The 115,588-nt window shown below is 38.2% G+C and overlaps 1 protein-coding gene and 1 long non-coding RNA gene across 3 annotated transcripts; one reads left to right on the forward strand and one right to left on the reverse strand.

Annotated features, from left to right (window-relative positions):
- Positions 1-21,510: 21,510 nt before the first annotated feature.
- On the reverse strand, positions 21,511-85,983 carry LOC121384479 (protein lev-9-like). Of its 2 annotated transcripts, none has more exons than XM_041514887.1 (13): positions 85,549-85,983; positions 53,231-53,362; positions 44,453-44,650; positions 42,691-42,885; positions 35,561-35,737; positions 34,931-35,116; positions 34,018-34,194; positions 32,405-32,602; positions 29,132-29,216; positions 28,720-28,811; positions 27,483-27,659; positions 25,025-25,201; positions 21,511-23,905 (listed from the first exon to the last, which is right to left on the reverse strand). In XM_041514887.1, exons 1-13 carry the CDS (start codon positions 85,616-85,618, stop codon positions 23,619-23,621), a joined length of 2,151 nt encoding a protein of 716 aa, XP_041370821.1. In that variant the 5' UTR covers positions 85,619-85,983; the 3' UTR covers positions 21,511-23,618. The 2 variants fall into 2 exon arrangements, with proteins under 2 accessions (XP_041370821.1, XP_041370822.1); XM_041514888.1 differs by having other exon boundaries at positions 32,429-32,602; positions 85,549-85,982.
- Positions 49,649-50,965, forward strand: LOC121384480. The gene is made up of 3 exons (XR_005959392.1): positions 49,649-49,915; positions 50,276-50,337; positions 50,922-50,965. It is a non-coding gene; the product is annotated as an uncharacterized LOC121384480 (long non-coding RNA).
- Positions 85,984-115,588: the final 29,605 nt, after the last annotated feature.

The following is a 115,588-nucleotide window of genomic DNA, read 5'->3' on the forward strand; positions in this document are numbered from 1 at the left end:
TCTACTTACGCATCACACCTGAGATTTGTTCAAGGAGAATAATATATGGTTTCCTTTGGCATGTGAATTTATATACATGTAGTATCAATATGGTAATATTTTAAATTGCCCCCCATAAACTACATTAGGGAGCAAATAATCAGTTCCCTCAGTTATTTTTATGTTGAGGTCTACAACCTAATAAAACATAAGTGTTACCTCGTTGAACAAACATGCAAATGTTTTAATAATAGGGTTTAACCTGGTATATTTAGTAATACAACACAAAAACTTACCTGAGTAAATAATGGTTAATTATATATATATATATATATATATATATATATATATAATATTGGTGTTGTTTTATATCTAGTCACAATGGATATTGCAGATATTTTCTTGTTCAGTCTTGTGCTGTATTGGAATTGTTATTGCAGTTCAATTTAAGTAATGTCTACAAAACTAATTTTTAATAGTATACAATGTACAGCTGGAGAAAGGAGGCAAATATGGTTGTTAATAAACTGATGTATATCAGTATGCCTTCTACTAGACTACACATATTTAACCTAAGTTGCTTTTAACCTGGGTTAAATTACCTCATGTAGATGCACTTATGTAGCATATTCAAGGAAAATATATGAATGAGATGGTTAAATGCTATATGCTTCATGTCAAACAGTGTGTTCAAAATGGAAAACAAATATCAGATATGGCAGTTGACCATTCATTTTATTGCAGGTAATTGCTAAAGCAGATTACACACACACACACACACACACACACACTAAACTAGAATACCATGAAACTACATATACATGTAAAAAGGTAAGTCCTCAACTTGAACAAGCAAAATGTACCACAACCACCAAATTACATTGATCCACAATAGAATACATTTTTATGTATTTTTAGATTTATGTATATGTATGTGTGTGTATATATATATATATATATATATATATATATATATATATATATATATATATATTGTATGTATGTATATGTATACATATATATAGATATATATACACACACACACACCTTATATATATATATATATATACTGAAACGAAGGCACACACATTATTTACCCTCTGTACCAAAGTAAATACTAAACGGGGGGGGGGGGGGGGGGGGGACGGGGGGGACGACCTATATTTTCTTACTGCAGGCCTGCTACAGACACCTTTGCAAAAAAAAAATTAAAGTTTAAACAAGAATTTAGGCCTATATAATAATTATTATATGTGTGTAATTTAGCAGTATAAACTTTTATTTTAAAATTAAAAAATAAATAAATAAGATGTAGTAGCTGTAGTATGGCAAAATAAATACAAGTATAGATAATATCCAAGCAGCTATGATTAAATGAAAAATAAAGACCACACAAATTTAATGATGAAGGAATATACTCTTTATTCAAGAACTGAATGCATCGTTTTGTTGGGGGTTTTTTCATGGAAGACTATGGAATTGTGTATTTTATTTACAGTATAATGTGGGATTTTTATCACTGCACATGCTTTAACCATTTTGTTTGCTAAATTAATCTCTGTTGGTGTCAACAAGCAACAACATTAAAGTCAACGTAGTCACATTCTGTGAGGGAAGCCATGAAATTCCATCAGGTTTGTCGTTTTAATGACCCAACCCACAAGCGGCGCCTAGTCTCTTTTGGAAATTTGTAAAACGATATTTTTTTTAATATGTTATGGTTTATGCATCCAACTGCACAACATATTTTAGGCATTGTGACCGTTAACTGTTTGTAAATGATCGACCAAAGTTGCCTCATTTCACTATCAAACCATGCGTAACTAAGGAGAAGCTTCACCGCGTCACGTGATAAACAATGGCGGCCAGGGGTCGAAGTACCCGTATGTTCGGTTCCGAGAATATTATTACATAGGCTCGAAAATACAATATATTATATATATTATATGTGACGACTGAAATCTTATACTGTTTTTGTTAGTAATTCCACTTTGACTTGATGTAAAAAAAGAAAGAAGAAAACCTCTCTAAACCGGACATTGACGGGACCAAAAATGTATCAGAGGTGTCCGGTTAAAGAGGGTTTTGCATTGATTATGTAATTCATGTAATGTCCATTGACAAACTTATCATTGATGAATTACTGATGAATATCTTAATAGCCATTCATAGAGAGCTATGGTGATGATGATGATGATGATGATGATTAAACTGTAAACTCTGAAATGTAAATACAAGTTGTCATTCAGTTTACACTTTGTTTCGTCCTTAACAACTGCAATTAACAGAATTATATTAGTCTTTGATAAATTTGAACCATTTGGCTAATAGTATTTAGCTTAAGACTTTGTTTCGTTCTTAACAACTGCAATTAACAGAATTTTGTGTGTGTGTATATATATATATATATATATATATATATATATATAGAAGATGTATTCAACAGATAATATCGAATAAAGAACTGAGATATTTTAACGTTTGCTATATACTTTTAAGACGGCGAAGTGACAATAAACTAAACAATTGGTGGCGCCAGAATTATTGATAACAGTCTGATTGTATGGTTTTTAGAGGTACAATTTGTGTGTGTGTGTGTGTGTTTGAGAGAGAGAGAGAGAGAGAGAGAGAGAGAGAGAGAGAGAGAGAGAGAGAGAGAGAGAGAGACGTGTGGCAACAATAGTGCTGAAATGGTTGACCACGATTATCATGGGAAATGCTTCCTAATTTGGAAATTGTTAGGGGATTCAATCGAGTTCCCCTCGTACACACACACACACACACATAATATACATGTACATACATAATACATTGTATACACTCGCATACACACACTCGCATGATACACACACATACACATACAAATACATATACAAATGCATATACAGTGGACTATTATTATATATATATATATATATATATATATATATATATATATATATATATATATATATACACACACACACACACACATAGATGCACATACACATACATAGTCTACACATATATGTAGCGCACACATACATACACATCCACATACAAATAAAAATAAACAAACACGTATACAGTCATAGTTAAAAATCGACTGGATAATCAAGCTGACGATAGTGGTTCAAATCCCGTCAAAGCTGGCTCACACTTGCATTCACCTTTCTCATCTATCACTTTCTGCCTACCATTCTCATTATCTTAATATAAAAAAAACCTTTCCAATTTCTCCCACGATTTCAATCTGTTTTTGACTTTTTCTGTCAGTTTCCTCCAACTCTTGTCTTCTGAGCTGTCCATACCATAGTCTACTTGTGTTAAAACTTACTCCATGGGTGCAGTTTTTGTGTACTTCCCTGCACCCACCTGGCATCCTCGTCCTCTACCGGTAATAAAGTTGGTCTGACCCACGGCACTAACCAATGACCGCCGGTAGTGGGGGGCATAGTAGGTGGTTACAAGTGCCTCTTAACAATGCCAGAAGTAACTACCGAACACTCTTCGGGGTGGTCAGACTAAGCCCACAGCTAAAAGCTGATGGGAAATGACAGGTGTATGGCATGGATAGCCACAAGAGACAAACAACTATCGTGTTGGAGAGACAAGGACCAGTGCTGTCAAGTCTCGGGCATTTGAACGTCGTGTCACGCTCTCACGCCGGTACATGATTTTCTCACGCATTTTAAACATTATAGCAAATTTAAAAAAAAAACATTATACATATATATTCTTTGTTGTTCACTGGACCTCGACTACCGGACAAACAAGCCTGCGACTGCCGGCCGGCCCGATTAAGCATCGTAAGGCATTAAAATTATATAATAGGTGTCCACGTTGTTTATTGGTCAGAATCTCGAACCTTGACCAATTGTCAGCGCGCTTATTTCCCGCGCCGGTTCATTCGGATTCACGACGTCGGACTCCGACCAGACAAAGTCTCCCTCCTTGCGAAAGTTCCAACTTGAGAGCTCTGAAGGACTGGGATGTGGAGGGGGACAGCGAAAGAAGTTGAAAGATAGGAGGAGTTGCCAGATCGGGAAGAAATGAGATGGATTTCAAAGGAGAGAAAGGAAAGGGGGCAGTGGAATATTCAATAATAATAATAATAATGATGATAATAATAATAATAATAATAATAATAATAATAATAAAATAAAAATGACTAGTACAGTAGTTTTGAACTTTTAACACTAGAAAATAAAAACAAAACCCAAATATGGCTAAAATACTTTATGATCACTAAAACATAATTAAAAAGCAATTTTAATGTAGGTTTTTGGGGGATGAAACCTACTCAAGCAAATCTTCCTCACAATTTTTTTTCAGTATATTTTCCGGGGCAGCATCACTCGCCCCTTGATTCTGTTATACGCGCCTTTAACGTTACTAATACATGTACTGTGCGAATACCATTAACCACTAGTATTCCCAATAAATTACCATTTATATATTTTAGTTGTACGTGCAAACTGTTACTTAATTGTTTCTACAAAACTGGGTGTTGCTAATAAACATAGTCTTTACCTCTTAAATGCCATGTGATATTTTTTCATTAATTTTTTGTATCTAGATTAAATGTAAATTACCAGCCTGGTTTTATTTGTAAATATTATTTATTTATTTATTTGCTTACTTTTTTTTTTTTTATGTGTGTACTGCCAACATTGTTTTGATAGTTTTTATTTACTTGCCCGACGTTTAAAACCCTCCAAAAACCCACTAGCCATGGGCGTCGGGCCTGAGGTGCTTTTCTCGCAGGGGGCGGGACATAACCCAGTGGTACAGCGCTCGCTCGATGCGCGGTCGGTGTGGGATCGATCCCCGTCGGTGGGCCCATTGGGCTATTTCTCGTTCCAGCCAGTGCACCGTGACTGGTATATCAAAGGCCGTGGTATGTGTTACCCTGTTTGTGGGATGGTGCATATAAAAGATCCCTTGCTGCTTATCGAAAAGAGTAGCCCATGAAGTGGCGACAGCGGGTTTCCTCTCTCAATATCTGTGTGGTCCTTAACCATATGTCTGACGCCATAAAACCGTAAATAAAATGTGTTGAGTGTGTCGTTCAATAAACCATTTCCTTCCTTCCTTTGGTCGCAGACGCGAACCTCTTCAGTAGGCCCATTCTCTGACTGAGTTTTTTCCGTCCCAATCTGTGCCCCACAACTGGTATATCAAACACCGTTCTGTTCTCTCCGTGAGAAAGTATATATAAAAGATCCCTTTCTGCTAATGGAGAAATTTACCGGGCTTTCTCTGAAAACTTTTTGAATCAAAATTACCAAATGTTTGACATCCGATAGCCGATGACAAATAAATCAAAGTACTCTAGTGGTGTTGTTAAACAAAACAAATTTTAACTGTAGATAGGACCTACACTTCATCAAATGGTAGGTGCAGGGATTTAGCCTAGTCGGTTGAGTGCTCGTTTTAGGAGCTTGCGTCGCAGGATCGAACCACCTGGGTGGATCAATTCAACTGATTAGATTTTTATCGTTACAACCAGTGCACCACAACTGGTCAAAGGCCGTGGTATGTTTTTTTCCTATCTGTGGGAAAGTGCATATAAAAAGATCCCTTGCTGCTAATAAAGAAATGTACCGGGTCTCCTCTGAAGACTGAATGAAAATTACCAAATGTTGACATCCAATTATAGTCGATGATTGTGCTCTAGTGGTGTCGTTAAACAAAACAAACGTTATCTACACTGTAGATAGGACCTACACTTCATCAAATGGTAGGTGCAGGGATTTAGCCTAGTCGGTTGAGTGCTCGTTTTAGGAGCTTGCGTCGCAGGATCGAACCACCTGGGTGGATCAATTCAACTGATTAGATTTTTATCGTTACAACCAGTGCACCACAACTGGTCAAAGGCCGTGGTATGTTTTTTTCCTATCTGTGGGAAAGTGCATATAAAAAGATCCCTTGCTGCTAATAAAGAAATGTACCGGGTCTCCTCTGAAGACTGAATGAAAATTACCAAATGTTGACATCCAATTATAGTCGATGATTGTGCTCTAGTGGTGTCGTTAAACAAAACAAACGTTATCTACACTGTAGATAGGACATACACTTCATCAAACAGTTTGTCGTCTGCGCGCGGAAAAGGTTCATTTGTGAGACGGCGCGTACATACCCCCCCCCCCCCCATCTCCCCCGCCTCCTTGTCGAAAGGAAACTTGCGTCCGACCGTGTAACATTAAACCATACCGAGTGTCGGATAACGACGAATAAATCTACAATAAATATAATATATGTATACATATAGAGTTACTTGGGGGGCGTTGTTTCCATTGAAACACAATCGAGACACATTGGGTGTGTATTTACACGTGTATTATGTTCCTGACAGCGTTGGTCTTCAACAAAGTATTCCATCTCAAACCGATGAACTATAAGGTGAGTTGATTTATAGTCTGATATTTCAATATTGCTGAGTAGAATTTCTAATTCCTGGTGACAGACTTTTTAAAAAAGAAGATCGTTTCGAGGCAGCTGTCAATACACGCTGATAGAAACAAAACGAAGACAGGGATATATTTAACGACACCTTACCATTTACAATTCTTTTCTTTTTTTTTGTAAAGAAAGGAAACGCGCTGCTGCAACACAGACGATTCATCAAAAAGCAGCAAGAGATATCTTCTGTTTTTAATCTCACAGTAGGACAGAACTTAGTTAATAACGCAAATGCACAAGTTTGTTTAAAGCTACAATCTCAGGTATCATACGGTTATTTCGACTAGAAAAAAAAGAGACTTATTTCAAAATTGATCACATGGGGAAATGAGTGAGTGAGTGAGTGAGTGAGTGAGTGAATGAATGAATGAATGAATGAATGAATGAATGAATGTTTAACGACACCCCAGCACGAAAAATACATCGGCTATTGGGTGTCAAACTACGGTAATGCAAACAAACAAAGTGATGATCAACATCAATATAAAAATTCAGGATTTAAATAAATACAGTGTAAAGAACTGTGCAAAAATACAAATATTACAGATAGATACTGACTTTCACTCAAAATTTCAATTGTATCTCGAAGAAAACAAGGGATTTGTGCTGTATTGGCCATTCTCAAAGAGAATGTTACACCCCTGCACCACGGTGAGGGGTACATGGGGGAAGGTCATGTTTCTTTAAACTCACCATTAACATGATGGAATTTTATTTAAACTAAGAATCCGCATGAAACAACAATTAAAACAAAGATACGAAGCATAAAACAACAAGTATACGGTTCCTCCTATCTCTTCTATGTAACCAATTCTGGAACAACTCTAGATCTTAACAAGAACGGATTTAACCTATGCAGAACTTTTATATCCTTAAACATTCATTATTTGTATTCATTTTAAAATATAAATATATATTTACTAATTACAATACATATTTGTTTTGTATTCAGATCCCCTGGTGAATCTATAGAGTGTCAGTATGAATTACAACATCAGCAGCAACAGCAGCAACATCAGCAGTGTTATGGACGGTTACGCAGGCCTACCCGACTTGTTGACCAGTCTAGGTATCATGTGCATCGTGTTTGCAGTGTGGATCACCCTGGCTAATGGCCTGCTCATTACAACTATTATGTCGTCTGCTACACTGCGAACTCAACTCCGCAACCAGCTGATAGTTAATATCTGCATCGTCGACCTGCTTCAAGGACTGATAGTCTGTCCCATCTATGCCCACAGACTGATCGGACAAGCCTTGTTTCATTCCTGTGAGTTGGCAACTTTCCTTTACTTCGGTTTCGTACATGCTGACACGTTCTTAATAATGTGGTTATTTGTTACCCAGGATCTGCTGTACCTCTCGAAACAGCTTCGTCTAGATCTTCCACTGCTGTCTAAGCGTGGTCTAATACTCGCGAGAATCTTCTGGAATGGACTCCCGTGGTTTTTGCTTTTTGTCGTCCTCATTCCCATAGTGATATCTGGATTTGAGGAGTCTAGCACGGACCTGTGTCAAGTGTACAAGTACAACAACACTGTGATCCACGCCAGCACTCTAGACTTCTTCCTGCCCGCTGTAGTGGTGCTCGCGCTGGTCGTCTGCTTAGTCGTGTTCCACACGTGCGCTAAACCTCAAGTTCGAGTCGCCGAGGAGAGTCTTCTTGATGAACCCGACGTGTTGGAGCACCCAGTCTGCTACATCGTTCCGTCCCTCGTGGTCGTGTCGTTCAACTTTATGGACCAGTTTTTCCTACTTTTTGTCACCGTTACAACCGCTACTGACCTTAACCTGGACCTTATTCTACCATTAGCAGTGAGCGGTAGCGTTCTGGAGTTGGCAAGATGTGGAGTTCTTCCCTTGACGTGGTTGCTTCTGCCTGATGTACGATCGGCCGTCAAAGACTTCTGGAACAGTCTCGTCCGAAGAGCCAGGAACGACAAGACTGAAATTCAAACGATGTCTTACAAGAAAGAGGAAGAATCGCCGTAACTACAGACACAAAACAACGTCCGTTACCCGAAACAGACCAGACAGGGCAGTGGTTAGGCCAACTGGTTTAAAACTGGTAGGTACTGAGTTCGTGTCGCAGTACCACCTCCAACCGATGCCAGTGAAATGTTCGGCTTAGTGAAAAACAGTAAGACCACGGCACCGACGTCTGTATGTCTCTGTATGTCTGCCCCCCCCCCCCCCCCTCCCCATCATCCTCTCTCTTTTCCCCTTCTCTTTTTCTCTCTCCCTCTCACATAAGCGTGCGAGCAAATTCTCAAATTTGGGCAAAAGAGATAACGATATTCGAGCAAAATGAGCTAGCCTGAAACCTTTACAACATGTATTTCCATCATTCTACTCACTATATTAGTTGTAATCCATATACAAAATACGTCGTGATTCGTAATGCTTAATATGAATACATGTTGTTATCCAGATTTGAACATTTTCGTTTAATTCGGGCAAAATCAGCTTGCCCCCCCCCCCCCCCCCCCCTACAAAAATGGGAGCCCGTACGCCTATGCCCTCTCTCCCTCTCTCTCTCTCTGTCTATCTCTCTCTCTCTCTCTCTCTCTCTCTCTCTCTCTCTCTCTCTCTCTCTCTCTCTCTCTCTCTCTCTCTCTCTCTCTCTCTCTCTCAATGTGTGTGTGTGTGTATGTGTGTTTTTTTATGTATTAGTAAACTTTTAACCCCTGTCGTAGACAGATAGTCCAGATAGTTCACGTGTGTACCCAAGACGGCGTGTTTGAACTTGAAATGGATATAATCTTGAAAATACTCATAACTTAAAAAAACAACCTCACGATGTCCATAATGTTTAAGTACCGTATTGTGGCGACGATTTGTTTAACACTTGGAATAGTCAGCAGAATGGACATTATATGTGTACTACATGTAGATGTGTCGTTTAAAAGAAAATAAAGTTTACAGAAACTGTTCTTGTGGTTTTAATACACTATTATTTTAAAAGAAGGAAGGAAATGTTTTTATTTAACGACGCCCTCAAAACATTTTATTTACGGTTATATGGCGTCGGTCATATGGTTAAGGACCACACAGATATTGAAAGAGGAAACCTGCTGTCGCCACTTCATGGGCTACTCTTTTCGATTAGCAGCAAGGGATCTTTTATATGCACCATCCCATAGACAGAATAGCACATACCACGGCCTTTGACGTACCAGTCGTGGTGCACTGGCTGGAACGAGAAATAGCCAAATGGGCTCACCGACAGGGATCGATCCCACAACTACCGCGCATCGAGCGAGCGCTGTACCACTGGGCTACGTCCTGCCCAACTCAGGATTGGTACTGAGAAGAAAAAAAATCCATCACTGTATTACAGTTAGTAACATTGTTAAACATGGGATTTGAACAAACCGTTATACGTATAATATATATATATATATATATACTTTTCATAGTGTTACATACTTACATACATACATGTAATATGTTCTAAATATGTTTGGGTTATGTGTTCAACAATCTATATAAAGTGTTAACACTTATAATTTGGTCATTATTGGTTTTTAAATACAATTTTAACACATATTTTCAGTGGTTATATCAATATTAAAAGTCAAAATGGTTGCAAAGGCTATTTCTTAACACTTCAGTAAACCGAACCCCCTCTAAACCAAACATTTTATTCAGTCACAAGGGTGTTCGGTTTAGAGGAGTTTCACTATATACGTATATTATAAATGTACGCTTATGCAGAAGTACTGTATTACAATTACAATACCAACTCACGCTATCCCGACTCTTGTCAAAAACAAATCGTGTTTTCTTTTAAAATAGGGGGCGGAACGTAGCCCAGTGGTAAAGCGTTCGCTTGATGTGCGTTCGGTCTAGGATCGATCTCCTTCGGTGGACCCATTGGGCTATTTCTCTTTCCAGACAGTGTTCCACAACTGGTGTAACAAAGGCCGTTGTATATACTACCCTGTCTGTGGAATAGTGCATATAAAAATCCCTTGCTGCTAATCGAAAAGAGTAGCCCATTAAGTGGCGACAGCGGGTTTCCTCCCTCAGTATCTGTGTGGTCCTTAACCATATGTCCGACGCCATATAACCGTAAATAAAATGTGTTCCTTCCTTCAATCCTGAGTTAGGCTGAATCCACCGTTATACACTGTTAATCAACATCGACCATTTCTTGCCGTTACAACATCACAGTGCGAAACGACGCGAATCCGCTATCGTATTTTTGACGTATTCACGTAAATACTGTACAAATAAGCCGCGAATACGCTTACGTATTTCGTCCCAATACGCTATGAATACGCAGCTGCATTTTTGCGTAAACATACAACATAGAATACGCTGCGAAGTATTCGGTTTAAATTCATGACAGAAATACGCACACAAGCATTGCGTATTCATAGCAGAAACATAGTGTATTACTGATTGTATTTTGTGTTATTTCAGTTCTTTTGTTCAAATTGCATAATACACAATTGTTTTACATGTGTATGCTATTTTAATATATAGTTTATTGTATATTAGTAAAATAAATCAACACTCTTTGAAATCTGTTTTGTGAATCGGGATGGTTGGACACATTGGATGACGGTCTGGATTAGTCGTTAGACCTGCGTCATTGGTTTATTTGATGTTGCTTGGAAACTTACGAAACTTAAAAATACGTCCACAGTATCCTTACTTTGCTAATGTTTTTGTTTTTTAAATGTACCGAACTTTGTTCTTCGAAAATACTGGACTAGTTTTGTAGATATAACCATTTGAACACTAAGTGATTTGAATGAATGAATGAATGTTTAACGACACCCCAGCACGAAAAATACATCGGCTATTGGGTTTCAAACTATGGTAAAATGCAACAACAGTGTGCTAAGCGATTTGATGCTTTTAAACTGAACATTTGAATGACTGACTTCGATAGTTTTTGTTGTTCCAACCAGTGCACCACGACTGGTATATCAAAGGCTGTGGTATGTGCTATCCCGTCTGTGGGATGGTACATATAAAAGATCCTTTGCTACTAATGAAAAACTGTAGCGGGTTTCCTCTCTAAGACTATATGTCACAATGACCAAATGTTCGACATCGATGATTAATAAATCAATGTGTTCTAGTGGTGGCGTTAAACAAAACAAACTTCGATAGTATTTGCCACTCTTATGTATCCTCCACCACGCCATGGTGTAAAGACATAGCCTCTGATTGGAAGGTAGTAGCGTCAGTCAAGTTGTTTGACGTGTGTCGGAAAGTGACTGATTACAAACACATGATGATCAAGTTTTTGACGGTTGTTACAAAATGTTAGGCCGATTTCGGAGAATGTCTCTTGCTTATGTATAGCCATTATCTGGTGACTAATCAGAATAACGAACCTTCAGTTGAATTTTAATCACATTAATAACATAGTTTATATTTAGGGACGCACTTTTCGTTTTGATCTAGTCGTGGAGTTCGACTGCATTTAGTATAATCATATACTCACATTCTTTATTGATGCTGTGGTTTTGGAGAAATCCCATTTTTATTTCATGTGTTTTGGCGCGGAATCGAAAGTATAATGTGTGGCTTGCAGCATGGAGAGAATTCCCCAAAATGTATTATTTAAATGAGTGGCCATTACATCACCCAGAACCATCACCTATGAACCGTGTGAACTAGCTTGCATCTTAAGTTTGGTACACCAGGCGTTTCACTGTTCAACTAATAGTACACGCAGAATTTCACTAGACACTGGTGAAAACATTTGATCAACGTATATATAACTAGTACAACAGTTACTCTTGTTCATGCAAAAAGTAGCACTGCTATAACACTCGCACTGATAATTAAAGGCAATGAGTAGATCAAGTAAATGTAATCTTTCATTGTTCAAATGTGGAAATAGTCATATTATCATATTCATATAGTATTACAATCAAATAGAAAACTATTTAGTTATATTAATCATACATTTTCATTTCACATTTATTGCATTTAAAGTGGACTAACTACAGGAGTTGACATTAAGAATTATGGGTCTTGTTTATCATATTAAGTTTGTTTTGTTTAACGACACCACTAGAACACATCAATAAATTAATCATCGGCTATTGGATGTCAAATATTTGGTAATTCTGATACGTAGTTATCAGAGAAAACCCGCTACATTTTTCCTAATGCAGCAAGGGATCTTTTATAAGCACTTTCCCACAGACAAAAACGCACATACCACTGCCTTTAACCAGTTGTGGTGCACTGGTTGGAACGAGAATTCTGGCATATAGTCTTAGAGAGGATACCACAACACTGTTATCATTAGGAGCAAGGGGTGTTTTGTATCCATCATTCTACAGACAGGATAACAGAACAGAACACATCTTTATTTACACTCAGATCACATAACAAGTGATACATGAGCACATAGTTACAGTATGCGCAATATAATAATACAGCAGTTCTACATATATAATATAATAATACAAGATTAACGTGGGGGCATAAATGTTCTCATAATGTTATCTAAAGATTTACAAATATTATTTAATAAAGTAATATTCGTGTTACAGAATAAATCATGATATTTAATAGCATTTGGTCTGATATAGTAATATTTTGGTATGTACTTACATCTTTCATTTCGGAAAAAATAGCATTCAAATAGAAAGTGATATTCATCACCAACAACATCATCGTACCTTTCCGTTCACACCTGGGAATATTTCCCCATCTACCAACTTCTACTGGGAGCCTGTGATTAGCAGTGCGATAATTAGTGAAAGTAGACATATGTTTTGTATTTAAAAGTAATAAATACGGTTACAAATTTATGATTTCTTTAAAATTCCTATAGTCAGTACCTTTGCTTCAATGGTAAATGTTGTCTCTCCATAACTGCAAGCACTGATCTTTAAGTCTGTCAAGAATAATATCGCTAACGCCTCCATAATTAACAAAATTTCGAGATAACCATACGTAAGTAAATCCAGTTTCATCAAAAATATTTTCTACAAAATTAAACCATTTATATACATGTGTTCCATAAACAAAATCAAATAAAACGGCATTGTATATGCTAAAGGATAGCTTATTTTTGTTATCACTATTTAACATCCTACACCAATAGTTAATCATTCTACTTTTCACATAAACAACAAGTGGGAACGTTCCAAGCTCACCATAAATCATATAAAGTGGTGTGCTACGTTTTACACCAAGAATACTGCGCAAAAATCGTATATGTACACTTTCAACAATAGAACAATTTTCCAAACCCCATATTTCACAGCCATAAAGTAAAATAGGTAAAATAGTCTGGTCGAAAAGTTTAAGCTGACAGTCAATTGGTAAGTTGAGGTTACTTATTCGAGATTTAAGTAAACACATAGCTTTAGTGGCTTGTTCTTTAATACATTTCTTTGTTAGTGAGTATGTACAGTTCTTTGAAAAATACAATCCTAGGTACTTATAACAATCAGTTACTTCTAGTATGTTATCGAATAGATTAAAAACTGGGTGTCCACGACCTTTAGATCCAAAAACAACAACTTTGGTCTTTGCCATATTTACAGTTAGTTTCCATCTAATACAATACTCACGAAATACATTTAAAGACGTTTGCATATCATTAATATTTTTAGCAAATATCACAGTATCATCAGCATAAAGGAGAATAAGTATTTTGAGAAAATCTGTTTACAGTTAGAGCGTTGTCATCAATGTTAATACCATTGCACTGTTCAGTATTCAGGCAACTTTCTAAATCATTAATGAATATAGCAAATAAAAGAGGAGACAAATTTTCTCCCTGTCGTACTCCAGATTGGCAGTAAAACGACTCTGATATATGTCCATCAAACTTTACACATATTTAATATTTTGATACATATTAACTATAACATTAAAACATTTACCAGATATGCCTAGGTTTATAACTTTAAACCACAGTCCAGATCTCCAGACTTGATCAAAGGCTTTACTGAAGTCAATAAATGTACAGTATAGTTTTTTTTTACGATATCTTAAATAATCAATAACACAGTGTAAGGTAAATAAATGATTAGTCACAGAGTAGCCTTTCCTGAAACCGGCCTGGTTTTCAGAAAGCAAATTATTACTTTCAACAAACTTAGTTAAGCGGTTATTTAAAACTGACGTAAACAACTTACCCAGACAACTGAGTATAGTAATGGGTCGATAATTCTCGGGTAATGAGGGATCGACTTTGTTTTTATATGTAGGTAGTACAACACCATTCAACCATGTATCAGGAATTATTCCTGTATCAAACACATACCGCCGACTTTGATATAGGCCTACTAGTCGCCGTGCACTAGATAGGCCCACCGACGGAGAAATATATTTTTGGCGACACGTTCCTTGAAACTATCTTTTGTACTCTCAAATAATGACTTACTAGTATATGCTAAACTACTGGTTACGTAAAGTACGAGGACAAACAAACTTTGAAAATATCAAAGTATAATATTACTAAACGAATATAACAGTCGATAAACTAACTTTAGAAGTTGTTGCAACAATCAATTCAGTCTTCTGCGTCGGTATATGGCAGATACATGGTCACAAAAGCTTAATGGGTGAAAATGAAACAAAATGACACAAATGTTGAACATTCAAAATGGATCCAACAGCACACTAGACATATGTAAGTTACTAACACCATATATAGTGAAAACCCACAGCAGTTATGGATGTTATATACGAATACTGTTAGTTGTGTTTTTTTGATAGGGAGTACGGGATTGTACAATCCCATATGCCCTGTCAAAACACCGTGTGACGAATTTATTACCTTTTAGATCTGTTTTATAATTAAAGAAAATTTACAGTAACCGTCGAACTTTTAAACAAAGTACACACACATTTTGAATTGTAATATATTTTAATAACATAACATGTCATCAAATTCTGTAATATATTTTAATAACATAACATTTCATCAAATTCCTAAACAATTATTGGATTTTTTTCTAACAAATAACTATGCAAGATATTTTCAGCTTATTGTTAGCTGCTTGTGTATTAAGAGTGTCAACATTCTAAAGTCAAAAGCAAACGATCTGTAAGCAAAGGGTCGACAACTCTTATCGCCTTATTATCGTTTTTTTTTTTTTTTTTTTTAAACCGTTCATTGTTATGATTATTCTGTAATCGTGTCGGGGTGTGTGGGAGGTGGGGTGGGGGTGGGATTGAACACCTACAGTGGAAAAAAAAGTCAGGTTATACTAACTTTAAGAACCTGTAAAAAGGCATGACAAGTTATTACTTAAAATATTTTCGTGATAATTACAAGCACGGCGGAGCAGACCCTCCCCACCATAATTCTGAATCAAAAATATTATTGGTAGTAAATTTTAAGGCAGAGATGAATTTTACTTGAAGAATGCAGGAAATTGCATTTCAAGACATATAGTTATCAAAAGTCCGAACCAAATTGTTAACAACTACAATAAATTACTCTCCTACTTTTAATTACCGTTAGATTTCCCCAATTTATTTTATCCAGACATAAATCGTGAAAAAACCCATTACAGGTGACAGATATTCCACATACGAACCTGTAAAGATGTCACCAATATCGACTTCGCTGATATCGCATAGGGCAAAATACATGCAGTTTTCTGCCGTCTGACATTTTGCTTGTTTATTGAATGCTCGTCCTTGGTGATTTAAATGTTTTTAAAAAACAGTCAATAAATTTACAAATATTATTTAGTAACTTAATATTCGTAGTGCAAAACAGCTCACGGTATTTAACAATATTTGATCTAGTAAAGAAATACTTTGGTATATAGCTGCATCTTGCTTCATTGAGAGAAAAAATGCATTGAAACAAATAGTGATATTCATCACCAACGACATCTTCGTCACATAAACAACATTTCGTTCATCTCTAGGAATATTTTCCCGCCTTCCAACTTCGATTGGTAGCTTGTGGTTGGTAATACGATCCTTAACAAAAGTAGATCTATTGTTTTTATTTGGTAATAATAAATAAGGTTCCAAGTTAATGCTGTTTTTAAAAATTCTGTAATTAGTACATTTGCTTGAATGATAAATAGTATCTTTCTACGTTTGCAAATACTGGTCCTTCAGTCTCTCTAAAATAACGTTACTCAAATTACCGTAAACATAATTTTGAGATAACCATACAAACTAAATCCAGTTTCATTAAAAATAGTTTCAGTAAATTTAAACCATTCATAGTTTTCACATAGATGATAAGTGGAAATCTTCCAAGCTCACCATATATCATATACATAAGTGTTCTACGTTTTACGCCAAGAATACTTCTTAGGAACCTAGTATGCACACTTTCGATAATAGAACAATTTTTCTAAACCCCATATCTCACAACCGTAGAATAAAATAGGTAAAATGGTTTGATCAAAAGGTTTAACTTGGCAATCAATAGGCAAATTATTGAGGTTACATATTCGAGATTTAAGCAAAATCATGGCTTTTGTGCTTGTTTAACGATACGTTTACTTGCTAATGAATATGTGTGGTTCTTTAAAAAAAACAAAAAACAAAAACAATCCAAGGTATTTATAACAACCAGTTAACTCTAACATGCTATTATCTATAGTAAACACAGGAGGTCTACGACTTTTTGACCCCAAAACAGAAACGTCTGGTTTTGCTGTATTAACGGTCAGTTTTCATCTAATGCAATAATTATGGAATACATTTAACACAAGACAGTTATTAAATAAACACAGGGCAATTAGACCACCCATAGGTTAATCTATTTCTACGGATGTCTGAATGGGTCCCCTGTGCTTATTTTATATGCACCGCATACAGTTATATTGGGTCAGGATTAAACGACGTTCAAGAACAGAACAGAACAGAACTTTATTCACTCGGAACACCAAGCGGTGTTACCTTGAGGTGTTTACAAACATATACATACAATACAATATATACAATACAATTCAAGTGCATATTACATGTTAAAATAAAATCTATTTAACATGAAATGTGCAGTGGATTTTTTTTTTAATAATAGCAATAATAAACAACAAAGGAAAACACTGGAAGAGTTGTCATAAGCGTACGAGACGAGGGCAAAACTTCAAATTGGGGCAAAATGTGTTGACCTGAGACATTTGTACCGTGTATTTTCATCATTCTACTCTCAAAATTAGTTGTAATCCATGTAAAAATGCGTAGTGATTCGTTTGCAACCATATATAACTGTTTGGTAGTAATACTAATATGAATAAATGTTGTTTTAATTCGGGAAAAAAACCGTCCAGCCTGCTCCACTGGAAATATGGGAGCCCGTACGCCTATGAGAGCTGTTAAATTTACCCAACCTTATCTTATCAATGTACAAATAGTGACTATATTGGCATTGGGCTATATGGTTTACATGTGACAATAGGGTTATTTATTTCAATCATGTTATTTTAGACGTATATTATTAATATGGAATTTATGGACCACCATACACTGTTTCCAGTTGTTTGGAGTTAGATCCATGAGATCTATTTATTTTGAATATTGGACATTCAGAAGTTATCTCGATGTGCCGCTTCAAAACCCATACCGCATCAAAAAGGTTAGAATTTTACAGTGAATACAAATAAACTAAAACTAAAACTAAAACTCGTACTATATATTGAATTTAATGTTAATATTTTAATGATATATATACATTACGTTATGTCTCTGTCAATAATATGAGGGGAGGGCTGGAGGTGACTCGAGCTAATTGCTACACAGAAAGTAACTAAATGTAATTAATAAAAGTTTGTTAAGGTTGCTGCTCTTTAGTTAACAACTAAGCATGTTGGCACACATCTAATTCATGACCAACACCTGTCAATTTCGTTGTGAGTGTGTTTTTATACTGTGTGTGAGTCACATACTGATAGTTGTTGGACGTTTAATTATTAAGAATCTTGCGCTAAAAATATTTAATACTAAAGAACGACGGAAAGCCTCGTCTGTGTAACCCCGTATAGCCGGTCCCAAAGAGCGTTATCAAAACATATATTATTAGATGTTGTTGGTGATGGACGTTGGGAGTTGCACCCCCATCCGAACTTAAAATGCCCAGACAATCCAGTATTTAACAGAAGACAACGCACTTACTAATTTCAGTATTGGGGTAGGGCAGTATTTTCATCGATAGGATGATTGTGAAGATGATCGTCATATATATATATATATACTTTATATACATGTATGTATGTACTGTGACTTATTTTCAATGATTCAAGACAATATACTTTCTGTTGTTACTAGGTCACTAAGACCTATCATCCAGTGTTCTATGACAATTTCCACTACATTCTGAAGCCAAAATGGTTTATTTCTAAGAAGTTAACTTTATATTTATTACATACTGTTTCGCTGTCAATATATGTGTCATCACTGTACCCATGCTACAAAACGTCCCTTTCTAACTTAAAAACAATAGCTTCATTAATCAGACAGAACTTTCTCCAATGGGTGAAGTATCATCAGTAGTTGGTGTGCTAACCTAAGACCGTTTTACCATGTATGTTTTTCATTGTACCCTCAAAATAAGTTGTAACCCATGTGCAAATGCGTAGTGAATCGTTTGCAACCCTGTATAGCTGTTTGTCAGTAAAATTAATTTGAATAAATGTTTTTATACAGATTCAGGCATTTTCGTTTAATTCGGACAAAATCCATCCTCCCCCTCCCCATTACAAAAATAGGAGCCCGTACGCCTATGGACGGGCGTACCATGTACCTCACCATAGGCGTACGGGCTCCCATTTTTGTAGTGGGGGGGGGGGGGAGGGCAGGCTGGTTTAAACGAATTAAACGAAAATGCCCGAATATGAAGAACAACATTTATTTTCATCATATTAGCATTACTGCCAAATAGCTATATAGGGTTGCAAACGAACTACTACGCATTTTTACATGGATTACAACTAATTTTGAGGGTAGAATGACGGAAATACATGGTAAGAATTATCAGGTTAGCACATTTTCCCCCAATACATGTATATTTCTTGCACGAATTTGAGCTTTTGTTCCCTGTCTAATACGCTTAATAAGTACCTCACCGATACTATTGCGAACTCACATCTGTTTGATCTCTCGTTTCGTTGTTATAAATCTAACCTTAATATACAAAGCAAACACAAATGGTATTGTGAATCATTATTTTATTTCCTTTCTCTTAATAACATCTAACACCTAACAATATTTACGTGAAATTACATGAGATATAAATATATTAAACAACAAATTAAAAGAACAACAACAACACAAATAATAATAATAATAACACGCACACACATACACACAGTGTTAATAAGGTATACCTCAATTAATATTCAAATTACAGACTGAGACAGTTTGAGTTTGTCTCAAATTCTGCTAAACAAAAATAACGTCCTAGTTAAAGCAAATCAATCTAGCTGAAATAGGATTCTGAAATACACCTCGCTTATATTATATTTATATATGACGTGCGTTCAGGAATTCGATTTCCATCACTTCAAAACACGTTTATATTATGCTACGATGCTATCTATAGTATAACAAAGGTACCAATAGCGACTTTCCAAACCAGCACGTACAACTGTATTTGTTAGCAATACAATATATACATGTATATATTTTGCGTACGTTTTGTTGTTTGAATTTTGCAGTAGTCATTCAGTTTTGATATATTTACACCTGCACCCATCACCTTTACGTTCATTGATATACTTTTTTTTACAGCAGATTCTAAAGCCAGTGTGGCAATTTATTTTGGATATCAGTAAACTATATTTTAAGATGGGGTGTGGGGGTGGGGGAGACCCAAATGAAATGGAGGTGTTACTGACAAGCGTTATTTTAGGTCTGGTTTTCATAAAATATGTAGCAAATCATCGGACAGGGGCGGATCCATGCGATTGTTCAGGGGACCCATCCCTCTAAATATATTCAACTGTCTCCTTTTCCTGGCATTAAAGAAAATAATCGTATTGACCTTTTCATGAGTTAGACCATGTGCGGCACCCTTTCCCCTTTAGCCCCCATCCCCATATCTGTCAGGCTGTCCACGACTGTGATCCCATGAAATAATTGTTTTGTCTGTGTGAGCCTGCGTTGATCAGTGACCTACTGCATAGTTTTAACAAACCAGCCCTAAGTTCAGCCAGGGAACGTTTCGCTAACGTTCGCGAACTATGTGACTGGTTCCCGACGTGTCCATTTGGTTTAACGTGAAGCGCGTAAACCAGTCTGACGAACGTTTTTCTGCTCGGTCTGGCTGAACGTAGCACAGGTTTCAGTGTCTAAGTAACGAATCTATAAGTTATAATCTGGTGTGACAGATAATTGCTGTTTAAAACGTTTATCGTTATTTCCATTAAACAATTCTGTAAAATTAGTTACGGTACGAAATAGGCTATAATGTATTGGTAACAAAACACGTATTATGTCAAGTGCTGATATGAAAACCCCCAAACTAGTTCACTACGTTTAGTATAAGCTAGTGAAGAACACCAATCTACGTTGTGGTCTGACATAAACTCTACTAACTAATAAACATGTAGGAACAAAACATTCAGTTATGTAACATGAAACATGAATGAGACATGAAATAAATCGCGACTCGCGAATGCATTCAGATGAAATGCTATGAGCTAAATGGTTCCAATTTATCAAAGACACAAACAAAATTCTGTTAATTGCAGTTGTTAAGGACGAAACAAAGTGTTAACTGAATGACAACTTGTATTTACATTTCACAGTTTACATGACCCTCTTCGGGGGATTCATCAGTCTATCATCATCATCATCATCATCATCATCATCACCATCATCATCACCATAGCTCTCTATGAATGGCTATTAAGATATTCATCAGTAATTCATCAATAATAAGTTTGTCAATGGACATTACATGAATTACAGAAACACACGTCATCAGTGTATTAAAATAAAGGTTATATAGTATACTTAAAGTTTAAATATCTTCAGAGTGTAATAGCTGTTTTAAAATGTATTGCTAAACATAATATCTGAAGAAGTATTTTTAATCTACAACATGTGACAATAACTAGTAATATCCTAATATATATATATATATATATATATATATATATATATATATATATATATATATTAGGATTCTCAAACCTGTACATAGATTCCACTAACAAATCTGTGTGCAGTGTATAAAAAAGGTTCTATAAACACACATTAGTCTGCTAGAAATCAAAACAGATTTCGATGTTTAACCATTACGGCGCGAACAGACAGAGTGTGGATGTCATGAGCAAACGTACGAAATTTAAGAACTACAAAACACCCGTCTGTCCACACCTTTAGACTGTCCCAGAACTGATCAAATCAAGAGTTGGAAGGCAAGTCAATTCATGTTTGAAAACATTTCTGAAATTTATTTGTAATGCTTAGTTGATTTCTATAGAATTGGATGTGCACCTCGTTACTGGTCCGTATGCATGAAGAATGCAGTCGGTGTGAGTGGGGTCCTAGCAACTGTATATTGTTCCATGCCTTGCGGTGGTGTGTTTTCAAATATATTAAGTGGTTGCTAGCACGTTTCTTCTTCTTAGTGGATAACTCCTATAATAACTTTAATACTACCTTCCAACTCAATATATGATCAATTGTGGAGGCCAAAGCATCGATTTAATTTGCTGTTTTAAGCAACGAAGGATGATTTTAGAGTTACAGTAACATTATAATTAAAGATATATTGTACATCACAACCATGATTTTCACAAAGTAAACCTCCAACCTTTCCTTTCTTTCTTTGTTGGCCCCCTACTGGACCATGTGCCCTTTCCCCTTAATCCCCACCCCCATGTTTTCCTGGATCCGCCACCGGGCATATCCATATCTGCGAAGTTGTCTACAGCCAATAAGAGCGGCCGTATGGTATTTGGGGCTCTCGATAGACATTACTGGACCCACTGATCTATATGTGGTGACATGGTTTATAATATTCGCTAGGTGGTATAATAAGAACTCATGTTAACGTGTCCCACAATAAAACAATTTCGAACGTGTTGGACCCAGTATAGTGCGAGTCCCCGGACAGTTTCCCACTTTGCGAGAGTGATACTTTCATTGAATTAGAATGACCTACATCACACATAAAATGCATGTATATATTATTTTTATTTCGATACTTATAATTTAATCAAATTAAATAGATCAAATATGATTAATTTTTAATCTTACAAAGTTCGTTGCTTTAGTAAATTGGCAGCAGAGAGTATTAAATTGGGCATGATATGGAATGTGTAAACAAATATCATATTATTTTTATGACAGCTGTGTAACAAAATAATAATTCTGATTTTAGAATGTGCTGGACAGTTTCTAAACGGTTTTTCATTCTTTCCAATCTGCATAAATATGTATTAATCTTCAATGTAACCTTATATCATAAACATTCCATTTGACTATTTATATGTTTGAACCGGAAGTCCGGCATCTCCTAGAATCAGCATCGCAGAAAATGATCAGGAGCCTAATTGACAAAGGTCTCTTAGGCTCTGCTAGACAACAAAGCATCCTCTTTGCAAGTCGTTTTGCACCGCACTGTGTTATCGCAAAGATGAGAGAGTTTAGTGAATTAGGTTCCTGGCCTCTGTTTTACGAATCGATCTTAGCCGCTAAGATCACCTTATGTGCGCTGACATCATTTTGTAGAATAAGATCCTGTTTCACACTATACAGATTGTTGGACAATTTGGAGATAACTAAGTCCTGTATATAATGTCGACAACTCCGATTACATTAAAGAGACTGTCCCGACGTTGCTGCTATTGTAACATGTTTTCGATGGACAGAGCATTTTAATTAAAATTACATATAAAATGCATTTTCTTCTTTAAGATATCAGTTTTTTGTATAAACAAAGAGTTTCTGGTCGCCTGAATATTCCTAGAATCTGAGACTATAGACTGTACCTCCCAATAACTTCGAACTTTCATAAAAAATGTTTTTAGAAAATAAAATAAAATTTTAGCTACTACAAACATTATTAAAATGACCAGAAACACATTGAAAATACAGACATTAGTATTATAAACAAGAAAATGTATTTCATGCGTACTTTGCAGTTGTTAAAAAAGTTCTTTTAGAAACATTTTACAATGGCAGAAAACTCCAGAAAGTTCCTTTAAGTATTCAGCATTCTAGGATGTTTGAGAAGCTGTACAGTAACACTAAGCTGGACGACTCTCTGCTGCGTGTCTCTAGTACCCATACTGTCTGCTCGCCTCTTCCTCTTCCGCTGGACGCCATAACTTGTGGAAAATGGGATGCCGGGACTTGACACACTTGGGACTTTCATCCGGGCTCCACTTGCCGTTAACGCACGCGGCTCCCTTAGGTCCCTTAAGTTTGTAGCCACGGTGACACTCGTATTCCAAGCGGTCGCCATGTTTAATTGTCACAATGAAGTTTCGAAAAAGAAATTTTCCAACGTGGCCCTTTTTGTAGACTTTTCCATTTGTTATTTCACCAGGATTGGGACAAAAATCTACAAACGGAAAATAACGATATAATATTATTTAAAACAAATTTAATGGCTCATTTGTGACACCCAATAGCCGGTGTGTGTTTTTTTTGTTGGGGTGTCGTCAAACATGCATTAATTCATTAAAAATACTGTATAGCAATAATTATGACTTTTTGTTTTCAAATGAAGAAAACTATCAACGATGAGTTTGTTGCTAAAATAGAAATTAATGTCAATATCTACATTACTGTTATCGACATAACACTGTTAAATCGTGGATGTACTTCATCGTTCTGAACATCTCGTGTTACAAAACAAATAGGAAACACGGCAACTTGAGGCATTAATTCCGCCACAATCAACCCTCCGATAATTTTCAAAATATAGCCTACTATTTATAGTTAGTCATACTGGAGTACAAGACTGGTTGTTGATTGCCAGAAGATCACCACATTTACTCTGCTGACTTCCGTGTACTCCGATTCGTTATTTATTCAACCATGATGTATTTTCATTAGTAACACATATCGAGCCGAATTTATGAAGCCTGTTTTTCTTAAACACAGCACTGGTGTATAAGCATTGTAAATGTATGTAGTTACACGCGTTTAAATCAGAAACAGACATTGTAAATGTATGTAGTTACACGCGTTTAAATCAGAAACAGACATTGTCAATTTGGCCCAGTCTGTTTTTACCACGCTTCTACACGTAATTCTTGACACTTTATTGTCCCTAAGTAAAACTAGTTGTTTTTACCCCAACAAAAAGATCTAATCGTGATTTTTAAAAATGCCTTGTTATTATAGGATATGAAACGAGCTTTCATTTCGTATCATGTTTATGTACCGAGTGAAATAATTTTCAACTGTCGCGAACTTTGGCGAGTGACAGTGAACATTATTTCACGAGGGACATAAACATGATACGAAATGGTAGCGAGTTTAATATCCTATAATTTATTCATAATAGATATTTGGTTTGATTGACGTTCCTGTAAGGTTGAAGGGGCCATTCGATGAGTCATCATGTGATGTCGAAGTGCTACGTCCCACTTGGCGTTCTACTGGGACGTATCACTTTGATACGTACCAAGATAGTTTGAACCATATGGGTAATGAATAATGCTATTATACATACTTTCTTCGCAGTAGGGGCGAGGCCCCGACCAGGCGCCGTACTGACAGGACAGGTATTTACTGTTGTGGTGCAGTCTGTAGCCCTCCATGCAGAAATAGCGGGATTTGTCTCCGTGCCGCAGGCCGAAAAACACACGGTGTCCGTTCTGGATGTTGGGAGGGGGACCTTTGCATGGAGCTGTAAAAACAAAACATTGTGCTTGTGATAAGGGCTGTTCCATAAATTCCATAGAGTAGATGTCCAGCAGCGAACTATAAGAAGAAAACCATCTTTTAGTTTTGAACGCTCTAGCTTTTTGTCTAGCTGGAGTAGATTATATACAACAACTGTAATGTATGAGCATTACCGGGCACAACAAACTAACAACAGATGTAGGCCTAATGTATGAACATTACCGGGCACAACAAACTAACAACAGCTATAATGTATGAACATTACCGGGCACAACAAACTAACAACAGCTATAATGTATGAACATTACCGGGCACAACAAACTAACAAGAACTATAATGTATGAACATTACCGGGCACAACAAACTAACAACAGATGTAATGTATTAACATTACCAGGCACAACAAACTAATAACAGATGTAATGTATTAACATTACCAGGCACAGCAAACTAACAACAGCTATAGTGTATGAACATTACCGGGCACAACAAACTAACAACAGCTGTAATGTATGAACATTACCGGGCACAACAAACTAACAACAGCTATAATGTATGAACATTACCGGGCACAACAAACTAACAACAGATGTAATGTATGAACATTACTGGGCACAACAAACTAACAACAGATGTAATGTATGAACATTACTGGGCACGACAAACTAACAACAGATGTAATGTATGAACATTACTGGGCACAACAAACTAACAACAGATGTAATGTATGAACATTACTGGGCATGACAAACTAACAACAGCTATAAACATTACCGGGTACGACAAACTAACAACAGATGTAATGTATGAACATTACCGGGCACAACAAACTAACAACAGATGTAATGTATGAACATTACCGGGCACAACAAACTAACAACAGCTGTAATGTATGAACATTACCGGGCACAACAAACTAACAACAGATGTAATGTATGAACATTACCGGGCACAACAAACTAACAACAGCTGTAATGTATGAACATTACCGGGCACAACAAACTAACAACAGATGTAATGTATGAACATTACCGGGCACAACAAACTAACAACAGATGTAATGTATGAACATTACTGGGCACAACAAACTAACAACAGATGTAATGTATGAACATTACCGGGCACAACAAACTAACAACAGCTGTAATGTATGAACATTACCGGGCACAACAAACTAACAACAGATGTAATGTATGAACATTACTGGGCACAACAAACTAACAACAGCTATAAACATTACCGGGTACGACAAACTAACAACAGATGTAATGTATGAACATTACCGGGCACAACAAACTAACAACAGATGTAATGTATGAACATTACCGGGCACAACAAACTAACAACAGATGTAATGTATGAACATTACCGGGCACAACAAACTAACAACAGATGTAATGTATGAACATTACTGGGCACAACAAACTAACAACAGCTATAATGTATGAACATTACCGGGAACGACAAACTAACAATAGCTATAATGCAAGAACATTAGCGGGAACTATAAAATAACAACAGCTATAACGTATTAACCGTCCCGGGCACACATCTCGGGATGACGGACACACTAAAACAACAACAGCTAAAACGTATGAACATTACCAGTTACACTAAAATAACAGCTGTAAAGTACGAACATTATCGAGCACACATCTGGGATGACGGTCCACTAAAATAACAACAGCTGTACATGTATTAACATTACAGGGCACACTAACGTAACAACAGCTATAATGTATGAATATTACCAGGTACAATAAAATAACAACAGCTGTAAAGTACATGTATTAACATTACAGGACACACTAAAATAACAACAGCTATAATGTATTAACAACAACAGCTATAATGTATGAATATTACCAGGTACAATAAAATAACAACAACAGCTGTACAGTATAAAACATTACCGGGCACACTAAAATAACAACAGCTATAATGTATGAACATTACCGGGCACACGGAAATAACAACAGATATAATGTATGAACATTACCGGGCACACTGAAATAACAACAGATATAATGTATTAACATTACCGGGCACACTAAAACAACAGCTGTAATTTATTAACATTACCGGGCACACTAAAACAACAATAGCTGTAATTTATTAACATTACCGGGCACACTAAAATAATAACAGCTGTAATTTATTAACATTACCGGGCACACTAAAATAACAACAGCTATAATGTTCTGCGCACACTAAAACAGCAACAGATATAAAGTATTAACATTACCGGGCATACTAAAACAACAGCTATAAAGTATTAACATTACCGGGCACACATCTGGGGATGACAGTCCACGTGCCGTTGTTACAGCTGACGGGCGCCGTGTCGTTGAGCACAAGGCCGTTCTTACACTCGTAGTTGACGACCGTGCTGTCGTCGACCCACACCCCTTCTCGACCAATCAGCAGCGTCCCGTTCAGAATGGCGGGAACCTGGCACTGACCTGCAATTAAACTGGCTGGTGGAGGGAAACAGTTGATGTGATTTTCTAATTGTAACAATGTCTCTACCATGCCAAAACTGTGATTGATTGATTGAATTGATTGACAACATATTTTATTGTACAAAGAACAAAAGAATCGGGCACAAAACTGTGAAACAACAATGTGCAAATTTTATTTCATGTGTAGTTAGTTTCATGCTTATATCGAATTCAGGTTTAAATCACGCTGTCCGGGGCACACACCTCAGCTATCTGGACTGTCTGTCCAGGATATAAAGGATATTTCATGTTTTTTTTGTCAAATATGATTTATATCTCATCGAATGAAGTATGCTATCATATCTCACGAGTCGCGCTTGCGCGACGAGTGTGATATGATTACAAACTTCACGAGATGAGATATAAATTATATTTGACAAAAAAACATGAAATTTTCTATTTATTATATAACTTTTGGCAATTTACCTTTATGTTTAAAATGCAAGCAGCAAAATAGTTCCGGCTTTCTTACAGTGAAGATAACACTTTCTACAGTGACGATAACACATTTTAGAGTGAAATAGTGAAATGTTCACTCTAAAATATGTTATCGTCACTGAGTGACTGATAACACTTTTATTTCACTGATATTTTAAGATATTTCACTAAATGTTATATAATAAAGCGAGTTAGTTGTTAGTGGTTAGAGAGAAGTCGGTGTAGTTGCCACTTCATACAGCCAACCATATGCGAAACTTAATTTTTTTGTTTCGGTAAACTGAAAAGCGTTGAACTTACGCGCACCAAAATTTAATATGAACAGTTAAAAACTTACTGAACTGACTGAAAAATGAGGATAAGGTTTGAACAGAAGCTGGACTGGGTGAGTCAACTGTTCGCCAACAAGGGTCGGCTGGGAAGTATGAATCTAGCTTTACACCTACCCAGTAAGTCGTTAAACCCGTTCTGGAGGGGAGCAGGTACCGGTAGGCGAACCTAGTACCTCCCAGAATCAACAAGATTTTGACAAACGAACTGTTGCGAAATAAAGTTTATAAATTCTGCAAGACAGATCACTTACCCATACACAGAGGCGGCGGATAAGACCACTGTCCGTTTTCCAAACACTGGGTGGAGAATGACGCACCCTTGAATTTAGTCCGTGTATGACACCTGAAAGAGAATTTATTTTTTAAAAATAAACTTTATATCTTATTAGGTTTATTAGTCCACCATCCAAGACCGTCAAAATGATGATAACATTTTTGTTAATAGTTCATATAACCATGCTATAAAGGTATTGCATAAGAACCAAACTGAGTACCCCATGGAGTGACGGCTGCGGTTTTCCTCTCTGGTTATATATGTGTGCTCCTTGATCGTGTGTCATCCGCCATATAACCGTAATTAAATGTGCTGATGGCGTCGTTAAATAGAAAATTTCTTTCTTTGTTTCTTTATAAACCAAACACGAAATAAGATCATTTCTGTACCTGTAAAAGTATACAGCGCCGACCGTTGTTCTGTGACCATCCAGGTAACCATTCCAAATCGGGCCTGGCACGCCGCAGTTGATTTCTAGATATAGGTATAGAAATTAAAATGTTATCATTTCTTATAGGTCTAGGAATCCCTAATAATAATAATAATAATAATTATAATATTCATAATATTCATGATGATGATGATAATAATCATCATAAAACTCAAAACTTCTCATCATAGTTTAAACATGGTGACACATATACAATGTATTATAGTCTATTGGGTATTTACATTTGTTTTAGTAATTTGAAATGAAATGCATGCAAAGTTAATGAATGACAGATGTGATTTAACTAGGCATAAAACAAGGTCAGATATAATCTTAATAATATTTAAGTATTTAAAATATAGAACGAGATGATTTAAAACTGAGTAACTGGCATCTCCAACCGTTTTGAAGTTTTATATATAAAACATAATATCATTATAAAACAATTTAAAATACCCGTCTGTTGTGTCGCAAAGACTCTGTGCATTTTAAGACTTTAAGTAATTGTAACCAAGGCCGTAGCTAGGATGTTTTGTCTGGGGAGGGGCAATGAGTAGTTAATAGTGTATTTGAAGACTTTAAGTAATTGTAACAGTCCTATAAATAAAACTACATGTACGTAGCGACACTATCAAATAAAATGTTGTTGCTAAGCCAATAAATACACAAGGATGAAGATCAAAACACTACATGTACTTTATTTAAAAAACTAACAAAGAATTTAATTCTATGTTAAGATAAACATGCAAAAGACATAAAATGTATGAAGTGAATTTTATCAGCATTCGTCACTAATATAATAAATAATCTGTTTTTATCTGCAGACTGAAAATGAAAGTGTTTTTTGTTTAAAGACACTACTAGAGCACATTGATTTATTAGTCATCGGCTATTGGATGTCAAACCTTTCGTAATTCTGACTCGTAGTCATCAGAGAAAACTCGCTATATTTTTTCTAATGCAGCAAGGAATATTTTATATGCACTTTCCCACAGACAGGAAAGCACTTACCACGGCCTTTGACCAGTTGGAACGAAAACCCCCCAACCAAAAACCAATAAGTTGAATGGATCCACCGAGGTGGTTCGATCCTGCGATGCAAGCACCTCAAAGGAGCACTCAGTCGACTGAGCTAAATCCCGACCCCACAATATAGCAGATGACAAAAACTCTATCTAGACGTGTTAAAGACGGCGGACACTCCAACCAAAAACATCCGCTCCAGTGGCACAGCGTATAGTTACGTTAATGTGAACGTCATTTCAATGTCTTTAAAGCAGATCAACATCACCATGATCACCATTATCAACAATCTGATTGAAATCAACCCAACAGCCCCAAGTTCAGCAAGCTAACATTTCGCTAACGTTCGCGAACTATTTGACTGGTTCCTCACGTGGCCATTTGCTTTACCATGAAGCGCAAACACCAGTCTAGCGGGAATTGTTTCTGCTCGGTCTGGCTGAACTCAGCCCAGGTCTATAACTAGTATAACTATTGGTCAGTTGAGCGGAGTTAAATCAGAAAGCATTATCAAGATCGTCAGCATTCATGAAGAAATTAGTATGAATAAATGACCAATCGATGAACTTGCTCTTCATGTCAGTATACGAGGTGGGTAACCAAAGAGAACTGACACGAGGCTATGTCAAACAGTAATTTATTATTGAAAACAAAAACTTCTAGAGAATTCAAAGATTGTCTCCATCAAATAATTTCCGTGGGTTTCAACACACCTCTCCGTTGTCTTCTCTCGTGCTTCAAAACATTACTGGAAATGACTTTCTAGAATACTTTCTAGATGGCCTGTTGTATGTAATTTTATGTCATCTCCGTCGTCAAAATGGAATCCTTTTGTGAACCTTTTTACTTTGGTAAAGAGAAAACTGTCACATACCACGAGAACTGACAATGGAATGGGTATTCTGGATGTCTGCTTCTTTCTAATTAGTTCATGAAGGCCATTGCGAATTTCAACTCTTTTTCTCGTTTTGACCGTCCGTCAGAAGTTTGGGAATTATCTCCACACACACATTCCTCATGACCATATCTGCATTCAAAGTCTTACTGATTCCTTAATCATGTGTATCTTCTCAGCCATCATCCTAATCAAAACACGGTGATCAATGCGCACTAGATTTGGAATTTGTTCGATGTTATCATTGGTTTTTGTAGTTTTGGATCCACCAGATTTCGAATCATCGTATGCTTCTTTTCGACCATTCAAAAATATTTTGCGACACGAAAATATACGACCACAAAGTATTACTTCATCGCCATGAAACGTGTTCAACTTACCATAAGTTTCAGTTACAGTTTTGTTAAATCGGGCTAAAACAGTTTGTGTTAATGCGCTGCTCTAAATTTCTGTCAGACATTTTTTTTTCGTCTAAGATAAGACATGTTTTACAGAAAGGTGTATAAAAGAAAAACTGTTTGCTTGATTCGAAAATGCTAGCATTACTTAGGACGAAGAAATAACATTAAACAGCTGCATGTTTTCTTTTGAGGCTGGATTATTGGCATTGCGCAAGCTAATAATTCAGTCTCGTGTTTTTGCCACATCTCGTAAAGTATTGTTCAAACGTTGTTCCAGGGTTGCAAAATACACTGTTCTCTTCTGCCCGTTGGATTGATATTGAAATAGGGGGTCCTGTGATTGGGGCAAGCGAAGCGATAGAAACAGAAAACTGGTACTGACACATCTCTGTAGGGTTACCAACGACACCTCTCTCTCTCTCTCTCTCTCTCTCTCTCTCTCTCTCTCTCTCTCTCTCTCTCTCTCTCTCTCTCTCTGTGTGTGTGTGTGTGTGTGTGTGTGTGTGTGTGTGTAGAATAGGCGTTGTCATGGATTTGGGTACAGACTGAAATGCACGGGTTCGCACCTTTGACTTTAAAAGGGAATAAATACATGAGTTTGATGATTTTAAGGTTGATATCTACGCTACGGGTATCTAACCCAACGCCAAAAAATAAATGAATAAGAAAATAATAATAAATCAGGTATGAAACGAAACGAAATCCACACAAAATTTATATGTTAAAAAACCCAGCACTAGCATCTACTCTACTTACAGTTCTTCATGTTTGAAGTCTAGTCCAATAACACGGCAACCACTATGACTAAACCCTTGAGAGCAAGCTATTGTTATTGCTATGGCTTGCTAAGCCTGACTGCGACTGTACTTACTGCATTCACTAGCGACACTGAAAGAAGGAAATGAATATTCACTTAGAGTTAGTTTTGCCGACAGACCTTCGCACACGGCGTCCTGTCCGCTCCACGTCCTGTCCGACTGACAACGTCGTTCCGAGGAGCCGACCACCTTGAAGCCGTCGTTGCAGACGAAGCGGATCACCGACCCGTACATGGTGCCAGAACCGATCATAGTGCCGTGCAGCGGAGGACCCAATTCTGGACAGTCGATCGCTGGAAATAATAAAAAAAAAGGTTGTTTTGTTTAATGACACCACTAGGGCACATTGATTTGTCAATCATCGGCTCGAGAAAATAAAAATAAAATAAAAATTATAATAGTGTTGGGAATCGGTTGGAATTTCATCATCGATCATCGGTTATAATCGTTTGGCACCAAACAATCAACTTTCGGTTAAGAATTAAATAAATGTAAGAAGAATTTTAATTATATAAGGACCATGCACCCATGGTCGTGTTCAACCCACAAATGGCTAATGTTTACCTTTATTTACGCATGAAAACAAATCTAAACGTCAGCATATTTACATCAATTCTGTCATCTAAGCTGGAGGAATTGTTACATTTAACGTTTTCCCACTCAATCGATTACGGATTTTTGTAAAATGGTGGTGTTGTTTTTAAATTGATAAAAGTCTTCAATCTCGACTCTTAAATTTTATATGAAGTGGTCCTCGTTCTTCTATGTTAAGATTAGTACATGTATTCGACAATAAACAAAAAGCAATTCATCTATTTCAATCCCTTCAGTGCCATTAAAATGTTCATTGACAGATTTCGGACAGTATTATGTTTGCATCGTTTTGCTAATGGGTGTGTTCTAACTGAAAAGTTAGTCTTTAGTCTTCATTTGCTAGCCAACACTAATTAGTGAAAATCTAGAAACTAATTTATATTTAACTTATATGACATTCTAAAACATCAATTTATCAGAAGCCCAGAGAGGCCTACTGGTGACATGGGCCTTCTTTGCTGTTTTTTGACAGTTCATTTGTAACGGAGCCCTCTCCTTTGTACAGTCAGAGGGAGGGGGGAGATAACTGTTCAGTCTTCGGGTAACAATTTGAATTCACAATATTATTTACATGTAGTAGGGTTGATAAAAAAAAAAATTGGACTCTTTGTGTAGATTATTATTTATTCGAATCCCTTCAGTGGAACTTGAACATGGCGTTTTCTTTGTATAAGAATATAATCAGTGGCAGATCAGGAAAATCCATTGGGGGGGGGGGGGGGGGGGGGGGGCAATGACATGAGGCGGAAAGCCAAGGGAACTTTGGGGGAAGGATCGTAAAAAAAAATAAAAATAAATATATAATCTGCCTCCGAGAATGTGGTCAGAACCTGTAACAGGTCAACTGCCAGCTCCGGGATGTAGCGTCACTCAAGGGAAGCGTATGTGGCAGTCTTGATACAAAGCACTTGTACCAGCTAGTGGAAATTTCCGTATTATATAAGTTTGTAGAAACCTTGGCTCTTTGAAAAGTGAGTCTCTCTTGGAATCCCCTCAGTGAAGGTTGTTATGTCTGCTATTTACCAGTCATAGCGAGACATTCTTGATGACTAATTCAGAGAGAAATTTTTATATCTTTTATAAAGTGTCAGTATGACCAGAAGCGAATACTTACGGATACAAGTGGGCAGAGTCTCCGACCAGTCGCCACTGGCCAGGCAGTCTCGGTATGATTTGCCTATAAGCTCGTAGCCCTCATGGCAGTGGTATGTCACGCGACTTGGGTACGTAAATCTGTAGCCGGGATCCCGCCAGCCATTTTGAATCTCCCCAGGTGAACCACAGTCTCTGGCTGTACAAGTAAAAAGGAAAAAACAAACGTGTTGTGTTTGACAAACAAAAGATATGAAAAATCTGTATAATGGTCATGCAGTGAATGCTAACAACGGCTACATCATTATCAGGATAAATCATACAGTTATCAAGATGAACATCGAGATAGGTTAGCCGAACAGCTGGATTCTGTTTTTGTTTTTGTTTTTTTGTTGTTTTTTTGTTGGTTTTGGGGGTGTTTTGTTTACATAAAGGCAATAATTAGAAATAAATAAAATACATAATATTAAAATTAATGTCAAATGGATTATATAGGGGAAAATTTGAACAAGTGAATTACCGAAATTCAACGTGAGCAACTATGTTTGCCGGGAAGTAATTAGTAGAGAAAGGCATAACAAGTGCGCAAATTCTGGGATTAAAACAAAATTTGTCCTTACCACATAAGCCTAATTTAGCAAACCATGTAACAGCAGACTAAATACGACTAATTAGAATGGTTATCTTTATGATACCAATGCACAAGACCCGCTGCAATGGCAGGTATCATTATTGGATGCTGTGATGATGTAATACGATATGTAATATGCCCTCCTCATACTACTGCCACCACGGCCACCACCACCATCATCAGCAGCAGCAGCACCACTGCTGCCACCAACTACCATCACCACAGCCAACACCGGAAGACAAAGTTTAGCTATGGCCATGAACTACCAGTTCCTTGCCTTTTGACTGTTCCATGCTATAGTCACCTTTACAACTCATCCTCGGTCCAATCCACGTGCCCTCGGCGCCACTGCACATGGATCGGGGGATTCCCTCACGGTAGTAGCCGAATGCGCATGTATAGATAAGCTGAGTTCCTGCCGGAAACTGAGCCTGATCCGGGTCGTTGTCATGCGTAGCGTGCTCTACTGCTGGGGGCCATCCGCACACAACTAGAATACAGTCAAAACGTTAGTGTCTGAGAGTATGCGCGCGCGTGTGCGTGTGTGTGTGTGTTTTGTAACAAAAGAAGCATTGCAAGATCAACAGCCAATTACGTAATATGGTGGTAAAACTGGCAAACCTATAAAAAATTACCAGAAAACAAAATATAAAAGCCATCTTTATAGATGGCTGTTAAAATATATTTATTGTCTGCAAAAAGTATCATGTCTGAAACACCATGAAGGTACAGACATCTGGTTATTATAAATCTCAAAATGTAGTTGTTTGTTCAAACCTGTGTCTTTCCACAAGGTAGTTTAATGGGTACATACAATTATTAATTGCTCCATAATCCATATCACTATCAAAACAATGATCAATGAAAGTACATGCATCTGCAAAAGAGGACCTTGTCCTTTCTGGCCGGTGAATGTGAAATTAGTATACGTTACCTTCCTCGCATGTGGGTGTCATCCCACCCCATGTTCCGTTTTCTAAACACTTTCTAATGGACCGGCCGGCTAAGTGGTAGCCCTGGTCACAGTAATAGCGAGCAGTTCCGTTGATGTGGTTCGATATGATCTGCGCAGAACCATGCGCAATTTCCGGTAGTATTGGGCATCCAGGATCTGAAAATGGAATCACTAATAATTTATTTATTGAAATCACTGGCCCTAATTTCAGAGGTACGTACCTTTAATTATTCGTGTATAAAATGGATTTATAGCTTGTTAATATTTGGACGACCAAAAACACACTGAAGTTGCCAAAATTCAAAGCTTACTCAATTTAACACAGAGGTTGTATGTAATCTCTAATTTTGTTATTTAATGGTGTTAAAATCTATAATTATAGTTTTCACATTTTATATTTCGCACTTAAAATGCATTTATTGCTTCTAGTAAAACCAGGACAACCAGAAAGACTGAATTTGCCAAAATTTATTTTATTTAACACAGAGGTTATAAGTAATCTATAATTTTGTCATTTAAACGATGTGAAAATCTAGTAGTTCTTGTTTTAACGCCTTTAACATAGACGGAAGTGTTTGTGCACGTGTGCGTATGCGTGTTTTGTGAGTGTTTGTTACACTAATTGTTGGCTATTGATAATATTATACCATTCATAAAATTCTAGTTTCACAATTTCAGTGAAAGGAATTCATGCAATATTGATCATTTCTTTTCAGAAACACAGAAAGGAAATCTTGGACAAACTAGAAGGTTTTATCATATTTCTTCTATTATAAAGTACACCAAGAATGACACAATAAAACACGATGCTTTCGAATAAAAACAACATTCCAAAGTCACGATTAAGACTGTCATGAAAACCATTTGCACATTATATAAATGTATTTGGTTTTTATTGTGTTTTTTACGGTCACAAAAAACTAATGAAAAATAGTATCTAAAATTAATTTATTGCTGTACACATACAAACAGAAAAGTAAAGCAATTATTCACCAATTAAGATTGCAGTTAACCATTTTCTCAACCCAACTTTGTTTACCCCTATATCCAATTTAATGTTCAGGAATGTGCGATACGGACACGATTTTCAAGTTTCTCGTAGAATAAGCTCAAGAGCAGATCAACAAATTATCTCTTATTTACATCTATCTCTGCGTTTACTGCTAGCATACAGTGAAGATTCTGTTCTCTGAGTGTTCCGGAATGTATAAGATAGTATTCATGCCAATATTTGGAAAGCATGCGAATACATCACTAAATCTAATCTCAAATATGTACTAATATTAACCACAGTCAAGGAGTGTATGTCTAACAGTGCACGAACACATTCGAGAGGAGAGATGGATAAAAGGTGGAATGTCTGACATTCTTTGATATATAAATATTTAATTTGTTTTCGTCAACACCTAGATATATTATGCATATTATTACACTTCTGTTTTTTTGCAAAATTTTACGTGTAAAGCTTAACATTTTATATGCTATTCGTAATATTCCATATCATCTGTTCTAATATTATTACTACTATAATAATGTAAGTCTAGATACATTTTTAGACTGAAAAAGTCTAGTAAAAGATAAACGACTTTATTAAAGTCAAGCCACTGCAATTTCCATGGATTTACGCACGTAAAGACAAAATTAAATTAAAACAAAACTACTGTCAAAAAAAAAATGTAGTAGTCGTACGGGTATTAGATAGCAGTTTACTTTACTAGAAATTCCATTATTGGTCCTCAATTTAAAGGTAGGGTCAACTCAAACAAGAGCCTTATGTGTTGGAAAGATGCATACCCGGACCACCAACACATACTGACACTTTAGCAAATAAAAAACGCGTAATTTTAGAGTTAATAAAAAAACATGATTATTCCTGCTAACTGGGGGCAGCCATTTTGTTTCGTTTTTGTGACGTCCGGTGAGATAGCTTGGGGCGAAGTGACGTCAGCTCCTGACCATCTCCTGTATGTATAGTGTAAACAAAAGCAGTAATTTTCGACAAGGAGCTTCTCTTTGATCAACTTGACTTGTAAAACAGCATAAATGACGTAATAATATAATAAACTATTTAACTAAATATATTTCAAGTTGCATTAACGGAACTAAATGGGGTTATAGTATTTTTCTCTGTTTAATAATCCAAAGGAAAAATGTACACTATTAGGCCTATTGATATGCTACGTTGGAGCAAAAACAACCCACGATACCCAAGTGATAATTTTCTTTTCTTTTGGACTATGTAATTGGTCAGTTCTGTGGTTTTTGATGGAAAAGTCTACTTAATCAATAGTTTTACAGAACTATTTACAGTAATAAACCATGTCCATTACAATTTTAGGGGCGACAGGTAATATTCCACAATACCGGTATGTATTTTTGTGACTAGACAGCGTCAATTAATTGGCTCGTCTGGTTACCAATCAAATACACACCTGCCAATCAGGAATCACAGGTAGAAGCAACTAACAGCGTAGACCAATTAACTAAGAAAACACTCCGTGTATCATTTCAGTACATAGGTTTATGCATGGGCAAAACATTGTTAATTGTTTCGACTTGTTGTGTAGCCACTTTGACAATGGTATTTTATTTTGTATTGAAAAATAATATATATAGTGCTGGATATACTTATTGCTGGCTTACTGGGATGTGTATTATTACAGAACATTGCAATGTATGACTATTTATCATCCCGCAAAAACCAGGTAGATTGTGTTTCTCTAGTTCTAAGGCTCATTCCTGACATTACGCGTTAAGTATTACGTAACCACCAGCTCGCCAGAGGGCGTACTCACTGAGATGGTACAAAATGGCTGCGCCCGTTATATATAATAGCCGTCACATTTAACCGTGTTATTAATTAACTATACGATTATACGTGTTGATATTAAGCAATAATGTGCATTATATATCGTTGAATATGCATACCAGGCCAAATGCCTTAATTGTCCTCTCCTTTAACGCTAAGTGCTCACTGCATCACGAACTAACCAGACAATCACTAAGCTAAATATTAACAAATCAATACACACGATGAAAAAGGTGAACAGAAAACAAAACCATTGCCAGACTATAACATACAATACTTTATTGGTCAACAAATACAGAATCACACAATAAAAGAAAATATTATTTTACACAATAAAAGAAAATATTATTTTTGCACAGTAAAAAAACCGAAATATTACTTAACTCAATAAACCAAATATTACTTCACTCAATAAACCAAGTATTCATTCTTCATTCAAAAAACATTAGAAATAGTAACAAAATTGTTTAATCGTGATCTGTCAGTTGTGTAATAATATGAACACGCTACACTAAAACGTGTCTTATTCGTGCCTACAAACCATACACTAATTGTTCTACGTCTTTTTTTCTGACTGGATAGCCTAACAGTATTTACTCACGTGATTTTTTACCATTTTTCTTGCAAGCTCCACACACTAAGATAAAGATAATCTATTTGTACCCTTTTTATAAATTACAAAATTAATTTGTTAACTTAATAACAGTACATACCTGGTCCTGATGTGAAAATATTCGTATGTCCTTCAATAGCGTTGCATATATTAACGAAATTATATTGAATATCAAAGTACATATATCAACAACAAATTGACAAGAAATAACAAAGATTATGCTAAAACATTATGCATTAAAAAACATATACATGTATACTGAAATCCAATATTTACGCAACACTGAAGAATTCGTTACCTGAAAGTTAAAAGTTTGTTTTGTTTAACGTCACTAATAGAGCACACTGATTAATTAATCATCGGCTGTTGGATATCAAACGTTTGATAATTCTGACCTATATTCTGAAAGGAAACCTGCTACATTTCCCCCATCAGTACAGCAAGGGAGCCTGTTTATACTTTCTCATAAACAGGACAGCACGTACTAAGTCCGCTATATTTTTGCATCAGTGGTAAGGCATCTTTTAGATGCCCATTTCCATAGACAGGATAGCATATATTACAGCTGTATCGTGGATAACTGGTTAATTCGTTACCTGAATGCTAAAAGCAGGATTATAGGTGTGCAATGTATTGAAAACAAAACTTGAAATATCCTTCATATTGTTACCTAATAACATTACCTATTATAATTAATAAATCCAAGTACAAGATGTGGAATCAGTAGACCTCAAAGCAGAATTTTAAAAAGGAAAAAATGTTTTATTAAACAACGCATTCAATATGTTTTGAGTACGGTTATACGGCGTCGGGGATATGGTTAAAGGGACATTCCTGAGTTTGCTGCATTGTAAGATGTTTCCGACTAATAAAATATTTCTACGATTAAACTTACATATTAAATATATTTTCTTGTTTAGAATATCAGATCAGTGTCTGTATATTCAATGTGTTTCTGGACCGTCTTAATATTTGTAAGAAGCCCAAACTGGATTCTGTCTTCAAATAATTTCGTACGAACGAAAAAACAATATTTTAGGAAATAAGATGAAATTTAACCTAGTACAAATATTAGAACGACCAGGAATACGTTTAATATACAGCCACTAATATTTTATGCAGAACAATATATTCGAAATTACAATCGTTAAAAAGTCTCTGTTAGTCGATAACATCTTTAAAAGTGCAGCAAACTCAGGAATGCCTCTTTAAGGACCACACAGATAATGAGAACGGAAACCTGCTGTGCCACACAATGGACTACCCTGTCTGATTAGCAGCAAGGGATCTTTTATATGCAGCATCCCACAGACAGTTGAGCACTGGCTCGAACGAGAAATAGTCTAATGGATCCACCGATAGGGGTCGATCCTAGACAGACGGCGTATCAAGCGCTTTACCACTGAGCTATCTCACGCCCTCAAGTCAAAACAATATCCGGAACGGGTATGTCCCCTGTTTGCAGAGAGACACAAGGTGTAATTCTGTAAAAATATAACGGAAAGCTGTGAGTCATGCAATGCTGTCATAAAGTTTACATCCCTAGGGATGTAGGCCTTGACAAAAATCACTATGAGTATTCGTCCCCTCGCACCACCACCAGATGGTACCGACCGACCCCTGTGGCTCACAGACTAACCTTCGATTAACAAGGTTCTGGAGATGGTGATTCAATTCAAGAACCAGAGCTGTTTACGTTCAGCCAACCGTTTTCAAACGTTTGCAAATTATATTTTGACTGGTTCTCGGCGATGTCATTCAGTTTAACATGTAGCGTGAAAAAAACACAACTAGTTTTGGAAGCGTTCGCGACAAACGGCTGACTGAACTTACCACTGGTTGCTAGACACGTACAGTGTGCAAATGTCGTTTGGAGTACAAGCATAGTCCATGGTCATCTCAGATATAGTCAATAGGCGCCGGATCAGGAGATACAACTGATCATGGCATCACGTAATTGTGTTTTAAGTGTAGCATGAAGGAGGGGCTTGTCATATTAAAGGACCCGAGACATGTTCATGAGGGCGTTCGCTCGTAAACTGTTTGTTTTGTTTTGTTTTGTTCTCTTTTTTGCGCCTGACGTTTGATGAATATGATGTGATAGAAGATGATGGCACCAGTCAAATTGTTCGGGAGCACTCGACATCCAGAAGGTCAAGGCATGTAAGCATTGTATGTAACTACTTGAGACGGAATTAATGAGACATTTTGGGGGTTTATACGGTTCATTAGTGCGCTGGCATACTGGCAATAGCAAGGGCAATTACTTCGTTTAATGATGTAATTTTGGGGGAATTACGTCAAAAAGCATGTGTATCTCGATAAGTGCCTTTTGGCGAATGTCTTTACAAAACTATGGCAACCTGTCTAGGGCCAGTAATTGCTATATAAATATGCTACATTACATATTTATTACATCACTGAGTGTGGTGCGCAATACTTATTGTTGGCTTGACTTTCTGTATATACATATTTCACCGGATTCAACTCCTCAAAATTTCATCAGGTCCACATGTACCTAATGTTATTCTATCTAGAACAACCCTTGAAAACGTAATGTCTAGTCTAATTGCCTGTCTCGGAAACACGTTCTATTTTCGCCCATAGTGTCCGCTTGTGCCACTGATCTGCCAACAGGGAGTTTTATTCATTAAGACGTCGCTGCATTGTCTGTATCGCAAATGTTTGAAAAACTCACTTAAGACGCTTTCTCAGGTAGAATTGAAAGACAACGAAACAGATCGATACTCCACAAAGCGGTGGCGCCATTTTAAACAAATTGAAAGACCGTATTCAAGTAAGAGTTGACAAGAGCAAAGAAGTCAGCGGGCGATCGGTAAATTAGGAAAGCCACTAATTCAATGCTGAACTCTTGTTTCGTCACTTGGTTAACCGTTATTCGAAACACTGTCTGATATCGATACCAGTGTGTTACTCCAGACACAAACTAAATTTAGACTCGTCGGATAGAATTGTAAAATTGCGTACAGAATATATACTTCACAACAACAACAACAACAAACATAAAAAAAAAAAAAAAAAAAAAAAATATTAATAATAATAATATATAAATAAACGCGAATTTTACTTTAGCTTTCTTTAATTTATTTAAAATGATTCAGTTTGGATCCCTTTAGAAATTATTAATATTTTGTGAAGATTTAAGGCCCGTTTTGACAGTCTATTTGACAGTAACTGTCTGTTCTGTTTAACGACACCACTATAGCACATTGATTTATTAATCATCGGCTATTGATGTCAACCAGTTAGTAATTTTGACATATAGTCTTAGATAGGAAACCCGTTACACATTTCCCTATAGTAGCAAGGGATATTTTATACGCACCATCCCACAGACAGGAAAACACATACCACGGCCTTTGATATACCAGTCGTGGTTCACTGGCTGGAATAAGAAATAGTCTAATGGGCCCACCCACGGGGATCGATCCTAGACTGACCACGCATCAGGCGGACACTTTACCATTGGGCTACTTCCAAGTTCATCTGGTGCTCTCTCAAACTTTGAACCACGAATCACGGTTGAACCACTGACGAGAAATCGTGCCCACGTTTCCACCAGAACCACCGTACAGTGTTGAAAGAGGAACATGGAATTTTAAAACGCTTATTTCAGTTATAAGCATAATGGTTATTCCTATAAACAACGTGTACGTGTTTACTTACTGTCGCAGGTCATGTTGGGTCCCACCCAGACGCCGCCCCCGACACACCAGGCTCGGTCGACCCGGTCCTTGCGCGCGGTATAGCCCTCGTTACACTGGTACTGCAGCATGCTGCCCAGGGGGTAGGTCCCGTGCACGCCCTGGCCGTTGTGGAAGGCGTTGTTCACGAACGGGGGAGCGCCGCATTCGTGCTTCTCTGCAAATCAAGAAATTATTGAGAATATCTCGATATGAAAGTTAAAGTTCATTTTTGTTTAACGACACTACTAGAATATATTGATTTATTAGTCAATGGCCCCCAAAGATCATCGTATGTTTTATGATCGTTTGTTTTGTTTAACAACACCACTAGAGCACACTGATTTATTAATTATTGCTATTGGATGTCACGTTTTAGAGAAGAAACTCACTACATTTTTTCCATTAGTAGCAAGGATATTTTATATGCTCCATCCCACAGATAGGATAGCACATACCATGGATTTTGATATACCGGTCGTTGTGGACTGGCTGGTACGAGACATAGCCCAATGAGCCCACCGACGGGGATCGATCTTAGACCGACCGCGCATCAAGCGAGTGCTTTACCAATGGGCTGCCCCATCTTGATATGAACTCTCTAAATCATCAATATATCAACTAATTCAATATACCGGTATGCGAACTCTATTTTTGTAATAGAAATACAGCAGGCACAGAACACGAGAGAAGAGGTTGGGAGGTAAATTTTGGTTGCAGAAGTTTTTGTATTACAATCAACTTAACTACAATTCGTGCGCAACCCTGCCGATGTGTCCCGAATAATCCTGTATCCAGATGAATACATTGCATTTATTGGCTGTTAGTGGAAGGAAATGTTTTATTTAACGAAGCACTCAACACACTGTATTTACAGTTATATGGCGTCGGACATATGGTTAAGGACCACACAAATACTGAGAGAGGAAACCCGCTGTCGCCACTTCATGGGCTACTCTTTTAGATTAGCAGCAAAGGATCTTTTATATGCACTATCCTAAAGACATGATAGCACATACCACGACCTTTGGTGTACCAGTCGTGGTGCACAGGCTGGAGCGAAAAATAGCCTAATGGGCCCACTGACGGGGATCGATCCCAAACCGACTGCGCCTCAAGCGAGCGCTTTACCACTGGGCTACGTCTCGCTCCTGGCTGTTAGTGAGGAATATATGATCTAAGTTAGAGAAGCAATTCATCACTCCTCTCACTCCATACATTAATATATTTTAAAACCCATTCATAAAGGTTATCTTCTGGTCGTTCTAGACAGGTTTGTCTGTTTGACCATCCACACCTCGCCGTTTAAGCGGAGCTATCACTCTCGCTCTCCGTCAATCCCCTCAGACTTCTTCAAGGAGTGTAATTTTTTTTTTTTTTTAGCTCCCCTTAGCTTGTGAATTTATATGGTATTAATATGGTAATATTTTAAATGTCTCCCCATAATCCAGTTAATTACACTCACGGCGAGGCTTGACCACCATAATACGAATTTTGGTATTGGTCTATGTTATGGGGCAATTACTCCCCCTCCTCCACCTCCGCACTTTTGTCTGACTAGTTATGGTACTTCGCAAGAAACATGTAGAATAAAGGCAAAACCACACGATACGAGTGCAGCGTACGAGCATAGCCGATAGATACAAGACAACATTAAGATTTTATCGGTTACTATGCAAATCGTCTATTCTCGAACGAGTCACTCGTTTCGTGTAGCATGGCCTTAAGAAGACGACTGGTCCTACCAATGGCGTCGTGGTTGAGGCGGCACACGGGCGGGTCCCCGCTCCACGTCTCGTCCCCCTGGCACACCCTGGCGGGCAGTCCGAATAGAGTGTAGCCATCGTTGCAGTAGTACTTGGCCACGGCGCCGAACTGGTTGAACGGAATGATCTCGATGCGGCCATTTGGAATGGTCTTGCCCAACTCTTGACAGCGTAGATCTGAAATACATACAAAAGTTTGTTTGTTTTGTTTAACGACAACAGGTTTTGCACTATCCCATAGACAGGATAGCATGTATATACTCTTAAAAAAGGTAGGGAAACCTGAAATATTAATGTTAATATGAATTTCCAGGAAGGTCGATTAGCCTAATCACTGTGGAACATTATTTCTGTCAATCTTTTTCATTCTGTTGATCATACAGTTGTTATTGTTTTGTTTTTAGTCATTTTTATTGTTTGAATTTGCGATCTACTTATAAAAAACCCGTCAACTTTTAAATTTCACTTCTCACCCCAATCGTCCTTCAAGATCGTTGGTGGTCATAAAATCTACTGTAATACTGAACTACCGGTTGTAATGTTTGCCCAATTAATTCACTATTATCATATAACCATTCCCCACAGCTAATATACCTTACAATTTTGGCAATTGTAAATTCTTATTAGAGTTCCCCTACTTTTTTTGAAGAGTGTGTGTGTGTGTGTGTGTGTGTGTGTGTGTGTGTGTGTGTGTGTGTATATATATATATATATATATATATATATAATAATAATATATATATATATATATATATATATATGTATGTATGTATGTATGTATGTATGTATGTATGTATGTATACCATCGACGTCCCAAACTGCGTTCAACTAACGACAAAAACACGAATACGATATTTACGGAAATATTATTCTACATTTTTCAGCAACGATACGTGAAACAAAATAGATTGCAATCAATTAACGTAAAAAAATCAACAATGTGGATGTAAAACAAAAGTGAAACACCCTCTGGTAAACAGGAAAGAGTGCGACGTTTTTAACTGCGTTCAGGCGCATGCGTTTGCAAACAATGTCGTAACATACATGTGCGGTTCGTCATTTTCCATTTTTAAGGCCACTACATGAAAAAAATATATGTTTCTTAACTATGCACAGTTGACGAACACTTAGTTTAATATTTTTTAAAAGGGTTAATTCAATTTGTCAAGCGTTCTGGTCCGGTCCGCGTTTTATCAACACACATCGCTAAAACTTTATGTCAATACTGATGGGCATTACGTTTATACCAGTGAATAGTTTGTAAAATATCATTTTTTTAAAAATTAATTGATTCATAATTAACACAATTTATACACTTAAAATTATTTACAATTATGAATGGATTGTGAATACTATTCACTACAATAGAGGCACAAAAATGTAGCATACCTTTTGCAGATCGAATATAATAATTGAAAACAGATTCTAACAGGGGTCTTAAAAATCGTAAAAATTAAATGCTTTGGCCTTGTTGATCTGGCACGTGTGAGGTCATGTGACACGCACAGAATGTTAATTCATCTTTCTCTATTTTAAGTCAATTTGTACGAGTCATGTGGACCCAATATCGGTAATTTTAAGGAATAAACAAAAACGACTTAATAAAATTGATGGTTTTAGGAGTTTGTAAAGTTTTGTATTTAGATACTTACTTTCCTGACCTTTATTGTTTATGAAAATGTTCCTGAACTGTGAAGAAAAACCTCATAAATAAACGACATGCGATGACAACAAATCGAATGTTGATTGCGCGAACCGTGCACGAGAAAACAAAGTGAACAGAATTTGAAGCATAACGCAGTTAGGGACGTTGACATATATATATATATATACACATATACACATGTATATACACACATGTATAAGCAGCTATATACGAGGGTTGACAACGAATCACCACACATTTGTGCATGAAGTACAACTAATTTTGCGGGTAGAATGACGGAAATACATGGTAAAAGGGCACATTTTGTCCGAATATCTATCGTTTTGCCCGAATTTGATTATTTCCTCCGGCACTAGTGGGGACAGTTTACCCCCTTCCCCCTGCCTAATACGCTTATGCACATTGGTTAAATGAAACCAAGACAATGATAATTTTAACAGACACAAAACCTAACGTGACTCAAACTGAATCATTTAGACCGAGAATTCGTGTGCTCTGTATTGTTTGCCAGAACACCCCCCCCCCCCAAAAAAAAAAAATGGCGTAGCCGGAGGGGAGTGTAATGGGAGGCTATGCCCTCCGCCAATAACACCTCCCCCCACCTTTCATATGTGCCTGTTGTTCCAACAAAAGCATGTGCAGGAATATAACAAGAGGCACGGGGGTCTAGAATATTGCGAACGAACTTTATTGGGGGGGGGGGGGGAATCGTGCTTCTCACGAAAATATATTGAAAAAAGAGGAAGAATGTCTTGAATGTATGGTGGGGGGATTCGACCCCTTAACACACACACACACACACACACACACACCCCCCCGCATACGCGCCTGTCGAGGACCGTTAAATATTATTTTCCTGTCCGTTTGTGACAGATCTCCCACCAGTAACACGCGAACCCCATAAAACCCGTCTCGCCCTCCCAGCTTGAAGTATCACATCAGACGAGGTGGCACAGCGATCAATTGGTTGACACCTGGTATGAATATAGCGGCTAATTAAACAAAGCGCTAGGATGTCGTTAAACAGACATTTCGTTCCGTGTCTTCCACTTCGATGCATACGTGAACACGCGCCTGTGAAGATATTCAATAAACTTGTGACAGTACATTACGAAAAAACTACCTCCAGAGAGACATAAGCCAGCACAACATTGTTTTAATTACCGTTATTGAGAAAATTAACTAACAGTAATAGCAGTCTCATTATTCTCGCGTGACACTACAGACAGGCATTGGATGGATCCCAGTCAACACACTGTCAAATTACTTTGTCACATCAGATCTTTTTTCTTCTTTTGTATATATATTTTTATATTTTTATTTTTATTTGACTTAAATTTATATTGAATTATTGCGATATTTAGTTACTGAATGTTCAGACAGGATATGCCCGATTTTCGACATCTGGTATGATCACTGTTTTAGACTTTATCATCAACCGAGGCGGATCCAGGGGGGAGGGCCGCCCCCCTAAATTTTGCGATAGTTATAATTTTATTATATATTTATTTTCATTCTTTTACGATCCCCCTCCAAACCTCCTCCAAAGTTCTCTTGGCGTTCCATCTCATGTCACTGCCCCCCCCCCCCCCCTCCCCCACACACACACCAAATGGATTTTCTGGATCCGCCACTGCATCACATGCGAGTTGGTTATTACGAACGTTCGGTAATAGCACTTGAATATGTTCTTATTCTCTTATTTATTCTCTCTTTATGTATGTAGTGCTGGAACAAATCCTCAAATTTGTAAAAGAAAGATGAAAAAGATATACGGGCAAAATGAGCCGACCTGAAACCTTTTCACCGTGTATTTCTATCATTCTACTCACAATATTAATTTAATCCATGTAACAATTAGTAGTGATTCGTCTGAAAACCTATATAGCCGTTTGACAGTAATGCTAAAATGAACAAGCATTTTGAGAGTACTGTTAATGCAATACATGTCCCCTACCGGTCCCAACAATTTTTGGTATCTCCTAAATTCAAGGGCCGTGACACTGAAAAGTGGGTAAAACACCATGAAACTTCAACTTGATCTGTAAAGCTATATACAAATGATAAAGCTATATACAAAGTTTCATCTTGATATCTCCAGGCATTGCAAAAATCCGGAAAACAAATTTTCACATCTCATAAGTTCAAGGGCCATAACTCCGTTAAAAATGGGTAAATCGACATGAAAGTCAAACTGATACATGTTTGTACTGATACATGTGTGCACTGATAGTTATACTGATACATGTTTGTACTGATACATGTGTGTACTGATACATGTGTGTACTGATAGTGATACTGATACATGTGTGTACTGATAGTGATACTGATACATGTGTGTACTGATAGTTATACTGATACATGTTTGTACTGATACATGTGTGTACTGATACATATGTGTACTTATAGTGATACTGATACATGTTTGTACTGACACATGTGTGTACTGATACATGTGTGTACTGATAGTGATACTGATACATGTGTGTACTGATAGTGATACTGATACATGTGTGTACTGATAGTTATACTGATACATGTTTGTACTGATACATGTGTGTACTGATACATATGTGTACTTATAGTGATACTGATACATGTTTGTACTGACACATGTGTGTACTGACACATATGTGTACTGATAGTTATACTGATACATGTTTGTACTGATACATGTGTGTACTGATACATATGTGTACTGATAGTGATACTGATACATACGTGTACTGATACATGTGTGTACTGATAGTTATACTGATACATGTTTGTACTGATACATGTGCGTACTGATACATGTGTGCACTGATAGTGATACTGATACGTGTGTACTGATAGTGATACTGATACATGTGTGTACTGATAGTTATACTGATACATGTTTGTACTGATACATGTGTGTACTGATAAATATGTGTACTTATAGTGATACTGATACATGTTTGTACTGATACATGTGTGTACTGACACATATGTGTACTGATAGTTATACTGATACATGTTTGTACTGATACATGTGTGTACTGATACATATGTGTACTGATAGTGATACTGATACATGTTTGTACTGATACATGTGTGTACTGATACATATGTGTACTGATAGTGATACTGGTACATGTTTGTACTGATACATGTGTGTACTGATACATATGTGTACTGATAGTGATACTGATAAGTACGTGTACTGATACATGTGTGTACTGATGGTTATACTGATACATGTGTGTACTGATACATATGTGTACTTATAGTGATACTGATACATGTTTGTACTGATACATGTGTGTACTGACACATATGTGTACTGATAGTGATACTGATAAATGTCTGTACTGATACATGTGTGTACTGATACATGTGTGTACTGATACATGTGTGTACTGATAGTGATAATGATACATGTTTGTACTGATGTAACGGGGACTAAATATTTGGCCGTTTGTATATAAATAACATATTTGATCTATTACTATTAATATTTATTTTAGGATTCAGTTTATTTTATTATAGGATATTCTCAATCTGCATTGAGAATATCGTATTGGTGCATTAGACAAAGCCTTTTATGGTTGTTTCTCGCCATACTGGCTAGGGACGAGCCATTGGTTGATTCTATCCAATGGTTATGTGTATTTGGTGTCACGTGGTCGTGAGTCAGGTCCGTGCAGCGCTGAGTGTGGACAGTGACACAACACGTTACATACTTACGACTTGCAGTTGCCTTTTCCTTTTCCTGAGCCTTTCGTTATCTTCAGACTTCCTTTTGGCACTTACAGGTTTGACTAATATGCATGTATTAATTGTTATGTTTATCTCATTATTTTAGATATATGTAAATGTAATACATAATGTGGAAAAGTGTTTAAACGTCCATAATTAATGCTAGGTAAATACGTTTTAAATATTGAATTCACTAAAACACAATAAACGAATAAATATATATATGGACGAGTTAACTTTATAAACAGTAATAAAGTAAAGGTGTTGGATATATACTATTAAACATATAAATATACATAGAGGCGCAAGTTAATTGTATAAACAGAATTAGTGATTAGTGTTGGATGAGATGTCTAATTGCTGTAGTTTTATTATCCATTTGAGTGGTAGCTTATATTTTACCCATTTATTCACAGGATGAAGCCCACGTACATGTAATAGTGTTATCATCCTATACGGTTCATCGCCCACAGCGAAGGTGTGTAGTAGTAGTAGTATTGTCTATTTCTTTATTACATGCAATTCTTGCAGCGAAGGTGTTTCACGTGCGTCTTGACCAACGCACGTGACTTGTTTCACCTGTGCTGTAACCGAGTATTTTATGTATATATATATTATTGTTTTTTAAATCGATTGTTCCAGTTTGTATTCTGTAATGGTCTTTATTTTAATGTTTGTCATACAAACCCGAACGTTATTGTTTTATATTGACAGCATTTGAAATGGGGAAGTTGTTTATTTTGTAATCAGTAACGTTGGCAATAATGTTGCCAAGTCTTTACTGCTTTGAGGTATTTTTTTGTTTGTATAACCGCATTTAATTATCTTAAATGCATGTACTTATTTTTGATGATTGTTTTTGGCACTAACGTCGCCGAAACGTATATGTATATTTTTGAAGGAAAGTATTATGCCAGTAACTTGGCATAATTGTGTGATAATGGTTTAAATGAGTATATATATTGCTATGTAATGACATTTGTAATTTATTTTTATGATTAAGTCGAGGTTGTTAATTATTGTTATTATCAGTGTATTTATCGTTTGTAATTATTTTTACAGAACCACGCGTATGGTGTGATCGAGAGAATAAACCCTCGAACCCTTCCGAGCCTTGTTGTGTTTCTTTTGGGGGAATACTTTCCAGTAGGCTACACTGATACATGTGTGTACTGATACATGTGGGTACTGATAGTGATACTGATACATGTGCGTACTGATAGTGATACTGATACATGTGTGTACTGATAGTGATACTGATACATGTGCGTACTGATACATGTGTGTACTGATAGTGATACTGGTACATGTGTGTACTGATAGTGATACTGGTACATGTGTGTACTGATAGTGATACTGATACATGTGTGTACTGATAGTGATACTGATACATGTGTGTACTGATAGTGATACTGATACATGTGTGTACTGATAGTGATACTGATACATGTGTGTACTGATAGTGATAGTGATACATGTGTGTACTGATAGTGATACTGATACATGTGTATACTGATACATGTGTGTACTGATAGTGATACTGATACATGTGTATACTGATACATGTGTGTACTGATAGTGATACTGATACATGTGTGTACTGATAGTGATACTGATACATGTGCGTACTGATAGTGATACTGATACATGTGCGTACTGATAGTGATACTAATACATGTGCGTACTGATAGTGATACTGATACATGTGTGTACTGATATTGATACTGATACATGTCTGTACTGATACATGTGTGTACTGATACATATATGTACTGATAGTGATACTGATACATGTTTGTACTGATACATGTGTGTACTGATACATGTGTGTACTGATAGTGATACTGATACATGTTTGTACTGATAGTGATACTAATACATGTGTGTACTGATAGTGATACTGATACATGTGCGTACTGATACATGTGTGTACTGATAGTGATACTGGTACATGTGCGTACTGATACATGTGTGTACTGATAGTGATACTGGTACATGTGTGTACTGATAGTGATACTGATACATGTGTGTACTGATAGTGATACTGATACATGTGTGTACTGATAGTGATACTGATACATGTGTGTACTGATAGTGATAGTGATACATGTGCGTACTGATAGTGATACTGATACATGTGCGTACTGATACATGTGCGTACTGATAGTGATACTGATACATGTGCGTACTGATAGTGATACTGATACATGTGGGTACTGATATTGATACTGATACATGTCTGTACTGATACATGTGTGTACTGATACATATATGTACTGATAGTGATACTGATACATGTTTGTACTGATACATGTGTGTACTGATACATGTGTGTACTGATAGTGATACTGATACATGTCTGTACTGATACATGTGTGTACTGATACATGTGTGTACTGATACATGTGTGTACTGATAGTGATACTGATACATGTGTGTACTGATAGATACTGATACATGTGCGTACTGATAGTGATACTGATACATGTGCATACTGATACTGATACTGATACATGTGCGTACTGATAGTGATACTGATACATGTGCATACTGATAGTGATACTGATACATGTGCGTACTGATACATGTGTGTACTGATAGTGATACTGATACAAGTTTGTACTGATACATGTGTGTACTGATACATGTGCGTACTAATAGTGATACTGATACATGTGTGTACTGATAGTGATACCGATACATGTGTGTACTAATAGTGATACCGATACACGTGTGTACTGATAGTGATACTGATACATGTGTGTACTGATAGTGATACTGATACATGTGTGTACTGATACATGTGTGTACTGATAGTGATATTGATTCATGTTTGTACTGATACATGTGCGTACTAATAGTGATACTGATACATGTGTGTACTGATAGTGATACTGATACATGTGTGTACTGATAGTGATACTGATACATGTGTGTACTGATAGTGATACTGATACATGTGCGTACTGACACATGTGCGTACTGATAGTGATACTGATACATGTGCGTACTGATACATGTGTGTACTGATAGTGATACTGATACATGTGCGTACTGATACATGTGTGTACTCATAGTGATACTGATACATGTGTGTACTGATAGTGATACTGATACATGTGTGTACTGATAGTGATACTGATACATGTGTGTACTGATAGTGATACTGATACATGTGCGTACTGATACATGTGTGTACTGATAGTGATACTGGTACATGTGTGTACTGATAGTGATACTGATACATGTGTGTACTGATAGTGATACTGATACATGTGTGTGCTGATAGTGATACTGATACATGTGTGTACTGATAGTGATACTGATACATGTGCGTACTGATAGTGATACTGATACATGTGTGTACTAACTTGGGTTGATGCAGCTCTTGCCGCACGCGCCGTCACAGAGACATTTCTTCTTGGAGCTGAGACACGTGTCGACACACTTCTTCTTACACTGTCGTCTGGCCAGGTGCTCCTTCCGCGGGCAGAACTCACACACTGAAACACAAACATACGGGCATCTTTGTCAATTAGCATAAAACCAGTCTTATCTCTGTACAAAAATAGTTCATTTTCATTTTCTTTCGATTTATTTTTGTGCTTATATCGAATTAAGGTTCAAGCACGCTGTCCTGGGCACATAACTCAGCTATATGGGCTGTGTGTCCAGGACAGTGGGTTAGCTGTTAGTGGTTAATGAGAGAGAAGAGAGTGTAGTGGTCTTACACCTACCTACTCACTGAGTCGTTAAAACTCGCTCTGAGTGGGAGCCGGTACCGGGCTGCGAACCCTGTACCTACCAGCCTTATGTCCAACGGCTTAACCACGACACCACCAAGACCGGTAAAGAGTTCAAGCCATAGTTATAAAAAACATTATGTAATTACAAAATTGGTGAAAAGATGTGCCTATCTTCTCTTTTAATGTTGCCCAATGGACTAAACGAAAACCAGCCAAGCGGCTTTGGTTAGTTTTTAACTTCCATTTGCAAGATGGAGAAGATTATGACGAACACGAATTAGAGTCACGGAAATGGAATAAACACCTGGGGCCTATTTCACAAAACATTTTAAGTTTACGTCTGCGATTAGCAGTTATACCGGGCATACAGTTACAAGTGTTTGGCATATATTCCACGAAGAAATTTGCATCATTACAGAAGATGGAGCATTTTAAGGACAAAAGAAAAAGAAATACGTCTACTTTTAACTATATTTGTTGTACTGTAATAGTAATACAAATTGTGGTTTAGTCCTTGATTTACGTTTACGTGCAAAACTAGGTTTACGATGTTTTGTTAAACTGGGCCCTGGCTCTCAACGCTATTAATTCAGAACTAGATAAGCTAAGTGAATACTTTTCCAAAGAACAGCTAAACGTCACAGTGGACAATATTAGCAAACTATTTGCGGACATATCAATTAATAAACTTGGCTACACAATTTTCATTCATTCTTGATTGACTTTGAGCTATAAAGTTCATAAGTTACATCATAAAAAATTATATAAATACACAAATACACGACATAATACTAGACCTAAGCGCACAAACAACAAGGCATGGTTCGGCAATCATTGCAGGTTATTTAGAAGAAAATACATGGAGGCCAGGACAGCCTACACGAAGCAGAAAGCAACTGATAACAAACAACGACTTCTAAACGCCAGCTAACAGTACAGGAATATAATAATGAAACACTTGACAAGACACAACTGGAAGACTAAACGGAAACTTACAGATCTTAACCAATATGACATACGGGCTTTTTGAAAACTGTTAGAGAAAAAACATAGATGACTGTAATTCACTACCTTTAGAAACACTTTATCAGGTCCCAATTTCACAAAACATCGTAAGCCTAGTTATGCACGTAAACGTAAATCTACGACTAAACCACAATTTGTATTACTATTATAGTACAACAAATATAGATAAAAGTACACGTATGTCATTTTCTTTTGTCCTTAAAATACTCCATCTTCTGTAATGATGTAATTTTCTGTATGAAATTGACGCCAAACACGTGTAAACGTACGGCCGGTGTAACTGCTAGTCGTAGACGTAAACTTACGATGCTTTGTGAAACAGGCCCCAGTACTTTAAATATTTAAACAGCAGTGATGACTCCACTCCCGAACCAGAATGTACAACAGCGTCCGAAAATATCAGTATATTAAATTCCTCCATATTACAAGAAGAAATACTTACTGTTGTAAAAAACCTTAGGAACAATAAAGCTTCGGGATTAGATAAAATAATCAATGCATATATTAAGCAAACTAGTGATTGTATGAGTCATATATATGTTAAACATTTTAATTTAGTATTTGAAAACGGTATTTTTCCTGTCTCATGGTTAGTTGGTATAATCAAATCAATTTATAAAAGTGGCGATAAAAATAATCCAGAAAATTATAGACCTATTAGTATTACATTACTTAACTGTCTTGGAAAACTCTTTACCGCTGTGTTGAATAATAGACTAAAACTTTATATTAAAACAAATAATATATTATCTGAAATTCGATCAGGATTCAGGAAAAGACTATTCTACAAATGGCCATATCTTCACACTCTATGGACTGATTGAACCGATGAAAGCATGAAAGAGAAACTGTTTTTGTACATTTATATATTTTAGCAAAGCATTTGATTCAGTTTGGAGGATTGGACTTTGGGGTAAATTAATTCAAAATGGTATATATTTTCAAGTAATCTATAATATGTATCAGAACATAAGCCTTTTGTCAGCGCACATAATTCACAAACAGATTTATTTTCTCTGCTATGTTGGCGTCAGACATGGTGAACATTTATCTCCCCTGCTATTCTCCTTGTTTCTTAACGATATTGAAGATACATCTATAATGAATGATTGCCATGGTATCGGTATAAATGAAATGTTCAGTGATTCCTTAATATGTACGCCAATTGTTCTCTTTGTTTTACCCTATGCCGATGACTCCTGGCATCACTAAATGTTTTTGATTCTTATTGAACGAAATGGAAACAGTAAATTGTAAACAGACAAAAGTTTTACTTTTTAATAACAGTAAGAAAGATTGTAGAAAAGTATTTTACCTTGGAAATACGAAGCTTTGTCATGTAGACGTTACAAATATCTTGGTATTATATTCCACAAATCAAAAAGATTTACTAAATGCTATGTACTTCGTTATAAGACAGGACAGATATTATATTTCCCTACGGTGTCAGCTACAATCATTTGACTGCATAGTTTTACCAGTCATTTTATATTGTAGCGAAATTTGGGGTTTCGAAACTATCATCAATAGAAAAACTATATAACCAGTTTTTTAAATTGTTATTACCTGCGAGGAAATCTACACCATTGTACAGCTTATATGGAGAACTTGGACGTTATCCAGTTTGTATCACTGTAACATTAAGAATGGTTTCTTTCTGGTATCGATTAATCAATGGAAAACAGTCCAAGTTATCATTACTAATGTATAAATTATGTACCAAATGATGTGAACAATGATGTTTTCAATCACAAATGGATTATGTTCGTAAACTCAATTTTAGATGATGTTGGTTGTACATATATATGGTCCTCACAGTGCAACGGTATTACTAGTTGTTCCTTGTTGAAAAGATCTATACTTACAATCATGGAATGCTCACGTTAATAATTAATCTAAAGCTTCAAATTATAAATTATAAAAAAATACTGTTGCATTTGAGACATATCTCACACTTACAGAGAAAAAACACTGGTGCCCATTATTACGATTAAGATTTTTAAATCATAATCTTCCTACTGAAACGGGCACCACTAAACAATGGAATATGTCCATTATGTAAAAATTACGACATCGGAGATGAGTTTTATTTTATATGTATGTTGTTGGGTTTTTTGGGCGGGTTTTTGAATTTGTTTTTTAAAGCTGGTGTCGTTAGAAAACGTTCTATATTTTGTAACTTAGTTATGAATACTTTCAAACCCTCTGGCTGATTTTCTGTGTGTTTTTGTATTTATGTATGTTATTGTACTTTCACCATCTTGTTACAATGTATTCTTCTTCTTCGTTCAAATTGGTGAAAATGGTCTCATACAGTGATGAATTGGGCAGTTGTTTGCAGTGTATTGATTGTTTTATGTAAACAGGTTCTTATGTGCCGTACATTACGGTCTTGGTGTAAATAAAAGTAAAGTTTGTTTTATTTAACGACGCCACTAGAGCACATTGATTTTTTATCTTATCATCGGCTATTGGACGTCAAACATATGGTCATTTTGACACTGTTTTTAGAGGAAACCCGCTGTCGCCACATAGGCTACTCTTTTTACGACAGGCAGCAAGGGATCTTTTATTTGCGCTTCCCACAGGCAGGATAGCACAAACCATGACCTTTGTTGAACCAGTTATGGATCACCGGTCGGTGCAAGTGGTTTACACCTACCCATTGAGCCTTGCGGAGCACTAACTCAGGGTTTGGAGTCGGTATCTGGATTAAAAATCCCATGCCTCGACTGGGATCCGAACCCAGTACCTACCAGCCTGTAGACCGATGGCCTGCCACGACGCCACCGAGGCCGGTCTGGTGTAAATAAAGTTCAGTTCAGCATGAATGAAAAGTTAAAATTTGTTTTTGTTTAACGACACCACTAGAGCACGTTGATTTATTAATCATCTGCTACTAGATGTCAAACATTTGATACTTTTTGTTTAACGACACCACTAGAGCACATTGATTTATTAATCATCTGCTACTAGATGTCAAACATTTGATACTTTTTGTTTAACGACACCACTAGAGCACGTTGATTTATTAATCATCTGCTGCTAGATGTCAAACATTTGATACTTTTTGTTTAACGACACCACTAGAGCACGTTGATTTATTAATCATCTGCTGCTAGATGTCAAACATTTGATACTTTTTGTTTAACGACACCACTAGAGCACGTTGATTTATTAATCATCTGCTGCTAGATGTCAAACATTTGATACTTTTTGTTTAACGACACCACTAGAGCACGTTGATTTATTAATCATCTACTACTAGATGTAAAACATTTGATACTTTTTGACTCGTAGTCTTAGAGGAATCCCGCTACATGTTTTTTCCGTTAGCAGCAACAGATCTTTTACATGCACCATCCCACAGACAAAATTGCACATACCATGACCTTTGATATGTCAGTCGTGGGGCACTGTGTGGAACGAGAAATAGCCCACCGACAAGGAGCGATACCAATCCGACCGCGCATCAAGCGAGCGCATTACCACTGGGCTACGTCCGCCCGAATGAATGAATGAATGAAAGAAAGAAAGAAAGAAAGAGAAAGAAAGAAAGAAAGAAAAGAAAGAATGAAAGAAAGAAAGAATGAATATTACCACAAAAAAATACCTCGGCTACAGGTTATCAAACAAAGGTGAAAGATATTTTACTTGAATTCTCTCGCTGGCGTTGGCGTGCGTCTGTCAGAAAACGGTTAGCTACATTTTTCCGTACAGTAAATACGCTAAATTATGACAGGCAGGATAGCACACACCTAAGCTGCTAAGACTGAACTGGAAAAATAACACTATCGATTTTAGACGTAAAGGCTTAATCAATACCGTATAGCTTCTGAAGGACGTACTTTTACTGTTTGCTAAAAATGTATGCATTTGGGATAACTATACAAACACTAAAGTCATGTTCAGGAGGCTGTGTGCTCGCGACCAATTTGTCTGGTACCGTCGTCTTCTACCATATCACAGTCATCTAACGTTAGTCGCAAAAACCAGTCTAGTGAGCGACCGCATTCGCTCGTCCACCTGAACATGACTGGTCAACCAGACGCACACTGGATTTGCTAGAATTGATAAATTAGGCAAGAAGTTGTAGGCAATGTGTAATTTTAGTAGTCAAACGCTGTAATAGCCACACTATTTTACTGTGTCTAATAACTAGAGAAAGTGCCTTTAAAGTTAGTGCTGACTGTCCAATTCTATCGTCATTTCTGACGCCATATAACCGTAAATAAAATGTGCTGAGTGCGTCGTTAGATAAAACATTTCCTTCCTTCTATCGTCATTTGAAAGGTTGCAGTATTTTCATCAGTATGGGAGACAACTCCTGGTATGCTTCACCCAGCTTGAACAGATTAAAGCTTATTAAGCAAATTTATCACATCTATCATATACAAGGCTAGCCCGAGTACTCTGGTCGTAAGAGAGCAAGACGGACATTTGGACAGTTATGACGCTCTCATTAGACAAGCATTTGGACAGTTATGACGCTCTCATTAGACAAGCATTTGGACAGTTATGACGCTCTCATTAGACAAGCATTTGGACAGTTATGACGCTATCATTAGACAGACATTTGGACAGTTATGACGCTCTCATTAGACAGGTATTTGGACAGTTATGACGCTCTCATTAGACAACCATTTGGACAGTTATGACGCTCTCATTAGACAGGCATTTGGACAGTTATGACGCTCTCATTAGACAGGCATTTGGACAGTTATGACGCTCTCATTAGACCAGCATTTGGACAGTTATGACGCTCTCATTAGACAGGCATTTGGACAGTTATGACGCTCTCATTAGACAAGCATTTGCACGATTATGACGTTCTCATTAGACAAGCATTTGGACAGTTATGATTAGACAGGCATTGGACAGTTATGACGCTCTCATTAGGCATGCATTTGGACAGTTATGACGCTCTCATTAGACCAGCATTTGGACAGTTATGACGCTCTCATTAGACAGGCATTTGGACGGTTATGACGCTCTCATTAGACAAGCATTTGGACAATTATGACTCTCTCATTAGACAAGCATTGGGACAGTTATAACGCTCTCATTAGACAAGCATTTGGACAGTTATGACTCTCTCATTAGACAGGCATTTGGACAGTTATGACTCTCTCATTAGACACACCGGCCTCGGTGGCGTCGTGGCAGGCCATCGGTCTACAGGCTGGTAGGTACTGGGTTCGGATCCCAGTCGAGGCATGGGATTTTTAATCCAGATACCGACTCCAAACCCTGAGTTAGTGCTCCGCAAGGCTCAATGGGTAGGTGTAAACCACTTGCACCGACCAGTGATCCATAACTGGTTCAACAAAGGCCATGGTTTGTGCTATCCTGCCTGTGGGAAGCGCAAATAAAAGATCCCTTGCTGCCAATCGGAAGAGTAGCCCATGTAGTGGCGACAGCGGGTTTCCTCTTAGAATCTGTGTGGTCCTTAACCATATGTCTGACGCCATATAACCGTAAATAAAATGTGTTGAGCGTCGTTAAATAAAACATTTCTTTCTTTCTTTCTCTCATTAGACAAGCATTTGGACAGTTATGACGCTCTCATTAGACAAGCATTTGGACAGTTATGACGCTCTCATTAGACAAGCATTTGGACAGTTATGTTTAGACAGGCATTGGACAGTTATGACGCTGTCATTAGACAAGCATTTGGACAGTTATGACTCTCATTAGACAGGCATTTGGACAGTTATGACTCTCTCATTAGACAAGCATTTGGACAGTTATGACGCTCTCATTAGACAAGCATTTGGACAGTTATGTTTAGACAGGCATTGGACAGTTATGACGCTCTCATTAAACAGACATTTAGACAGTTATGTTTAGACAGGCATTGGACAGTTATGACTCTCTCATTAGACAGGCATTTGGACAATTATGACGCTCTCATTAGACAAGCATTTGGACAGTTATGACGCTCTCATTAGACAGGCATTGGACAGTTATGACTCTCTCATTAGACAGGCATTTGGACAGTTATGACGCTCTCATTAGACAAGCATTTGGACAGTTATGACGCTCTCATTAGAGCGTTATAAATGTCCAAATGTCCGTCTAGCTATGCAAGGCTACTGTTCAAGAACTAATCAAATGGTTATGAAGGGGAGGCGTAATTTTTAAAAATATACCTAACCATCCACAATTAAAGTATTTCAACCACATATGTCTCTAGGGGAAATAGGACGTGCCCATGAGGCATAATAAATACGGTGTCTTCCCGTCCAGTGTGATGAGCACTTGGACAACTAATAGCCACTGACTAAACAATCTGCCTGGAAGTCATAACACATACAGTTCTTTCCTTAAATTAAAAGATGGAATGGTCTAACATGCAACTAGGGGTCTAGCCTGCCTCCTTAGGACAGATGTCGATAGATTAATGTGAAGATCAACATAGACTACTAGTGCTCTTTCCGGTGGGCACCAATCGGACGTAGACAATTTGTGGACAATTCACTTGATGTGCGCCTTGCACTAGGCTTTGACATGCAGTTTCTTAGAGAGATTTACAGCAACATTCTTTGGTATATATGTATATATATATATATATGCAAAACTCATTAATTTTTATACATAGTTATTCGTGCTCATGTCCAATTAAGATTCAAGCACGCTGTACTGGGCACACACCTCAGCTATCTGGACTGTTTGTCCAGGACAGAGGGTTACTGGTTAGTTGTTAGCAATACAGAAGTTGGTTTATTGGCCTTACTCATTGAGTCATTAAACTCACTTTGGGTGGAAGTGGGTACCGGGAGGCGAACCCAATACCTGCCAGCCTTATTCACTACACCACTGAAGCCGGTCAGTATAACTCAATTGATTTGTATTTTATATATTTGGTGAGACCTGTTGCACCTCGGTTAAAAGCCGAGACAGTGGCGAGCGAAGTGTTTAGGTGGGGTCGTCACAGAAGAAAAATAACTTTAGAGTAACCCCCCCCCCCCCCCCTCCCCGTTGTCCCCTACCAGCCTCTGCACACACGCCTGGATTGCTTGTTCGTCCCTCTGTCTTTTTGTCTGTCCATTGCGATATCTGTTTAATTTATCCTAAAGGATCTTGAGCAATGCATCTCAGATTTCTAAATAATAACTCGTAGAGCCGTCTTCTGTTTATCGGCACTAGTTAATTACACACCCATTATCGAACCGCGTGTAAAGTCGAGTCGCTTGTAGTTCCACATTTGATTGTCACATATTAATGATCGACTTTTCAGAGACGCAATGAATCACTCGCCGGAACTAGTCAAGTCGAAATTTAACTAATGCAACAACAAAACATATAACGTCATTAACCAACGTTAGTTGGCCCCGACTCCCGTCGGCGGAGAAAAACAGTTCTGCGTTCCCTATTGATCGTGGTTTAGACGCTATCCGATATGGGATGGGCTGAGTCGAAAGAGCGGACCACACTTTGTGAACTCGTAAATGAGGATGAGTATTGATGTAGCGATTGGTGATCTCTATCTGGCAACATGTAACTTGTTTTAGCAGGCATTATCCTGTGCCGACCCCGGCCAGCCAGCTGTTATTTACGTAGCATATGTTCTCATTTAATAACAGTCTAAACCACGGCACTCCTATAACACGTGGTCTTCGTTAAATAATATTATTAGTTATGTAACCCAATAAAATAAATAAAAATCTTGAGTCTTTGAAAATAAAGGTATGTTCTCACGAGGCAATTTATTTTAACACTTTACACTACATGGAATGTTATAATAATATCACAATCCAGCCTTTGTGTATATATGTTGTAGTGTTGCGCAGTATACTACTTACGTGTTATCATATTTGAGGTAGGCCTACAAGTAATTGAAGTGTATCTTTAAAATGTGATCTTTCATCTGTATTCACTGGTTGTTAAAACTTTAAAAAATAATAACCTGAATTTGTTTAGGTGGTCATTCACAGATGAGGACAAATGTGAAAACATAAAAAAAGGTACTAGCTTAAATTCACTATAGCTTAAATCAAGTTGTGGTCGATATAAGCCATACAAACGTTAGTAAACTTAGCAAAAAATCTACTTATATGTGGTATAATACTTTTTTAAAAACAAAATGATTTACACATTTAAATGATATATATATATTAAAGCAAATGATATAAGTATATAATTCAATAAGGCAAATCACTCTCCACAATTATCCTGTATATTATTTATTTTATGTTTATATTTGTATAATGCTGATAAGCTGTAAAAACTTAAAGCAAAAAAAGAAAAACAAGACCCCCCCCAACCCCCCCCCCAAAAAAAAGAAGAAAAGAACACACACACACACCACCACCCCCCCCCCCCCCCCCCCCCCCCGTGTATTTAATGACCCCGATTGCTCGGTTTAACTATTTGATCGATTAATCGAGAACAAATAAAACTTAGCGCATTACAGTTGTTTTCCTTCCAGTTCTATAATGGCTCAGCATGCAGTAATGAATATAGTTAAATTCTGTTTGTGTTTACTATTTATTCAATACATGAATTGTAAGTCACTTGTTACATATCTGTGATAGAATTTACACGAGGAAACGCAACAGTGTTAGAAAGATATAAACACTTATATTATTTTATTCCAACAAACTATAAAATAAATACATTTTTGTCTTATATTATTATTGTTTATGTATTATTAAATTCTGATATAAAGATCTACACCTGAGAAATTATATACAGTGAAAAACAAATCATTTACATTTAACTGATTATTAATCGAATATTGATCGATTGGTACAACCTGATGATCGATCACAAATCCCACCCGCTTTGCGGACCTACTATTATTGATAGAGATATTATACCAACTCGTAAAGATACATTCTCGTCGTACCAAAATTTAATACTAGTACGCAGAATTTAATTACTATTTACCGCGGGATAATCAAGAAACGTTAAAAGGCATTTATCTCAAGGTACATTATTACGACAACCCTAACGGAATAATGGCGGAAGGTCATCATTTTATTCATTAAAGAGAGAGTACTTTACTGCCTCTCCATTAACAATGGGTAATTTGCAACGTAGCAACTACCACTCGAAAATTACATGGAATGGTAAATATATTTCATTATAGGACACTTAACACATCACTTTGATTCCGTCAGGAACCAACAATGTAATTAGGAGCATTTTTATCAAGTTACGCCTTGCCAGAAGATGGCTGTTGTGACTAGTGATTGTCAGGAGCATCGGTGTTCTGGGGTGGAGGGTGCGTAGGCTAAATATAAATAATGATTAACACTGAAAATAGAAGGCAGCGCAGGCGCGTGTGCAGGAAATTGTGCAAGAGGGTGAGCGAAGTTTTTAGTGGAGGGGGGGGGGGGTGTGAGAGGGGGGTCAGGTCATGCTCCCTCGGAAATATATTTAAAAACAAAAGATTTGTGGAAGCAGAAGGGTTCGAACTCTCAATTCCGCGCCCCACCCCCTTGAAGACGCGCCTGCAGCGAGCTACTTAGAGGGCAAGGTGCGTTCTGCGCTATTACGTTTTGTATCGACAACGCTGAAGAGTGCACTGAATCGTAAATGTTCTGAGTGCACTCTGCGATGTTTTTCAGCACCTTAAAGCTACAATATCAGGAATAGTTCTGTAATGTAAAAATAGATCATCAGCTTATGATTCCTTCGATGATGAGCTATTTTTCGATATCTTCTAGATTTTTATCTGCAATCAGGTGCGGATCATTGGAAAGGTGCTTGGGTGCGCATTCCACCCCCTCATCAAATTTCGAAGTGTCCCACACATAGCAAGTGTGTAACAAATAAATAAAATTAATGTATTTGTGTTTCGTGGGGGACATGCAATATCTTCGACGGTTTGGTGTTTTGGGAAAGAAGGAAGGAAATGTTTTATTTAACGATGCACTCAACACATTTTATTTACGGTTATATGGCGTCGGACATATGGTTAAGGACCACACAGATATTGAGAGAGGAAACCCGCTGTCGCCACTACATGGGATACTCTTTTCGATTAGTAGCAAGAGAACTTTTACATGCACCATCCCACAGAAAGGATAGCACATACCACGGCTTTTGATCTACCAGTCGTGGTGCACTGGCTGGAACAAGAAATAGCCCAATGGGCCCACCGACGGGAATCAATCCCAGACCAACCGCGCATCAAACGAACGCTTTACCACTGGGCTACGTCCCACCCCCTTGGGAAAGAACTGCCATACATAATGCATGCTAGTGTACTTTTGAATATTACAGGTGTTCTTTCTAAACGTTGCACCCCTCCCTGGAAAATCCTGCATCCGCTCCTGACAACAGATATCACATTCAATACAAATGTTGTAACACTGATAGTACGACGCATATAGCGATGCGGCTATTTCTCGTTATAGCCAGTGCACCACGACTGGTATAGCAAAGGCCAAGGTATGTGCTATTCTGTCTGTGGGATGATGCATATAAAAGATCCCTTGCTACTAATTTAAAAAATGTAGCGGGTTTCCTCTCTAAGACTATAGGTCAGAATTATCAAATGTTCGACATCCTATAGCCGATGATTAATAAATCTGTGCTCTAGTGATGTCGTTAAACAAAAAATTTCAAATAGTGTAGTTCCTTTTTGCTCTTTAGGAGCCATTCACAAAAATTAACATCATAAAAAACCCACAATTCTTTCAAAAACCCACAAAATGTCGGTTCAAATTATTTTATGTACGCAGAGGGAAGGAGGCAGTAGAAACGCAAAATCTCTGTAGGCCTACTACATTCGTAAAACATCTGCTAATTATTGTAAACGTTCCTTTAGCCTGAGAACTTTCCGATAAGAAATTATGTGTTGAAAGAGATATTTCTGAACGTGCCACTTCTCCTCTATCTCGCTGCCTAACAGTATGGAGATTCGTGAGCACGATGCGTAGCAGAGGTTAAAACTGGTAGCCTGTCTTGTGCCAGACAAATGGAGACGAGATATGCGAATTACATGTGTAGGTAATTGACGATATCTGTTGACAGGAGAAACACACGAGTTTGTTACAACTGTAAGTTGTGTGTGTATTTTACACTAGTAAAAGATGTGATAGAACGAAGGGGGGCGGGGGGGGGGGGGGGGGGGGGGGGGGGGAGAGAGAGAGAGAGAGAGAGAGAGAGAGAGAGAGAGAGAGAGAGAGAGAGAGAGAGAGAGACGGACAGACAGACAGACAGACAGACAGACAGACAGACAGACAGACAGACAGAAAGAGACGGATAGGAGGGAGGGAGAGTGAGAGACATAGAGACAGATAGACAGAGAGAGAGATACAGAGACAGAGAGAAAGAGACAAAGAGAGGCAGACAGACAGAGACAGTAAGTGAGGAAGGAAGGAAATGTTCTAGTTAACGACGCACTCAACACATTTTATTTACGGTTATATGGGGTCAGACATATGGTTAAGGACCACACAGATATTGGGACAGGAAACCCGCTGTCGCCACTTCATGGGCTACTCTTTTCGATTAGCAGCAAGGGATCTTTTTATGCACCATCCCACAGACAGGGTAGTACATGTCACAGCCTTTGATATACCAGTCGTGGTGCACTGGCTGGAACGAGAAATAATCCTAGACCGACCGCGTATCGAGCGAGCGCTTTTTCACTGGGCTGCGTCCCGCCCTCCAGTAAGAGAGAGACACACAGGTAAAATTAAAGTTTGTTTTGTTTAACGACACCACTAGAGCACATTGATTTATTAATCATCGGATATTGGATGTCAAACATATGGTCATTTTTTACACAGTCATAGAGAGGAAACCCGCTACATTTTTCCATTAGTATCAAGGGATCTTTTATATGTATTATCCCACAGACAGAATAGCACATGCCACGGCTTTTGATATACCAGTTGTAGTGCACTGGAACGAGAAATAGCCCAACTGACGGGATCGATCCTAGACCGACCGTGCACCAAGCAAGCGCTTTACCACTGGGGTAAACAGACAGACAGGTAGAGAGACGGAGTCAAACAGACACACACACTGAGAGAGAGAGAGAGAGAGAGAGAGAGAGAGAGAGAGAGAGAGAGAGAGAGAGAGAGAGAGAGAGAGAGAGAGAGAGAGAGAGAGAGAGAGAGAGAGAGAGAGAGAGAGAGAGAGAGAGAGAGAGAGAGAGAGAGAGAGAGAGAGAGAGAGAGAGAGAGAGAGTGTGAGTGTGTGTGTGTGTTAACTGGGTATACTGTCTTCTGATATTGGCTTTATCCTGCAAAGGTCAGAATGGCGAATGCCGCGAAGCTCGTCCACTTAGTGTTAAAGTAGTTCCGTCCCAAAAAGCTATATTTTTGGTCAGTAGCCGAAAGTATAGAACTACATCATACCTTGCCAATATATCAATATATATATATATAACGTACCCGGACAAAATATTCCACTTTGCTTTCGTTAAGACTCGCGGCGGGTTTATCCAGTTTTCACAAATAATTTCTACAAATTGACTTTGTCTTAACGGTAGATCAATATGATTGTGGTTTGTAATTAGACGTTTTTATGGACTGGACGATTGGGGATTAGGGAAGATTGATTGCGACTCTTTCATCCTGAGTGGGTTCCGAGACGTTCTGGTCAGTGGGGATAACACTAGGCTGTCTGTATTTCACTCGGTCAAGAAATACACTGCGCCAGTCTTTGTTTAAAAGACTCTTCTCTCTCTCTCTCTCTCTCTCTCTCTCTCTCTCTCTCTCTCTCTCTCTCTCTCTCTCTCTCTCTCTCTCTCTCTCTCTCTCTCTCTCTCTCTCTCTCTCTCTCTCTCTCTCTCTCTCAGTATCTTTCTTTATCTATATCTATGTCTTTCGTCTCCGTCACTCCATTCTGTCTGAAATGAAGTTACTACACCAACTATTGCTATCTTCTCTTCTCTGTCACACACTCTATATCTTTCTTTATCTTTGTCTGTATGTCTTTCCTCTCCATCCCATAACCTCATTCCTTTCACTCTTCCTATCTTTCAAATTAAATTACTACTGCTCTCTCCACCCTCTCCCCCTTTGTATTCTCTTTTTCTCGCGGTATCTTTCTTTGTGTTTTCCCTCCTCTCTCTCATACACCCCCACCCTCTCTCTCTCTCTTTCTTTGGAATTAATTTACAATTGCAACAACTGCTAGGACTACTTCTTCATATGTGTGAAGCAGGATATGCCCATCTTTTACTAATGCCTGATAGCATCAGTTTTCTGTAGTGGTTTATACCTGTATTCTGTTTCACTCCTGTTGAAATATCCATTTGGCTCTAGTTATAGAAATACAGTTTTCATATTTATTGTAGGGCTCGAAATTAAGAATTTGATACCCATGGCAACTGAATTCAAATATATATTGCCGCCAATCGGAAAGCGCATCCATTATGGGTGCAGCAAGTTTCTTCTCTCGTATTGGATACTTTTTTGCAGTTTACATTTTTACTTAATTTTCATGCTGACGAGAAGGCTGTTCAAAGCAGATAACATGCTTTATATGTGTATATGTATACACAGAAAGTTAGTTTTGTTTAACGACACCGCTAGAGCACATTGATTTATTAATCATCGGCTATTGGATGTCAAGCATTTGGTAATTCTGACTCGTAGTTATCAGAGGAAACCCGCTACATTTTTACAAATAGCAGCAAGGGATTTTTTATATACACTTTCCCACAGACAGGAAAGCACGTATCACGGCCTTTGACCAGTTGTGGTGCACTGGTTGGAACGAGAAAAACCCAATCAGTTGAATGGATCCACTTAGGTGGTTCGATCCTGTGATGCAAGCACCTCAGGCGAGCGCTCAACCGACTGAGATAAATCCCTCCCGTGTTGTATACATGACGGTCTATCCAAGAAACATCTTGCAGACCAAAATACAAGTATTGCATCTACCCAAATAAAAACAACCAAAACTTGCAGACCCTAGTATCAACTCGTGAAAATGGACAAAGTCTGGTTAAGCTGCACATCTGTTACACTTTTGAATAAAGTTACAATAAAGTTACTTCTCAGAGGTATGTGCGATTTTAAAATAATGAAAAATGTATTTCGTAGTACTAGAAACACCACAATGACCAGACACACTCGGATGTATGAAAATGGATAATCTAGACAAAAATCTAAGTAATATCTGACTTAAATTATAAAAAAGCCCATCTCTAACAGTGAAAAATACGCTGTGGTGTTTAAAAACTAGGTATTGACACTTTAAACTGATTGTAATATATATTGATGGAAAGAAATAAAGGAACACATACAGTACCAGATAATATTGACTGCAACCACAGCCACCACCCAGAGTATAAGGAAGTTAACTGTACTACTGGTAGACACCCACAGTACTGCCATTCAATCCCACAGCCACCACCCAGAGAATAAGGAAGTAACTGTACTACTGGTAGACACCCACAGTACTGCCATTCAGTCCCACAGCCACCACCCAGAGTATAAGGAAGTAACTGTACTACTGGTAGACACCCACAGTACTGCCATTCAGTCCCACAGCCACCACCCAGAGAATAAGAAAGTTAACTGTACTACTGGTAGACATACCCACAGTACTGCCATTCAGTCCCACAGCCACCACCCAGAGTATAAGGAAGTAACTGTACTGCTGGTAGACATACCCACATTACTGCCATTCAGTCCCACATTACATCTCTGTATTGTATACAGGCATAACTACTTTATAGTGAATTAAATTTGGTGTGAGATACCATGTGCTCCCTTATTTCTTTCTATCAGTATATATTCGTGAAAACACTGGTATTTTTGGTTCACTTTAAAGGCATATTGTCACAGAACACTGACCTATTTAATGGTCTAACAAAGTATTACCTGAACAAATATAATTTGATTTGTACCTAAATGTACTTTATTCAACCATCTTCATAACCACTATATTCCATTTATTAATGATATTTTGTAAAGAATAATTGAATTATGGCAATGGTCCATAATTCAAAAACTAAAATTGCCGTGAGGGTTGACATGGATTTCACTCCATCATGGTTTCAATTAAGGTTATGCAATAGCTAAATTTGGTTTCCAACAATTAATGTAATTTTTAGTCATTAACCATTTTTACAGAAATAAGGTCCTTAAATCCGTGACAGCATGCCTTTAATCCGAAGGAAGGGATGCAACCACCTACCCCCCCCCCCCCAACCCACTAGATCCGCGCCTGCTGTCTGCTACAATTACCACATGACTGACATGATACAATTACAAATTAAAAACGTGCTATAGTACGGTTAAACAAACTTTCCATTCTCCCTTTATATTCCACACGATAATTCAAACGGACGTTTCAGTTGGAGCATATTCTAATAAATTGGATTATTTGCGGCATCTGGTAATAACACGACTGTGTGGTTTCTCTAACAAAAAGGATACACTTCGCAATTTACGATTACAAATATTTGCTCAACACATAATCTAAACCTCGTTAATTTTTGGCATGGCTCGGCGTCTTTGAAGTTTAAAATGTCTCGTGATTGATACGAACACGAGGTTCCACGAATCCTTTCTGATCTTCCGGCCTTGACGCCAATTGCGCATGGAATCTGTGAAGACTAACGCACAATACTCGACGGTGATAACAGTGATATGCAAAAGTAATATTGATCATTTCCTTGCGCACTGGACAGAAAAATGAATAATTACTTGATGTTATGTGTAATAATAACCTAATTGACTGGCGTCTGGTGCTAAAACGGCGATCTAGTTACAGACAGGAATAGCAGCTACACACAGTCCATTTGGACACAGAACCTGTATGATTCAGAACCGACTCGCAGGATCCGTCAACAACTGGTCATAATAGATCGTCTATTGTTTGTGCTAGATGGTCTATTGTATCCGCAAAACACTGATTTGCCAAAACGGCTCGATTTACCTACACGGATTAAAGATGTGTGTGGGCTCTCAGGGTAATTTTAGACCGAAATGGCATACGATAAGAAATATAAACCGTATGACACTTTATTTGTCACATGTTAAAAGCTTTAGTAAGACCTAGGTAAAAAGGAAAATTATGCACTGGCATAGCCAGGATTTTATATTGGGGGGAGGGATCCACAGTATGTATGTATGTATGTATGTATGTATGTATGTATGTGTATGTATGTATTGATTTATGAATATCTATATATTGTATGTATGTCGAGGTTGACTGTTACATACATAGATATCAACGCACTGGCACAGGGGATAATTAAATCCTTTTTGGCCTCACAAATTGTCCCATGCCGTTGCCGGGACTCGAGCTTGTGGCACTTGTGCGCTCTGAGCTATCGAGGCATCCATAAAAAGGATGCTCTTTTATAAAATTTAATACAGCTATACAACTGAAGTTACGAGAATTAATAATTAGTAATCTTGTCTCGCTATATTATTAACATATCATTTACTAATACAAAATACAAACACGGATACAGATTTAATAATGTCGTTTGTTATTACTATCAGCAGTTATTGTGAACTTCACCGGCCTCGGTGGCGTCGTGGTTAGGCCATCGGTCTACAGGCTGGTAGGTACTGGGTTCGGATCCCAGTCGAGGCATGAGATTTTTAATCCAGATATCGACTCCAAACCCTGAGTGAGTGCTCCGCAAGGCTCAATGGGTTGGTGTAAACCACTTGCACCGACCAGTGATCCATAACTGGTTCAACAAAGGCCATGGTTTGTGCTATCCTGCCTGTGGGAAGTGCAAATAAAAGATCCCTTGCTGCCTGTCATAAAAGAGTAGTCTATGTGGCGACAGCGGGTTTCCTCTGGAAAAAAAACAGTGTCAGAATGACCATATGTTTGACGTCCAATAGCCGATGATAAGATAAAAAATCAATGTGCTTTAGTGGCGTCGTTAAATAAACCAAACTTTACTTTATTGTGAACTTCCTTCATGGAAATCCGTCAACCTGTTGTCAGTATTTTGTAAGACAAACGAACAATCATCTACCTAAAGCCGTGGTATGTGCTGTCTGTAGAAAAGTGCATATAAAAGATCCCTGCTGCTAATATCTAAATGACAAAATGCAGCGTGTTTCCTCTGAATGCTGCCTGTCGAAATCACCAAATATTTTACAAAATAACCGATTATTAATTAATGAAAATGTTCTATCGTGTCGTTAAACAAAACTTTAACAGAGTGCTAAAATGCATAATAATAATAATAATAATAATAATAATAATAGTTTTACAAATACGTTACGTTTCGACTTCAGCTCCAACACGTATTGCCTGTTATTAAAAAAAAAAAAAAAAAAGAGAGAAAGAAACACTCTATTCCAAACTACATGTATAAAGTTTTGTGTGATTAAAGCAGAAATATATTATTATATTTTTTAAGTGTTTAGACAACTATAGATCTAGCTATCTAACTGTTCTAATCGATCGTGCATACTACTTATACACGTTCAGAGACACTAGTCGATAGCAAAACTCCTTTTTGTCTCTAAGTTGGCAATTCATATATTTTTTTTTTTTTTCAATTCTTGATACTATCGAGTATGTAACTTGAGTTTTTTTTCTTTAATTTTATATTTTGTTCATTCATTCATTTAGCACAAACACGATATCATATGATTCTAAAACCAGTCTTTAAATGTCAGTATTATAAATAGGTCTGCATATGCTATGGTAACATATAAAGAAAAACTATTTTACATACGATTTTATCGGGTTAGAGTCAGTACTTTTTTCTCAATATATCTGTGAATTTTATATCAATAATAATATTCACCTCAGCTTCCTATTCGAATGCAACATGAATAGCAATGACAAAATCGTTTGAATTCATTGAAAAAGTTTCAACCGATCATAATTACATTTTAAAGTTTTAACTCGATTCGGCTAAATTACTATGCAATTATGGTTCGGTCTGATTGCCTGTAATATAAGTAGCACCCTTGTCATCATCTCCAAATGCCAGAGGTCTTTTACGGCATTGATGAATTTCGCTTCTAGACTGACATCATTTGTATTTGTAGTATTACAGACTAGTTACCATAAAATCTGCAAGGGACGCACATTGACGCAAGTAGCCATCGCTAAACACCGGGAGGGTTCAAGCTTCACCAAACTGTCCCCATCCAGCACAGACCGAATACTACCGTGTTCGCATAAGATAATGGCCTCGATCTGCCTCAGTCTGTTAAACTTGTTTTGTTTAACAACATCACTAGAGCACATAGATGTATTAATCATTGGCTATTGGATATCAAATATTTGATAATTCTGACATATAGTCTTACATGAAAGCTGCTACATTTTTTCCATTAGCAGCAAGGGGGTTTTCATATGCACTTCCCATAGACAAGAACATACCACATCCTTTGATATACTAGTCGTGATGCACTGGTTGGGACGGGGGAAAACAGTCAGAAAATGGTTCCATTGAGATGGTTCGATCCCACGACATTAGATCCCACCCTTTGTCAGTATGCGTTTATCGGTGACGTGTTACGGATTTCAGAATTATTTGCTCTTCTGCGATTGTTGGAACTTAGTTATTTATATATGTTTAAAACCCAAACTAAAACAAACAAAAAAACCCAAACAAACAAAACAATAAAAAACAATAAAAAAACAAAACAAAAAAACAACCCACAAAAACACAAAAACGCAGACACAAAACAACAACAACAACAACAACAAACAAACAAACCAACAAAGAAAAAACAAAACAAAAACAAAAACAAAAAACCAACAAATAAAACAAACATTCTGAAGGTACTGCTAAAGCAATACATGTCCCCTATCGGACCTAACAATTTTTCATATGTCCTAAATGCAAAAGCAATACTTCTAAATGCAAGGGCCATACTTCTTAAAAGTGGATAAATCACAATGAAAGTTAAACTTGATCTGTAACAGTACATGATAAAGCTATACACAAACTTTCACGTCAGTATCTCAAGGCCTTCTGAAAAAAGGTTCAGATTTTTTTTTCATATATGCTATGTTCAAGGGCCATAACTCTTTCACAAATGGGTATATCGCCATGAAAGTCAAACTTGATCTGTCACGGTACACGATAAACCTATACACAACATTTCAGCTCAATATCTCAAGGCCTTCTGAAACAAACATCCGGGAAACTATATGCGGGACAGACGGACGGACAGACAGACAAACAGAAGGACGGAGATGAAACCTATAGTCCCCTCCGGTTGGACCGGTAGGGGACTAAAAAAATCCTACCAAAACCCGACCTGTCAAATACAGCACAATACCCTTGCTGTAAAATGAAAAGAATAACCTATGCAAAGGAAGTGGATTTCTTATCAAATAATAGTCCAAGTGTTATAATTACCATATAATGGATACCGATTAAACAACGTACTGGTGTATAATTAAACAAAGACTTGTTTTCTATTCCTTCTCTAGTGCAATAAACAAAAACACATAATCAATAGTTTTAAAAATGCACAAACCGCTCGTACAAACAAAAACTTAAAAAACATAAAAAAGGACAGATAATCAATTAATTTTTAAAAAGAAGGGAAGAGTAATCAATCAACCGCTTTTTAAGGTGAAAAGGAGAAAATAATGATACAATCAATGAAAAAACAGAGGGTGAGGAGAGATTATTAATCAGTTGCTTAAAGCATAGCGTCAGTGATGATTATTTCTTACACATCCTTTGGTGACAGCACCATGCGTTATTTTTTATAACACATGGTTTGTTAACACACGTGTGTTAACAATTGCAGGACATACGACTGGCTGCTCCTAGGTGATGACCAGGTCACCAGTGTTATGCAGCTAATGAAAAACAACACAGTGGAAATAGATTACACTGTGACTTAAAGTTAACCTGACAAACATGTGTCTGTGACGCACAAGTTAGCTACAAGTGCAACGGCTGTAAATAACTTTTAGTAAAAAAAGATGTTAAAATTTGCTTAAAACCTGGTTTTTGAGGATATGTAAGAAATAGAATAATACATTCGTGTCCGTTAGATACCATTTATCGTTGTTTAAAAACGTATCAAACTCGCTTTCGCTCATTAGATACATTTTTAAAACCACTCCTTGTCAGATAAATGGTATCTAACAACCACCCATGTATTATTCTCTATTTATTAATGTTGAAAGTACAGGATAGAAGATAGTCTAACTTTTGTTCATTATCTCCCAGCGTAGCGTCAATGATGATTATTTATTAATATTGAAAGTATAGGATAGAAGATAGTCTAACCTTTGTTCATTATCGTCCAGCGTAGCGTCAGGGATGATTATTAATATTGAAAGTACAGGATAGAAGATCGTCTAACTTTTGTTCATTATCTTCAAGCGTAGCGTCAGGGATGATTATTTATTAATATTGAAAGTACAGGATAGAAGATAGTCCAACTTTTGTTCATTATCTCCCAGCGTAGCGTCAATAATGATTATTGATTAATATTGAAAGTACAGGATAGAAGATAGTCTAACTTCTGTTCATTTATCGTCCCTTTGCAGCCTCTAGCTATCCCACTTGTATCATATGGTAGCACAGTTCCATATAACATTTGACATGGTTAAAGTTCCAAGTGTCCCCAACTTTAAATATTGCTTTAACTACTGATACACCTGTCATTTGTGTGACAGAAATTATCAAGACGTGTTTTGTCTGGGCAGAAACTTTCGGTAATTTATAATACTTGAAACGAGTGGGAAGAAGTGTTAGGAATCGGTTGGAATTCCATCATCGATCATCGGTTATAATCAGCTTGCACCAACGATCAATTTTCGAACATATGAACATAAGAAGGATTTGAATCATAAGCGTACGAGGCATGAAGGAAACTGCCTCCCGACTGCTGGAGCAAAACCTCAAATTTGAGCAAAAATGATAGAGATATTAGGGAAAAATGTGCTAACCTGAGACCTCTTTACCATGTATTTCCATTATTCTACCCGCAAAATTAGTTGTAATCCATATAAAAATGCGTAGTGATTCGTTTGCAACCGTATATAGCTGTTTGGTAGTAATACTAATATGAATAAATGTTGTTATCCATATTCGGGCATTTTCGTTTAATTCGGGCCAAAACCAGCCTGCCCCCTATACAAATGGCAGCCCGTACCTCTATGATTTGAATTATAAGAATCATTCACCTGTTGTCGTGTCCATTGGTATAGACCCTACCAATCGCTAATTTGACCTTTTAATAACTTTTAGTATTTTTTTAAAAATGTACACATAAAAACAAACCCCAACCCCAACATATTTACATCAATTCTATCATCTAAACTGGAGTAACAAATATTGCTAACATTTTCCCACACAATCGATTATGGATATCGGTCGAGCAAAAACCGATCAATGTTCGATTATAATCGATTATTGGAACATCACTAGTGGGAAGGCCTCTTAAGTAATTGTGCGGAACTACGAAAACGAAGAACGCTTCCTAAACAAGTTTGATGTTTGAAGATCGTTGATAGCCGATATGAAATGCTGATAGCACGCGAGCCGTATGCACTTGTATTTCTCGTTTGTTAAAGTGTTAAAAGGAAACACTGTGCAACACTTTCAAAATGCACGGAGTCTGAATGACCCAATGACCAGGTTTGTTGGATTTTTTTGCCAAAGAGTTATTTTCGTAAAATGACAGCCTGAATAAATGAATTAATGATCAATTCCATTCTATCATGGGGGTTTTTCGGGGGTGGGGTGACATTTGCAAGACTGTGCTGAGAGAGAGAGAGAGAGAGAGAGAGAGAGAGAGAGAGAGAGAGAGAGAGAGAGAGAGAGAGAGAGAGAGAGAGAGAGAGAGAGAGAGAGAGAGAGAGAGAGCACTTGGTAAACTCCCTATAGTAGTTTTACATTTTTTAAATAAAAAAAGTTTTAAAGTTTAAAAAACCCCAAATCGATGTAATACGTAAAACAATATATCATATTAAATTATACTGTATTATATTCATAATACCCATGCATACAACTCATGCTCACCCCTTAGCATAAGTCAGACATGGAGGGAAAACTCTAAATAAAATAATATCTTTAAACTCCAAACTTTTCATTACAGACATCCAGGACCTACTTTTCAGGAATAGTGTGAACTATTTTAACTGTTATATTTCAAGTAGAATATCTCAGCAATGTTTCCTTACTCTCAGAGCTCACTGTCGACATTTTAACCATAGAGGTTTTTTTTAAATGACGAAAGATTTTCCAATCTCCGCGATGCCCTGAGAACGTAAGGAAACTAAGAATTACCACCACTGATTACGGGTTGCGTTTAACTAGATCGCGTGACTATCAAGACAGCGCATTTCAGCCAAAACGAACAGACAGCTGAACGCGACTCTATGGCGAGTAATTACATTTTAAAAATGACAAAAACAAAATTGTAAAAAAAAAACCGTCTTAAAGATCAGCTAAAGTAGATCAGTTGACAATTGGAAGAAATTTCGAAAAACGGACCTTCAATCACTTACAAAATCACTGTTACAGTATTTGTATTGATATATTTTGGAGCACATTTAGTAACTCATGAATGACATATCATTAATATCTAACGATAATTATTTCAGATGTGTTTTTTCTGCATATCTGTTTTTCTATGTGTGTATATCTATATGCATTTATATATGTTAGGTCAATTTGCACGCACGCACGCGCGAGCGCATATGCAAACTTGCTTGGATATCTGATTGTTACAATATCTATATTTAATTTACAGGCCTATAGCCGTGTGTGTGTGTGGGTGGGGGGGGGATTACATAGGTATAGGGGTGTTGTCCTTGAAAAACGATTGGCACCCCCAGAATGTGACTTTAGTTATAGTGCTTACCGTAATAGAATACCACCCCCTGCCCCACAGAGTGGCCAAGTGACCCCAGCTGGCTACGGGGTTGGTCTGTCTATTATTTAAATAACCCATTTATTTAAGTATGAATGTGTTATTAACACATTCGCGTCGACTTTGACACCAGTGTAGGAAGTGAGGATTGTCGGTGTAGGAAGCTGTTAATCTCCTGCCGTACTCCTGACGGGCAGCGACATCAGCGAAACGTTTAGCGGTAGTTGGACGCCGACCAACTTGTAATAGAGAAACCACAGAGCTGCGGTGGCCTCGTGTGGCCCTGCGTATTGTTTACCATGCGTAGATGCAGATCAAGCAGACGTGCACTAACTTTGTTTAACAAAACTGCAAGCATCTTCCCACGAAACAACACACTCACTAACATGCAGGCACGGCGGAAGCAAGTAGACATTAGAGGGGGTAGGGGTGATGTGTGACTGAGATCGAGGGAGCAAAGCAAACGTATCTACGGGGTTCGGAAGTATGCTTCCCCGTAAATCTTTGAAAACTAGATGTCCTGAAATGCAATTTCCTGCATTCTACAAGTAAAAGTCTTACTATCAATAATATTTTTAATTCTGAATTATTGGGTGGAGGGAGATGGAGGGAGGTGGGGGGTCTAGAGCCTGATGAGTGGGGTTAGTATAGAGTTATCAGGCGTGAATGCGGGGGGGGGGGGGGGGGAGGGGGTTCGGAGTTCAAAACCCACCCCTTCTCATACACTTTTTTTTCAATATATTTTTCGGGAGAGCACGACTCGACCCCTCCTTATAAACTTAGCACGCCACAGTCTAGAACCCCCTCCCCGCCCTGCCAGAATTCTTGGTACCTGGTTAAAGAGTGATGGATGTGCATGTACATATACTCCCTTTATTGGTAAATGTTTAGTAGAGATTTAATGCATTTTGGGTCCCCAAATATACATGAAGCTGCGGTGTTGAAAGGGTCATAACAAAGAGTGTTTTATTCTCAAGAGAAAGAAGAGAGCAGCATGTTTTTTTATGGAGGAAAAATATATCAAGACATCTTTTGAGAGAGTTTAACATAACATTTTGAAGATTGGACAACCAAAGGTCACATGCTGGACAACTGCCCCATCTCCCCAGCTAGTTACGTGCCCGCAGCAGTAAATTATGAATATAATTTAAAGGAAAGCTTTGGGGCAAAACATCTGCCTTCCTCCGCTAGCTATGACCTTGTGGCAGAATGTTCCCATCCTGAAACCAGTACCTGGCTGTTAGGTATGGTGCCCAAGTTATGCACGCCCGGACTTTACAGGCTTTGAAAAGAGCACCCGTACCAATATGGGCTGGACGTAGCCCAATGGTAATGCCCTTGCTTGAAGCGCGGTCGGTCTAGGATCGATACCTGTCGGTGGGCCCACTGGGCTATTCCAGCCAAAGCGCCACGACTGGTAACTCAAAGGCCGTGGTATGTGCTATCCATAATCCTATCTGTGGGATGGTGCGTATATAACATCCCGTGCTACTAATAGAACAAATGTAGCGGGTTTCCTCTCTAAGACTATATATCAAAATTACCAAATGTCCGACATCCAATAGACGATGATTATTAAATCAATGTTCTCTAGTGGTGTCGGTAAACAAAACCAAACAACCAAATTGTACCAGAAACCTTAGACCACGGTTGTATCTGAACGACTCTCAAGGCAATTAAGAGGCAATGAGGTGTTAAGTCTTAAATAAATTACTTCCTTCAGACAGAAGGTGGCGGAAGCATGGTGCAGATTGTGATGTGATAGCCTGGGAATCGACCCACTCCCCTCCAGGGCCGTATCGAACGACGAACGTGGGGTGGGCGACACGCAGAAATGTGAAATTTTCAATTTATGTATTGTTTTTCTATCTGGAGAACACGTTATATTACCGGACCTTGGTTGTTTCTTTTTACTCTCCCTCTAGTTATTTTAGGCTAGGTTAGCTGGTAGCTATATGACCCTTCCATTAGTTGATCATTTGTAGTGTTTTCTGTTCCAACCAGTAATCTGCAACTGTGTTTTCAAAGGCTGTTAAAAGTGATAGTATATCCAGTCTATAGAAAACTACATACAAAAGACGCATTGTACAATAAAGTCAATTTTCGTTTTCTTTAACGACTTCACTAGAACACATTGATGTATTAATCATCAGCTATTGATACTTCTGACAAATAGTCTAAGGTGAAAGCCGTTCCATTTTCCCCATCACCACATACAAGACAGCAAATACCACGGCATTTGATACACCAGTCGTGGACCAATAGTTGGGATGGGGTGGGGTGAGGACCAGTCAGAGCATTTCCTCGACCGTATGATGCTTTATTTAACAACACACTCAACTTGGTATATTTAATAACGGTTATACGGCGTAGGGCATATGGTTAAGGACCACACATATAATGAAAGAAGAATCCTGCTACCGCCACGCAATGGGCTACTCTTTCCCATTACCAGCAAAGGTTCTTTTATATGCAGCATCCCTCAGACGTGATAGTACATACCTAGGCCTGTGTTACACCAGTTGTGGATCACTGGCTGGAACAGGAAATAGCCGCATGGGCCCACTGACGGGGATCGATCATAGATCGACCGCGCATCAGGCGACCGCTTTCCACTAGGCTACGTCCCGGAACACCAATCCTGCAATCAAAGTACCTGTGGCAAGCGCTCTACCAACTGGTCTATTTAGTGTCTATTTTATAAAAGAGAGTGCCAATCTCTCTCTCTCTCTCGCTCTCGCTCTCGCTCCCGCTCCCGCTCCCGCTCCCGCTCCCGCTCTCTCTCGCTCTCGCTCTCAATCACAATTATCGTTAGACACCTAACATCCGCTGGTCAAACAATACGCTGGGGTGTCGTAATAAAAACATCCCTTTACTTTCCCATCGAATGTTCTAGAATTCGCGCGGACAAAATCAGTAATAAGTCATGAGGTTTTTAACCGAGACATGGCCCTAACTAAATTACATGCCACAGGTGGCTCTGAATAATTGACAGAACAGTCGTCTGCTTCATATGAATGAAAATCTACAACCACAGTCGACAAATCGCCAGGTACGCCACGCACGGTCGAAATAAAATACTAGTATATATAAATCAAGAGACTGCTAAACAAGTCCATGTTCAACGATGCCAAGCATTTATAATCGACAACGGCGACAAACGGTTCATCTTTATAACATGCAGTAAGTTTTCTGGATACAGAAGTACATTCCTAAATAAGAAACATGAAGAAGAAGAAAAAGAAGACGAAGGACAACAACAACAACACCCCACCCACCCCGATACAAAAAATAAAAAACAAAACAAAACGAAAAACAAAAGAAAGAAAGAAAGAAAGAAAGAAAGAAAAGAAAGATTTGTTTATGTAACACTGCTTACGAACAATCATGTTTAAAATGTTTAATGTTTAACAACTTTCGCATACAACTGTTATATTATTTACACGTGGGACGTAGTGAGAAATCCAGACAGGGTGTAATCATATATTAAGCGTTGTTAAGTTGGAGAAACGTGGATATCCATTAATCAATTTAACAAAACAATTTTCTTTTCAAAATCGTATTTCTGCTCAGGTCCAAAATATTTTAGAAAAGGCTATTGTATCTTGTAAATTAATCAGTATTATCATATCTTGTAAATTAATCAGTGTTGGCACATCTTGTAAATTAATTAGTATTATCATATCCTGTAAATTAATCAGTGATATCACATCTCGTAAATTAATCAATGTTATCATATCCTGTAAATTAATCAGTGATATCACATCTCGTAAATTAATCAGTGATATCACATCTTGTAAATTAATAAGTGATATTACATCTCGTAAATTAATCAGTGTTATCATATCTTGTAAATTAATCAGTGATATAACATCTCGTAAATTAATCAGTGTTATCATATATTGTAAATTAATAAGTGATATCACATCTTGTAAATTAATCAGCGATATCACATCTTGTAAATTAATCAGTGATATTACGTCGTCTAAATTAATCAGTGGTATCACATCTTGTAAATTAATAAGTGTTCTCACATCTTGTAAATTAATCAGTGGTATGATATCTTGTAAATTGATCAGTGTTACCATATCTTGTAAATTAATCAATGTTATCACATCTTGTGAATTGATCAGTGTTATCACATCTTGTAAATTAATAAGTGATATCACATCTTGTAAATTAATCAGTGTATCCCATCTTGTAAATTAATCAGTGATATCACGTCTTGTAAAGTAATCTGTGGTATCACATCTTGTAAATTAACCAGTGGTATGATATCTTGTAAATTAATCAGTGGTATGATATCTGCTAAATTAATCAGTAATATCACATCTTGTGAATTAATCTGGATTATCACATCTTGTAAATTAATCAGTGGTATGGTATCTTGTAAATTAATCAGTGGTATGATATCTGCTAAATTAATCAGTAATATCACATCTTGTGAATTAATCTGGATTATCACATCTTGTAAATTAATCAGTGGTATGGTATCTTGTAAATTAATCAGTGGTATGATATCTGCTAAATTAATCAGTAATATCACATCTTGTGAATTAATCTGGATTATTACATCTTGTAAATTAATCAGTGATATCACATCTTGTAAATTAATCAGTGATATCACATCTTGTAAATTATTGTGATATCACATGCTGTAAATTAATCAATGATATCATATGTTGTAAATTAATCAGTATTATCATATCTTGTAAATTAATCAGTGTTATCATATCTTGTAAATTAATCAGTGTTATTACATCTTGTAAATTAATCAATGATATAACATCTTGTAAATTAATCTGTGATATCATATCTTGTAAATTAATCAGTGATATCATATCTTGTAAAGTAATATGTGATATCACATCTTGTAAATTAATCAGTGATATCACATCTTGTAAATTAATAAGTGATATCACATCTTGTAAATTAATCAGCGATATCATATTGTAATAATCAGTAATCTTGTAAATTAATCAGCGTTACCACATCTTGTAAATTAATCATTGTTCTCACATCTTGTAAATTAATCAGTGGTATGATATCTGCTAAATTAATCAGTGATATCACATCTTGTGAATTAATCTGGATTATCACATCTTGTAAATTAATCTGGATTATCACATCTTGTAAATTAATGTGATATCACATGCTGTAAATTAATCTGGATTATCACATCTTGTAAATTAATGTGATATCACATGCTGTAAATTAATCAATCATATCACATATTGTAAATTAATCAGTATTATCATAGTTTGTAAATTGATCAGTGTTATCATATCTTGTAAATTAATCAGTGATATCACATCTTGTAAATTAATCAGTGATATCACATCTTGTAAATTAATAAGTGGTATGATATCTTGCAAATTAATCAGTGCTGTCATATCTTGTAAATTAATCAGTGATATCACATCTTGTGAAGTAAAATGTAATATCATATCTTGTAAATTAATCAGTGATATCACATCTTGTAAATTAATCAGTGTTATCATATCTTGTAAATTAATCAATGTTATGACATCTTGTAAATTAATCAGTGTTATCACATCTTGTAAATTAATCAGTGGTCTGATATGTTGTAAATTAATCAGTGGTATGATAGCTTGTAAATTAATCAGTGATATCACATCGTATAAATTAATAACTGATATCACATGCTGTAAATTAATAAGTGATATCATATCTTGTAAATTAATTGGTGATATCATATCTTATAAAATGAACCATTGTCATGCATTGTTTGTAAGTGGCATTAATTGAAAATTTTGCACCAGCTATATAGTACTCTAAATTTGTAGGAAAATAATAAAAACACAAACGCACAAACGTTCGCTCGAAGTGGCAAACAAACACTTAAGCACACAATAATGAAAGTAGAGGACGATGAATATGAGTACTTGTCATTTATGCGAGAAGATTAAGTTGTAAGAGATTTTATACACCACGATTTAAACATCCTTTGACACTAACACAATTAAGTTTGATATTACGTTACTATAAATCATTCAAACTTGCAATAACGAAAAATTAATTTTATACTTGAGTTGATCGACATTTAAAAGATCAACCAGTGAAAACACTGAGTACACGTGACACAGTTTAGAGAAACGAGGCAAATAACGGATTGATAGCTCAACGAATTTAGCAGACTTGCTGGAACTTCGAGCAATACGCTACAAACGAAATGGGAGTGGGGGTATGTGATTGTATTTGTCATTGGCCTAGCTAATATTGTGGGGCACCCACAATGGGGGTAGAGTGGATGGGAGTATACATTATTTATCGGGCGGCAGGAAAATATAAACGGCGATGGGGAAAAAAAGACGGGGCCCCATTATTTCCCCTCTAGCAACGCCAAACAAATTGAGGTAATGAGAAAACTGATTTATTACCCCCTGGTTAACATGCAGTGGTGCTATAACAATATTATATGCATGTACTAAACTGTGTCTAAGCATCAGACTAGGTTGGCAAATGAACACGTAAATACTGTATATCGTATTAAATATGCGATAAAAAATACTTATTAGGTAACATAGAATCTCTCTCTCTCTCTCTCTCTCTCTCTCTCTCTCTCTCTCTCTCTCTCTCTCTCTCTCTCTCTCTCTCTCTCTCTCTCACACACACACATACAGTCATACATACACTGAGTTTGTGACAAAATTGATAGCTATAATTTTACAGTATTAGACCCCTACTAGTTGATTTCAGTTAAAAACAAACAACATATCAATTCTGGAAGATCAACAGTAAACAACAATGTTGTTCAACAATCAAACAAACAAAACTGCAGCATACGCAGTATAGGCTACTGATTTAATGACTAAATAAGTTAGATATCATTTTTAAATGGAACTCAACAAACGAAACCAATTAAAAACCCGAACTTAGTCACTGGCAAAGTCATAGGTTAAGCTCGGGATAGGCGTACTTGAACCTAAATTGGATATAGGCACGCTAATAAAGTTCTCTATCCAATTCAAATAGGTTTGTTTTTTTAAAGAACCAGGGATGGGAAAGGGTATGCGTCTTACTCTCATATTAGCGGCTTAGTAAAAAGCCACAAATGTATGTTAATTCGCAATAAAGGTAATTAAATAGGTCATAAAATAGTATAATACTAATCTGCAAACCATTTAAATAAGTCGAAGAAACTATGTAGCGTTGTATCAGCACAGCAGCAGTCAGACTATAATACTAAAAATTATAACAATGATTACATAATCATTTTAGTTTGCAATAAAAGTGACTACTTTGGTATATATAATATTACAGTATTAAAGGCACGGTGGAAAGCTAAATTGTGAATCAAAAATATTATTGGTAGTAAATCTTATGGCAGAAAAGTGCATTTTAGGACATCTAGTTTTCAAAAATTTACGGGGAGCATACCCCCGAAACCCCCTCGATCTCAGTCAGCCCTCCACCCCACCAATGTCTACTTGCTTCCGCCGTGCCTGCAATAAGAACGGATTTACAGAAATCGGAAAGAAAGAATCTCAAAAAAGAACCTCCATCCCGAGTCAGGCCACCGATCTTATCGCAGGTCGAACCCTAGTGGTATATGGGCACGTTAAACTAGTTATCATCATCATCATCATCATCATCAGAAAAGAACACCTGGTAAGATCTACGCTGTGAGATGAGGTGTATCAGCATGCCAGCAGTGAGAAAGAACACTACAGTACAAATATATCATAGTTTAGTCCACGATAAGGGTAACTAAATATATGGTAACTAAATATAACATCATAGTACTAATCAGCAAAGCGTCTAGTTAAGTTCAAGAAAGTGGTAAGTCTGTCTATACGTTGATATTGGCGGAGTATCAGCAAATAAAAATAACACTGTCAAATACATCATATTTTGGTTGTCGATAAAACATTTAGGAAGGCTAGTTTTCTCTGAACTTTCCTGCAGAGAAACAGAGAGAGGGTATCAATGCGGTAGTTTCCATTACTCCAACAAGAAGAACGAAGAACCTGGTAACTGCAAGACGGCTTTGATTGTAAAAACACAGCAACAAAAAAAAAGAAAAAAAAAAAAAAAAAAAAAAAAAAAAAAAACCCACACACAACTAAAGATGCAGCAGAGTTAGAAACCTTGATAAGAGAAGAGAAGATTTGTTCAATAATACACCGTTGCACTCACCTACAGTAACTGTTGATAGCAGGAACAGCGGCAGGAGGCACGTTAGTAATAGCCGTGAAGAATGATTCATGCTAGTGAAAACTGACCACTCGTCAAAGTACTTTCTTGTCACAACTCCCAGGACGGCGGCTAGTGCTATTTCCAAAATGAGCCTTTCCAGACCTTCATCCCGGTTAGCGATTCAGGCGACTTCTGTCCCACGTGCGCGTGTTGTGACGCGCCTGGCTCCAATACGTTCTGCCGTGTTATGACAGTCGATCGCGGCCCGCGCCCAGCTGATGTTTAGGCCACGCGTTGCAATTATCTGTTTCCGTATACACAGCTTCTTCGCGCATCGGTGGCAGAGTGTAGCCAAGCCATTGGAATTAATGCTAGTAGTTACTACAGGTTCGTGGCTCGGTACCAGTTGATGTTTAGACAACGTGTAAAAAAATATTTGTTTCTGTGCTCAGGATCTACCAGACCTGGTGGTGAAGCACATACACCTTCAGAGTTAAGGCTGGTAGATACTATGTTCGTATCCCGGTATCGGATCCTACGCATGGAGAGGTGTCCATTACGCTCTCTCTCTCTTTCTCTCTCTCTCTCTCTCTCTCTCTCTCTCTCTCTCTCTCTCTCTCTCTCTCTGTCCAAGACAGCGTGCTTGAACCTCAATTGGACATAAACACGAAAATCAACTTGAAACAAACACAGGTTCTGTCTACACGAGGACATATCCAAGAAAGAATCCTCTGAAGCCAGATAAAGTTTAACATGCTAATCACGGCTTATACAAGCAATGTCATGGGCGCACTTTCTGGTCTGTGTCAGAGCGTCAAGACTGGGTAAGCAAAAAAAGACCCCAAAAACTAGCGGAAGTAGGACATGAGCATTTCTACAACCTGGCTGATTTAGGACAACACGACCAGTAACCATTTTAGTTACCACAACGAATCGTGGCTATATTTTGGTGACTTGGATCGTAGGCTAGCACAGAGGCGGATCTAGGGGAGTGGGGTAGGGGCGATAGTTATACTATTATTATATATCAATTTTCATTACTTTACGATCCCCCTCCAAACCTCCCCCAAAGTTCCCTTGGCATTCCACCTCATGTTACTGGAGCCCCCCATAATGGATTTTCTGGATCCGCCACTGGGCTAGCATACACTTTATTTTACATTAGTGTACAAAACAGCAGTAGTTTGGCAAACCAAAATGGAAATAACTATTGTTTCAGTATGGCTTGGTAGCAATTAGCCTATATTTCAGACATGGTAGCCCTATTTAACGCCAACACTGGCCTGCATGGCAAAATTACAACGAGGCTACACCACCCCATCCGGACCCCCAACTCCGTACTTAAAGCGTACTACAAATTAGAATGCTCCACACGTTTGACAACTGTGGAAGGTGTCAAAAAGGAAGCATATTTAATCAACCATTATTGTGTGTCGAACAAAAAGGTGTGAAGTAGCACTATGTCGACTTCGGATGATTCCGTCTGAAGTGGACCCGCTCTTCGTTCAGTTATATTTGATTACTATGTCACTAGGGGATTCAAGATTCTATTTTCACACAGACATGGTGGCGGTGCTGAGCTGCGGGTTTCCTGAAAATAACGAGGCAGAAAATACACATGCCAATGATGCGATCACAGCGCCATCTGCGCGACCCGGTGCTTAGTCCAATAACCGTTCAGTACGAAATTAGTGGCTGCTTATAGCACAATAATACAATCACGCACACTTGATTTTCAATTAAAGTAAAAATAATTAGCTTTTTAATGTATTAATTTAAAACAGTACAAAATATACACAAAGTATATCACACACACACACACACACACACACAGAGGGAGAGAGAGAGAGAGAGAGAGAGAGAGAGAGAGAGAGAGAGAGAGAGAGAGAGAGAGAGAGAGAGAGAGAGGAGAGAGAAGACGTCGAAGAGAGGAGAGAGAGAGAGAGAGAGAGAGTTTCATAGGTGTCGGGAGAGGACACGGGTTGAGACAGCTTTATATGAATCAACTGAGGGTCAGAGTTGGGGACAGTGCCTCCCAAACATCCACCACCGCTTCCGATGCCTATGGATTTGATTGTTAAAGTTTATTTAACGACACCACCAAACCACATTGTATAATTAACCATCTGCTATTGGATGTCAGTTATTTGATAATTCCGAAACGAAGTCTTCAGAGGAAATCCGCTATATTTTCCCGTTAGTAGCAAGAGATATTTTATTTGCATTTTCCTACAGATAGGACAGCACATACCACGGCTTTAAGCAGGGTTCCTTTTATTTTGTAAAGTACTGAAGACAGATTGACAGACATTCATCAAAAGAAACACGCTAGTTTCTATTAGCACCAAGACAGCTCATACTATTGTGTTTGGTATACCAGTTGTGGGACGACGGGGATAAATTAGTCCGAGAGAATGATGACTCAAACGTATGAAGATGGAAGATTATTATATAAGTAATATATAGCTTTGTTAACCAAGTTATGCGATTTTAAAAAAAAATAACCCACCCCAATGTATATGGAGTTTTTGTCCAATAGACCTAACACCAAATGGCATGTAAGGATCTACCGCCATTCCCATTAAGAACTTCATTGCACATTGTGGATAGAGTGCACAGAATTCCCATAAATAATCACAAGGAAAACCATTTCAAAATGAGCCGGCCGGAGATTTTTCCAGTAACCGGCATCATTGACCTGACGGTCGTTGTCATTACCGCAGCTCTTAAGCACTATAGCAGCTACCACTACAGTATCTGCAGATGGATACAGACCCAGTGAATGTCAACAGAGATTCGATGACAATCTCCGCTGCAGCCAATATTAAACTTGTGAGATTCGATGATGTTTAACAACGACGTCTGCTGCAAACACGGAGCCTGGAAACACCAGTCATACTGGCCGTTAGTGGCGTCGTCCTGGGAGATCGTCGGATTAGGGACGACTCAGGGCTGGTCAGGCTAGGACATCGCTTTAAAACCCGCCAGCAGCCCGTGGTCGGCCGGCGTCTGTCGCCGACATATCTGATTGTATTTACCGTGCAATTTGTGATAATTGTCCCAAGTGGCTCCTCGGCGACACGCTCTAATACTGTATAATGAAGTGATTGTCTCCATCTGGCGGCCCGGCATCGATAGCTACCGAGATACCGTCTTGCAGTTACAGCAAGCCAGGACGCCACACTTAGCTATAGCTCAGTGGCAGTTAGTTACAGCAAGCAAGGACGCCACACTTGGCTATAGCTCAGTGGCACTTAGTGACAGCAAGCCAGGGCGCCACGCTTGGCTATAGCTCAGTGGCAGTTAGTCACAGCCACCAGGACGCCACACTTGGCTATAGTTCAGTGGCAGTTAGTCACAGCAAGCCAGGACGCCACACTTGTCTATAGCTCAGTGGCAGTTAGTCACAGCAAGCCAGGACGCCACACTTGGCTATAGCTCAGTGGCAGTTAGTCACAGCAAGCCAGGACGCCACACTTGGCTAAAGCTCAGTGGCAGTTAGTCACAGCAAGCCAGGACGCCACACTTGGCTATAGCTCAGTGGCAGTTAGTCACAACAAGCCAGGACGCCACACTTAGCTATAGCTCAGTGGCAGTTAGTCACAGCAAGCAAGGACGCCACACTTGGCTATAGCTCAGTGACAGTTAGTTACAGCAAGCCAGTGGCAGTCACACCAGGCCAGGACGCCACACTTATCTATAGCTCAGTGACAGTTAGTTACAGCAAGCCAGGACACCACAATTAGCTACAGCTCAGTGGTAGTTACAGCAAGCCAGGACGCCACACTTAGCTATAGCTCAGTGGTAGTTAGTTACAGCAAGCCAGGACGCCACACTTAGCTACAGCTCAGCGACAGTTACAGCAGGCCAGGACGCCACACTTAGTTATAGCTCAGTGACAGTTAGTTACAGCAAGCCAGGACGCCACAATTAGCTATAGCTCAGTGGCAGTTAGTTACAACAAGCCAGGACGCCACACTTAGCTACAGCTCAGTGACAGTTACAGCAAGCCAGGACGCCACACTTAGCTATAGCTCAGTGGCAGTTAATTACAGCAAGCCAGGACGCCACACTTAGCTGTAGCTCAGTGGCAGTTAGTCACAGCAAGCCAGGACGCCACACGTAGCTATAGCTCAGTGGCAGTTAGTCACAGCAAGCCAGGACGCCACGCGTAGCTATAGCTCAATGGCAGTTAGTCACAGCAAGCCAGGACGGCACACGTAGCTATAGCTCAATGGCAGTTAGTCACAGCAAGCCAGGGCGTCACACGTAGCTATAGCTCAATGGCAGTTAGTCACAGCAAGCCAGGGCGTCACACGTAGCTATAGCTCAATGGCAGTTAGTTACAGCAAGCCAGGGCATGACACCTGGCTCATTGGTACAGCAATACCCCTTTTTGTAGAGTCGGGTTTTTTATTTTTTACCAGTCTTGGTGATGTAGTGGTTAAGCCATCGAATATAAAGCTGGTAGGTTGTAGTTTCGCCTCCCATCCAGGGCTCCGTTCCACGAATCGATCTTAGTGCTACGATCACATTAAGTACATACGGTAGCTATGCACTTAAGGTGATCTTAGGGCTAAGATCGCTTCGTGGAACGGGGCACAGCGCGAGTTGTAACGACTTAATGGGTAGGTGTAAGGCCACTACACCCACTTCTCTCTCACTAACCACTAACCCTCTGTCTTGGAGAGACTGTCCAGATAGCTGAGGTGTGTGCACAGGACAGCGTGCTTGAACCTTAATTGGATATAAGCACGAAAATAACTACAAATTAATGAATGAATGGTTTTTCTTAAATCCATCCAATGGTTCATAGCTGGTACTGGTATATATCAAAGGCAGGTTTCGTCTTTATGAAATCTCATAAGATTCTGATACCCAAGCACCAATCGATAATAAAATTTGCGTAACGGCAGCAGGTTGCTTTGTCAGTTTGGAGGGGAAAAAAGGACTCTTTATGGGACCGCGGCGACCAAATGCCACGACTGGTTAGTAGACTTGCAAATGTGGCTGTGAGTTTAAAGACTTGTTTTAGATGAGAGAGAGAGAGAGAGAGAGAGAGAGAGAGAGAGAGAGAGAGAGAGAGAGAGAGAGAGAGAGAGAGAGAGAGAGAGAGAGAGAGAGAGAGAGAGAGAGAGAGAGAGAGAGAGAGAGAGAAGAGACAGAGAGACAGACAAAGAGAGAGAGAGAGAGTGGGGGTTGTTTTGTTATAAACAAATCTGAAACATTGTTTGGCCCAATTACAACTGAAACATGGAATGGACGTACATTAATATAGGCTACTCGGGTCTCACACCGGAACACATTTGTGTTTTTCGCCAATTTTGAGATAAGTAGAGTATTTTTATTGAAAATGGTTAATTTAAAGAACAATACATTAGCCAAAGACTAAAAAGTGTTGTCACTTTGTATAAAAATTAGCAATTGGCTAATTTGGCAATGAACAGGGAGAGCCATGGATACTGATGGAAAGAAAGAACACGTGGTATTTGAGACCAGATTTTATTGCCTATATTAGTAGTTATGCCTCTATAAAATACAAAGATGTAATAAAAATGTTAGTACGATGGAACTGAATCAATGTCAGTGACTTTACGGATAGAGTTATGGTAGCAGTCAGTGTTTGCTGTTACAGTTTATGTGTCTCTTTTTACTATTTATCTGTTCCTTAGTTCAGTAACAAAAGAAAGAAAGAAATGTTTTATTTAACGACGCACTCAACACATTTTATTTACGGTTATATGGCGTCAGACATATGGTTATGGACCACACAGATTTTGAGAGGAAACCCGCTGTCGCCACTACATGGGCTACTCTTCCGATTGGCAGCAAGGAATCTTTTATTTGCGCTTCCCACAGGCAGGATAGCACAAACCATGGCTTTTGTTGAACCAGTTATGGATCACTGGTCGGTGCAAGTGGTTTACACCTACCCATTGAGCCTTGCGGAGCACTCACTCAGGGTTTGGAGTCGGTATCTGGATGAAAAATCCCATGCCTCGACTGGGATCCGAACCCAGTACCTACCAGCCTGTAGTCCGATGGCTTAACCACTGCGCCACCGAGGCCGGTTTCAGTAACAAAGTGTTCAGATAAACGGGAATACTTTGATAATTAAAAAAAAGAAGAGAAAAAAGAGAAGCAAACCGAAAAGAATTTTTAAAAATCGTCAAATCTGTGCACAAAACTGATAATTTGAAACAATCTAAACAAACTGCTATCAGTTTGAAAAACGCGTAGTAGAGAGAGGAAAAAAGATACATTTATTAAATTACGAATGTACTTGTTTTCGGTATTATTGGTCACTTTGATTAAAGTGGACGGGGAAAGTCGCACATAATTTCTTATTTGATTATAGTGAACCCTTTCTCCGCGCGATTTCTCTCTAATCACATCATTGCACCTAATCTCGTCTCTTTGTTCCGCTGCCAATACTCAATACTTAATTTCCTGGTCCATTTGTCCGGCGATACGTGATCAGTCAGCCGCCTGACGTTAGACATTCATGCAGTATCCAGATATAATTACGTTTTGACGAATGTACCCAAGATGTTTCCATATTTACTAGCTAGCGTCCGTTAACTGAATTACGTTTCATATGCAGGTTTTGCAGCTTTAGAACTTGCATAACAATGTCTGTTGGCGTAGCAAAGGCATCTGTCCCGTGTTCAGCGATAGAGAGAAAGACGCTAACGTTCATCAAATATTTGACTGGTCCCCGTAATGGTCCTTTTGTTTGATATGAAGCGCAAAGACCAGTTTAGCAAACGTCTCTACGCGTCTCTCTCTCTCTCTCTCTCTCTCTCTCTCTCTCTCTCTCTCTCTCTCTCTCTCTCTCTCTCTCTCTCTCTCTCTCTCTCTCTCTCTCTCTCTCTCTCTCTCTCTCTCTCTCCTCTTGGTGTGGCTGAACCCATTCCTAGTGGTCGAAGGTAATTTGTACGGCTGGAGCGATTAATCATATAACCGGTTAATTTATCGATCTGGTTATAAAAAAGGTTATCGATCTGTTCTAAAAAATTTTAAGCTGAACTGTATTAACGTGCCCATATCCACAGAGGTTCAAGCACGCCTACCCTGGACGTAGACTCTGACTTCGCCAGTGACCAATTCCGGGGCGGGGGATAAGTTTGAGGTGGGAGGAATTTGGAATAAAAAATTTGTAAGTTCCAAAGAGTACGATGTCTGGTAAAATTGAGGCCAAACAAAAACATTTGACTGCTCATCCAAAGTTGAAGGTGATTAGAGCAATTTAGACGGACTGCCAAAAATAAAGGGTGTCAGACTATTTATAAAAAAATAAACAAAGTGTTTTTGAGATGGCTGCCAAAAGGTTTAAAGTCTGACTAAGTCGATACTCACGGAGGCAATGTTGACTAGGGAGGTTGGCGCTACGGCGAGTGGAGGAAGTCAGTCGTCCTTAGGTTTGGAAGAGCCGGTTGTTGTGTTGGTCTTGACAGCAAGGTGGTGATAGTCGGGTATGCTCTTCCGAAGACCTTCTTAGTCATCTGGTGGATGGTGAGGTTGTCCATGTCGGGGAGCAGGAGAGTTTTATTCACAATGTTGTTACGTCGGTGGGTGATGCACGCTGCGGCCTTCATGTTCTCCTTCATAGAGACGCGTTGGATCGCGAACACCCCTTCAAAATCCACCAGTGGCTCGTACGGGATTGACATGCCTTGCATGAAGAGCCTCCTGGAGCTGTCCTTGATGTTAATGCACGTCTTGACAAGATTGGCGTAGCGGGGGTTGAGTTTGCCTCCATGCACCGTCCAATCTTGTCCACCGCCGGAGTTGGTCGAGCTCTTGAAGAGGTGGCGCCTGGCTGGTTGTCTGCCTTCCTCTTCCCAACGGCCACTTGTCGGGCCGGCTTCTCGACGGGGGCCACCTGTAGAGTCGGTGGACGCACCGGAGTTGCCGAAGTCGGGACTGGTGTTGGGGGCGATGGTGTGTCCAGGACCGTCCCTGTCGTAGTGGAAACGTCAGTATCCAGTTCAACCGGGGCCTCTTCTGTCTTCTTCAGCTTCCTAGGAGCGGTGGTGGGCAGCGAAACAGGAGACACCGCCGGCGGTTTAGCCACCGGTTTTGGCTCCCTCTGAACCGCCCCTGACGCACGTTTCCTCTTCCTCCACCTTCCTTTCTTCAGTTGCCGGTCGCCATACACCAGGATCACGGTTGCCAGAGACCCGGTGTAGGCGACACGGTATTCAAGCAGCGTTCCATATGTTTCGATAAGTCCCCCCAGGTGTGTGTGTGTGTGTCCGGGGGGGGGGGGGGGGGGGGGGGGGGGGGGGGGAGACTTATCGAAACATCTCTGAAAAACTTTGGAATCTGAGTTGAAAACCTCACTTGTTGAAAATTCATATCAAGTAATTAAATTAAATTAAGTTTACTGAGGTATAATTATTACAGTAATAGGATTATTTCAGTTTACAATATAAACATGTAACAACGCATACACAGTGTTCCACCTCACACCCAGTGGCTAGCGATGTACCCATGGTGTCAGTGCACGAACCTAATGCACGATGTATGCACGATGATCAGTATTACACTAACCTGACCTGATATACAATGACAGATATAATTAGATATAAAGTAAAGTAAAGTTTGTTTAAAGTTTGTTTGCCACTAGAGCACATTGATTTTTTATCTTATCATCAGCTATTGGACGTCAAACATATGGTCATTCTGGCAGCAAGGGATCTTTTATTTGCGCTTCCCACAGGCAGGGTAGCACAAACCATGGCCTTTGTTGAACCAGTTTTTGGAGTCAGTATCTGGATTAAAAATCGCATGCCTCGACTGGGATCCGAACACAGTACCTACCAGCCTGTAGACCGATGGCCTAACCATGACGTCACCGAGGCCAGTATAATTAGATATATACATTTACATAATAAATAATTATGGGCATTCCCACTTTGCTCCGCCTTACAACATATTAAAACAATTATATAGAAACTATGAAACGAATGGAGATAGAAAAGTGGGTGGAAAGACATCTTTCAAATGAATTAAAGAATAAATGTTTAACGACACTCCAGTACCAATTAAAAACAAAAAAAAAAAAGAAAGAAAAAGAAAAAGGAAAAAAAAAAAAAGGAAAGAGAAAAAAAGAAAAGAAATATATATATATATATATATATATATATATATTATTATTATTATTATTATTATTATATATATATATATATATATATATATATATATATATATAATATATATATATATATATATATATATATATATATATTATATATATATATATATATATATATATATTTCTTTGTGGAAAAAAATCACTAGTTGATATTCATTATCCTGAAGGATGTGCGAAAAGACTATCACCTGCTAAAGACTCACACCAAATATTACCCCGAAAACTCTGATTTTCGATAGCTAGATTAAAAATGTTGGACAGTAGAGAGCGATCATAACGATCCTTGGAAATGGCCGTCTAGCTTCGTAACGCAGGGTTCCAATCCTGTCCCACCTTCGACACCCTGCGACAGCAAACATGGCCCAGTGCAGTGGACCGGAGGGAGAAGCTATGGGGACCGGCGACGTCGCTATGGCAGACGGCGGAATTCGTCCACAATACCGGACTACCCATCTGACATGGCCGGGATCGCTGAAGAAGAAGAAGAAGTAACGCAGAGTATTCGGGATAACCCAATATGAAGAGCACCCGTGGAAGCAAGTAGAATCACTGAACAAAGTTCCACACGTCCTTGGGTCACACGTTAGTGGGTGCAGCTGAAAGACTCACCAAGTGAAGAAATACAAGAAAACAGAACAAATTTAACTAATTGTTAAAAAAAACCCTGTAAATGAGCTTGCCTTTGCCCTGGGGTCACAGTCACTATCAAATGTGACAGCTATCCGTTAAGGGGTTTAAACAATTATAATGTAATTGGAGAAACTTGAACCAAGTTCAGAGTACAAAAATAAACAATAATAAACCCGCAAATCCATCACAAAATGTAACCAATATCTTACAAAATGGCGTCGTTAAACTTAAGTATCCCATTTATAAATTTCGTCGCAACGCAAACGTAATTTGGCGCTCACGGTTCGTTTACAAACGATACATCTGGATACGAGCGAAATCGTCCGAGCAGAATCAAATAATTGATTTCTGAAAACGCAACGTAACAGTAGAAAACGCTACTATTTCAGCCAGTGTGTTCTTTTGTCCCGGTGTAGCATTTAATTTGCACTCCCCAAGAATATGCACCCCCCAGTCATTATTATATGTATAATTTGCACTCCCCCAGTTATTATTATACGTATAATACGCACTACCCTTGAATTATTTGCACTCCCCTAGTTATTATTATACATATAATGTGAACTCTCCACAATCTAATTAAAATTAGCTCCACTATTACATGTGGATCTAACAGCAGCCCGTTGGAGATCATGTCCAGTTACCTTTCATTCGACCAATCAACACCTTACTTGCAAAATCATGCCAGTGATTTGAAAAGAATTTGAAAACATTCGGGATTATGCCGAGGGTATACAAAATGATTCGGGTGAATTACGAAGTATGCCGGAAACTAATTTAAATATAAACTTTTATATAAAATTCGTTTGAAGACGAAAAAAAAACCCTGATGGTATAGCCATAAAATCTGTTTATGCTAGTATACAATCCAGAGTTTATTACTGAACTTTTCCCCCTGTTTTTTCAATGTTGAAATAGACCAACAAGTTCGCCTATTGCATAAATAGTCTCGTTCATTAATTCATTAAGTTTTAACATGCTCCTATACCACAAAGGTTTCGAGCATGAACCCCCTCCCCCCCCCACCCCCCCCCCCCCCCCCCCCCCCCCCCCCCCTGGGCTCGGTCTCTGGATGCCAGTGACCCAGTCCGGGCCGATAAATTATTTAGGACAATTTTGATTTTTACCGCCAATCAGGGAAGGGACTTTATATAATTAAATTTTTATTGCGTCTTTTCTAACATATAGATTTAAATTAAAAATCAATATAATATATAATTTTGGACGCCTTTTTAGAACGGGTTTTTCAAAAGGTATAAACAATTACAAGAGCTCATTACCCTTAAATTTGGTGTAGGTACATAGGAGGTTGGGCCTAGGCCACAGGATATTTGCCCAATAGCAGATAAAAAATTTAATAGACACACTGATCATATCGGGAACTTCAGTGTGGCCGAAGCCAGGGGAGGGAGGCCCGGGGGAGCCGAACAGGCCCCCAGACACACCTAGCTCCCCCTACGGCCGAAACTGCCTACGCCTATAGCCTAACCTATTTCTGGTGGCACGTCCCCCACCCGCCGGCATCCCACCCCCAGCCAACCCAACCGTCGTGCCCTCCATTCTCGGTGTTCCATATTTAATAGGCGGGTCACTAGGAGAGTGACCCCCTGAATGGGTGTCGAAAAGATAGGTCCGGCTAGCCTGGCAGAGCGAAACGTATTCGGATGATCCTGAAGTCCAGAGGCGCCTCTCTGTAATCAAGAGAAACAAAAGGTTACATCATTCAACAGACGCTGTGACTCTTTGCTTTGGAAGACTAGGGAGGGTCACCTGGTATATTACCAGGTTCCAACCTCTAGTATAGGAGCAGTCTCCCGCCCTATTAAGTTCCTAAAATAGTCTTGACCGATATTTTTAGAATTTGTATGCTCCCGAATAACGCTATAAAAGGCGAAGTGTAATTGGTCGATAATTAAATTGTTATTTATAGATGAAATGTCACCTGGACATGGGAGTCCATGCAATGCTGTTAGATCTATTGGTGAGACCAGCAGAGCTAATTTTAATCAGATTTCACTCTCCACTACTATGTTTGAATAATTCAGTAAATACAATCCACATTCATTATTAGTCCCCTATCCATCCAACCGGAAGGGTTATCTATAGGTTTCATCTCCGTTCTTCTGTCTGTCCGTCTGGAGTCTGTCCGTCCGTCTATCCCACATAACGTTTTGTGGATATGTTTTTTCCACAATGCCTCGAGATATTGAGATGAAATTTGGTATATAATTTTATCATATACCATTAGAGATCAGGTTTGACTTTCATGACGATTTACACATTTTGACCGAATTATGGTCCTTGAACATAGGTGATACAGACATTTGTTTTCCCGTCTCCCCTCCCCCCTTCCCCTCAATGCCTCAACATACTGAGCTGAAATTTTGCGTATAGCTTTATAGTGTACCATTAAATATCACGTTTGACTTTCTTGACGATTTACGTTACATGTAGCTTTATCATATACTATTACATATCAAGTGTGACTTTCATAACTATTTACTCATTTTGACAGAGTTATTACCCTTGAACTTAGGAGATGCGAAAATGTGTTTTTCTTACTCTTTTTTTTTTTTTTTTTTTTTTTAAAATTTTGTGTATAGCTTTACAGATCATGACGATTTACCTATTTGTGACAAAGATATAGCCCTTGAATTCTGGCGAAACAAAAATTAGTTTTCCAGACTTTGTTTTTGCAATGCCTCAATATATTGAGCTGAAGTGTTGTGTACAGCTTGTGTACAGGCTCAATGGGTAGGTGTAAACCACTTGCACCGACCAGTGATCCATAACTGGTTCAACAAAGGCCATGGTTTGTGCTATCCTGCCTGTGGGAAGCACAAATAAAAGATCCCTTGCTTCTAATCGGAAGAGTAGCTCATGTAGTGGCGACAGCGGGTTTCCTCTCAAAATCTGTGTGGTCCTTAACCATATGTCTGACGCCATATAACCGTAAATATATTGTGTTGAGTGCGTCGTTAAATAAAACATTTTTTTTTTTTATGGCAATTTGCCCATTTGGTTTTACAGAGTTATAGCCCTTGAACTTAGGAGATATGAAAATATGTTTTTCGGACTTTTTTTCAATGCTTGAAGATACTGAGATTAAATTTTGTTTACAGTTTTGTCATGTACTGTTACAGATCAAGTTTAACTTCCATGTTAATTTATCCATTTTAAACAGAGTTATGGCCCTGGAACGTAGAAAATACAAAAAATTGTTGGACCCTGTAGGAGACATGTATTGCTTTGTCAGTACTCCCAGAATGCTTGTTATACATATAATCTACACTCAACATTCTTTATTATACACATGATTTACACACATTTCTTTTATTATACACACAACCTACACTTTGCAGTCATCAATATAAATGTATTCTGCATTCAACAAATATAACTATATATGTGATCTACACTGCACATTCATTATTATACATATAAAACGGAAAGTGTTGTCTAGATTATATGTATATATAATGAATGGGGAGTGTAGATTATGTGTATAATAATGAATGTGGGGTGCATATTACATATAATAATGAATGGGGAGTGTAGATTATATGAATAATAATGAACAGGAAGTGCAGAGTATGTGTATATCAATACATGTAAGGTGTATAATAGTGCATGGGGAGTGTATATATGTATACTAATGTATGGGTAGTATAGAATATTTGTCTAATATTGAACGTAGAGTCGATTATGTGTATAATAATGAATGGGGAGTGCAGCTTATATGTATATTTAAAAGAACAACGTGTCATTTGGCAGGAATGTCAATTGATAATAATGAATGGGGAGTGTACATGTATATTGTATGTATAATAATGAATGGGGAGTGCATATTATATATATTTAAAAACACAAAGTTTCATTTCGCAGGATTGTCATTTGATAGCAATCATTGTGGAGTAATATTATATGTATAATAATGAATGGGGAGTACAGATTATATGTATAGTAATGAATGAGGATTACATATTACATGTATAGTAATGGGTGGGGAATGCAGATTATACATATACTAATTAATGGGCAGTGTAGAGTATATGTCTAATAATGAAAGGGGAGTATAGATTATACGTATAATAATGAATGGGGAGTGTACATTATACGCACCATAATGAATGGAGAGAGTATATTATACATATTATAATGAATGGGGAATGTAGATCATAAATATAATATTGAATGGGGAGTGTATATTATACGAATAATAATAAATGTGTTGTGCAGATTATATGTATAATAATGCATATCGAGTGCACATTACATATTATAATGAATGGGGAGTGTAGATTATATGAATAATAATGAATGGAGAGTAAAGATTATGTCTATAACAATGAATGTAAGGTGTAGATTATAAGTATAATAGTGAATGGGTAGTGCACATTATATGTATAATAATTTATGGGTTGTATAGAATATATGTCTAATAATTAGAGTAGATTATATGTATATTATACGTATAATAATATTATGAATGGGGAGTGTAGATTATATGTATAATATTGAATGGGGAGTGTGGATTATACATATAATAATGAACGGGTAGTGCCCATTATAATAATTTATAGTAATTTATGGGTGTTATAGAATATAAATCTAATAATGAATGTAGAGCTTTGCAATGCTATCTCCACATAATTTCTGTCATATTAATGGGAAGTAAGGGAAGCAAGGGATGGGTGAAGAGATTCTGGGATCCAGGAATGTTTTGCCCTCCATGGATCCGCCCCTGATTCACATAGCCATCTATATTCGCCACTGATATTTATATCAACTTTTACAAAATGCACTGGCCATACAAACATCAAAAAACGCTGAAAAATATAGTTATGTGAATGCTTAAAACATTATTATAATCTACGTGTAATATATACTGGAGGAGTGCATATTATTCAGAGGGAGTGCATATTATACATATAATATAGACTGGGGGAGTGCATATTACATGTATAATACGCACTGGGGAGTGCTTATTCTACGAATAATCTTGACTGGGGAGTACAAATCCAGGGGGAGTGCAAATTATATGCGACACCGGGTCACGTCCCTGGCCATGTCAGAGACCGACCCGGGATAGACGTGCCTGAAATCCCAGTGGTATAGGGGCGTGTATAAAGAGTTCTCTCTCCCTCTCCCCGTCACGAGCTACTCTCGATTCACTAATATCAAAACCTATTTTACCTCGGCCATTTACCTTTCGACCGACCGTTCAAAATTGCGCCAAATTCCCTCAATCAAAATTGCGCACCCTTTTCTCTTTGGCATTTAACTGCTCCATTCAAATTCCATAGCACCACCCCCACCCCCACCTTTCCTGTCATGGACGGAGGAGCCGGTCAAGGCCGGCTCTTGTGCCCACGACAGGTGTGCGCTACAACAGCTTGTTCTGAATGTGCACGTAAAACCCTATGACATGACATGACATCTCCCCGTCTCGGTGTGTTCACACAGCACTGTTTTTTTTTTTTTAAAAGGGACATACCCTAGTTTTTAAACACTAAGACATATTTTTTCCTATTAGAGCAGTTTTTGATAACTGAAATCATACTTTACTTAGATTTTATTGTTTAGATTATCAATTTCCGTACATTCGAAGTGTTCCTGATCATCCTAGTGTTTTTAATATCACAAAATGCATTTCTCAAATTTTAAAAAACGCACGTGCGTCTGAGAAGTAACAGCTATGGAGTCCAGTTTTAGTCCATTTTAGAGGGTATTTCGCCATTTCAAAGTCATAGACTCCTGTTTCACTCAATTGTAACTTTATCTAAATGTGTTATAGGTTTGTGAACTTGGTGCTAATTTTCACGGGTTGTAACTAGGGTATGTCCCTTTAACGCATCTGGGTTTGTAACAAATACCCATGTAGACCGGATGTCAGGGCACTTGATATTCTGTCAGTCCTCTATCCACAATAGTTCCTAGTGGTTTTTGCATCGCTGAAAGGTAGGGGGCGGGTCGTTGCTCAGTGGTACAGCGCTCGCCTAATGCGTGGTCGATCTAGGATCGATCCCCGTCAGTGGGCCCATTGAGCTATTTCTTGTTTCACAACTGGTGTAAATAACAAAGGCCGTGGTATGTATTATTCTGTTTGTGGAATGGTGCATATAAAAGATCCCTTGCTGCTAATTGGAAAGTGTAGCCTATGAGGTAGCGACAGCGGGTTTCCTCTCTCAATATTTGTGTGGTCCTTAACCATATGTCTGACGCCATATAACCGTAAATAAAGTGCGTTGAGTGCGTCGTTAAATAAAACATTTCCTTCCTTTGAAAGGTACTGATTGAGAATCCGAGGGGTGCAAACTTTAAATATTCAAGATGGCTACCAAAACACAAAACTCCATCACAAATAAAGACTCAGTTGATTTCTATGATAATATTTTATGCGTCAAGGAATTGAAATTGAACTACCCCTAGCTAATCATTTAATTCCACTATAACCGTCATAACAAGACAATTGTAATTTATCACAACTGGAGCACTTTGATTAATTAATCATCGGCTATTGGATGTCAAACATTTGGTAATTCTGACTTGTAGTCATCAGAGGAAACCCGCTACATTTTTCCTAATGCAGCAAGGGATCTTTTATATGCACTTTCCCACAGGCAGGAAAGCACATACCACGACCTTTGTCCAGTTGTGGTGCACTAGTGGTTGGAACGAGAGAAAAAAACAATCAGCTGAATGGATCCACTGAGATGGTTCGATCCTGCGACGCAAGCACCTCAAGCGAGCACTCAATCGACTGAGCTAAATCTCGCCCTGTGATGTTAGTGATTAAGTTGTATGGGTAAAGGAATTAATTTATAACAACATCTTGCTGAATGAGATATTGCATCATAATTTAAATCCAAGATGACCATGGAAATGGCTGCCAAGAGTAAGAAGTAGTCTGATCTTATATTCTATTTTAACGCCTCCTCCCCACCCCCACCCACTAAAAAAACCCCAACCCAACAAAAAGAAAATAATAAAAAAATCTAAACAAACAGTCTTATTTCAAATACAAGTATAGATAATTTTAGGGAATAACGAATTTATTTCTTTCATTTACTTTTTAATATAGAGCAATTTTTATCATTGTTTGAATCCAAGTTGTCTAACAAAAAGGCTGCCAGAACAAAGAAATGTCCTCGGTATGTGCATAAAATAAAACAATAATTATAAAACCAACTACTAATATAATTTTTTAGGATGTTCGATTCATCAACTTTTCTCATCTTAGCATTGCAATTGCTTTTATATGTATCCCCTTATATCTGTAATACCACTACAAAAGTATCCATATATTCATAAAATACAAATATCAACAAAACGGTTGCTGCCCAGTAAAAAATTTCGATTTTAAAAATACACCATTCTACGATAGTTGGCCAAACAATGCACACCTAGAGAAAACTTCTCTTTCAGCACCCACGTTACCCAGTCGGTAATATTGGTTACATATTAACATTGAGTCGGTTGCACGATTTCAGAAAATGTTGGCTTCACTCCATGTGGTGAGTGGAAGCAATGTCCAGTTTAATTGTTTTCACTAATCAACGTAGGTGACATATGAATGTGGCAACAAATTTGATGACAAATACTATCAACATCTAAGTCTTGGACCATAAAATTCAGTTACTAACATCATATTCTTTTACCACTGGATGTGAAATGTGATCATTGCAATGTCCTTGTTCTAGCTGTTGGGCCATCTTGGATTTAAATGATGTTGTGATGCCTTAATTAGATGGGGGTAGTCCAAAATGAATTCATTGACCCCTAAAACACCACAATAAACATCATCTGTTTTGACATAGGTGATAAAATATCAGAGATATTGCCAGTTATGTGTTTCAATAGCCATCTTGAATATTTCAAAATATTCAAGGGTGGTACCATGTTTGCATCCCTCAGCTCAGCACCTTCCAAAGATGCAAACATCATAAAGAACAATTGTGGGTATCGAACTGAAAGGTTCAGCCAAAAACAAGGGTCTGGCAACACAACTAATACGCCTACATTGAACACATGTCTAAAATGAATACTGCACTTCTTGTTTCTACGTCCTGTAACATCCAAAACAGATGAGATTGAGGTTCGAGAAAATAAACCGTGATAGTAGTTTGTCCTCTCTTTTAACTTCATTAAACCATGCTGACCTTAGGTCGCGTGAACCTTTTCGGTTATGGTAGCTTTTTTTCTTCTTTTTTTTTTACAACCATTCACATTTAAAAACAGTGTCAGTTGGCAGGGTTCGAACTTACTTAACCGACTTCCATAGCCTGTGACAGTCCGCTACCTTAAACCCTCGATCTCTTCCACAAAAATGAAAGTTAAGGTTAAAAGTTTGTTTTGTTTAATGACACGGGCCGGTAGGAACAATTCTGGTGTGTGTTGGTAGGGAGACGACAAGCCATAATTTTATTTTTATTTATTTCATTTTATTTTATTTATAAGTATGGATAGGTGGGTGGCTGCGACTCCACTACAGCACATTAATTTATTAATTATTGGCGACGTCAGTTTTATTTCCCGGTCTTTAATCTGTACATTTTCATGTCTTGCTTAGTTATGTTGAAAGTCAGTCTGCGATTTTTGTTCATTGATGTGCAGTATAATAAATAAAATACTATACTCGTTTCTATGTGCGACCGTTTATATTACAACTCGTGTGTTTTTAATCGTGGTCTCACACTGGAACTTGTTTAGTATTCCTTCCATACACAATCCCACAGAAAGGATACCACATACCATAGCCTTTAATATGCCAGTCGTGGTGTAGTCCATTGGCTGGAACGAGAATAGCCCAATGGGCCCACCGACGGGGATCGACCTTAGACCGATCGCGCTTTACCACTGGACAACATCCCGTCCCTCCACAAAAATGAAAGCCTGGGCTTAGTCGTAACATAGCTAATAATGTGTCCTGTCAAACACTCGGTTTAATAATAGTGCAACAGTTTGTATTTTAAGGGGAATATATATTATGTAGAAATGGCATAATATATTGATATTTTTTTCTTAGGCTGGAACTGTATACACTTGGATAAACTACATTTGCGACTGATCGTATGTTGACGATAGTATCTACAGTATAATCAAAGAAAGGATATTAAGCAATTATGGTACAGTACAGCGACAACGCCTAAAGGACTTTTATATCGACATTTTTTAGATTACAAACGTATTTAAGATTGCCAACAGAAACACGCTATATATAAAGGAAATATGTACGATTAAAGTCTGCGCTCAAAAATTAAATGCAGAATCTGGCAAGTATCGAAACATCTATTTAGATGGGGGAACATGACCCGAACGCCATTAGAAACTTCGCTCGCCAGTCTAGACCTCCAATTACCTCCACACGCGCCAATAAAGACCAATATCGGAATAAAAGGGGTGTTTTACGACATCTGGAAACAATGTGTTATCAATTGTTATGAGCTGCGTAAGACTTGATTCAGAACAGAAAGTGACGACCATGATAATACGACAGGTTGACAACCATGATAATACGACAGGTTGACAACCATACACCAACTTTCTACCATCAAGTGTCCAGTTAACGACCATGTAATAAGAAGTAATGTTTGTTTAACAACACCACTAGACAACATTGGTTTCAGGGTTAGTAGATATTAACTTTTTTTACAAGGCAGAAAGTAATTACTGCCAGGACTAAAAGTGGGCAGCAAATTTATTTACGAGGCAGCAACATTTTGAAATGCATGAATAAGTGGACATATTTTTTTTAAACTTTTTATTTACGGTTATATGGCGTCAAACATATGGTTAAGTACCACACAGATAATGAGAGGAAACCCGCTGTCGCCACTTCATGGGCTACTCTTTTCGATTAGCAGCAAGAAATCTTTTATATGCACCATCCCACAGACAGGGTAGTACATACCACGGCCTTTGATATACAAGTCGTGGTGCACTGGCTGGAACGAGAACAAATAGCTCAATGGGCCCACCGACGGGGATCGATCCCAGACCGCCCGCAGAACGAGCGAGCGCTATACCACATCCCACTCCACATTTTAGAGGGTATTTCACCATTTCAAAGCCACACACTCATGTTTCACTTAATTATAACTTTATCCAAAAGTGATACAGGTTTGTAGATTGACTAAACACGGTGTTAATTTTCACAGGTTCAAACTATGGTCTGTCCCTTTAAAGCCTCACACCCTAGTTCCATCCAGCGAAAATAAATTATAATTTGGTTAATCTACAAACCTGTAACACACTTAGATCACGTTTTTATCAAATGGAGTGAAAAAGCAGGTTTTATATCGATAAATACCATGGGGATCCCCATGTCCCAATTGCTTGAAATAATTTTGAAAGTTAGTATTCTGATGTCACCGGTAGAAACACAACAATGCCTACGTCACGACAAATTTCACAGACTTGGGGTGCGTTCGTTTCACCTCTCCTGGACATGCTCCAACTGTTCTGTCCTGCTTGTATCCCCTCTCCAGATATCGTAAGACTTAGCAAAATTATTGGTTTTAAGGGTTTGTAACGTTTTGTATTGAGACACTTACTTGTCTGAACTTTATTGTTACTGAAAATGTTCACGAACTGTGAAGAAAAATCTCACAAATGAACAACAACAAATCGGATGTTGATTGCGCGAACCGTGCACGAGAAAACAAACCGAACCAAAATGATAACGGTCACGTGATATACCAACGTCTGTGACATTAAAAATAGATTGGACCTTGCTTGCTTAACGGTTTTTTCTCGACAACACGTTTTGTGAAAAAATGCAAAAAATGCATTTCGTGGTTTTACAAACATCAGGATTACCAAAAAGCACTTCAGGTGAATGGAAATGTGTATTCTAAATAATAAAATGTAAGTAAAGTGCAATTTTATTTGTGAAAAATGGGGTTTAATAGCGAAAAACAACGCCGTAATGGTTAACAAATAAACGTAACTAGGGTGTGTCCCTTTAACAAATCATATAGATAACTATTTATTAAAGAGGGTACTATTAAGTTTTTCACGTGTGGGTCGTGACCTGTAAACTGTTAGAAACTGTCACGGGGATCCTATAATACCCGTAACTGAATGAAACACGATTATCCAAATATCTCTCCTAACTGTATATCTATTTGATCTCTCTGTATCGGGCAGTCTAATACCCGAGTGGCTCGGCTCTAGGTATAATCAGAGATAAGATCTTTTATATATATATATATATATATATATATATATATATATATATATAGCACGTTTAGTTCACTAGAAAACACAACAAAACACAATACACTTTGGAATCTGTATTAACACTACGCTGACAAATGTATTGGCCGCAGTGGTTAATTAACAACAACAATATAATAACAACCCGGAGCTAATCACTTAATTAGTTAATCACTAGGTGTCTAGTTTACACAATATTCTAATCACTTCACGGTAATACAACCCACACACGTGTGATAATTGAGAAACGCTGCCAGGGGAACTTAATTAATAAAGGAATTACAACTCTATTCCTAACTGGTTAATTTTTAATTAACCCTTAACTACTCATTCAGTAACCTTGTAATACAGAATTAATACTGGTACATATCACCATAAAGACAATAACCTACAGTTTACCTAGGTCCTCTAGGATGACCGGCTAAGCTTTATCTTACCAAATACTCGTATCATAATATTAGAGCAGTGAAGCCTACAATTTACTTCGTCAGATTACCGGAGACACTGTCTAAAGAATATTGGTATAATACAGTATTAAAATATTTAAAGTCACATCAATCACATCAAGGTTATACAACAGAGCAGAAAAATATATTTACCAGTCCAGTCGGACAAACATGTCCAATGTTTCTCCTCGATATCTCTAAAATCCTATCTATTTATTCAAAAATCTCAGAGACAGCGAATATCGCCTGGGGGCACAACGCGGTACCTCACCTATCATGTGATATTTCCACAACTCCCAGGGATGGTATTTTTTCTTAGATGGCCAGGCTTACTGTCGGCAGTTCGCTAGAAATACTCCGGTCGTAAACCGCACTACCGGAGTTATTACGTAACTACTGGCCACATGGCCTCCACACCTGATCTAAGTGCATATTGGGACGCAGCTCTACCACGTCGCGCGGGGGTATTACGTAACCAAGCTGCACACGGCCCTCTAAAACAATTAACATCGCCACAGGCGAAAAGATAAGAGCATGTTCCGTCACACACCCCCACCTCAAAAAGGATATTTCCTCTACTTTAGGATTAGGGAAATATACTACATTTAAACAAAACAAAATGTGCGTTAACCGACGCATCCGGGCATTTATAACACAAGTAATAAGGTGACTACCAGTAATCACACTGAGTCTCTGAGTCCCTAGTATACAATAAAATATATAAAAACAAAAACAGAAATCAAGAACGTCAACACATTATCACAACGTTCAACTTTGGAACAGGGCATCAGCGATTACATTGGATGTGCCCTTGATATGTTCAATGGTAATTGGGAATTCCTGCAGAAGAAGACTCCATCTCAAAACTCTCTGGTTGGTGGCTTTCATTCTGTGAATGAAAGTAAGCGGATTATGATCAGTAAAGACAACCACTTGATGCAATGCCGATTTCACGTAGATCTGAAAGTGCTTCAGAGCTTGTACCATGGCCAAAGCTTCCTTCTCTATAGTGGAATAGTTCACCTGGTGTTTGTCAAACTTTTTGGAGAAGAAACTTACAGGATGGTCCAGTTCATTTTCGTCTCCTTGGAACAGCACAGCTCCAGCCCCCACGTCACTGGCATCCACAGCCAGCTTGAAAGGCATTCGATAGTCTGGTGCTGTCATCATGGGAGACGAGGAGAGCATCTGCTTAAGACGGTTGAATGACTTCTCGCATTCATCTGACCACTGGAACTTCGATTCCTTCTTTAGCAGCGATGTGATGGGGGCAGCTACCGTCGCAAATTTAGCACAGAAACGACGGTAATAACCGGCCATACCAAGAAACCGGCGAACTTCACGACGGTTGGTCGGTGCAGGATACTGGCTGATGCTTAGTGTCTTGGCCTGCAGTGGGGCGACGCAACCATGTCCGACAGTATGACCTAAGTAGGTCACTGAAGCTTTCACGAATTCACATTTACCCAGGTTCACAGTCAAGTTAGCTTTCTGTAGGCGACTGAATATTTGTTGTAAACCGGTTAAATGTTCATCCCAAGTGTCGGTGGCTAACACCACATCGTCCAGATACACACTGACGTTTTCTAAGTCTGATAACACATGGTTCATCATCCTTTGAAAGGCAGCAGGGCAGTCTTCAAACCAAACGGCATCACTCGGAATTGGAAGAGGCCGTCAGGTGTGATGATCGCCAGAATGTCAACTTGCTCATGAAGTTCGTACCCCGGTCGCTTTGAATTTCACCTGGTAAACCCGTATACGTGAAGTATTTAAGCAGCGCACTAGCTACAACAGATGCAGTAACCTTCCTTAAAGGAATCACCTCTGGAAAACGCGTAGTTAAGCACATAATTGTTAACAAGAATTGGTTGCCTGAACGCGTTTTCGGTAATGGCCCCACGACATCTATCAATACTTTTGAACAGGCTTCCCCAACTATGGGAACCTTCTGCAGGGGATAGGGCGGAATTTGCTGATGATTTGGTTTCCCCACAACCTGACACACATGACATACAATGCTTACTGACATCTGCAAACATTCCCTTCCAATAAAACTCTGAGGCAAGTTTACTATGAATCTTATTCCGCCCTAAGTGGCCAGCAAACACGTCCTCGTGTGCTAACAATAACAATGACGGATGGTACTTAGAGGGCACCACAATTCTACATCTTGTCACACATTCCCCACTATCAGGCACAACCTTCTCCACACTCTTATTCATTAATACTCCCTTGTCCATATAATAACCTGACATCTGATCCTCCATACCACCCTCAGTTAACAATGTAGTGCGAGCTGCCAGCAAATTTGGATCAGCCCCCTGCTCTAGGATTAACTCTTGTCTATTACAAGGTAAGTCCCCTCTATCAAACACAACTCGTTCATTTACCCTCTGCGGGAGGTCAACAGGTTCCACCACATTTAGTTCCTCAGTTGACTTATCTACCTCATCCACTCCAATTTCATGGCTCACACACGTATCAGACAAATCACAATTTTCCTCTGGGTCTCGTGCTACCCTTCTGGCCATAGCCCTAGTCATTACATACGCAGAATATCTAATCTCATAAACCTCACACTCTTCTATGGGTAAAGGGCTGTCTTGAATTAACAATTTGTCACCTGGCGGCTGGCAACACTGACTAGTCAAATCGTTACCCAACAAAACTCCTGTTTTCAAAAGGCAAATCCTTCACAACACCCATAGTGACTGGTCCCGTCACAAACTTCGAACACAAGAAAACGTTATGTAACCGGACAACCATATTTTCTCCAGTAACCGAGGTTAAGGCCAAACTACGTCCTGTATCTGAATTCTCTATACCAGCTAAACAATCTGACGTTATAAGAGACTGGCTACACCCTGTATCTCGATAGATTGATATTGCCTTAGGACTCAACTCTTGTTTTACATAACAAACCATACCAGTGGACACATACGGGTTTACTTTCTCTGCCATGGGACTAACCATTAACTCTCTCGCTAACGGAGCTGACCTCACTAAACCGACCACTTGCGCATTATCGCGTTTCCTTTTAAAACAGTCCCCGACAAGATGGTTATCCTTTTTACAGTAACTGCAATGTGGACGAAAAGTTCGTGCATTGGCTGATAATGCAGGCCTATCCTTACTTTGCCCACCAGGTACATTCCTTGCCTGACTAGCTGACCAACTAGATGACTCTCCCCGATAGTTACTTTCCCGGGAAAAACCTGGCTGAAATTTCTTCTTATCACCCTGTTGTATAGAGCTACCCTGTACTGCCTGAGCTTTGTGTATTAACATGTAATCATCTGCCGCTATGCCTGCCTCCTCTATTTTTTTTATATCACGATCCTCTAAATGAATACGTAAGCTAACTGGTAATCCATTTTTAATGTCCTGTAAGATCAACAATTCCCGTAACTCGGTATATGACCCTACCTGATGAGAAACCACCCATTTATCAAACAACCCTGCTTTCTTAGCCACGAACTCACTAAAAGACTGACCCTGCGTTTTCTTCAACTCGCTATACCGTAAATGATAATCCTCAGGTCGTAACTCATAAGCCCTCAACACTGCAGACGTAACTAGGTCGTACTGACTTGCTCGCTCATCACTCATTGAATTATAAGCTACGCTAGCCTTCCCCTTAAACTTAGACTGCGGCCAATTTAGCTGCTTAGTGGCCCGTTCAAAAAGTTGGAAGAACATATCTACCTCCTGGTCGTCAAATACAGGCACTGATCTATAAGCCTCCGACATGTTAAACCCATTTCCTGCCTCTCGTCTAACTTTTTCAGTATTCAACATTAACTCATGTTCCACTTTTAATTTTGCTAACTAGAATTCTCTATCCCTATCTCTCTTCTCTTTCTCTCTCTCTCTCTCTTCTCTATCTCTATCTTCTCTTTCTCTCTCTATCTTCTTTTTTTCTCTCTCTCTCTATCTCGCTTTCTCTCTTCTCTATCTAATGCACGTTCTTCTCTTTCGTACTCGTTTTTTAAAAGCTAACTGTTGTTCCACACTTAACTCATTTATCTCTATCTCTGGAACAACCTCACTGTCTTCCATAACAGGCATATCACCAAAAACTTCCTGGATAATAATTGTCTTTATATCACTTAATGTTTTAGCTGATGTTAAATAAATTTCTCGCTCACTCGCGATTTCAACTAATTCGGCCTTACGCGCTCGCTTAATCTCCACTACACTGAGCGTAGGCCTATCCAGCAAATTCTTATCCATATTTAGGTATGACGCACTTATTATTATTTTTTTCTAGTGAACAACGTTGCTACTTCTAGTGAATTTGTAAAAATAATTTATAAAGCCCCCATTTATAAACAATACTTTTTAAATATGCATGTCCCGTTTCAGATCCGGGACGAGCACCCCAATTTTTACTCCTGTCACGGGGATCCTATAATACCCGTAACTGAATAAAACATGATTATCCAAATATCTCTCCTAACTGTATATCTATTTGATCTCTCTGTATCGGGCAGTCTAATACCCGAGTGGCTCGGCTCTATGTATAATCAGAGATAAGATCTTATATATATATATATATATATATATATATATATATATATATATATATATATACTACTCAAAAGAATTTAAGGGTCAACAATTTATAACCAAATAAGTTTCAGAGTGTATTAGATTGATGATGTAAACTACACCAAATTTTTTATTTATTGTTATATATTTACAAAAAAACACAAATAAACGTCACTGTATACAAGAAAGTCACATTACATGCTGTCAAAGTTGAAGGTTGTCAAACATGGATTTTACACATTAGAACATTCGTTTAATAGTGTGTGAAGCCACCCCTGGCGCGAATACACTCGACACATCGTTGCCTCATGCTGTTGATCAGACGTCTGAAGGACTCTTGGGGAATGGCCTGCCACTCTGCCATAAGAAGTTGACCCAGATCATGAAGGTTGGCCGGAGGGGCATGGTTATCCCGAACTCTCCTGCCTAATTCGTCCCAGGCGTGCTCTGTTGGGGCCAAGTCAGGCGAATATGCTGGCCAATCCATCCTGGCGATACCTTGTTGTCTGAGAAAGTCCGTTACCACCCTGGCGCGGTGGGGTCTGGCATTGTCATCCTGCAGAACTGCCCCGCCGCCAATCTGCTGAAGGCCTGGGAGAACCAACGGCCGGATAATCTTATTCAGATAGCGGATTCCATTCAGATTGCCATCCACCACATAGAGGGGGGTCCTGTGGTGGATAGAGATGCCGCCCCACACCATGACGCTGCCACCACCGAACCAGTGACGTTGTCTAACGTTAACGTCAGCGAAGCGCTCCCCAGGACGTCTGTAGACACGAACCCGACCGTCGTTGAACTGGAGACTAAACCTGGACTCATCAGTGAACATCACTCGACCCCACTGAACACGTTGCCACCGCAGATGAAGCGTGCACCAGTGACGTCTGGCCGTTCTGTGACGTGGTAGGAGTGGTGGTCGAACAGCCTGGCGACGGCAGTGTAGATTATTGGCTCTCAGACGATTGCGTATGGTTTGATCAGACACTCGAGTTCCAGTCGCAGTCCGCAGATTGTCACGTAATCGGCGTGCAGTGGTTGTGCGTTGACGTAGAGCCATATTGGTGATGTAGCAGTCCTCTCTATTTGTAGTGCTTCGGGGTCTTCCCGAACGTGGACGATTTCGAACAGAATTCGTTGCTTGGTACCGTTGCCACAGTCGGCCAACGACACTCTGACTGACACCAAGTCTCAGAGCAACATTTCTTTGCGTACTGCCATCCTGAAGCCAAGCAATAGCCCTTCCTCGATCTTCGATAGTCAGTTGAAGTCGTACCATTGTCGAATTTGGAGTGTGCACCGTACACGAACGCAAGCTCCAATTATACGGAAATTCAGCACTGGGAACATGGAATACACGTGCAAAGCGTGCAAATGAAGCGCTTTGTGAAAAAGCAAGTTATGGGCACTTAGCAGACCTTTCGCTTTCGCCCTAATTTACGTGCAAATGTAAGCATGTTTTCGCCATTAGAACTAGTCGACAATGTCAATGACAGTGGATTTTAATTCATTTATGGGTTGCTTAGACCCACTTTCGTCAAAATGGAACAATACCATGCGTGACATTATGGTCTAGCTAATATAATTGACATTCAGAAAATAATGTCGAAAATATCGTCTGACCCTTAAATTCTTTTGAGTAGTATATATATACTTGTATATATATAATTTGTCCAACCCCCTTTCTGTCCTTGACTGGACAGTGTCCCCAGGACAGCGTGCTTGAACATTATATATATATATATATATATATATATATATATATATATATATATATATATATATATATATATAGCACGTTTAGTTCAATAGAAAACACAACAAAACACAATACACTTTGGAATCTGTATTAACACTATGCTGACAAATATACTTGCCGCAGTAGTTAATTAACAACAACAATATAATAACAACCCAGAGCTAATCACTTAATTAGTTAATCACTAGGTGTCTAGTTTACACAATATTCTAATCACTTCACGGTAATACAACCCACACACGTGTGATAATTGAGAAACGCTGCCAGGGGAACTTAATTCATAAAGGAATTACAACTCTATTCCTAACTGGTTAATTTTTAATTAACCCTTAAATTCTCATTCAGTAACCTTGTAATATAGAATTAATACTGGTACATATCACCATAAAGACAATAACCTACAGTTTACCTAGGTCCTCTAGGATGACCGGCTAAGCTTTATCTTACCAAATGCTCGCATAAAAATATTAGAGCAGTGAAGCCAACAATTTACTTCGTCAGATTACCGGAGACACTGTCTAAAGAATATTGGTATAATACAGTATTAAAATATTTAAAGTCACATCAATCACATCAAGGTTATACAACAGAGCAGAAAAATACATTTACCAGTCCAGTCGGACAAACGTTCCCCGGGAGCCTTCCAATGTTTCTCCTCCATATCTCTAAAATCCTATCTATTTATTCAAAAATCTCAGAGACAGCGAATATCGCCTGGGGGCACAACGCGGTACCTCACCTACCATGTGATATTTCCACAACTCCCAGGGATGGTATTTTTTCTTAGATGGCCAGACTTACTGTCGCCAGTTCGCTAGAAATACCCCGGTCGTAAACCGCACTACCGGAGTTATTACGTAACTACTGACCACATGGCCTCCACAACTGGTCTAAGTGCATATTGGGACGCAGCTCTACCACGTCGCGCGGGGGTATTACGTAACCAAGCTGCACACGACCCTCTAAAACAATTAACATCGGCACAGGCGAAAAGATAAGAGCATGTTCCGTCATGAAAATTATGATACGGAATGTCCTGGAGATATTCAGTTAAAATTTTGTTTTGTTTAACGACACCACTAGAGCACACTGGTGTATTAATCACAGACTATTGGATAACTTATGGGAGGTTAGTAGCAAGGGATCTAAAGATTCTTTTATATGCACCATTCTACAGACAGAGCCTTTTTAACGACTAAAATGACAGATTAAATACATGGTCCTGTTTAAAATACCACTGTCCATGTATCCAGTGTTTCTGGTCGTTTTAAATTTTGCAGTAACCCAAACTGGGTTTTACTTACCAATAATAAGTTTCATATTTGTGCCTTTTTATTTCTTCATTCACCAATTCATTTATTCATTAAAAATAATCACGTCCTCAAACCATACCACGTAGGTCCATGGGTGAGCTTGTCATTATTTCTCTTTAGGTTGTGGCTTCAAACTTGGTCTACATGTCTGCTTTCGTTTTTATTTTTGGGGAAAATATACCCACTAATTATATTATAGATCACTAATTAACCAAATAAAGCTATAGCACAATTTGTCCAACCCCCTTTCTGTCCTTGACTGGACAGTGTCCCCAGGACAGCGTGCTTGAACATTATTTTAATATGGGCACATCAAATTCCACAGGATAGCACATACCACGGCCTTTGATATATCAATCGTGGCGCACTGGCTGGAACAAGAAACAGTCCAATGGGCCCACCGTCGGGGATCGTTCCCGACCGCGCATCAAGTGGACGCTTCACCACTGGGCTACGTCCCGCTCCCAAAACACAGAGAACATACCTTAACAATAAGGATACATTTGTGCAACTTTGAAATTTCTGTTGTGGGTACAGATACCCCCATAACCCAGAGCCCGTTTATCCTAGTGGCACATGTAGCATGTGCTACGGACACCCCGGTGTGTACATTTATCCATCCCCCCCCCCCCCCCTCCTCTCCCCCGAGTGGGTTGCAAAAAAAGGATATCCGCCGTTATTTGTACTACTCTGTACAGGCTCCGCGGATCCTAAAACCGGTTCTGCCATAACCCTTGAATAATTTTTAATTCAGTTTTACAATTAATAGTGAAACCATAATAAAATAAATGTTAGTTTTTCATCCATTTTTATGTAAACATGGGAATAGGATGTGGGATGAATGACATTAAAATTTTCAGGACATACCACATGGTATAAAGGACACATTTTTGAGATGGCCAATAAAAAGGGTGGTGGTTGGTCAGAGACGACACTTTAGTATTCATTTCATTATGGT

Source organism: Gigantopelta aegis, chromosome 10, assembly GCF_016097555.1.
Source record: "Gigantopelta aegis isolate Gae_Host chromosome 10, Gae_host_genome, whole genome shotgun sequence".
Lineage (NCBI taxonomy): Eukaryota > Metazoa > Mollusca > Gastropoda > Neomphalida > Peltospiridae > Gigantopelta > Gigantopelta aegis.

Excerpts from the sequence above, each read along its gene's own strand:
- LOC121384479 (XM_041514887.1), bottom strand. The coding sequence starts at position 85,618 with ATGAATCATTCTTCACGGCTATTACTAACGTGCCTCCTGCCGCTGTTC. Across the intron at positions 28,812-29,131 it reads GGCGCTGTATACTTTTACAG|GTGTCATACACGGACTAAAT; the intron begins GTACAGAAATGA and ends ATTCTCTTTCAG. Across the intron at positions 27,660-28,719 it reads TCCGCCGCCTCTGTGTATGG|GTCAGTGCCAGGTTCCCGCC; the intron begins GTAAGTGATCTG and ends GTTTAATTGCAG.